Raw genomic sequence first — 125,255 nt, 5'->3', positions numbered from 1 at the left:
ATAAGTAGATGTCCAGCAGTTTCTTTAAGTCTAACATCTAACACGTTAAGTTCAGCTCAGGAAAACAGAATAAAGTAGGAAGGGTGGTCCAACAAACAGCTTACTAGCTCAGACTGCAAAAACCTCAGCAACTGATTTCTCAGTACAGCCTTCTTCCACAATCTCTATAATCCCGTACCCTGTTGCTAGCTTTATCCCTCCAAACAGTAGAAAAGCTTTTGAGAGAAAGAGCTATTAATGACTATATGGTGTTTGGATGCTGCAGCCCATGGAAATACTGACATACCAATGGCTGGCATATCCGATCACATTCCAAAATTTGCTGTAGGCTGAACAACCACCCACTGCAAAAAACTGATGGGCAAATGCTTCTCTACTGAGAAGACAGAAGGGGGGGAAAGTAGTTGCAATAAGGTTGAGTGAAAAACGACACGTAACAAGTGAGAGAGCTTTCACCCTGTGCTCACATCTCAGCAGCTGCTCAGAATACAGCTATAGAGACAGCTGTCTCTGCATGGCTCCGCCACGCATCAGTTACTATCACTCCTTCCCCACCTTTTCCTACCCAAACCTCACATAGATGAAACTAGGTAGTTCTACATATTTACCAGCAGCTGAAGACACACACTGGCAATCTGCCTCCCTGAAATTTGCTCTTGGTGTATTGAGGAATGGCCATGTGCTTAAAAATGGGATTGGATATTTGTTTGGGTTATTTGTTTGGGTTTTTTACAGTCTCGAAATCCTGAAATGTTGTAAAAACATCAGATGAAGTTTAAGTGGGGAGAATGAGTGTAGTGCCATTAAGTAAATACTCTAAAGAAAAAGTAACAGTGTACCCAGGACTGCAGCTGTTGTTTGTATAGGAGGTCCTTGTGTTATTTGTGAAATACTTAATAGAACATGGTTCTGGTTTCTACAAGTTATCTTTAGCCTCTCTTGCATCAGAAACAATATACATGCACCACAAGCTATGCTTCTGCCAGGCTTAACCTCCTACGAAACACATAAAGCACGAGGCTCCTCAGCCCCAGCTTATTGGCAGTCTGACCAGCTCACCAGTAGCTACACTTACCGCTAGCCACGTCTCAAGAATCAGCTGGCGTCATTAGTGTTACCATCTTGCCTGGCCCATCCTCAGACAGATATTTACTCATGTACCTCCCTACCTGAAGAAGTTACTCAATTTGCTTTTGAAAAGTTATGTAACGAAATAATTTCACATGTCCAGGAATTTATTCATAATTGAAACTCAAGTTCTCTGGAGCCCAGGAAATTCCAATTTTAACACTGTATTCATATGCAGATGGAAAACCTAATTTTCCTAGACTACAGAATAAGGAAGACCAGTAGTGTCACCTTGCTTCAGTAAACATCAGAGCCTTGCCTTTGCAGTATTTTTAGTTACACTGAATAGTAAGTATCTGTGTGTCTGTATAGCATAGTATCACCTGGAAGAGCTGTGATCCAGTTTGGTTGAAGGGGTTTAGCTGCTTTAAACACCGTGCTGTTCAGACTGCCCCAATATGCTTTTCAGCAAGATCATCTGTATGAGACCAAATGCCACCCAGTGCTGCCATTAGAGGTAAACTCAGGTTCTCTACACAGCACCGAGCTGTACTGCACAGCTGAAACCCAACAAGGCAGCAGAAGCCTGTTGCAATGGAGTCAAGCATCCCCACCCTGTACCAGACTTTCCCACCAATAATGAACAACTCGAAGTCACACACTGTAGATGTAAAGGTTTGCAAACTCAGCTTTCAGCCCCTACCTTAACTGCAGACACTCTAGCCCAGCCCATTCAGGTAGGTGCAGGGATAGCCAGAGATGCTCTTCCTTGCTAACCATAGAACAAGCAATAGCAGATCATCCTCTCCTATCTCTCCCTCTTCCTTTGCAGCTTCCTGCTTAGAAGTTTTCCTCTCCACATTGCTTTTTGCACCACTCCTGTCAGCCTGTGTCTTTGAAGCCTCTCCAGGGCAGCCTGCAGCCTCACCACCTGCTGCCCCATGATGCCCAGGCAGCCATCTCTTACAGCAGCTGGTTGAAACCTGCAGCTTGATTTCAGCTAGAGGAGGTAATTAAGCCATTCATTAACCCTCCCTGAGCTGTGGGCAGGCAGAATGTATTCACCCCATCCCAGTTACTGAGGGCAGTAGCAGCGTTTGTAGGTTATCGTCCGGCATATGGACCAGGACTAAGAAGCCCAAGTGCCAATGGGCTTTACTGACATATCTTTATCAACATCAGGAAGAAGGTAAATCAGGGTGAGATTTTGGAAGGAGTGTGCTCTTTTTATGAATATCCTTCTGTCCTCCCTGTCTCCCCAAAGCCAATGCTTTTTGCTTCAGCCACTTCATCCTGCTTTAATTCTCCTGTCAATCCCCAGACGTCTCACCTCGGCTTTAGTCTCCATTCCTCAGGCTCCTCATTGCAGCATCAATCTCCTGGAACACCTTGGTGCTGAAAATCATGATGTGACATTTACAAATAAGATTTTAATATTAAATTTCCAGAAAGGTCTCACATCTCACCATGAAGGCCTAACAGTCTTTGTACAACTAAAATACAGCAAAGCAAATTATTTTTCTGTAGTTTTGATTCTGAAATGCATCACAGCAGAGGACAGTTTAAATACAGGTAGAAAACACTGCTGAGTTCTAAAGTCTTTCAGAATTAACTTTCTCAAAAAATACTTTAAGGCTGACAAATCATGTGCAAGGTCTTTTCCCAAAGGAGAATTTTTCTTGGATTCATTTAGTAGTTGAAGGTTGTGTCATATGTCACTAGAAAGGTAATTTTTCCTAGTTTATGAAAAATGCCTTGAATTTGACTTTGCTGTCACAGGGGAATAATGATATCTATACAGGTAATAAAGTGGCACACAGAGATTGTTTTTGGTAGCTTTGCAAGATGTGTACAATTTTGTAGAGGATGATAGGAAGTAACAGGGTGAACAAATATCAAATACATGATTTATTTATATAGGGTCTACCTGACTCAGGTTTCTAGGACGTTTATTATTCTTTTAAGTATTCATAGTTAAAGCATAACAAACACAAGATCATTTTAGAGAAGCTAATGTACGGCTCTGTAAGCTCAGTAAGCTATGGCTATTAATGTTCTCTTTTGTCTTCTAGACAGAAAATCAAAGCTATTTAAATTAAAGGATGCATGTAAAATCAATGTATGTTGATAAGGTGTGCACGTTAACGATAATGTTTGCAAAAATTCTTTGTAACTTGTGTATATAATCTACTCTTTCTGGATAGATGGACACATTAGCTGGCATCATCAAAAGCTCCTTAAATTAATTTTTTCCTTTGTTTTCCTTAAATTATTAATTTTTAAGCCTGTATAGTAGAAGTCTAGAGTAGGCTACGGAGTTGCAGGTGTTATGGTGGCACAACCGCATGTGCATTCAGATGGGTGGGATGTACCTATACAGCCTGTTTGGCCCAGGCTGAAGCGAATAACTGTGGAAGCCTCTTGATTCTTATTACTCTCTACAGCTACCTGAAAGGAGGTTATGGAGAGGAGGGAGCTGGCCTCTTCTCCCAAGTGACTGAGGACAGGACAAGGGGGAATGGCCTGAAGCTCCGCCAGGGGAGGTTCAGGCTGGATATCAGAAAAAAATTCTTCACAGTAAGAGTCATTGGGCACTGGAACAGGCTGCCCAGGGAGGTGGTCGAGTCACCTTCCCTGGAGGTGTTTAAGGAACGGGTGGATGAAGTGCTTAGGGACATGGTTTAAGGGAGTGTTGGGAATGGTTGGACTCAATGATCCAGTGAGTCCTTTCCAACCTGGTGATTCTATGATTCTATGATTCTGTGATTCTATGATTCATGGTGCTGAGCCCAAATTTGGACACAGGCAGGCTCTACAGCTGGGCCAGCCAACCCCAACCCTACTGCCAGACAGCGACCACTGCCAGCTCCTGCCTCCCAGCTGAGACCCCCACCTGTCCGGAGGCTGCTTCCCCTACAGTGCCCCAGGGGGTTTTATCACAACCACAACCATGGGGGTGATCACTAAATGGCTGGAGCATAGGGTGGCAAGCCAGGCCCCCACAGCTTTGCTAGAGGCAGCCGTTCGTGGACTTGCCATGGAAGTCCCATGGCAAAAGCACCAGAAATCTCATTTCCTGGGTTGATTTTTGGTCCAGTGTGAGCACAGCTAAGCACAGGTTGCTTGCTGGATGCAAAACAGGCATGCAAGAGCACAGACGTAGGCTGAGACTAGGATCAAATGTGCAAGACTTAGCTTTAGCTTAGGCAGGGATTATCAATACCTTGTGAGATGTACTGAACATGCAGCTTTAGCTCATGACAGCTGCAGTAGAGATTTTACAATGTAAAAAGAAGCAAGAATAAACTGGTAAATTTTTATTTTTATCTATCCACTCAGCGTGTCCACACTTGCACCTATAATGTCTAATTAAAACCAAGTAGGGAATTATCTGCATAACTGCTGTTCATTTCACGTGGAGTAGACTAGCTAAACATTTAGCTGGCTCTGTAAACCTCGGTCCTTGTATTTATCAAATTTAGTTGTGGTCTATCCAGGTGTAAAATCTCCTGCACACCAACTTGCAATGAGTTCAGAGGCCAGAGACTTTCAATGCTGAACATTTGTCCCGAGGCCCCCTGCTACCAAAAATGTACCGGAGGGGATGAAAATAGAGTGAGATGGCCTTTTGCCTACTGGTAATTTATTGAATCAGAAGGAATCTTAACTATCTTGGGAAACCACCCTGACAGAATCAAAACAGAGGACATACAAAGCATCATTGCTCAAGAAAAGGAGTTTTGTTGGCTGCAGAGAATGGCACTGCAGGATGTAATTACTGGAGGTGTACACAGAAGTGCACAGGGACTGCAGTAGGTCTCCAGAGCATGAACATTTTCTGTGGGTTTTGTGGAGAGTTCCAGCCAAAACACATAGAAGTTAAACACACCAGATAACCTTATTTACATGACAAACCTGGTTTTTTATATCTTCTGCGTGGGCTGAAGCCCCTTTTTCTCCAAGGGAAATGTTTCCAGATTAAAAATTGTCAGAATTAAACTCCTGAAAACCTTTTTCCGTATGACTAATTCCACCTTAAAAAAAACATTAAAAGTCTATTTATCTGTGGTCATATGTTGGCAACTGTTACTGGAAATACATATATTTATTGGTGAGATGTACAGCGATAAAAACCTGTGTTCCAGTATCATCAGTAAAGTTTAAGAGTTTTACTTCTGAGATAACTAAGAATGCTCTGTTGTCTCCAAAACTTGAGCCCAGATACACCAGCAAAATACCAGATCTCACTTTTAAAGGTACCACTTTCAAAGGTACCGTTTGACAGGAAAGTTGAATCAGCCTTTCCCTCCTTGGCAAGGTGCCTAATGAGGTATAGAAAAAAGGGATACACCTGTTTAGAAGCCAGCTGAGCCAAAAGACTTTTTACAGAGATACAAGGGGATGTTCAGTAAGAATGAGAACCTGAATCATTATTGTCAGGAGCTTGACTGGGTGCCAGGAACAAGGGCACAATGGGGAAGTCTCAGCTGCATGATCAATGCCACATCTAAGGCATACCACAGACTGCAGTTTATTTTATTATTATCGTCTTGTACTACCTCCCAACTGAGGATAAATATAATAATCATTATCTAAAAGTGTTTTACCCATTGCCAAATATTGAAAATAACTTCTTGATCAATACAAATTAATTTTGGAAATAATGTAAAAATTGTATTTTTAGGAACAGTTGTTCAAAACAATGAAAACAAAGCTTTCTTTGGACACACTCTGTTGACAATAATCATGAAAATCACAGTTTCCAGCTGATGTAAGACTTGTCACTGACTAAAAAGCCACTATATTCAGTTGTAGATTTGTCCGTCGTGTTAATGTGTATTCCTATGGCAGAGGAAAAGTTCAAAATCAATTTGAGCTTTGTCAGTGGCTCCAAAATGAACGGTCATGCACAGAACTTCATATAATGACATTTGAAGTGTGCACAAATGTACTCATCTCACATACACTTTAAATCTTGTATTTAAAAGGAATTAATCAAAAGTATGAACTATTTCATCTATTTTCTCAAGACTGCTGCAGGAAAAAGTGGACAGTTTAAAATGAAAACAAAATTATTAGATGTTTTTCTTCACCAACCAGGAAATTATTCACATTACATGGCACCATGAAGCTCTCCATGGGCAAATAAAAATTGTTGTAATGAGAATTGTATTTAACATTAAATTACAATTTGAGTGTTTACTCAAAGTAGAAAATATAGATGGATATTGAATGATATATGATATATGATATATGATATATGATATATGATATATGATATATGATATATGATATATGATATATGATATGAAGAGTCATAGAATGTTTTGGGTTGGAAGGGACCTTAAAGATCATCTAGTTCCAACACCCTTGACAGGACACTTCCCACTAGATCAGGTTGCTCATAGCCTCATCCAGCCTGGTCTTGAACATATCCAGGGATGGACTTCTCTGGGAAACCTGTTCCAGTGCATCATCATCCTCACAGTGAAAAACTTCTTCCTAATGTCTACTCTAAATCTCCCCTGTTTCAGCTTAAAATTGTTACCCTCTCATCCTACCACTGCAGTACCTGATAAAAAGTCCCTCCGCAGCTTTCCTATAGGCCCCCTTTAAGTATTGTAAGGAAGAATCAGACTGTCAGAGTTAGTATATATAAATCATTTAATATTTAATGACTCCAGTCCTGGTTAAGACTTCTTGGAGCTATAGTATGCATGGATGTAAGATAATAATACTAAGGGGAAAAAAAAGCAAACCAGTAGCACCATTCACTTTTCTCTTCATGAGTTGAAGTATTTCCTCTTCTCTGCCTTTGTATGTGATCCTTCATACAGTTTTTCTGAATATCCGAGTGGATTATCCATTTCCATTAATTTTCTAATTTTATCTGTCAAATATACTCTCCAATTTCCTTAACTTTTAATAAGACTGTGCATGAAAATACATCTCACTGGAAATTGCTTCTAGAGGATGCTGTAATAGATGCTTGTCAGGTACATTATATGAAGAAGGCTTTGTTTATTTCTGCATGTAAACTGACACAAGTAGGATACTGTAAATTAAAATGTAATTCACACACTATGTTTCCTGAAGTCCTCTGAAGAAGCTGAACTCTATGTAACTCATTACTTCTCCCTAAACGTGGCATCTGCTATTTTTTTCTGAAACAAACACTGACTATCAAAAAATATTTTTACAGGGCAATTATTTTCCCCTTAATAGGATTAAACCTTATTAGTCTTTGGTAATGGTCCTTTTTAAAGGATAATTAATGTGTGATCAGCAACTGCTCTGAAGAAACTGGACTATGTTTTTAATGTATAGCCAAATTGCATAAAATACCCTTTATCTTTGTGAGCAGGTTTCTCATCAGTGTGTGTTTCGTTAGCTGTCGGCATCTCAGACATGTCAGCTGGCCATTGATCATCCTCAGGAAAGGGCTATCTGAAGCATTTAAGACAGAGAACTTCTTAAGTGAGCTGGTTTTGAGATCCAAAATAGTGATTATGCGGCTCTTATAGATTTCAGCAGTAATGAGGCACATATCCCAGAAACTGGGCAGGACCACTCTTGAGTGGTAGAAGGGACAAGTGACACTAACTAAGAAGTCTTACTGCGTAGCTACTTGGTCCAAAACTTTGTGGGCTGGAAGAGACTTCTTGTAAACTGATTGTTGTCACGTTGCCCTGGTCTGGTTACAGAAGGCCAAGTGTGAATCATGCAGCTGAACTCGTTGAACTACACCAGCAGTTCACTGGGCTCAGTGTTTAGCATGGTCGATGAGAAGCAAAGATCAAAACTGTCCTCAACACAACTTACTTCCAGTCAGGCATTTGGAAAACAGACAATATCCTTTGAAACACAACCTTGCTTGTCTGTTTGACCTACCAAAGCTTCACATACCTCTGAACACAATGACATAGCATGGGGACTTAGTCTTTGCTTTGCTTTTGTGACTCTAGTCCACAGAGCTGGAAGGTAATTGATAGTAAGTCTCTTTTAGTTTTCAGAAGAAAAGTCTACGTAATTACTACTATCCTTGAAAAATAATACTTCAATATTAAAAACTATTTCAGAAATGTAAGATTTTGAGCGAATTCCAGTGTTGGACTTTCACAACACCCACACTTACCTACCTTTTTCTTTGATTGATACAGTGGCTGCAAAGCAGTGTAGGAAGACAGGAAAAAAATGCTATTTGCATTGCTTACTCTTAATTGTTTTTTTCATCCTTTATTCTCTCTCTCTTTCAGATGAGTCTTTTATGATTCTGAGATACGATAAGCCACTTTTATGACTTTGAACCATCTCGCTACTCCATTATTTTTTTTCCCTTTGTAATATATATTACACAAGTAATGCGCATCACAGAATATTAGGCCATTCTCTGTTTCTTTACTAGGTTTAAGAATGATATACTTTTTCAATTTATTTTCAATAAAAGTTAGAAAATGACAGCTATATATGGGTTTTTTTACTATGCAAAGTGAATGATAATCAGCTGATTTATTTATTTCTGTTCTTTGCACACTATGCTACATTGCTTGTAAAATATTAGTCTGGTTTAGCCTGGAAGAACTATACTTGACTAAAACAAGACCTTTGCTTTTGAAATTTTAAAATATATAATTAAATAAGGTTAATGCCAAGAGAATAAACTTTTGCAGAAGGCTTAATTCTGTACAGGGTTATCCTAACTGTCAGGGCAACCCCTGTTATCAATACAGCCTGGAGGACAAAGGGATTAAGAGCAACCTTGCAGAGAAGGACTTGAGGCTACTGGTTGATGAAAAGCTGGATATGAGCCCATGGTGCGCACTCGAAGCCAGAAGGTCAACCATATCCTGCGCTGCATCAAAAGAAGCATGGCCAGCAGTTCAAGAGAGGAGATTCTCCCCCTCTGCTTCACTCCCATGAGACCTCACCTGGAGTACTGCGTCCAACTCTGGAGTCCTCAGCATAGGAAAGACACAGTTGTTAGAGCAGGTCCAGAGAAGGGACACAAAACCAGTCAGTGGAATGGAATACCTCCCCTGTAAGATAGGATGAGAGATTTAGGCTTGTTCAGCCTGGAGACGAGAAGGCTTTGGGGAGACCTTATTGCAGCCTTTCAGTTCTTAAAGGGGGCTTATAAGAGAGGTGGAGACAAACTTTTTAGTAGGACCTGTTGTAATAGGACAAGTGGTAATGGCTTTAAACTGAAAGAGTGTAGATTTAGACTAGATATAAGGAAGAATTTTTTTTACAGTAAAGACACTGAAACACAGGAACAGATTGCCCACAGATGTGGTAGATGGCCTGTCACTGGAAACCTTCAAGGTCAGGTTGGATAGGACTCCGAGCAACCTGATGCAGTTGAAGATGGGTTGTGATAGGTTGGACTAGACAACCTTTAAAGGTCACTTCCAATCCAAACTATTCTATAATTCTGTGATAACTCTCTTCTTACATATGGATATATGTCTTTGAATTCCTTGGGAAGAAAGGAGTGTTGACTTTCTGATTCCCACATCTTGGCTGGAGGGTCTACCCACCATGCTATAAAATGGACAGGAGTCCTACCGGTTTAAGAAAAATAATAACTGAAAGAGCTGTGTGCTGTAAAATATGTGCTGTATGGATTCCCCTGTCCTCCACATTTCCTTTCTATCTAACTCCACATTCTGACCTGTTTCTCAGGAGGTCTTCTGTAATTTTGAGGATTTAGCCGTTTTATAGTAGAGTAGCTTGAACATCCATCTAGATCATTTGTACACATAGGTATTTGCAAAAAGGGAAGTATTAACTGTTACTAGATTCATGGCAATTTCAAGTTATATGATAATACATTTTCCTTACCTATTTTATTCTTATCACTAAGTGGTTACATATAAATTTATGTCAATTCCTTAGCACTTAGGTGAACTAAAAGCTGGTAAGCAATACCAGTCCCTGTTTACCAGCAAAGCTTTCATTAGCCTTCCCCCCATCCAGCTGACAATGTGGTTCAGTTTAAATGTGCGAAGAGGGCTCTGTGCTCACTACTGTGTGTAAAGAATAGTCTGAACAACGAACTCATTCTTAGACATCCCAAACATTTATTTCGAGGCTTAAATGGAAATTATGATTAAACACTTAAAATCATTCTCAAATGTGTAAACAAAGCACAGGCTTTATTCTGTAAGTGTGAGGCCATGGCAATACTCTTTGGGTGATGATACAAACACTGTTCACGTGATGGGATAACATTCAAAAAAGTATTTTATTTGAAGCAAGGTATGGAAACCATACCTGTCACTGAAGCATCATGTGTCACTGCTTAAAGTGGGTTTCTAGCCTAAAAAGTAACTTTTTAGAACTTCTACCATAAAAGTTGACAACTGTCAGCTCAAATCTGCTGAAGTCCCAAAGTAAAGATATATTCTGCTAATAGGCAATCCTGCGAAAGCATATCTGGGAGAGTAAAGCTGTCTCCATACATCTGACTTCATGCATCACCAGAGATAAGCATGCTGCAGCCTGAACTCAGGCAGTTTCCCCGCTGATGAAGCACAAAACCGCAGAGATCCAGGCTCACGCTTCCACAGTAATGGTGGTTCTTCAGTGGTAACAGGCAGAAAAAAATAGTGAACGTATATTTTAGTCAGTAGTCATCATTTATGACTAAATACCCAAGGACAGAAAGTCAGTTGGTTACATTATCCCCCTTGTTCAAAGTGACCTTTCACAGCTGAAGCAAAGCATTTTGAGACTACCTAGAGCATTAAAATACCTCTAAGCCTGTTTTATTGAAGGGCTTCGGCTAGAAAACCCAGAGCTACTCTGTGGGAAGCAGGACTGCTGAGAACAGAGATGGAGGTAAAAGCCTGGCTAGGGCTACACGACAGCATCTGACTGACAGCCATGGGCTGGATGCCTCCAGGTCCTTCTTCCCCAGCACTGACTTACAGGGGCTTTTCTCCCTGCAGGTGTCTGAATTCTGCTGAAGTCTCAGCAAGACACTTAGGGCAGCTGAGGCTTTGGATCTAGACCTGCCACAGGATCTCTAATGTGCTGGGCCTGGCAGGATTGAGTGGCACAGCTGATGCCCAGAAAGGTGCATACTGGTAGCTGCTGAAAATTTTTTAGGATGCCACTATCTCTTCTGTTTTGGTACAAAAAAGACCTGCCCATGAGAGGGGAGCAAACTCCACAGGTTTTGGTTTCTTCTGCTGTTGTTTTCTTCAGTCAACAGATTGATTTAAACCAAGCGTGGATCTGAGCTAAACAAGAGCCCCAACAGTCTGATTCTCATAAATGTTTAAGGTCACTTTGTACCACTCTGTCAGCTTAAAAGGGCCTTGTAGACTTAGTAAACTATTTTTGCATTCACTGTAATGCTTTTGATATTGCTTATATGGAGTAAAGCAGTATTCATATAAATAAGAGTCAAGACCTAAAATGCAGTCTTCAAAATTTCCACAGAGAGAAAGCAGAATTATTTAGCGGTGACTCCATCCCACAAGATAATCCCACAGCTATGCAATTACCTTACTGCTTACTATAAAAAAACAGTACTGTAGTTGTAGCAGTAATTAGTAAGTCAAAGAAAATGTAAAGTGTGTCAGCATGAAAAGTCATTAGTATATGTGTCTGGTGCAAAGGCTGGCTTGTGTTTGGCTTCATCTTCAGTCAGTTTAAAGGTTATAGGATTTTTGCCTACTTTAATTTTTATGTACAAAGCAGTAAACAGTTATGAAAACTATGAAGTTATCCAATCTTTTTGAATAAAGATAGTGCACATGCTGAGAGAAGCAAATCCCTAGGTTCAACCCTATTTTGTGCTTTCAGCTTTTGAGGACATGTCCTCCGCACTGGGAACAGAGATTTTTTTTTGCTGGGGAATGGCAGGAAAATCTCAATCAACCTCTATCAACAGTAAGTCAATGGTATGGTTTGGCTGGTAGGATTCTCTCAAAAATATTGACTGTCAGTCGAGAAATATATGCTAGAAACTGTGCTACCAAAACCTCTTTTTCACCATGACATGCTTGATTCATGTTCCTTCAGGGACATGGTATGAGATGGGATATACGAGGAGGGGATAAAAGGGGAGTGCAAATTTGGCACATATCCCTTTTAGGTCTCCTTCATATTCTCAAAACAGAGTAAAAAAGGACTTCAAAGAGTATTTAGAAGAGCTGCTAATGCTGTTCTCCCTCCAGGCCTCTGTGGACCTTGCAGAGAGGGAAGTAACCCCCTTGGCTGCTCGCACCCCCAAGACTGGTGCCTGCTTCAACCTGTCCCCGGCAGCAGCCTGTTTCACTCATGGGCCTCACGCAGGAGGTGGGGGCCATTAGCCTTGGCAGGCTGACAATGACTGTTGCGAGTCCCCCATAACGTGAGCGAATCCCAGAGGAGAGAATGAAGAGACAGAAAATCAGACTGGATATCCAAATTCCAGTCATGCTTCCAGCCCAAATTAACCATAGCAGCCACTGCACAGATGTAATAATTGAAGAATAGGCTGCATAAATATAAAGGTGTGTGATTTTTATAGTTGCCATTTTAAAAGCCAGTGATAGTCACACAGAGAGGAAAATGCTGCATTTTATGAGTCATCAGCCCTATTTATGAGATACATTTTGGACTGTGTATCACTGTATTGCAAGGGAAAGTATTTCAATAAGATTAATTAGCTGATATTTGTAAAACATTTTGAATCTAGGAAGCATCATACCAATGTGAGCTATTATTATTGTTATTTATTATAAGAGAGATGCAAATCCTCTCTAAACGTTGTCTAAAGCCTTTCAATTTTTATGGTCACAACTTTGTCAAAAAGATTTTTATCTTCCTAGCAGCAATGTGCTCCCAAAGATGTTGAGCCTTAAATCAACAGCTGTTACACCTCAAGCAAGTTATGAATTTTCCTTGATATACAGCAGTTGGGGTTTTTTTCAGCGATGCAGGGGGAGAAGCGTGTGGTTTTGCAAACATGTAACATAAGGCCAGGAGTTCCTCAGAGGAAAACCACATCCACCCCCAGTGAGGCTGTTAAAATCCACGTTCAGGCACTAAGCAAATGACCTGGTTTTCATCACACAGAGAAGGCAGCAATTCCCACTGAACACATCAGGAGCAGCTCTGAGAGCACGCACCCTTAATATCGCTTTTTCGCTTGTCTAGGTCTGGCTGCAGGATCCTCCGTTTAGATACCAGCTAGGTTGGTTTTGTTTGTTTGGCTCCCTGTTTATTTGCTTTAAATCCTGGTCCATCACATAGTGAGAGCTGTGCAAATACCAAGGGAGCCCGAGTTATTCAACACAATCCCTGAAGGGGAAAGGGAGCTTCCTCTCGGCTTCCCTGGAGCCCCGCTAATTATCCCACTTGTAGCAATTCCTAAGGGAAACCCTACGGGGTGTTGTCAGCAGTGTTTTTCTACCCTCAGCCTGATGCAGACAGTGATACATGTGCAAGCCAAGGACAGATTACCTTGAGCTTGAATACAAACAGGATTAGGACCTTTCTTCTTTCAGATTCCCCTTCAGAGCCTCAGCATGAGCAATACATTGACTGGGATCTAAGGCCACTTTTGTGAATGAAAGCTATTCTCTCCAGCATTTCTATTGAAAAAGCATCTGAAAGAGGCAAAGGATGAAAGTAACATCACTTGGAGAGGAGTTCTGGGAGGCCCTGACTCCTGTAGCCCGTGGGAGTGTTGCACATTTTCCATATGCGTGCATACAGCCTTCCCTTGCAATTACACACTTTGATCAGTGAAGTTTGAAAACACTGGCTTTTACCCACCTGCAGTTTGGCATTGTTTTCAAGAGAGAAGATGTGTAGCACATGTGTTCTTTTCTATCCTGGCTGGCTTTCTGTATAACAAATATTTCTGGCCAGCAGTTCTCTTTAAGGACAACAGTGGAGAACTCGTCCAGATTATTGCTGTGACAGGATCGCTCACTGAGAGGGCCTGTTCCAAAACACAGCCAATCCCACTATTTTTTTGCGTGAAACCTATTTTTCTTCTTTTAGGACATCCAATGTTGAGAGCATGTGCAGTACCTCTCTCTTCTTATGCCTGCTGTCACAAAACCTGAGTCCACCAGGAGTTCCAGCTCCTACTAAGGGAATCCTCTGCAGACCCATGGTCATCTCGATCCTGACCCAAAGAACTGTGAATCCTAATAACGCCCCTACCCACAACTGAGGGCAAGTTACATTTCCCTATTTACATATCAGCAGGTTATTTTAACGATTGTTTTGGGCCAAATCCTGCACATTTATTCATATGGATTACTCCAACTCAGCAGACAGTGAAGTGCAGTTATAGAATTTGGCAGAAGAGAATTGAATGCTGTGTTTTAAATAAGATTCCATGCCTATGTGGAGCAACCATCCATCTCCCATGGGAGAAAAGCCAGTAATAAGAGATACAGGAGTGTCATGGGGATCCTACTTGCTTCTCCCACCCCACAATAAAAAATCCTTATCCACAGAGACCTCCTCTACAAATTCTTGAATTTGGCCCATATATAAGACTTCAAGACATACATACAATAAATGTGGATTTCAAAAATTTGTTTCCTTATTTATTTGTAGCAGTGGTATTTCAGGACAGATGTAGGTTTGTTGTTTTTTTCCCCAAATCAGCATCTTTTAATTAAACCCTGCTGTAAATAATGACATATGTACTCTAGGGCTGTCAAAAATTTCATTTAAAGAATCAACATAAAGTAAATACATATATTAAAAATGTATTGTTTTTTCTTAGCTCCGATTTGTGCCTACAGCCATTCTGAAAGACATGAATATTTCTCTCCAACACATATTTGGTTGAGAGGGTAATATTTTGCTCAAAGTGTTTCGCAGTAAACGTTGTGACAAAGTTATGTTGATGTTGCATGGCAAAATGATGTTTAAAACAAAATTTAAAAACTGCTTGTACATGCATAACTTTACGATTCAGTAGATCATGCCATGAAAGCCCCCGTATCTCAGTTAATATTCTGTTGAATCCACAGCTACCTTAAATTTGTAGATGTCTCCATCCTTGCACAAGAATCACCCATTAAATTGAGATGATAGGAGAACTATTTCTGGCCTTTACGAGATTAACCAGACTTCCTACTATGGAAAATGCTTCTGCAACATGCTGTGTGCATTGGCAACTGAATAACAGATTGACAGGCGTAAGAAATTGCCATATCCCCTCAGATGTTCACTGGATTTTTACAAGTAGATGAGTCCCCAGGAAGCTTCTGGGTACTGCTGTATCAGAGCAGTCGCTATGAGTACAGGAAAGATTGTGAATTAAGCAATCTGTATATCAGCTCTGGGAGCTCCAAGGCAATTGAGCCTCTGCAACTGCCTTAAAGGGCAGGGTGTGCAGTTTCCATCCACACAGGACAGGGAAAGATATGGAAGAACTGAACCACTGCTTCGTTTCTCTATCTCCCCTAACCCAGTAAGTTTGTGGTAGTTTAAGGAATGGGAATGAGTTTGGTAGAATCAAAACCTCACGTCTGAAGCTAGACTTATCTTACACCATCGGATATTCTGTATTTAATAACAGTCATGCAGTGACTGGAAGAAAGGTTTGCTGCACTGGATGGGCAAGCATGACTTATTTATTTGTGAAGACAGCCTGCCTTATTGAATCCAGCCTTGTCAGAGGTGCACTGAATGAGTCCTTGCACTATCAGTGCACATCGCTCCTCTTTGCTTGTTGCATGCTTTGTACATTTCAGTATGGACTTGCAGGTGGAAGAACACAAGCAAGAATCACAATAAGATCTTTCACCACTGTATTTAAATTATTCTGAAAACACTTGTGCTGAACATAAAGAACATTTGTGCATGATGTGTTGTATGGTCGAATTTTTTGTCAATATGTGCTGTGCTGCAGAGAAATCTTATACTGAAGGAAACAGCTCTTTTCTCAAAGAGATTGGTGACTTTAAGCTGAGACTCAGGCCCAAATCAGGATGAACTTTGCATGTAATACTCCCTAACTGGTTGCTTCCCATTAAGCCTGGGCTTGCAATTTGATTTCTTGCCTTCACAGACAGGGGCCCCAGCAGCCTACTTCGATCAGATCTGGCTAAGTAGTCCCTCTCTTCCTCCTTACCCCTTACCTCCAACATCAGCACCAATACTGATTTGAGCACCCAGGATCAGAAGAGGGAGGGAAGACCAGGGAAGAGTCTTTGTGCTTCACTTCTTCTTCCTGGACCTTAACAAGGGTCAAGAGCACACAAGGAGTGGCTGATATCTGGGTTTATGCAATCCTAAGAAGAGGCTGCTGAAGAGGAGTCTTCTTGCTGTCTTCAGCTACCTAACAGCAAAGGCAGAGACAAACTCTTCCCAAAGATAGGATGAGAGGCAAGGGTACAAGTTACAACACAAGAAATGCTTATTAGAAACTAGGAGAAAAAAAAATTCATCATACTCAGGGAAGTCAAACATTGGACCAGTTTGACATGAGAGTGTATAGCATATTCATCAATAGAGATACTCAAGATTTGACTGGACAAGATCCTGAGCAATCTGATTTCAGTGGTCCTGCTTCAAGCTGGAGTTTGGTCCAGGTGACATCCAGAAGTCCGTTCCTCACCCTGCCATTCAGCAGTTCCGGGATTAACAGTAGTTTTGCTGTTTGTTTTGCAGCAAAATGGAGTTCTTTAATGCCTTTCTCCTATTTCAATCCCTAAGTGAATCTAACCACCACCCTATTGCACTCTGACCTCCAAGGGCACTGAAGTGATGTCACATACATTGAGGAGATTTAATAATTTATACAAGTTTTCAAGCCTCAGAGCTAAATTCTTATCCAGGTTAAATGTCTGGTGAAAATGTGCCTCAGCAAGCCCTCCAATTTCATAGTGATAATGGCTTGCATGTGTTTGTTCTATATCTTTCTTTCTATCTATCTATCTATCTATCTATCTATCTATCTATCTATCTCTCTATCTATCAGAAGACTCACATGGTACTTTAGTTCTTTATGGCAGGTGGCTGATAGTAAATGAAGCAATCAAAACCCGCTGAATATTCTGCTACGCAGTTACAGGGAAGAGTTATGAGGGTCTTGTGTGCCATTTTATGGCACACTGATCCTTTGGGGGTTCTTTCTGCCATTACAGTCTCCATAGCACAAACATTGTCCCCTTCCTACTATTCACTCCGTTAGAAAGCACTGCACTGTCACAGCACTTGACTGTAACAAAATTAGAAAAGCAACCTTGTTCTCATGAATGTCACAGTGCTAGTACAGCCGCCTCCTGCTTAGAAAACTGACCTTACTTCCTATTCTTGTAATCATAAAGCCAACAAAGCATGGAGAGACAAATCATTGTTTCCTTTCAGTGACATGCCGCTGGAACAAAAGACTAAGCATTTGTTCATCTTATGAAATGCACGTATTCATAATGAAATAAATAGCAATTTACTCAATAGATTGAATGGATTAATGGGAAACCACAAAACAAATATAAGTGGTCCTGGTAGGGAAATGAAAATCTAGAAATCACGTTGCTTTTGGCTACTTCAAATCAATCAGCGTCAATTGAAAAACATATGCAAATATCACTTATGTAAATTCATCCTTGTCCACTAAAATCTGTCAATCACAAGAACAATGACTATCACTGGACGTCTAAATTTTGAATACTGAATGTGTTTTATACTAATTGTAGGATTTTATTATAACATCAAGTGAAGGAAAACTGTCAGCATTCTCAATAACTGTGTACACAATAAATGCCCGAAAGATTGTTGCCATGAGTATTATCTGTCAAGGAAATATCAGCGCCTCAATTATTGTTTTCTTTCTGCAAATATTAAATCAACCCACAAAGAGGGACAATGGAAGAGCACTGGCACCTTTGTAGCTCTGTAACGCTGCCAGACGAATACCCAGATGGTGTGAATCAACACAACTCCATTGACTTCTTCAGAATTATCCCACTTGAGATCATCTGAAGACCTGGCCCGTGGAAATTACCGGTAGATATTCCAACCACACACGAGTCCAGGGGTATGCACTACAGTCTTAACGTTCCAGCCTCCCTCAGGCTTAGCCCAGGTCTTCCTCCATCTGATGCTTCGCAGGCGGTGCCAGCACTGATAGTGAATCTCAGTATTTATGTGGGAAAAAAAAAAATAGCCTGACTGTTTGAAGAGAAAATACTGGTGTCAAAAATCTAAAAAAAACTCCAAAACAAACAAGCAGAAACTAGAAGGCAAATGAAATAATCCTGTTATTTGGGTGGGTTTTTTTAACTACATATATAATATCTTAATTTCTAAACCATATGTCCCGGGTTTTTTGATATAACAGTCTTGCTAGTATGTTCTAATCAGTTAAGATCTAAAGACAAAAAAAAAACAGTGCAGCTTTCTCGTTTTCTGCAAGAAGCAACATGCACTTTGAACTACTTCATTCTTCAGGATATTTTTCATGACGCTCTGTCCCAGTTTTCTTCTTCAGGATTTTTCTTTTCTGAGCAGCTGGGAGTGGCTTTTAGGATTTCAGGCACTTGCCATTACCCATTGTTCAGGATTCTGATTCAGAAATTGATTGCTGTCCATTTATTGGAACAAATGAACCAAGAAAGGAACTGCATTTAAGGAAAAAAAATCGCAGTGTCTTAAGTTCTGCAAATCTAAAATATGTCATCCACACAGACATAGAAATTAATTCTCACTTGTGAGGACTGCAGTAGCTGGTGGTACTGACGTGGCTTTAAATTGTATCCGTTTTCAGAATGTTTTTGATTTTCTTCTGTATGCAATATTGTTTTTCACAAAGCCTTCAATTTTGATCAAGTTGTGTTTATGAAAAGAGAGATGGATCCTAAAATCAGGATCTCCTTTTGCAGTAAATTATTCTCCTTCTGTGTACATAGAATATTGTAGAATAAGCCAGTCTTAGCAGGGTAACTCCTACAGAGATATGTAGGCGCGTATGTAAAGCACTGAGAGGGCTTTATGAACCCATGGTAAATCTGTTGCCCACACACTGGATTAATTTGCAAGATGGCTTTGAAATAGTCTATCTGAGTAATTATCTGTCTGTTGAAGAATCATTGTTGTCTATTTCAGTGTCTTTCTGCCTTGTTATAATTAATGAATTTTTGTGCTGATTAATTTTTTCTGTATTCATTAAAATGATAGAATCAAGTCATTTGGGCCAAATACTTAATAAAGGTTTTTGATAGGCAATATAGTCTTTAATTTTCTTGCTACTGAATAATTAGAGACAAAAATCAAATAAGAGCTTGTTTACATGAAAAATTAGAATACTTGTTTCACTTTAAATTTATATCCTTCCTTAATCCTAAATAAGTCACAAAAAAGGGCCTAATTTAGGGAGTAAGTAGAACAATGAAGTTGTGCCTGTGTAAAATTGTTTATGCTGTGGACCTAAAGTAAGTACCTCCATTTCTTTTGATTGATTTTAATGAATTGCTACTACAAGTAAGTGACTTTCTAGGCATATGCTCCCACCCACGGGCAGGCCCATCCCATCAACGTTTTGTTGTCTTGTTCTAACATCCTGTGGACATGTATATATGTGTTAGGGCATACACAACACCTCCCATTGCCTCAGACACCTAATGTTTGCTTTATGCCGTTGGCCGCTGCTAGATAGGGGGTTCCGTACTGTGACAACTAGTTATTTTTTTCCTAGTTAAGAGGTTGTGAGCTCTGCTTCTACAGTGGTAGGTTTTATACTACGCTTAACACCATACACCGCTTGATGAAACTTTGTATTTTAAGGATTCATTGGAATAACTTCTCGTGCATGCTTCTTCCCTTTAATGTATTTAGATTTCTGTCCTGAATGATTCAAAAGCAACCCTCAATTCAGTTGTTTCTTTCCAATTGTTTCTCACAATATTTCCAGCCCTGCCTCAGGTCAAGTTTCATGGGCCAAGAGGAACCTCATGAAATTCAACATGGAAAAATGAAACACTATGTCCCTGGGAGGAAGAAATGTTTCCAAGAAGGCTGGGGAGCAGTGCTGTGGGGGAGATCCTAGGAGTGCTCTTGGGAAGCAAGATGAGGGTGGGCCAGTGTTGAGCCATGGCAGCAGTGAAGGCCAACAGTGCCCTGGGCTGTGACAGCAGGTACACAGACAGCAGTTCAAGGAAACTGATTTTTCCCTTTACTCAGCAGCTGTTAGACCACATCTAGAGCACCGTGTCCAGTTTGGGGTTTCCCAGCATTGGAAGAGCACTGATAAACTGGAATGAGTCCAGGAGAGGACCACTATGATGGTCAGGAATGGAGCATGTGATATGTGAGGACAGGCAGAGGCACCAAAGGATGTTCACCTGGTGAAGGAATGGCTTTGAGGGGACCCTACAGAAGCCCCTGCACCTACAAGGAGCTTATTAAGGAGATGGAGCCAGGCTCTTCCCAGCAGTGCTTGTCTGAAGGCAATGGACATAAGGCAAAGCCACAAAGGTTCAGACTGGACATAAGAAAGGTTTCCCCTCAAGGACAACCAAGTGCTGGGGCAAACTACCCAGAGAGGCTGTGTAGTCTCTGTCCCTGGAGGTTTTGAAGACCACATTCTGGATACAGCCCAGAGCAACGTGGTCTGACCTTGTAGCTGACCCTGCTCTGAGTATGAGGTTGAGGTCGAAGCCTCCTGAGGCCCCTTGCAGCTAGAATTACCCCATAATCCTACATGTGTCAGAGAGGAGTTAAGCTATGCCCTTGTGATCAGGACAGTATGAAATGTCTCAGATGTCCATCTACCCCTCAAGACAGGAATTGTTGTTTCAGATCTTGCAGGCATGTCATAAAGCTTACCTACACAAATCTTGGAAATAAGCTGAAAAAATTCTTAGTTCTTTTTTATTCTGAAAGTTATGAAACATGAGCCCAAGATCAAATAATGCTTTGCTAAAAGCAGAATAATTTACAGCAGCATTCAGTCAGATAGTTTAGGAGGAAATAAAGCCATAGTATTAGGTTATGCTAAATCTAAAGAACCAAACCAAGTCTGGGTGTAACTCTTTGGGGTTTTGATTAAATTACTTGAGATCTGAATGGAATATAAAAATACTTCTCAGTTTTCCTACCACATATTTAATGAAAGGTGACCTGAAAAGGAATTAGAAATTGAAGGACGTATGGAGGATTGTGCTAAAGCAAGAGTTTGGCTGTGGAGGAAACTTAAAGCATTTCATAGGTGTTGTCACTTAGTGATCTGTCTATAACTAAATGTCTCCTCTAAACATACATAACAAAGGGGACATTGAATTAAGTATAAATATCTTATCTGGTTGCCTTGGGTATTAGACCATAAATTTCAGGTGCAGAACTTGGCAAAATTGAGTCAGTGCTTGTTGATTAGATTTCTGAAGAATTGTCACCAGACAAAAAGTCCATCATTACTTATTGATATTATTACCATTCTGCAATACTACAACTAATTCTTATCAGCTGATCTTTAGCTGTCTCTTATCAGAATCTAGCAAGAACTCTGAATCTCAACACCACCAGCTATTGAGAAGGTATGGAATTAGAGCTATGTAATTGCAGTATAAAATCATCTCATTACTCTCCCAGCAAAATAATCATTCAGTATAAGCTATTGAAGCACAGATTATTTCCTGTTAGCTTCTGTTAGCATGCTCATTACTTAGCAAAAATATTACAACAAATGTAAAAGTAACTTACCCTGAAGTGAAAAAAACCCAGTATGTAACAAAAACCAATCTTCTCAGGTTCTGGACATGTCAAAAGTACTTAACTGTTCAGCAGTCCCAGCCCTAAATGCTAATGGGATAAATCTAAAACCTCTTTGTCAATTAATTAACTTATCCCTGCTTCTCAAATTAAGAAATCAAATAAAGACAAACATGTAATTTTCTTTCCTCCCATGCTTCAATTCCCAAGTGTGCTGCAAGTACGTTTTCTGCGAACAGCCTCGAATGATGCAAATGATGCAAAAGCTGCAGTAGATAAATACAGCCAGAAAGAAACCTTTGAAATACTGTTATCTATTTATTTAGTAGAAAAAAAGCAAGTGTTGAAGTGCAGAGCTATATGAGAGTAGGCGAATAAAAGACTCCATCCCTGACAACTGTGACCGCAAAATTCCCACTAACATTATTTCTGCACAGAGAAGGAGGCAAGTACAGAGGGCACCCTCCAGCACCTGCTCAATAAAATGTCAAATGATGCATCTCCTGCCATTCACTTCTAACATAAAAATAGAACCCCACATGTTATCCTCCTTTTCCAAATCCTTACCACTTTAGAACCTCATCATCCAGAAGGGACTTAAGTCCACATCTGCTGCACGAGTCCAAACCAGGAAGGCTGACAAAGAAATAGTAAAATTAGGCGACTTTTACTCAAAAAGGAGGAGGATAACTAGATAACTTGCTATCAGTGGATTTTCTGCTGCTTTTCTCATGCAGTTGTGTCTTGGAGCCACTGGGAAAGAACAGCAGGGCTTGGCAGTCACAGGGGTGATGCTACAGCCCCACCAGGGCTGTAGCCCTGTGCTCAGGACTTCCAGCATGGAGACAAAATCATCAGTTTGACCTCTGTTCCTGAGATTGTTTCTATTTTTACACAAATCTCTCATATTCTTTCCAGATTTCAAGGAAAGAGAAATCTATCAGTCCATTCTTTGATCAAATGGGTGTCAGCAGCTATCCAAGACAGACAAATTTGGACTGAGAATAGTGGTGCCTTTCTATCACCTTGAGTTGAGCACTGGAGTTCCAAACTTGTGTAGAAAAAGCAGCTTTGAATGGATTCCTCTCGATTAACTCTGATCTCATTCTTTTAACTGCTTGTTTTCCACTTCAGGAGTGAGGCATACTCTTCTGTTACTGCTCTAGGACACCATGCAGGGGAGAGCAATCATATCACTTCAGGAGCTGGGAACAAGATACACAAAAAGTTGCAGTGTGGTGCCTGGCTTTACCAGTCATGTCCACTATTCTACTACTGATAAGTAATTTATATAATCTCCCAGTTAATTCTGTACCTAAAACTCAAAAATCCTATTTTGAAGAAAAGGACTTGTGATGAAAAAGTATTTGCTTATGAATTAATAAAAAATCAAACAGAATAGGTTTAAATGTGAAAATCCATCTGAAGAAAATAAATTCTTAATGTACCTAATTTTGACAAGTTGTTGATAGGTGGTGCAGATTTTTTTTCTCTTCAGGGAGCACATTTGATATTTCTCCTGTTCACCACAAGCCTCAATCAACCAGTGAGTGTTTTTGAGATATTTTCCTATCTCAGGGAGATTCCCTGTTGCCATTTAAGCCATCTTCTTGTCTAACATGCAGAGGACAAGTCTGAAGCTGAAACTCCACTTTTTTATTGTGTAAGATAATGATACAACTAATTTGCATCAGCAGTCACTATATGGAACAGAAATTATTTCAGATTCCTTTAGGAATTCTCTAAGCCTAAGCCTATCAACCCAGCAAGGTATTTGGACATCCTAGCTTAAAGCGTGAGCTACCCTAGGATTTCATGTGGTTTAGATAACTTGAGTTCACTTACTGAATGGGGCTGGCATAAACCACTAATCCTTGTCTTGCCTCCCTCTGACATGTATTACTGTGGACAGTAGGTACGCTGTTTCATAACTGGGCACAGAATGCAACAGTAGTTGTTGTTTTCAAAGAAATAGCATTAAAACTAATGCTTTTACCTGTTGCTGCTGGATGTGCTAGCAGCTTGGCTGTGATTTCTGCAGGCACAGCATGCCTGGGGCACTAGGCTGACGTCTGAAAGGTGAGTGAGGCTGTTGCCTGGGAGACTGCTGCCTCTCCACTTGGCCTAGGTGTCCAACAGGCTCCCTTGGGTGCTCAGACTGAGTAAAGGTGCAGTTAAGCAGAGGATTTTTTGTATTATTCTTATTTTTTACAGAGGTGAGTGGCCCTCACCACCATATTTAGGCATCTGTTTCTAATTGGTTTTTGGCTGTAGCCTGGGCCTTCCTAAAGGTGTGATCTGTAGGCTGTTCTTGGTGTTGTTAACAATTAAATGTGCTTATGCCCACTTATACCAACTTACCAGCCTCTAGGTAATACCTCATTATCAGAAATGAATATGCAGACTAACATTCTTGGTGTGTGATATTTTTAAACTATGCTTATCACAGTATCAACATAATAGCAAAATAATACAAAAAAAATGAAGATTCATAGTACACCTGCTCAGTATCTCATTCTGCATCAAAGTATACAAACACTATCCCTAAAAAGGCAAACCACTACTGACAGGAACCTTACTGTGCATTTGAGCTAGAACCCTTCAGTCCCTATGAATGGTCTGCTCTACTGTAGCAACAGATTTTGGCCCAAGACCTGATCGTGTTCTTTCTCTGGGGATATAGAATTGTTTTGCCAGCCCTGCTACCCTTTTTACCCATAGCCCCGCACAATGTCTTCACATGGCCAGAAGAAAGCAGCTTCTCCAGATAACCAAACCGTTGGGGCTGGCTGACAGGTACCAGCTGCTGTTGGACTCTATGGCTGAGACTCCTTGGTGACCTCTCATGTGGCTGGAAACACAACATTTTGTAAGAAGAGTGCATGGGTGAGGTTCAGGGACCATCCTGTCACATGGACAGATGACCACCAATCTTCACATGCGATGGAAACACATCCTGACCTGCAATGACAAAGCAATGGAGCATCCCTGCAGAAAACTTTTTCTGACCTGTTCCAGTTCACAAGATTCTTGACAGTGATTCATATCCTGATATGGCTTTTTATTCCGTTGGTAGCTGCTTCCAAGCCACTGCTTTCCAAATAATTACCGTATGTTGGTCAGTTTGATCCTGCATTCAAAAGCACATTCTTACCTTAAAAATCCTTGTTTAGCCATATGACAATCACTTGCATGCTCAGTTCCTTGGGTGAGTGAGATTGGGTGATTTGTAGAATGATATACCAAGCCCTACAGAAAAAGACGTCCAAGTCACCCTTTCTGGCCTTCCTTCTCCACCCACTTCTCCACAGAAAGGAGGCTGCATATTTGCATCCTAAGTGGATGGGTACCTCCTCTCTTTTCATCAGTGGACGTAGTACTTAAGCAGAATTACACACACACCACATGCTTCATGCTGTTCCCTTAACAAGTGCAGACCACTTAGTAGGAGAGTTTAAAGGATCAAGTAACCAAAGCAAATTTAGTAAAGAAAAGGCACAGAAATTCCAATTAGTGATGGCTGGCATCACACAAATTGTTCCTTTTCGGAAATGCACATTAAAAAGTGTCTTTAAATGAATTATTTGACAGTTCCATTTATACATTTCTATAATTATAGCCCCTAGACTTATCTCTCAACCTTCTTTACTTCCATTCACAAAAAAAAACCAAAATAAAATTAAAAAAAAAAAAAGTAGAGCTTTATTTTCTGCAGGAGAATAAAGTTTATATCTCAAAGTTTATTTTGACAGAATAAGAATCAAGGTGAGCCTAGTAAACAGTACAAAAGAGCCTCGATTTTTTTTCATAGAAGGAGAGGAAGTTCCCTTGCTAAAAAAGTGACAATTATACACTGCATGAAAATATTGATTCTGGACTCATATGCCATGTACATCTTCCTTGTCAGATACAATGCCTGCTTCTTCATGCATATGAAACTCTCAAAATATTCACTTTTAGTAAAAGAAAATAATCTTCCTTCTGAAGCAGGTCGGCTGTGGTAGCCTAAAGTAATCTGCAAAGCAGAAAATTATTTGGTATTAACTCTTTTGTTATTCCATGCTTGTGCACAGTTTACAATACGTACTAAGTGCATAAATATTTATTGTAGTTTTATAATTGTGCTTTTACTGTGTGGTTCACTGACATGGGGCTTAGAAGCTTTTTCTGTTTCTCAGTTTTGCATTTAATAAAATGTACACTGAAGTAAAGTGCTTAGATCGAATCGTGCTGAATGCACTGAGATGCGCAGACACTTATGTCTGGCTGTCTGTGCACTACATGAAATTGCCAAAGTGTGTTTACAAATCAGAAAGAAAGCATCTCAGAGGAGCTACTTCTCACATCTTCTAACACCACTGCACATTTGTTTCAAGTTGAAACCTTCCTTACGTTATACTTCTTCAGGAATTGTATGTATAAGCAAACAAGTTTAGTAATAACAAATGTTGCCTTCCAAATTACAATCATATCTGCTCTTAGTCATAGCAATTTCTACCAAAAAAAAAAAAAACCCAGCCCAAACCCAATACCACTGGAGCTATATAGAGACTGTTTTTTCAGACTTAGAATTACAGACCTGGAGAAAAGCCAGTCACTTGAACTGTGAAGATGTCCATTCTAAGCATATCTTTTATAGTGATCATTGCTGACTTGTCAAGATCCATTGACCTTATTCAGTTTCTTTACTGTTAAAAAATAATTTTATTTTTCAGTATTTATCCTGAATATTTTTTTAAGCTTTCTGCTCTTGTTCACAGTTTTTTTAACTTGTTCTCTTAAAAAAAAATCTGGAGGAACCCTGGCCTTGACATCACAATACCAATTTTATCTCCTTTATCCTCCTTTTGGCTGGTGTACATGCTTTCAGATCCAGTGGGTCAAACTCCCAAGTTTCTTGTGGCACACCAAACCGCAAGTTCTTAGTGGGTCTCTTTGGCAGCAAGAGAAAAAAAGGACTTTAATGCAAACCACTGTGATACGTGTTCAGAGAATAGTGACTATGTGTGCTCACTCAGCTCAGAACTGGTCTGAAAAGGGAACTGGAAGCACATTAAGAAGTTTCCAATTTTTGTATCAACATCCAACAATACATGATTAATGATCAGTTACAAAAAGGCCTCTGCTTTGCACCTGCAAAATGACAGCAAGTAAGGAGGTGTCCAGGCATCTAGCTGCCACTGCAGTAGTAGGAATGCCTGCCATCAAATGCAAGTTATAAATTGCTAAACAGTTAAGTCCCAAAAATACTTAGTGAACAAGAAAAAGAGTGAGAAAATGCAAGCAGGCACTGTGGCAGAGGACTGATGTAGATTGGGACTTGTGGAATGTGGAACTCATGCGGATATTTAAAAACAAGAGGCTTACATTTGCTCTAAGGCAAACCTGTGCATAGAAATTGCTGTTTGCCAAATACAGAGAATATATCTTCAGCTTCTGCCTTGATTTTCTTTTAAATTAATGGAATACATTAAGAAAAAAAGAAAAAGAAGTAAAGTCTTAGAGGCAAAATACTACATCCAGAATGCTCTTAAGATTTAAAGATATAGGGGGAAAAAACCCAAAACGTAGCAGAGCACAGCAACAAAAACTCTCAATTAATTTTGAAAAATTTTTCATCCATGGTATCTCTTTCCATGCAAATATGACTACTCCTCCTGAGAAGGATCCTGTGTCAATGAAGGAATCGGCTATATTCTTGACAACAGTGTATCAATGAACTTCCTCAATCTTCTTTAAGTGTCTTTAAACACAAGTGTGTATATATATATTCAGACACTGCGTAGACAGTGCAAATGAATGATTCCTCTGCAGTGGTGCTGTGGTACTGTTGGAAGTAGTGCTTCCTTTTACTCTGCAGCCCAAAATCCATTGATTTCACTGGAGGGACCTGGGCATGAAGTAGCAAACCATACAAAGTACAGAACTGCTTCTTATTCATTAAACAAAAAACATCTAGGATGTTGTCCACAGACTAGAAAAATCTCCAAGTATTTCCGAGGTGCAAATGGAGACACTTTGGGTATTGTAAGCTCAATTGGGCCAGAAAGAATGTGCAGGATAGGGTGTGACAGTGGAGCCGTGCAATAAGACCACTGCAGGAGGAAATCTTTGGGTTTCATGAGCTTCCACACTTTTTAATTTACCCTATTACTCTTCTATTTTACTCTTTGCATGTTAAACAAACTGCTATCCCCTCTTCTGTGCACAGAGGCAGACAATAGTGAGTGGGCCAAATAACACAGCAAAGACAGAACACCATCTAAAAGGCAGGTAGAGGTTTTTCTCTTCCTTCAAAATGTAAACCCAGGTAATAACTGTGACTTTCCAGGAGACTATTAAAACAGACTGCAGCCTTTAGTACGGCTTAAATAGACTATAAGAAAGTTCAGGGTAAAAAAAAAAAAAAAAAAAAAAAAATATACAGAAATATTCCCAAAGACAGAAACTAGGCAGCAGGAGTTCAGGTCCCACCAGATATGAAGAAAGGGAGGTCAGTTACAATGCTCCAAAGGCAGCACAGATCCAGCAGCACCCTAGCTCTGAGTGGGGAGCGACACACACACAACAGCTGTATCTCCTTCTCTCTGGCTATACCTGACAATATTTATAACAGTTTGCTATACTAATTTCCTGCAGATCCACGTGGATTTTATCAGCTTATATATTCTCCCTAAAACCCTTTTTTTTAAATTTATCTGTTTTACTAACACTGTGATTTGCAGCAAGTGGCTTTGTTTTGATCTTGGGATTTCTTTCAGTATTAACTTTTCATGCTTCCTCAAATACAGATTCAGTTCTACAACCGAATAAACATACAAGCAGTGCAGCTTGTGATCTGTTGATTTTATTGTCACAAAACTATTTTTGAAGAAAACAAAGAATCATTGAAATCATCTTCTCCCTTTGGAACCAGTTGTTCTTTCGCCTCTAGTCAACCCAGCAAAGAAAGCTTTTTTATTTAACATGAATAAAGTACATGTAAACAGCATGAGCTGCCCGTGCTATGTTTTTCACCAATGTGATTATAGAGAATATGGATTATAGAGGACTTGGGGGTGCTGGTAGATGAGAAGCTCAACATGAGCTGGCAATGTGCGCTCGCAGCCCCGAAGGCCAACCGTATCCTGGGCTGCATCAAAACAAGCGTGGCCAGCAGGGCGAGGGAGGTGATTCTGTCCCTCTATTCCGCTCTTGTGAGACCTCATCTGGAATACTGTGTCCAGTTCTGGAATCCTCAACCTAAGAAGGATATGGAGCTGTTGGAACAGGTCCAGAGGAGGGCTACAGAGATGATCAGAGGGCCGGAGCACCTTCCCTACGAGGACAGGCTATGAGAGTTGGGCTTGTTCAGCCTGGAGAAGAGAAGGCCCAGAGGAGATCTTATAGCAATCTTCCAATACCTGAAAGTGGCTACAAGAAAGCTGAGGAGGGACTGTTTACAAAGGCTTGTAGTGATAGGACGAGGGGCAATGGGTTTAAACTAGAGAGGGGCAGAATAAGACTAGACATTAGGATTTTCTTCACCATGAGGGTGGTGAGGCACTGGCACAGGTTGCCCAGGGAAGCTGTGGATGCCCCACCCCTGGAGGTGTTCAAGGCGAGGTTGGATGGGGCCTTGGGCAGCCTGATCTAGTGGGAGGTGTCCCTGCCCATCGCAGAGGGGTTGGAACTAGATGATCTTTAAGGCCCCTTCCAACCCTAACTATTCTATGATTCTATGATCTTTTCTAACTCTTTCTTCTTTCTTTATTTTTCCTTAGCAGTCTTGTTCAAGACTAGCACAAACTTTACTGCGGTAATACTTACTTTACTGGGAAGTAAATGAAAATCCCACTCAGTGGTAGAAAATTGATGTGAAATACCATCTGACATGTTTATAGCAGCATTTAATTAATCAATTTAATAACAGAATATTTAAATCAGCATCAAAAAAAATCACTGGGCATAACCAATTCAGTCTATAAATCAGACGTTTTGCTCTTCTATTTTCATTCTTCAATTACATTCTGAGAACTAATTGGCAACACTCGATGGGAATATAGGATGTAGACAGACTATAACAGGTGGAGCAATCAGATCTTCATGAGAAAATTAATTTGTACAACCACTATTACTCTCTCATACATGCACATTCGGATTTGCACATCCAGCCAAGCAAACAGCCCTGAGTACTGCTAATTTTGATTACAGCCAAATGTCATAAAACACATTTCACAATATTCAAGGGAATGATAGCTGTGCTCATTCTTTTATCTTTTTATTTACTTTGACATTATCTTTGTAATCTTCAGTTAGGCTTCTCTTTGATTTTATTCTTGATTTGTGAACAAAATAATTGTCTTGTAAGCCAGTATTCATACCGGGTTTATCTGAACTTCTTTAAAACCACTCTGTTAAATTTCTGAATTGAATAGAATGTATATCAAAATGTCTAATGATTGTTCACATAAGACACAAAGCGACATTTCAGTGCAAAAAGTAATAATAAAATGTTTTTAAGAATATCCCATCAAGACTAAAATTCTCCCATTATGTGTCCTCATTTCAAACAGATAAAATTCTTCCTCTCAGAAAAGCAAACAATCCTGACTCTGTGAAACTCCGTTAGGCATCAAGGTTACCTCTCTGCGTGGGGTGTTGCCTTTCTGCAGCCCTCTGGTGCTTCTTCCCATTGATCACAGGTATTGGGGCTGCTGATTCTTGCAGCAACTATCAAAGCAACCTCCAGCAACTATCAAAGCCTAGCAGCCCCTGGTCTGTAAATGTGGCTTGGGAGGGTTCAAGCAGCTCAGAAGAAAGCCTCTCCCAAGGCAAACTGTAATTGGACCTCTTTTTCAGAGAGCTGTTAAAATCAGCATATGAAATATAGAAGGTATTCTGTGCTGTGTTTGCTGTTTAGCATGGAATTAGACAGGAAAGTTTAAATCTCTGTATCCCAAATAATAACTAGGTTTTCTTTGCACAGCATTGCTATGCTGGAGGATGGTTGCAGCAGAATTCTCAAGATCCTCAGAGAAAACCAGATGTACACGTTGTACGATACCAGCCCAGATGAACGGACCAGAAGCTGCTTGTGGTATCTAACACTCACTGTCTCTTGTGCTCCTGATGCCCCTTCTCAGTTCATCCACACTGCGCATCTCCCACCTGTACAGGAACTCTCTGACAGGAGGACTCAATGGGAGATTCAGACACCCAGAGGGAAAAAATTCTCTACATCTGGCATTTAAATACTCTCTGGTCCCCTGCATCGGTAAAATATGTCCTATCATCAGTTCATCATTACTGTACAAGATAGAAGGAAATGTTTACCTTGTAATCATCTGACTGGAGAACAAAAAGCCACATCAGTCATCAGTTCTATATTTTTTCATTCCAGCATACCTTGAATCGCAACAAATCCAAATACCCAGACTCTCTGGGAATGCTTTTATTGGGGTTTTTCTTTCATTCTCTCTGCCCGGCCTTAAGAAAAAAAAAAATGGGAGAGATATTCTAATATTCTGTTTGTAGAAGGGGCAGGAAAGAAAAAAAGAGAAAGTGACCAGCACTCTGACACAAGAGAAGCAGCAGGAAATAATTCTTAACAGAGCCAGGAAAAAACATTACTTGACATAGGTATGTCTTTCCAAATTCCCAGCAGGGTGGGAATATGTCGCCAGGAAAGTAGTGTAAAGGGTAGTTGTGTTTTCCACTCAAATCTGAAAGCTGGGCTAGTATGTAGTGGTAACTGAAATTCAGACATAAATTTGTTATTGGCGTAGCTCAGTAAGATGCTCTGTCTTCCTCTCTCACAAGCCTCCTATTTTGGGTGATGTTACTGACATTTCCAAAGCAGTCAGAGCTACAGACAGAGCCTGGCTGGTAGTCAGCTCCAGTTCCAAGAAATACCTGCACGGCTGAGCACTGTCTCCCACAGGGCACTTACAGCAGAGCTTTCTCAGCATCAAATGTTGCTCTTCTATCATTTGGCAGTTAATAGTTCATTGTCCTCCAAAGCATAAAGCAAAGCCAGTCTGCTGCCAGGGAAAAAAAAATGTCAGAATTCCCTGGTAATACCATCCATATCACATCCATCCTTGTGGCTATGTTATAATACATGCTGGTTATTTGTTAAGAAGTAATCAGTTTTTATAAACACATTTATAACAATTGTTGGAGCACCTACAGCAGAGAATTGAGACTGCCTTTCTTAATTTTATGAATGTGCAAATGCAAAGGAATACCTTTGGAACCTGAATTTACAGCTGTAATAAAGGCCTTTTGTTTTCACTTTCAACTAAGCTCAAAAAGGGATGCAGCACAGTCAGGCTAACTTACTAAAATAAATTTTGTACTTAATTAATAGCAAACAGAATGGCTGCAAATGATAAATCATCCAGAGCCAGGAATGCAGAGTGAAGACTGACATGGAGTCTCTGTTTCACACCATTAACTTTTTGTCACAGCTTTGGGGGTTAGAGACGGAGCATCAGTCTTAGCTTTAAAATAGGAAATATGTGTCATCCTTCACATTGTTTCAGTTTAGTCTTTATATTTAATTGTAGATTACACGTCTTATGCAGAGAGCTTATTACAGTTTTCATTTTCTCTTGTTTACATTTTCATATCAATTTTTTCCCCACCAATCTGCAATTTAGAGGCTGCTCAATGACACTAATGTTAATGGCATATATTACGCTTCTGTTCCACAACAGTGCATGCTTTTTAAAAACATGAAGTGCCCATTTTGCAGATGCTCTGACAGGCTCATACTCTTATCCCTGCCTCCATGCTGCAGTTATACAGAACCTTGACCAAAAGGGACCAAAAATATCTAAATTCATTCCATCCAAGGTCTTCTCTCACAATCTCACTGCTCAGACAGAGAGCGGTTATCCACAGCCCTGTCAATGCAAAGAAACAACATCCATGGAGCTAGACAGACATGGAAAAGCACATGTTGGCAAGAGGAATTATTCTCCGATTTATCTCTGGGGAACTATCCAGTGTCAAGATGTTACTGGAGATCACAGAGGGGATAATGAAGGGGACAAGATCCAGGCAACACGTGTGTTTTCATGGTTTGACATTTAAGCATGGCCAAATTGGGAGGACTGCAGTGTTTTCAGGAATAAGGAGATTCAAGCCTTCCCCACTCAGCCTGAGTTGAGTGCTTTTTTAAAATAAGTCTGTGAAAACACACAGCTGGCTATCCCTCTGTGCTTTATACACCAGAGTGAGAGCTTTTGTCAGGCACTCACAAAGCTTTCTGAGAATTTGTAGAAGTCATTTCAGGAAAGATCCTCATTTCTTGGGATTTTTTTTAAAGCTCCATATGAGGCCAATACAAAGGGTCTACATGGTGCTTGCTACAGACAATAACAAGGACAAACGTTGATCCGTCCTGCTAGCAATAATAGAAGAACTGTTGCTGTTCTTACTGCTGAGCAGCAAGACTGGGTCTGCTCACACTGAGAAAGCATTCAGAACCTGTTCCAAGGAAAATGGATGTTCACCTTTATTGCTCTTTTCCTGGAAAAGTAACATCTTGCTTTCTCCAGCAGAAGCTATCATAACTGTTGGTCAAGCTGTTTGTTCCTCCACAGAAACTTGAGCTTCCATGTAAGCATGTGCAAAAGGGAGTAGGAGGGAGATGTTAGGTCCTGTTGTGAGGATGAATGTACCAATATTTTCATTAAACTGTTCTTCATTGCAAACCTAAACTCTTAAACATTGAAATATTTTGTATCCAAAAAAACCTAAAATAAGAAGTCCATTCTTCTGTCCATGACTTCCTTAATGCCTTTCTTTTTTTGTCTTATCTTTTCAATATAGAATACATCGCCCCCTTCCCTTCTCTCCTGATGTTCGTCAGAATAAGTGGGTCCGCATGAAACATATTAATCCCTTGGCAGAAGAGATAGGATTCAGTTTTCCTACTGCTGAATCTGGGAAACAGTTTGCTTTATGTCATTTGTGCATGTCACTAGTAATACAGGGTACATGGGCTAATAGTAGCTACATACTCTCTCAGAAATATGATTTTTTTTTCTCCTCTTGTGAGAAGAACTGAGGGACTACATCCGTGATTCAGACTGTGATGTGTAACACTTGGGAAAGGGATGCATGGATGTAACAAATGTTCTCCACAGACTTGATTTCAACTCTCGTAAATGAAATTACAATATGCCAATTGTGCAAGCACTGACCAGATCAAGCAGGATAAATGCTATTTACTGGTTTACTGGTTCAATTGCAGATTTTTTAAGATGTTGCTTTAACTATTAACAGCTGCCTATGTAAGTTCATAGAGGGCCTGACTCTGTTTTTCAGTTTTTCTAGCTATGTGCAGCTGTGGAGAACTAAACTACTGATTTTGCTGTAACTTTGCACGAAATCACTCCATTTCATCCAGCCTGTTTCTCACTTTTATTTATTTTTTAATTAGTTTTGAGCTTGATGGGGCCCATTAGAGGAAATAATTAAGACATGCTTATTATAAGGTTACTCCAAATACAGGTATCTGGCAGGATTTTAGTTCTATTAAAAAGCAATTCAATTCTTCATACTACTACAATTGAAAAAATGTTTACTGCCATATCTTTTTCAAGATTCCATCTTCTTTCTTGTAAAGCTAGCAAAGGCAAAGGCAGGAAAGTGATATAGTCTTGTCCACCCACTACTGCGACATATAAACACTTGATTGTGTCCTACCGACAAGGCTATTTTAGGCTTTAATTATACGAGTTGTCCTTGCTCATTAGCCATATACTACTGAAGTGCAACAAAAGTAAGTGATTCATTGCTGACACATGGCATTTCATAAGCAGTCATTAATTAGCAGATTAGCACTTGGATATAAATTGGTGAAGAGCATCAGTAAATGGAACTTTAATCAGGATCTTCCTTAGCCCTCTGATTCTCATATGCCTCCATGGCATTCAGAGGCTGAGCTCCCATGGAAAGGCAGCTTCCCCCTTCCCCGCAGCAGCAGAGCAATCACCACCAGCATCACCAGTTGTGTAAAATACCTCTGCTTCAGCTGCAGTTAAGCTAATTTACACCAGCCAGGATCAAAAGCCTGTTGGGGTGGGAAAAGCCTGTTCAAGCTGGGATTTTCTTCTTGAAATCAAGGAAACTTGCTCCTAGTATGACACCCTGCAAAAGGCCTTTGCAACAGTGAAGTTTGTGGATACCGTGGGTTATCGCGATGCCTGCAGCCCTTCACTTCTTGCAAATGCACCTGAAGGCTGGCAAATATTTTCTTTCCAAAACCCTTGGTGTATTTCACATGAAGTGCATCGAGTTCAATAGGTGAAAACAAGTTGAAGGGTTCATAATCGACCACTTTGGGTTCTTTACAAGACACATAACAGAGCTTTCAAAAAAAAGGTCAAAGTGTAAAAGCAAGAGCAAAAGAAGAGGGTTTCCATGCCATGGCCTGTAACCTTTTTTGCTAATACAAATGCATTTCAGTTTGATAAATTTCCCCACTGTGAGAATCAATGGAATTAATGATTTGTCAATTTTGCCACAAGGCTAGGACAAATCTGTATCTTATTTTCCAGTCTCAAGAATTGGAAAATCAAACTTATACAACAACAAATCTTTGTGGTCCCCTCCCAGTTGGTAAATGAAACATTTATCCACATGACAGATTACAAAATTGGAGAATGGCATTCACTTGAAAGCACTACCCTTTAAAGGTACATTTTCAGACCACTTTGTAAGTTTGCATGGTGAATTCTGTGTATTGCTGTAGTGCAAGCACCCATCTTAGAAGTTATATTTAGAAAAGATAGGTGAAACTTGGGCTGGTTTCAGCATAGTCTGATTTATGTATTCGGGATATATTTGCAGATACCTAAGGCTGCTGACTATTAAACCAGAAGACTATAAAACTAAAATTCTCTTTCAAAAGTTACTGTTATTTTTCTCAGCCGGAACATCAATTTAATGTTTATGGGGAACTACTTTCTTTTTAAACTGGTGCTGTGAAAAGAAATTTCTGCTGGTAGGTGACCAAGGGCAATTTATTCATCCTGTCACAGTATGCTAAGTTCTATCACAGATAAGGAGTTATTAGATAAGAAATCCAGGCGATCCCCGTCCTGGACTGGTCCTACGGCCTCTGTAGGAAGAAGATACATGGAACACTCTACCAACTTTACTCATGAAGATATTTTACAAACAACTTACCAGAGAGAAAAACTCAGGGAGATTTTTGAAACAAATTGTGAAGAGCAGACATTCCTTTAGAAGTAACTACAGGTTCCACTATAACAACAACAAAAACTACAGAGAGCTTCGAGTTTGAATAGGGGCTTTTAATGATTCTTGCCCTGAGCCCACCTGTACACATTACAGTATTATTCTGGACTCACGGGGGAGAGCAGAAATTATTTACAGATGCCACAGTGTACGAAGTCTCTGGGGTAAGAAAACTTCTATTTGTTATTTGAGAATTCACACTTGTATTGCTAGAGTTGTAAATGTAAGAGGAGGGTTATAAAGCAGGGATACTTAAAAAAGAAATATGCAATGAGCAGTGGCTCACAGGTAATAATAAAGGCCACCCTGGGTGCAGTTCAGAGGAGGATGCCAAGTTCAGGAAGGGTCAGAGGTGATGATGTCTAGCTCCATTAGCTAGATCAATTCAGACCCATGGAAATGTTTAGCATTTGCCATGAGACGTGGCCCAGCCTAGAGGGTTCAGGGAATCAATAAGCAAATACAAACCCCTTTACCCTTAGCCAGATGGTTAAATTCTTGTTCCAAATATTGCCATCAGTTGATCCAAGCCCTTCATTTGCCTTTTGAGCCAGAGTGAGGGTGATTTGAACTCAGCTTCACAGACAGCTGCACTTTCATGGCTGCAGATCCTGAATGGCAATTGTAAGACCAAGGTCAAAGATTTAGTAAACACAAAGACGTTTCACTTTTTATGGTGGATAATGACGAATAAAGGTGAAGTTCATACTGGGAGGCATGGATTCAAATTGAGCTTCCTTGCCCTGTTACTTCCCTTTCTTAAACTGTGTTGCAGAACAGTTCCTCTTTTATGGATCAAGAGAATAAACAGACCTCTGTTGCTAACTCTCCAGTATCCCCTATGAAAGATAAAGTTAGACAGGAAACACTGGTAAGGAGCTATGCAAGATTTTTGTTTAAAACAAACTGGCTGAAGAGTGAGATTGACTTACTACACATGCTGCAATGATTAATCAAATAGTTGCTATTTATTTCAATGCAGAAAAAGAAATCTTCATTGTTTTGTGTATTATCAACTTTTACAACTAAATAGCATGCAAGGAAAAGATACTTTTCATAATCAACCCCATAAAAACCTGGGGAGTATTATTGAAGTTTCACTTTCCTTGAGAAGTGTACTGCCCTTTGATGTAGCCTTAGACACATTTAAGACATCAATAACAGAAGACATCATTACTTTCATCACCAAAATGGACCAAGAGTACGATCAGGTCATTAATTATTTAAACAAAGTAATAAACAACACAGAATTTAGTAGACATCAGAATGGATAATTTCTGAATTTGCACTAAAGTTTTAACTAACAGCTAAGTTTAAATGACTGTTTTCAGAGAAGGACATAGAGCAGCCTTTGAAAATTACAAAGAAATACACTACATACTGAGCAATTTTTTATGCACATACATTACAAAGTTTGTTATTTTATGAATCCATCATTTAAAATCTTCCTTAGTATGGCTCTAAGAATATTTATACTATTCAGAAAACAAATCAATTCCAGACCTTTTAGAGGTGACAGTTGACTTACTTGCTTCTAGCTTGTATGGGCTTCTAATCCATGCTGCTAAATTATATTTGTGTTCTGGTTTATGTTTATGTTTTTCTGCATCATAAGAACCAGAAGACATTAAAGAGAGAAATTGAGCACCTCAGCCTGTAACTGAGACTTTGATATATCAAAGTTCAAAATGTATTCTTCTATGAGTATATAAGAGTGTTGCCTTAAGGTCATGCAGATTTCTAGTTGAGACTCAGGTGAGATATTGTGTGGGAGCCAAGTCCCACACCTGTTTGCTGCAGAATTGCTTTACCTGCTTTTGAGGCACAGGACTGTAAGTCTGCTCCAATGCTCTTACGATCCTATGAAAAATCATTAATATTTTCCATACACACATTGGATTATCTTGCCAAGAACAAGGTTATCTTGTCTTCAAGATAACACAAATACTAAGCCACAAACATTCTCATGTCCTGCCCTCAGTGTCTGCTATTCTGGTCTGGCAAAGACACGGCAGGACAGTCTTGCATTTAATGATCTACCAGAGAAATTTGCTGCAGTTCCTCTTCCTGTTGCAAACAGCTCATGTGACCTTAGGGAACTCATTTACTCCATCTGAGCCTCAGTTCTGTGTGAGATTGAACACTGACACCTAGAGACTACACTCACTTAAGTACTGTCTATGTTATGAATATAAACAAGAAAAAAGGAATGGGTAGATTTCAGTATGAGTTTGTATGTGGTTTCAGTTGACAGTGGATTGTCCATTGCTCTAAAAACCATGATATTTGTCCATAAACCATATGATAAGTGTGAGTTTTAGGTAAAGTAGAATATGCAAAAAAAAATCAGTTTGATTTGTTTTTCTTCTTTTATGGTAAAACTTATGATTTGAAGATGCAATGCATTAATGTCTAATCAAGCACTCTAAGTTTTAAATCTGTGCATTACAACATCATTTTTCTTTCTTGACTACTCACAGTGTGACTGTATCGTTGCATTAAAAGTGAGTGAGCCGAGATGGCCATCAGGGTGATGGTGTAACTGAAATGCAGCAGAACATGGTGAATGTTTGGAGGTGTCTCTAGCAAGAGTCCTGAACGCTGCCTCGATTTAGGCACTTCAGCGTTTGTGGTTTTGTCAAGATATGTGCTTGGGCAGCATTAATTCTCAGGTAAAACTGTGTGTGTTGCTTATCTGTCTGCAGCAGTTAGATCATGGAGGAGGTTACAGGTGACCTATCTCTCTGTCTGCAGTCCTACTGAAGGCACGAGCACACAGAGGGACTACGGCTTGAAAGAAGAAATGAAAAAAGAAAAGCTGCCCTTATCTAAACATGGCACCTATCTAAGCCATTACAGCCACCTTCGTGAAGTTAGCTGATAATAAATACAAACAGGACAAATTTGTCTGTAAGAGCAACACTTTGATTTCTAGACAAATTACTTTAAAAGATCACTCCTTCATAAAAGTTTGAAAGGTATCTCACACATCTTTGCTGCAAAATTGGGCCAAACTCCTTGTACTCCTTGGTGTCATATCTCCTCCCATCCCACAGAGGATGAAATGATGTATTAGCTCTGCACTCACTGTGCCTCTAACATGATGAACTCTGCAGTTACTCAGCCCAAACTCAAGCCAGAAGTCGCAGCAAGCAGGGGAAACTGAAAAACAGAATGAAATTACAACAGGGGCAAAAATTGTTTCAAGAGTTCTGCCTCTGAAATGTTGTTTGTCTCTGTGTCTGAGCTAAGGATGGTGAATTTCAAAGGGAAAGCATGGATACTACGAAATCAAATCAGAATAAACCCCAAAGAATGGAACTATGAGACCAGTGCTGATACGTTATAGATATATCTATTTTATTTCTCTGATGGAAAGCTGTATTCCCTGAATGCATAAAGTATTTTTTAACTCTCCTGCAGACAACTGATTTGGATTATACAGAGGTCTCATGGGTATATGTATTGTTTCTCTTCTTTATTTTTGATGTTTATATCCTTATTTTCATCTGTGATATAGGAACTAACGTTCTGAGAAGCCCGATTTGCCACTAAGGGTCTATATATTTACTGACCATATCCTAAGACACTAGCGTATATTTCCCCAGTCTCATATTTAAGAGTGATTGAGTATGTGTTGTTATTCATTGGTCCATTTTGTTTTTTCTTTTTTGCCTATCTTTATGATATTGCTTTGTTAAAAGGAAAAAAGGATACCAAGCTCTTCCAGCAGTAAATCATCTGTTACCATTTACATATACATAGTATAGCTGCAAATGTGTCTTCCTTTCCCTTTTGGGTTTCAGATTTTATCTTCATATAACATCCGCACATTCTGAATTCAAGATACAACATGACCTTTATTTTCTTAGTCTGCTGTGACCTCTGGGATGAAACCAATAGCCTTCTTTTTGATGAAAGCAAATTCAGATGTTAATTTAGCTGGATACAGCAATTGGCAGACATATAAGTGAAGTGAAAACACATAGCTCTCAGTCAGATTCATTTTATTAGTTTACAAAGGGAAAAAAATTTGAAAAAAAAAAAGTTATACATCGTTTACTATTAAAACCACAAAAGCACTTAAACAAATGATTACAATTAACGGATTGGATCCCAGGTTTAGGAGATGTTCAGATCCAGATCCAACAGACATTACAGTCTATCTGGAAGCTTTCACCACTGCCCCACAAAAAAAAACCTGACAGATGCTCATCAGAATCATTACATAAATTTTCTGGCTAATCCCTAAGAATTTCAAAACAGATGCTAAAGTTCCTGTTTTAATTTGCTCTGAATTCAACAACTTAGGACAAAATAAAACTGGATAAGGTTGGTACTTTAAAGTATAAATCATAAAATAGTGTGTCAAAGTGCTGCTTTCCCAGTGATAGGAGAGTAGGAAAATAGCAGATAAATGGGCTGTGTGGGAAGAAGTTACTACACATAGTAGCCAGCTCCCCACAGATGTTAAAAGTGAAGGACACCAAATTTAAAGGACAGGCAGCAGAAAATACATTTTAGAGGATTTAAATAACACAGTTCAGAGAACGTTTCGTTAGCAGTTTTGAATTATCCACTGTTTGTTTGCCTAAGTTTATGACTTAAAAAAAAAAAAAACATCATTTACAAAACTATTATTAAAACATTTCAAGTCCTGAAAACTGCTTTTCCAGGGTACCTTTTTTTTTGTTATTAGACCATAAATATGTCAATACAACTTCATTAAAGACATAATGAAAGACGTTATTAGCAATGGTGGGAAATAGGTTCATTTGATAATTTTCAAAACAAGAGCTGTCTGTATTCATCTAGCTTTTCCTGATGCCACTTCAGGCTTTAAACTACTTCCTCAGGGAAAAGGCAGATAAAATGAATAAATAGCTTCCTCTCAGCGATGTGAGAAGTCTATTAAACAGCTCTGTGACTGTGTGCTTTCTAGGAACAGGTGTTTGGCGCAGTGGAAGTTGCTGACCTTTTCTGAACTAAACCAGGTAGAATTCAGTCCAAAAAAAAGGGGCTCAGTTTTTGCCTTCTCCTTTGGTGCTGCCCTTCGAGGGGGAAGCACAGCAGCACATTTCCAAAAGCACAAAAAGCTTCAAGGTAGGGGTCCTTCCTTGGCAGAGGAAAGGGGGATTGATGAAGGACAGTGAATAGAAAAGGTAGGTCCGTGCCAGCAGAGCAGCTTTCCAGGGAGGAAAGTTTCTCCCCAGTGTGGAGCCAGAGCCCCTGGGAGCTGGTCTGCCAGCGCTGGGTACTGGCAAGGCTCCCTCAGAACTTGCCTGGTTTCTCTTTCTCTCTGAGGACCCACCGCCAGCCTTTAGCAGAGACAGGATATTTGGCACTCTTCATTCCTTGCAACAGCATGGCTCAGTAAGGCAGACAATATTTTTTCTGCCTCTGAATCCAGAAACCATCGGGTGCAGCAAAAGCAGCACAGAATTGTTAGACAACATATTTGAAATCATCTCTATTTAATCTATTGCATTTCAGGAGTCTTGTTTTGATCAAAATACTCTTTCATTCTTGGCAAATTGTCTCCTTTTCTAAATATAAACCTTCTCCCCATTTCTGCTACATCCCAAGGGGGACCAGTCTAGGATATTAAACCGCATGGACTGAAGCTACATTATGGATATGCTTTTTACTACCAAGAGAAGGAAATGAGAGGAAAAGAGAAGAACACGTATTAATTCACAGTTCCCTTAGGAGAAATAGCTCTGGCCTCAGCCTCTCCTATATATGCTATTACTTCAGTTGCCTTCATTAGAGAATATTCTCAGTGTAAACAAGGAAACTTGTATTTCCTCAACATTGAAAAACCCATTTTGCCTTTGCTGTTTGAATTCTCCACCAGAAGCCTGCTTCTAACTTAAGAAAAATAAGTAAGAAAATAGCAAGCAAAACATCCCTCTGCCATCTTTTACACTATATATTTTAATCTTTTAATCGCCGAATTTTTGAAACATGCTACATCATTGAACACCACAAAAAGCTATGCAGAACAAAAATATTGTATCTCTAGACATACAATAGCTCAAAAACAGGCTCACGGAGGGAAATGTTTTGCAGCATTTCCTGAAAAATTCACATAATTAGCCTCTGCAGCAGAGCTGCCTCTTTCCCTGCTGGGGCTTAAGAAACATCTTCCAGCAAGGAATTACTTAGTGCCTGGCAGTGGGACTGGCAATAGTCTCTCTGTGTCATTATGACACAGATTGGACATTGCACACATGTTGACACATCTTGCGTTTGAACTCCTACAGACCACAGTCAGGCCATCTTTGTGTTTTCATTCATTCATGGGAAGTGCAGTTTGGGGTGGTTTAGGGCTTCCTTTATGAAAGATTTCTGTTGCCACTTACTACGATATATATAGGAATTGCCTCAGTGCTGGTTGGATCATCAAAGAATTGACTGTTCTTTCTCCATGACCTTAAAAGTGGACCTATTTTCAGGAGTTTTTCTGGTCACATGAAGGCTGGATATTAAATAACATCGGAAATCCTATCTAAAGTGCCAGCAAAGAAGGAACACGAGCACTTAGGTAGTGGGAAATCTTGAGAGGGCCTTTGGAGTTGTTTGAACATGCTATCAAAACAAAGATTAGTCAAAAAACACCCCATTCTTCAGCCCAAAATGTGTCAGTCAATACATCTCAAGCTTTTATTCAGTCCAAGACAGCCCTCTGAGATCAGTTGTCCTGACTGCTGGCACACCTGCCCCAGGCTGGAGATGCTGGAAGCTGTGTGGTCCCTCAGCTGGAGCCAGTCTGCTGGTAGATCCCCCCAGAGTCCCGTTTGGTGGCAGGAGCCAGCAGCTGTTCAGGGAAATTGGCATCACCGCTCATTTGTGCTGGAGGTGGCAGTAAAAGTGACAAGAACATCAGTCTCACTGAGCTGAAATGCCCTGTCCTGGGATTTTGTCATTTGGCACAAATTTCAGAATCAGAAAAATGCTTCTACCCCAAATAACATTGAGATCATCAGACAGGGAGGGAAGGGAGGTTATTTTTGTATTGTGGAAGCTTCTCTTGTAGGCTAGCTCTTCCTGAGGGTGACAAATAACTCCACGGTACCTGTGATTCAACACACCCTTTACCTGGCCCTAAAACTGCCACACTATCTTTCAGTTCCACCTTGCTCCCCTCCTCCAAGGACCCAATAGTTTTCCAGTATGTCATAAAATCAGTCTTAGCTGAATTAGTTTGGACACAATGCATTTCAAATAAACAAGTCTTCCAATAATGTGTTTCAAACTCTTCTGACTGAATACAGCAGTGAGTAAAAATGGCTGGGAGGCATGACAGAGATCTACTTGGGGGATTTCTCCTGCAAAGGAAATAAATACAAGGTTGTTAGGTACTTTTGCACTGCATAATCAGTTTGTACTGTTAGTATCCCCAGACAATGGTATATGTATAGAGGGTGTTGCAGTTGGGATCATTACTACTGACTGGCAACAGCTACAGCAGCATCTTTCTGACACCAGTTTCCTGCAAGAGACCCAGAGGAAAGAACAGCAGTAGATTATAAAACTGCTGTGAGCATAAAGTTACTTTCCTCTCCCCAGAGTCTGACCTCCTCAAGCAAAAGCTCCCTCTCCAGGCCCTGAAGGCACAATTAATAAACTTCAAGTCTCTGTTCTGCTAGTGAGAGTGCTCTCCTGAAAAAAAGGGGACCTGGATCTTACTTCAACTCTAAGGCGCATGCACAGATTTTACATTAAGCTGTCATTAGTTAAAACATAGAATCAGCTGGTGGGCAGAATGACAAGGTGCTGCCAGCAATGAATCTCCAGCAGTCTCCTCTCTTTCCCAGTCATCTCCCTCCTGCCCTGCAGAGTAAAACAAGTCCCTTGTTATTTCAGTGCCAGTTTTAAGCCTCTTCCTGCCTGCACTCTGTCCTGTACCCTCCCTGGGAAGGTCTCTCGTGCTGTTATACTCACTTGTGCTGGGCTCCTCTAGGGTACTCTCATGAACATGCGCATCCTGAGTCCATAGGAAAAGCATCCATATGCTGTAACTCAGCCCGAGATTTCAAAGAAGTTTCTTTCTTTAACTGGTGTGTATAGAATGGTAAAGAGACTTGGAGATGGGTCCAAGTCTTTCACCAACACACAACAAAACAAAGCCTCCACAAAAATATTCCAGATCTATGATGTCATTTACCTACATTTGAAAACTACTCCCACTTCATGGCATTTGAACCACGTCTGTCTTCATAACAGAGACTTCTCGTCTTCCATATCAATACTTTTAATTCTTTAGTGTTCTGGTGTCAGTAAGGACATTGTTTAAAACTCTTATGAAACACGTCAGTAAAACATATGCTGATTACATAAACTTACATGAATGCAGGAGAGCTAAAAGCTGTGCCATTATGTTAATACTATTGAAAACACATATCTATATGCGTATGTATAGATGTGTGTCTCTGAGTAGCTATATTGATAAATTAAGTGTATGTGTGAAATCCAGCCCACTGCTGTCAGTAGCAAAACTCCCTGTGGGTCCAAAATCATACAGAACTTCATATTATATATATAAAGCAGATTTACAGGTATTCTGCCAGAGATTTTGAAGGCCACCAGGAGGATTCGGCATTCAAATTCTATATGCAACTTCAAAAGTCTTTGCTTTGCTTTGAAAATTTGTGTCTGCGTAGTCAACTGCATTAATTGGTTGCCATATACAGCTGCAGGTTGCTGTCAAATTACTGCTTATTAGCTGCAAGTAATTGCATGTGCAAATTTGTATGAACTTCGTTTAAGGACATGCTTTCCCAAGAAACACACCTGTAGGCGCAAATGTACACATCCTACCCTGACAATTCAGTCCTTATCTTGTACCTGTTATTTAGTGCCTCAAAAAAAAAACAACCCACAAAAACCCTAAACAAACAAGAATTAAAAAGCTTTTCCACAGACTTCCCCTAGAACAATATCTAAAATATACTGTTGTTTTTATCGCTGATGAAATCTTGAGCTAAAACAATCAAATCCCTCAGAACTCCCCAGGCCTGAGTGGATTTAGTTTAATTTGCCACAGCCCTTTTGCGGAGCTGCTGTTCCAGGGAAAGCAGCAGGTCTTGATCTTGGGCTCTAACAGATGGCCCAAACAATATGACATTAATAGCATCTGACATGTGTTGTTTCAATGATCTCTCTAACTCTCGGAGAAGTAGGCAAGCGTTACATACCGTGTGCTGCTTCAGATTGTTATTTTTGGCATGCCTCTGCTGGCATATGTTATGATGAACCGTTCACAACATCTTACATTTCCATCATACAATACAGGGGAAATAAGAGAGTAGGTCCGTAAGCCTATCATTTAACCTTGTTCCTAAGGAAACATTTCCTTTGCATATGGGTCAGCTCCACAGAAACCAAAACGCGCACTGCATTTTGAAGGATTAGCTGTATTGCAGGAAGTGGAGTCTGGGGGATGGTAAAGAGACAAGTTGATGGAAGTATTTATGGCCTGGCTGTGAGTGTTTCACAATGACACATAATCAGAGTTTTATACCATATGAATTAAATGGTGGCAATCTACAATCTGAATGGCACCTTGTGATTACAGAGCTATGAGAAGAGAAATCCAAAGGGACTGAGTGCCCCATTGAGGTGGAGTTTTCCTGCTAATTGCAGGGCTAATCAACACATCCCCTTTTAATCCCAGATGATTTTCTTAAGGAACTTGTGATTTTACTCATTACAAATTTCACGTTTAAGAAAACAGGATTTCAGGCAGTGAAATGCTTTCAACTGCAAGCAGGAATATCTGGCTAAAGCAGAAACACCAATGATTTTCATTGAGTGCAAGTCATTGAAATGTCTTAGCACCATAAACTACTCTTGATTGCTTTTTTCACAAATGAGCTGCTGGCAAATAGAGGACAGACAGCAACAAGAGAAATCCATCTCAGCTGCTTTCCTTCTCAATTTACAGTTACACCCCCTACCATTTTTCCTCTTAAAAGCTTATCTAGATCCTCATAAAATTATTCATTTATATTGCTCTATGCGTTGTTTATTTAGTCAATGAAGGACAGGCTCTGGCAGCCCTTCTTCCTTTGGCCCTCCAGGCCCTTACCTCCGCTTGAATTCAGCCACTGCTGTCTTTTGCTCAGGCTCGCTCAGCCCAATATCCCCTTGATAGTCCTGTGCCTTTTTAACCACCGCTTCTCCAAAAATGCAGGGACTCTTTTAAGTGCATGTGAAGAGGCCCTGAAGCAGAGAGGTTTGAAAAAGCTACAGGACAGAGAGGTGAAAAAAATTAATGGGGTTGGTGGTTAGGTTTAAAAGAAGGAAGCCAAGCATTTTGCAACGTAGCCTTAAGGTTTCTTCTATGTGACGAGGAACATTATGTGCATTTGTTACACAGGTACCAGAGCATGAGCACACAAAGCTATAATATTCACACCAGAAGCACCAGAGAGGTTTCAGGAGTCATAGTCCCCGAATGTGGCCATTTCTCTCTCATTCGGGCTGCAGACCATGAAATAAGCTTATAAAAAATGGAAACTAATAATGGAGAGTCCCATCCAAGTGACATGGAGTAGAGCTTTTTATTGCAATGTATTGAAAATTCACTTGGAAAAGATGAGGGAAAAAAGATGGAAAAGCAGGAAAGGGGAGCTCTTCTGCAAAAGCACCTGAGCAAGGAAGAAGCTACTATGAAGGAGACAAGGCCAAATGCAGACCAGTGCTCTTTGGATACAGGGCAGACAGAAGACTTGAACTTCTGTGGAGCCACTGGGGTATCAGTGCCAATGCTGACATCTCCAGTTAACAGCACTCAGTATATTTATACATACTCTTTTGCACTGGTCTCCATGATTGCTCAGATTACTACAACAGAAAGAGTGGGACAAGGCAAAGGGATAAGAAGCAACCAGCCTATTTTGCAGGAGGGACAATCTCAGCTGGCTTTGGGAAAATATTTCCTCCTTTGTCAGCAGCACAACACGTGAAGAGGCTACCCTCTGGGGAGGCTGTAATGGGTGAGACTGCAAGAGCCTCCATGTGCTCTGCAGCCACTTGATGTGTCCAGTCGATTACTCATGTGCAAAGGATGGCTGGTGTCTTCTCTTTCCTTTCTGTATCATCACTCTTCTTTCATGTGCTTTTCCTACCTGCACGTCCCAGCACACCTCTTCCAAACCTGCAGATAGAACACTCAGCAATAAAGCAAATAGCATTGACATTGAATGAAACCAAGGAGTGTGAAGCTGGCACTTTACTGAGATGAATGTGGTGGAAAGGTTCATGCTTTTCTGTTAAGGCTATCTGCAGACTCAGACAGAAAACAGTATGTTAGTTAGACTGTGGGAAGCTCTTCTTGGCAAACAAAATGGTTAGAAATTCACTTGTTTTAACAGGAGCTTAGATTTGGTACTCCACGACACAGTCATGCCAGTCCTATTAACTTATCAAATAGTTGAGTCTTGGACACAACGAAGTTATTTTACATGCAATGACAGAGAAAATCTGTAATTTGTCCTTAGAGAAAATGAAATTTTCCAGACAGCTCCAATCCATGCTCTTGTCTTTATAGTTCAGTACTCATTTAAAAGCAGTTCTAGTCTGAGGATTATCTTTGCAGAAAATAGCATAGTCAGACTTCATATTTACTACTTTTCCAGAGACTCACAGTTCAACTCACCTTGTTAAGTTAAAAAGGAACATAATTTCTTTTTCTCAGACCACTGTTTGAAAAAGCTACAGGATGGAGAGGTGAAAAAATTCATGGGGTTGGTGGTTAGGTTTAAAAGAAGGAAGCCAAGCATTTTGCAACATAGCCTTATGGTTTCTTCTATGTGAAGAGGAACATTATGTGCATTTGTTACAAAGGTACCAGAGCATGCAGAGAGGTTTCAGGAGTCATAGTCCCCGAATGTCATAGACCACTGAGAAAAAGTCCTCCAGATTCAGCCTGGAACCTAAAATTCAAAAAAAAAAAAGAGCTATTGCAGCTTTGGTTTTCCACTATCACAGGAATCATCAGTAATAAGGATTGAAAATGTAGTCAGTATTTTTAACCATCTTAGTCATTGCTGTGGTGTCCCCAGGGTATGAGGAAAGACTAAAACCAGCATGTAGGTCCTTTCTGTATGGTTACAAGGGCGCACATGTAGTCTCACTGGTGCTGTGCCTGCCGGCTGCTGCTCGCCTGTTAGTACACGTGGTGCCTGGTGCAGGTAGTGCTGTGAAGCTTGCTCTATCAACAGCCACACTCTTTTTCCCCAACCCTAAAAATAAAGGGTTACTCCTTCCTCCTTCATTCCTGTCTGCTCACAAGGCAGGCTCATGCAGCTGCCAAACTGCCAGTATCCCCTTGAGATTCACCTTTTTTTTTGGAGTAAGATAGTTTTCATGCTAATTCAAATTCCCACAGTACCTCTGGGAGGAGTACTCACTCTAAACTAAGGAAAAGAGGTAAAACCCAAGTAAATATGTCCTAACACCAGGTTTCATCTTGTCCCCCTCTCCTTCTTGATGCACAGGGGCAAAGCTCTTGGCAGAGATGGACCATGCATCAGTGCCTGGGACGTCCAACCTAGATAAGATGTGCTGGGTTCTTTTCTTTCAGATAGGAGACCTCTTATGCCTTTGGTCAGTTCTGCTTCCAGCTGGCTACTGTATTTTGGAGGAGGAAGAAGGGGAATTTCCCTGCCTGATTTTAAAAGGGAAACATGACACACTCCTAATTTTGTGAAATTAGTCCTCCTCGTTCCAATCAACTTGTTCGTGACTTTTGGGAGACATTCTCAGGGAAATGCCTGATCGGAAATTACACTTGGACTTTGGCACTGGGAAATGCCAGAGGCAAGCCTTGTGGCATTTGAGAAATTCAAATACCTCTAGGGTGCAAGTGAAAAAGAAACAGGTATTTTCCATGCTTTTTTACTTAGGTGTCTACCCCTTACCTAAACTACACTTTCAGACCCTCTATTTTGGCATTAATGCCTAAATTCAGGAAAAGGCCTGTTGAAGACACAGACATTCTACTACCATCTGGCTATCACTTTAATTAACTCCTACATTAGCAGAAAATTGACAGCCTGATGTCAATGCTGGTGACATTAAGGTTGACGGTAAGTGCCTCTCCATTCCATAACGAGACTGACACTTTATTCAATGCCTCCTGAAAGCCCAAGAATGGGCAAGATTAAGCTGGTGGAAGATGAAAATGTTACTGGGAGAAGCAATCAAGGAATATTATAAACCTTTGGACAGAAGGAGCATTACTTTGGTTTGAAACTGAAAGGCCTGGTTAGATGCCCTGCCAGCTCCTGACAATCATGTAGCTGCATTAGCTGGCATGGGGTATCTCAACTCCAGCTGTTCAGGAGCTTGCAAAACTACTGTCCATTACATTTATTATGTCTTGATTACTCTATTTACAACACGCTCTCCCCAGGGAGTCCCCTAGAGCCCCCTTGGACAAGCTGCTGCGGAATCACTGAATGCAGCAGTTGAACTGTGGAGGCTCCTACTATAAGCACAAGCCTTGGGCATTGAAGAATTTGCACTGGCAAGCTGTAAGTTTTCACCTATAATTACCAAAATGGCTTGGGATCTGCCTGTCTGTGAGACACTTGTCTCCCCAAGTGATCAGACAGTCACAGTGGCACTCAGTGGGTGTGCTCAAGCTGTCGCTGTGCCTATTTAAGAAAGAGCAGGACCTGCTTCCAATGATTTTGCTGAAGAGGGCTTCAAGCTTTGAGGTATTTTCCATTAGCTTGAACAGAAAGATAAAATTTCCAAGAATCTCTTTACTTTCACAATACCCCATAAATTCTGATAAAGCATTTGCAGTGATGATAGCAGTGGTAAAGACGGGACGTGCAATCAGTATTTGTGAGTTGCACAGATTGTTGTTTATCTACATTTCATTACTCAGGATTTAGTCTATAAATAAAAATGACATCTCTGGATTATGCATCCAAATCGACAGATATGACTGTATCTTTTTTGGAGAACTGTAAGGGGAGTAGGTGAGGAAAGGAACACAGGTCACTAATAGAAATAAATCAAGTTAACAGTAAGATTTGCACTGGCAAAGAGATTTTACATTTCAGGGTGGGACATGAGAGTCCTCTACATTTTCATTAACAAAAGGTCACACGATCTGCTACTTCCAAACAATTAGCCTGCACTGCTTATATCAAACGCCCAAACTACCACCACTGTAAGAACAAAAAATGTAGCTTGATCTTAAACTGGTTCATTATTTTTCTTTCATAAAGCACCACACATCTTAGCCTGATACTCATTTTGCTTACAACTTTGTACCTGATTTACATTCGTGTGCCAATATACCTGCTATCAAATTTGCTCACACCATCTCCTTGTAGACCCTAAGAGCTGAGCATAGAAAGTTAATGTTGGTATTTTAATGCCTTGAGAGGGAGAATTAAAAGCTGTTCTCCTGGCATCAATATAACTCTAGGTCTTTTGAATATAAAGTGTATAGCAAGGTGTGAATCTTTTGATCCTTATCAGATGGGTGAAAAATGCCCACTGTACAGAGATTGAGATTAGCATGAATTTACATAAAGCAATATGGACCTACGTGGAAGAGTGGGTTGTATGAGGGAATACAAGTAAACACACACACACACACACACACTGTCCATGGGCAATCACTGTTCACTAGGAATGGTCACATTTGTTCCATGTGATGTGTGAACAGCAGATTAATTGACTGTGTTTTGACACTAATTTTGGAACAGATCCTTGAAATTGGCTGAAGTCTAGGTAATGGGGCCCAAGAAGCTGAGGAAATGAATTTATTGACTCCAGATAATAGTGTTCTCAATTTGCACTCCATTCATAAAGCCATATCTTTGGTGTATGTCCCACTTCATCACCTCCAGAATTTCAGGAGAATGAGGTCGTAGCTGGGCTTTCTGGAAGTTCCTCTAACCCCAGAGATTTCCAGCACCCTCAGAGCAGGGCAAAGTGACCTGGCCTTTGGACTGTAGACTTTGACACCCAAAGCTGTAAGAAAATTCCTCTGATCTTAGTCCACAGTAGGAGGATCTTCACAGGATTTCTTTGAGGAGCTGTAGGGGGTGTTAGACTCATAAGTCAAAGCTGCAGGTAACATTGAGGAATAAGCCCGCATCAGGCTTACAAACCAAATGAGCTACAAGTTGCTGTCTTCTTTTGCAAAATTGCATTCCTCCATGCAATTTACTTCACACGCTTTAGTTTGCTTTAGCCCATTTATGGGAGATCAGAAGAGATCTTAGTCTGTGAGGAGCAGAGTTTACTGGTTAATAATCAGTGATTAACGTCTCAAGCAAACGCATGAAAGATAGTCATAGAAGAAAACACTAAGCAGGCAGCATTGTGGTTCCTACTACAAAAATGAGATGCAATCCTCAACATTGTCCATATTTAGCTTAGAAAGAGATGTTGGAACATCTGATGGCACCCTTAATACAAATGTATCAGCAGTATCTCTGAAATGTCCTGGTCACAGCGTGTCACCACAGTAGAGGCTGGCAGGGACGCCTGGAGACTGTCAAGTCTGAGTCCCAGCACAGAGCAGGATCAGCCAGAGCAAGTTTCTCAAGGCTGGGTCCCACCAGGTTTTGAGTGCCTCTAATGACGCAGACTCCACAATGTCTCAGAAAAAACTGTGCAAGTGTTTGACTACTCACATAGTAAAAATGTTGCTCTGCTCTTCAAGATCCATTTCCTGTACAGCAGCTTGTGCCCATTGCCATCACTGGGCATCTCTGAAAGGTATCTTCTCTTTCTCTTATCCTTATCTCCCTGCAGGCATGGATCGAGATTTCCCCCAGAGCCTTCTCTTGAGCTTTCCCTGCCTCTCAGCCACAATTGAGGGCTTCAATCCAATCCATCATTGTGTACTGATCCCATAGCAATGTTACCACTCTGAAAAAGCACAAAATTATTTGGCAATGACAGTGTCTCTGTTTCTGTTACGGTCTCCCTTTGTCCTGCTTTGCTCCACCACATGCAGTACTGGCCAGTCTGGCTCTGCCTCTGCCCTGTGTGGGGTCACCCTGCTCCCCGAGATTGTCTTCCTTCCTCCTCCTCCCTCCAGGATCATGTGGCTGCTAGCCAGCAAAGCTAGACTGTCACCTTGACAAGGTCAGCGAGTGCTTGCAGATACCTTGAGCCAGAGTACAAGGGCATCCACATACATAGGAGGAGAGAGGAAGTCTTAGTGCCACTCCGTGCTCTATCACCTACCATGGGTGTAAAATCCAGGCTCTCCTTCCCCTTCCTGCCTGACCAGACCAGACCAGACCAGACAGGGAGCAGTAACTAAAATTCCACCCACCTTCTCACAGGTATGGCTGTATTTGTTGTTTCATGATAACAAAATACAGTCCATAAACCTGCCCCGTCATGCTCCTGCACACACTTCAGCCCTGAGGTATCACTCGGGCACATATTTTCCTGGCCTTGCCCCGAGTTGCCACCTGCACACAGACCGAGTACATTAACCTCTCATTGTCATTAGCGGATCCCTCAGGCTAATTAACCCGTTTAACACAGCAGCTATAATTTTTCAGTGTTATATAAGCAGCTATATTTTTTTTCAGTGTTATATAAACAATGCCTACCTCCTTTTCTATTGAAGTTCCTATCCAGCCCCTCATCACCATAATTTCTGGTGTGTAATTATAACATTATTAATGGTTATCCATCCTCTGTGAAGTAAAGTAATCTTGACTACACCAGTTAATCAATACTTGGACAAGTGAACTGAGCTTTTCCCTGGGCTAGAACAAGTAGCTGTAATTATGAGATGTGATCAGCTGGTGAAGTGCGCTTACTAACACATGCATCTGGCAGAGAAGTGAAGTTTTAAATATCTGTCGAAAGACTCTGGTTTCACAGAGACAGTATTTCTTTAAGACTAGTTAAGCAGTTGTCAGCAACCATTAGCTTTACCTTATCAGTTATCATCCTTCTGAGGAATGACAAGCAAAAATCTAGTGGACTGACTGTTGAGATCCCTCGCTGGCACCTTGTCCATCTGTCTGTGCAAGCACTGAGCAGAAGGCATTGCATTCACAGCGAGGTCACAGGGTATCAAAGGGAAAAGCATCAGAAGGCAGCGTGGATACAGACCAAAGAAAACAATAATTTACTACAAGTTTGAACACTTTGAGGCATCTGGTAGTCAATATGGGTTAGTTACATTATGTTTGCTCTGTTTTCTGCATGAGAACCACACGTGAAACTTCACAGAACCCTGGGCAGCAATTACACCATAGGAGACCATGGAAAAATCTGCCTAGAAAATAACCTGGCCTCTTTTTAATTTACATATACATATTAGCCATATGTATACTGAACAACTGTATTGCTTAACTGAGGAGCCACACACAAGACCAGTTAGGGCAAATGGTAATATAAACACAGAAGGGAAGGAGGGCAATAAAATAGGAGTTTGCTTGTTTGCTTTAGTCTTCTAGAAGGTTTAGAACAGGTTAGTTTTTGTTTACATACCCCAGTGGTGGGAAATATCCAACAGTGAAGGATGTGTGCAGGCTGAATGCACTTAGGCAAATGTGTGAAAGTAGATGCACTGTCTGTCATCTTACTACAAAACGTTTTTCAGGAATCTGCAAGGAATAAAGGTCCTTCCTGCAGTAGCAAAGATGAAACCATCTTCCTAAAGAGAAATACGAGTCACCTTTCAGCATGCTGTAGCACTCCAGACAGCTGAAAATAAGGTCACAAGATGGAATCACAGGGAACAAATGCTGTCTACAGCAACTTCTGGAGTGAGAATCCCAGGGAGGCTGGAAACAGAGCGGTCACTCTTGAATGTGGTGGTGCTGGAAATAGAAGGTTTCTGTTTGTAGCACTTGCTTACCAACAGAGGAAAAACATTCTTTTTCCCCAGTTTGTGGTTTCTTTCCCTTATGTTATGCCCAGTACAAATCAGAACCTCAGGAATTTAAGGGAATCCAGAGAAACCTGCTGTATTAGTCACAGCAATGGCTTTGTGTAAATTCTACCCAGACTTACTTTAAGACAGCCCTGAGGCCACCACGATCTGGACTTCTTAGCTCAAACAATTACTTAACTGTCAATGATCATCATAGCATAGTAACTCTTCAGGCAGACTCCTTCTGCTCCACCAGATATATGAGCTATTCCAGCTAAACAAAATGGCAGATTTCACTTAAATTCAAGCCATTGTCAAGGTTCACCTGGAACTTGCTAAGGTCAGAAAGATGCAGTGTGAGAGCAATCCAGCCGAACAGAGACACCTAGTAATGCTGTGTATGCAGTAGCTACCCGGGGCTAACTTTACAGAGAAAAGCATCGACAGGTTACATTTCATTTCATTCTGAAGTAAACACTTCATAGGAAAAATATGCCTCTGTTGCCCCATATTTGCTCCTGCAATCCAAAGTGAATGCTGCTTTTCTCCATTTTACAGGTAGTGGATTAATTGTACCACCATAAATCCTAGCAATGAAGCCAGTACTGCTGCCTTGCCCAGCAAACACAAGCCCAGTGTACTGCTTCCAGAAAGGGCAGCAGTAAAATCACCCACAGGCTCAGCAGTTAACCAGGCGTCTCTAACCCAGTGCCACTGAAGAAGGTAGCAGTGAATCTGAGGATTCTCCTCTTGTGCATGGACAGAAGTACTGACAGCTTAGCATTCATAAGAAAATAACAAAACCAGCATTTTTTTTCCTTAATGCACTAAGATTAGGTAACTCCAACTCTTCTGTTATTGATTACCAAAGTCATATAGGCTGTTTTTGTCTAACCTTCTGACCCATTTCCACTGTATCTGTAAGAAAAAAAGGCAGATACTTTCTCTCTGCTATGTAGGATTCCCCTTTGAGTCTCCAGAAACAATGTGCAAAACAAATGCTGCAAAATTCATGCTCATCTTTTGCTCTGAAGCCACTCAGGGGTGCCATTCACAACAAGGCAGGTCCCCTCTGCTGTCCACCCTACCTCCTCAACACGATCCTAGATTTCAGCACTCACATTGACTGCTTTGCCACCATCAATTTAAGCAGCTCTTAGACTAGAAGCATTTTCAGCATCAACTTTATACTCATTGTTTGTGGCAAGCATAAAGGATAGACTCAGATTCTCCCACACATTGACAGTCTCATAACCATCTAGCAGAAAGGGGCTACAACAAGTAAATGCTGCTACTGACTTCTATTTTATTTTATTTTATTTTATTTTGCATTCTGTATATGTAACTTGAAATAAGACTCATAAATCCTCAACTGTGCAGGCTTTTACCGGTATTAATAGTTTTCACAGCCATGGCCTTCTTCCACTCAACCCCTTGACTTTCATTGGATTTTTAAAGCTCTACTGGGTTTATACTTTGAGACAGGACTTGCCCTTTTACAGTACAGTTGTCCAGAATCTCCTTCCAAGTAGCCCTGATAAGCACTAATGTATAGTCAATATTAACAAGCGACTAATTGCACTCTTCTGGAAGGCCGTTCCTAAATTTTCCCTCATGCAAACACTCTCATCCCACAAGTAAGAAATGTATACTGTCAGGGCCAGCTCACAAACATTTCCAGATTAAAAGCTGAAATTCCTTATAGTCCAAGTGATTTCTGTTCTCAATAAAACTGGAGTTAGAGGCAGAAAAATGTCATCCTGTCTTGTAAAGCAGCTTAGTGCATTTACCAAATGCCTCTGGGAGAAGCATCCCGTTTTCGCCAGGGCTTTATGTGGCCAAGTCAGCTCTAACAGTTCTGGCTACTCTACTGTTGACAATTTGACAAGTGGACTCAAACGGGAAATGTTTTGTGATTTCCTTTCACAAACCTGGATAGGGAAAACATTAAACAGAAATTGAAAACCAAGTTCCATTGGCATTTTTCTTTTGGATCTATTTTTGAAGGGAATCTAACTTCATTTTTATAGGGGTGCTCCAATAGCCCGCTGGAAAGATAACACTTTCTTCATTTCCCTTCCCTCCAGCCTTAAACAACCAGGATTTATACAGTTACTTTTATTCTTTTCAGCTACTAGAGCTTTGTCTGTTTATTAAATCTAAGAGGTAGACAGATAATAGTACTATTTCACTAGTAAACAGGGAGCTGAATATGAAACTGAGCTCAGAACTGGAAACACTGCCAGAGTGTTGGTGAATCATTGCATGAAACAAATTGTTCACTTTCTATTCAGTCCATTAGCTACAAGGGTGGAAAGAATTGCTCTCACAGCGCATAATGCTGCAATTTCCTATATTCACTTAGAACTTCCCCTTTCCCTTCTGCAAATCAGAGGCGTTACATCAGAGATCTAATTCACTCTCTCTAAACAGATTTTCATTCCCAACTCTGACGAATCAAGCTATTGCTTGGTGAAAATGCAACAGCTTTTACATAGCATTCAAAAATATAGTGCTCTTCCTCTCCTTTAGAAGTAAGGTAATGGCAGGAAAACAGAGAATTATATAGAGGTCCTTGTGCCTATCCAGCTGCAAACAGCCACCCTTTTGATTTTCCTGAGCTTTTTGAGAGATAGCATATCAAAACTGAATTCACATGAACCGCATGTTGTCTATATGCCAGATTTTGTGCTGACATTGTGATGAGAGAATCAATATTTGCCTACAGGTGCCACGAGGCTGTCCACGCTCTTTCCTTGTGTTTGTAAGTCTAGGGGAACTGCTGACATTTTTAATAGTCCCCAAGTGTTAGGCTTCCTTAGCAAGGTGTTTAAAGCACCTCTGCCTCTGAAATGGAGCAAGGAAGATTGTATTGGTACAACTGAGAGACCTGATTAATCTGAAGGGCTTCATTCAGGCAACGAGGCCGGGCTCACTAACCCAGGCTAACACTCTATAATCATCCTCAGACTTGCACTAAGCTGCCCAGTTCTGCACAGCAAAGTCTTGTGCAGAAATAACCCTGGATGTGCTCGGCACTGAGAGCTCATGCAGCCCTTCAGACCCTCTGCTCACTACTGATCTCCGAGAACAGTGGGGCTACACTAGACAGCTGAGAATGACCACCTGCATGGTTTCTGCAATGGGAAGAAGGCCTAGAAAGGAAGACTGTGTCATCTGCACCTGGTATTTACAGGAATGGTGCTGGTGGGATGCTATAGCAGAAGCCAGGTATGAGAATTTGAAAAAAGACATGAAATAAAATTGCTGACAGTTTTCAACTTTTCTTTACTAACTTTCCTGCACATATAAGAACATCCATTAATGGATCTCACTACACAAACAGCCACAGAAAAAGCCTGAGGATCTATTATGTAAAAACAAGTCATAGAAGACAAACAGTGGTCATTTGGGGTCACAGGAGCATCTAGGAGTAGGACCTCTTCTCTGGGACTCAGGTGGCTTTGTAACTTCTGCCCCTGTCAATTAGCACAACCCAAGAGTCTTCCCTTGAATGCATGAACAAAGCTGACCAACACTGGAAGAAAGCAATGAGTTCTCTGAAGAGATCAGACGTTGTTGCCTCCGTATCTTCTGCACATTGTATTTTTACTCTGGAGATAACTTCGCAAAAGAGGCTTTTAAAAAATGCCTTTAAATTAAATAAGGAACAGGCCTTGCATGTCTGACTTACAGCTCTAGCTCTTGCTCTAGCAGACACAGATCCATCTTGGAAGAGTGGCTGAATTGAGACCTGGAGGTAAAATGTAGCCTTTCAGTCCAGCAACTATGAAATCTATTTTGAGCTACTGCTAATTGAACTGAGTGCCACTGGCACTAAAATGGCTCTCGCAACATGTGCTAGTTTAGCAGCAGCTTTTGACTCCACAGTTCCCATCTGATGTGAGACACTTGGTCTTTCATAACTTTACCTGCAAGTGATCTATCAGGGGTAACCCTTAAAGGGGAATTCAACCAAACTGATCCTCCAGACAAATTCTGGAGTGGCAAATCCACTGTATGCGTAACCTTAAATTCATTTACCATTAACTGACCTTATTCACACCCCTGAGGTTAGCAATTCACTATAGGGAGGGATAGCAGGGGAGGGTAGCATTTTAGGTGCACCCATCAGTTGTCAGGCCCTGGGAAATGACAGCATTGCATCTTAGGCATTACTCTACTTTCGTGTAAAGTATTTTAGAGAGACTGGGTAGAGAGTTTGGTGGCAACAACATAAGCTCAAGGCAGAAATTGCTATGAACATCAACCACTCCATAATTAACATATCTCTTTATAAACTTTACAGAAAAAATGAAATAGTAACACATTTCAGAAGGTATTTTGCAAAAGAAATAGAAAACAAGATTGATTTCATAGGAAATAAAAGTTTTATTTGTGCTACGCTGGTCTCAAATCACCCACTTTGTCTCCTGTGGGGAAGCACGGCTGTTTGCCTCTGGAGTGTTTTATTGCTGCTCTGTTATCAGAATTGTATTCATGCCGGATCTCACACAGAAGCCAGTGATGTAGGTGCATTTGGTTCGTGTTTTAGATCATGTGCCAATTTAACATGGACTGAAATCTACCTCCTGCTGATTTATAACCTCAATGCTTTTCTTCCAAAGGTGGCATGTGGAAACAGCACCTTCTTCTCCATTATTTCTCCTGGACATTTGAAATTTCTGACTACATTAAAAAAATGTCTGCCTGAATATCCATCAACTACTTGCATTCTAAAGCATGTGACTATGTAACCCATTTCACACTTCTTCCACCTGAATAGTCCACTCCGGGCCAAATCCCAAGAAGATGCCAGCACTTATTTTTAACCTCATCTTAAAATATCAGCTGTTGGCAAAGAAAGATGAATTCTCGCTCTAAGGTGTTGCAGGGGCTTTTAAAACCAAATGTAGTTGTTGCAAAATGTTTTAAACAGACATCACCAAATTCTGATTATTTTGTGTTTACTTACCCTTTTTCTAGGACCACATACAAAATGAAACAGAGGTTTCATGGAGTATTTCAACTGAGGAGGGCATTATCTATCCTCCAAGCTCATTTAAGTTAAAGGAAATTGCCAGTAATTATGCCAGGAACATCTCTACGGTCTTTCTGTGTCAACTAGAGGGATTTGTTACTAATAAATACTTGCTAGTATGACCAGAACCTCTCTCTTAACTCTGTGTCTTAGATGTATTTCAAAGCCTGGAAAAGGAACCTGTCACTGTGAAGGCGAGAATTTGTCTGTGAAATGTGTCCAGAGCTGGAGTGATTGATGCCACAGAGCATAGCCATTGCGTAACAATACCAGAAGTACTGCATTTGCAAATTATTTGGAAACACGATAATGGTTCCTGCTGAGACAGAAGTGAAGCTGCCATATTTCTCAAAAGGCATAGACTGTCCTGCTGACACAAGAAGAGAAGTTTCCAGATTGGAGTGGAAAGCTGATTTCCTGAATGGAAGAGCATTGCACTGATCCTTACCTGGCCCTTAATGTGACAGCAGGCTGAGCAGCAGGTGTAGCCGGAACCAAATCTCCCTCCTGGACTATACCAGCGTGTTTCTTTCTCTTGGGAACCAAGGGAGTTAGAGAAAACAGATTGCTCTGTGCCCAGATTTCATCAAGACACAAGGCTGGAACACTCAGGCTCAGGAGTTTGGAAAAGCTCCAAGTTCTCCAGGTTGTTCAAGTGATCACAGTATTCTTGACAGCCAAATGTGGGTACAGATAGGATGAAATATACATTTCTATTTTGTTTATAAATTTCAGCAACTCTAGACCTTGTTTACAACAATGACAAATGCTGCTTGTTCTTCTGCTTCTGGGTAGCTGTGACTAGCAAGTAACTCACACGCAGAGCTCTTTCTCAAATGGGCTTTGAACTTCAAATAGAGCACTGTGGTCAGAATTTAAGACTACGTTCCAAATACAGATCCTATTCATTCCCCAGAGGAAGACAAAAAGGTGAAGAATTGTTCCTAAGGGTTAGTCAAAGACTGAAGGAGGAGGCAGAGGTGCAGGCGATGTGCAAATGCTCTGCAGTGTTGGCTGGTGACCATTACTGCTCTTGTGAGCTGGCTGGAGCCCTTTCATGATCAAGCCAAAGCCTTTTCCAGGCCAGTCACTGTAGGGGACTTCAAAACATCGCAAAGCCTCTCCCCTGGTCTCAAGACAGAACTGACTGTGCTAACATCATTCTGGAGATACAGCAGCCTCAACTGTTCTATTAAAAAATTATGGAGGCTCTGCTGTCTCCCTAGGCAATCTGTCCCACACGTTTCACTGTTCCATAACTTAATGCTCCTTTTCTGCAATTTAAGTCTATTAGTTCTAGAGGCTGGAGAACAGTTTGTCCCTTCTGTTTTTGCAGCTATTTCTATGTGTTTGAAAAAGGTTATCACATCTCCCCTCAGTCTTTTCTACACCATACTAAGCAATCCCAGCTTACCAGTTCATCACACAGAAGCCAGGCTGCTGCTGGCTGGTGATAGCTTTCAGTAACTGCTGACTGGGCTGGAATTTTACCAGCCGCCTGTAGGTGAAAGCCTTCAGCAGCTTTAGCTCTCTGAGCCAGGCCATCCTTTCAAAGATGTGAAACTTTCTTCTGTAATCCATTACACCACATCAGTAAATATATATTACAGTACAGTACATTTCTGGAATTTTCTCCGTCACATTAGGATACCATAACAGGAAGAAAAGAAAAGACATCTTATTTCATTAAAGTGTACTGAAGGGCTAAACTTTAAACAGCCTTCTAAACAGGTCTCAAAGAGTAGAGAAGGAAACCACAATATGTTAACACCCTCCCCACTCCATTCCGTCTACCAAACAAATGAAACGAAATGCATGAACCATGTCTTGGTTTGCAAATTAAACTTCCTATTTGTGTTTGCTGCACCATCTTAGAGGGTTGTTTTTCATTTTAGACTTTGCATCGTAGTAAACACTGCAATGCTTTACATCCATTATGCTCGGGCCCATTTACTCTGTGCAGGCAAAGCAAAAGTATATATCTCAGACCCATAAAGCATCAGTTCAGAATTACACAAGAAGTAATTGAGCCTAAGCCAGAACTCCAATTTCCCGAGTCCAGCTCACTAAAGCTAAACAAGCACCTTAGATAAATATGGCCTATTTTAAATGAAACGTTTGTGTAATTTGATAACTGTCAATAATTCCCTCATTATGCCTAAATGAGCTTGTCATCCAAGGAGATTGCTGCATGGTTGATCTTAATTTGCTAATAAAAACCACAGAGAAGAATTTCAGCTAAGCTGGAACTATTTGATTCATAAAAGTGCAATAGTGCAATTTTAAAGCATTCCTTCCCAGTCCTGGCTCCTGACTGGCTGAAGCTCAAAGCCAATTTTCTCTGCAGCCTGTAAGAAGGCAGCTTTGCTATGTAAGAACAATGAGCAATCGTCTCTCTAAATCGCTATTATTTCTTAGCCCATTATATTTAATTTATTTTTAATCATGTAGTATAATAGGAATAAAATTACTGGATTAAGCATATATCTAGCAGCAGGAGCCCATTATCCTTTGACAATGTTCTGTTTCATTGACATTATACCTTCATTGTAGACAGTTTCCTTGCCATCATTAGTCCGAAAATGACTATTGGATTTCAAGGTTTTCTCCCTAATCCATAGTAAGACTTACTCGCTAACAGCACAAAACAAAACAAAGATATGCTTCTATTGTTTTATTACTCTGAAATTCTTGTTTTGAGCTATTCAGAAAAGTCAAGGAAAAAAAAAGATATAATACAAGTATTTAATGTGTTCCTGCATAATTCTGATTTAAGGGAAAACCTTGGTAAATTTGTAAGCTTTGGATGTTTGTTACTCATGATGGTTTTATGTTACTTAACCAACTAACAATACTTTGTCAGTTCTTGACCTGAGTAAGGCCCTGGAAGGAGGATCCAGGGAACTACGGGCCTGTCGGTCTGACCTCAGTCCCAGGGAAGGTTATGTTGCAGATACTCTTGGGTGCCATCATGTAGCATGTATAGGACAACTAGATGATCAGGCCCAGTCAGCATGGGCTCATGAAAGACAGGTCCTACTTGACCAACCTGATCTCCTATCGCAAGTGGGAAGGGCTGTGGATGTTGTCTACCTAGACATTAATAAAGATTTGACACCATTTCCAGCAGCATTCTGCTGGAGAAACTATCTGCTCATGGCTTAGGTGGGTTTACTGTTTGCTAGGTGAAAAACTGGCTGGATGGCCGGGCCCAAAGAGTTGTGGTAAATGGAGTTAAATCCAGTTGGTGGTTTGTCACAAGTGGTGTACGTCAGGGCTTAGGGTCAGGGCCAGTTCTGTTTAACAACTTGTCAACGATTTGCCGGAAGGGATCAAATGCACCTTCAATAAGTTTGCAGATTACACCAAGCTGGGTGGGAAGAGAGGCTTGAGGGACGGAAGGAAGGCTCTGCAGAGGGATTTGGGCAGGCTGGAACAATGGGCTTAGGCCAGTTGTGTGACATTCAACAAGGTTAACTGTTTTATCCTGTACCTAGGCCACAACAGCCCCATGAAATTCTACAGGCTTGGGGAAGAGTGGCTGGAAATCTGCCCAGCAAAAAAGGAACTGGAGGTGTTGATTCATAGCCAGCTGAATATGAGCTGGTAGTGCGCCCAGGTGGCCAACGGCATCCTGGCTTGTACCACACGTAATGTGGCCAGCAGGACTATAGAAGTGATTGTCCATTTCTACTTGGCACTGGTGAGGCCACTCTTCAAATACTGTCTTCCTCACTACAAGAAGGACATTGAGGTGCTGGAGCATATCCAAAGAAGGGCAACAAAGCTGGTGAAGGGTCTGAAGCACAAGTCTTATGAGGAGCAGCTGAGGAAACTGAGGTTGTTTCATCTGGAGAAAAAGAGACTGAGGAAAGACCTTATCATTCTCTACAACTACCTTAAAGAAGGTTATAGCAAGTTTAGTGTCAGTCTCTTCTCCCATGTAACAGGACAAGAGGAAATGGTCTGAAGTCACACCAGAAGAAGTTTAGACAGGACAAGGAAAAATTTCTTCACTGAAAGGTTTGAGTCACCCTCCTTGCAGGTGTTTAAAGACATGTAGGTGTGGTGTTTAGGTATGTGGTTTAGTGCTGAACTTGGCAGTGCTATGTTAAAAGTCTTTAATGACCTAAAGTATTCTATGATTCTATGATTCCTTCCTTAATGATTTTTTTCAGACTAGTTAAAGCAATTCCCAGTACAGTCCGTTTTCTCCAGAAAGGGCTAGGTTCACCAGACTCCATGGGAAGAAACAGGGAGAAACTTCCATGCCAAGGTTGCCAACAATTCCTCTCTGATAAGTGCTAGCTAACAGAGCTATTACTAATACCAGGAAGTTAACTCCTCTGGCATGCTGATCCCCATGAGATAATTCAAGAGCTCTTCATTTGTATGAACAGCAGTCTCACTTAAATCTAAAACTAGATTTTTCCACACCCTATTAACAGCAGCATTAGAATGCAGCAGGGACCATTCAGAGAAAAGAATGTTTTCTGTTATCTCATAGTTATCTTTGAGGAGGTGGCATATTTCCCTGTGAAAATTATCCTTATAGATTGCCTCTTATTTAAGGATATATGAGTACATCAAGTGCTGCTCTTTTATGCTGAAATTGCTAACAACACTTAAGAGTATCTTCATGACTCTTTCAGTCGGGAGAGCAGCTTTTTTTCCATATATGTACACAAGCTATGACACTTTCACCCATACTGCCATGATCTGCATAAGCCGTGTGGTTTCCATTAAGAAGGATCCATACGATATCCATACGAACAACTTCCATATTCATCCTTTTATATGTGCTGATACTGATACAGCATAGACCCAGTCATGCATGGCCGTGTCAAGGTTGAATCTGACATAATGAGGAAAGGCAAATTATGCATGAAATGCAGAAGGAGAACGTTCAAAAAACAAGGGAATGTGGAAGGCACACAGTGATGTATAAGGGCTTATATTCACATCAACAATCCAGAATTAACACATGCACTTCCTCTCTTATTCCCAGATAGCCCTCACAGAGGAATTATGCTCAGGACTGTCACAGGAAACACATGCATGAACTAGAACTACCTTTCTACATGAGGTGTCAGATGGTTTGGTAATTTTTTTTATTGTGTTGCAATTACTCAGCCACATTGAACATTTGTCAGTTGTGAGTTCTCGTAATCTGTAATCTCCAAAGACCTTTTAGTACTGATACATCGCCTTCCTGATCTCAGCATTGGTATATAAATCGTATTGTTCAGTCACAAGAGACACTCAGTTCTGTTACAGATATATGAGCAAAACATTGTCTTCACCACTACAGAAAGAAATACAAAGTCTCTTACAAAGAAAATTAAAATGTCTCAAATAATTTTTTCTGGATTCTTATGGGAGGAAAAGGATTATAACAAAATAAATTCAGATTTAATGAAATAAGCAACACCATTTCTTACACATTGAAGTGAATCGACTTACAGAAACTAAACCATTGTCAGGCAAGTGTTTAATTGTGTACTTATACATGACATCGTGTTGAGGGACTGATGATTATGTTCTGCCACATTCCATGTTGTGTTTACAAATTAGCATTGCCTTGGTTTGTCTGCACATTACAATTAGAGAGAGCTACACAATGATGCAAGCCACAAGTCAAGCTGTAAAGGGAAAACTGATGCATTTGAGAAGTTAGCCATATCATGTGATGTTATTAGACTGGCTACAGAAAAAGCAAATCACAGTGCCACACATATCAAATTCCTAAATATCTGTTCATTTTGCTTAAAGCATCACATACAGTGTTTAGATCGCTGCGGAGGTCCTGGACGACATTTTCTATACTCCTGGTATCCTTCAGAATCTCAATGCTTTGCGTATATGGATTGAAATACACAGAGAAGGGACGATTGATTGATTTGGCGAAGTCTCTGAAGGAAAAGAGAAAATTAACACTTTTTTTTTTTTTTTTTTTGACCGCTAAAGAAGAGGAAATTAGATTTTCAGTCAAGGAAAATAATTACCTCATCTTTTCTTTGGCTTCTTCAAAACTTTCTGAAACAAAGTAAGCTTCCTGGAAAGTAGTGATAAGGCATTCTTGTAAACAGGTTGTCTTTGGATCAAATGTTTTCACATTGGCCTTGTCAGAAAGAGCATGCTGAAAAAAAACACCACAGGATCTGTTAAACAGTATTTTGATACTGCTGTGTATCTATACAGCTGTTCATATACAGATTTTATGTTGCTGTGCCATGTGTTTCCCTTTAGTTCGCAGTCTCTCTTTTCTTACATACAGTTTACATACACTTGATATTTAAAAAAACTTATTTTTCTGACAGTGTTTCTTCAAAATAAAAACTATTACAATAATAAAAACAAGATTAGAAATGCGAATGCACGTAGGCATACAGATGTAAATCTTCAATTGGAAAGAGGAAAATCATCAAATAACTGTTCCAGAAAAATTATCTATAGAACTATAAATATGTATATCCCAAAAATGTCACTTAACTGGCAGAACTGGTCATTAGTGGGTACATTGCCTTAGTGGGTAAATTGAGTCTGACCAAGCCACTCATATAATCTGTGTATTACATTTCCAGGCCAAAATCATATACTATTTTCCTGATGGAGAGTTTAAGGGTGAAACTGTATACCTGAAAACCCATTAAATAATGCACATTTATTGCATGCTGATGAAATGCATTACCCCTCTGCCACATACACCTGAGCAATGATACTTCATACAGCACTGCAAGGAAATAATAACTAAATGTAACAGGCAAAGATAAGTATAGAGCAGACACTGGGCAAATGAGGCACCAAATGCTGCTACACAGAGATTTCCAATTAGCCTTTCTCTTTACGAGACTGGCACACTAGACACTAGAAAGGACACAGAGGTTTCAAAACTGGAAATCAAGTGCTGAGGTATTTTCCAACACAATCTTTTTCTAGCTCCCCTTCCCACTTGAATATTTGTGTTAGATTTAGAATCCACCTTAACTTTTAGAGCACATCTATTTCCATTCTCAGTGCTCTGTACAGAATTATAAGGTAAAGAAGAAGAGCATATTTAGGTCAACTTTCAACATTCTTTAGTCCCCTAATATCTATCCATAGTGAAGATGTGCATGGAAAGCAGAGATGTGACAGGGAGGGAGCAGATCCCTGAGGTCTGAAGGTGCCTCTTATTTCTTTATTTTCTTTCTGCATGGACATTCTTTTTAGCAGAGTAAAGTATTAACCTTAAAGTATTCACCACACCTTTTATCTGAGCTGTTGATTACGTTCACTCCTAAATCCCTGTAAAGGGCTCTGAAAGCAACACACTAGCTCTCAACGTGCAGTGTCCAAATAACAGGACATGAAACTGGAACAAGAAGCTCTTCCTCTCCACCTCCTCTCTCTCCAAAAATAAATACATGAAAAATTAATGCATGGAATCTTAAAATGTCATGGAATTAACTTCAGTGCATGTATCTTTTCCTCCTCACAAGGTTTGCTGTTTCTAGCCAGCCATCAGTTAAACAGATTTAGAAAACAAAAATCAAAAGTGGTCCCATGTTAATCACCATCTTCCTCTAAATGGATTGGAGGAAGAAGGCTCATCTTTTTTGGCCTCTGTCTTCATCCTTGTCGCCACCGTCTGCTTGCAGAGCAATGATGTAGTTGAGTGCCTGTAGGCATTTACCTCCTTCTATCAAAATGATTTTTTTTCTTGACTAGGAATTGCAACAGGCTCCCTGGGAGGTTAACTATAGATAGAATCTTCTCCTCTTAAGGTGCATTTGTACTTCCTGGTGAGAATTGATGCCTCAAATGTCTAAAGTACAAAGTTTTAAAACTCTGAGCAGTTGAGTGAAGCCCTGTGCAGTGAATCAAGAGGGTGATATTGGTCATGTATTATTAGAAACTGAATCAGTAAGTGACCACTTTTGGCTCATGGATTCTTTCCTGTTTGGTGACAGCTTCAGCAGAAAGGGTGACAGTGTTATTCTCTCCTCTTCCACTCACTACTGGCCTCTGATGGGACAAGCCACTCCTTGGGACTGAAGCCATCAGAGACAAGAAGGGATTCAGCATGTGGCTCATACACTGTGAACAACTGCTCTAATCACTGAGCCCTAATTCTATAAAAGGAATGAGTTTAAAGAGAAGCAAAAGCTAATTCTTTATTACAATGGATGTCCTCTGAGAAAGCCTTTCTAGTTATTCTCTTCAAATTATCTATGTGAAATAACTCCTGCTTTCTAGATCCCATTTTAGTTCACATATGAGCAGAGCTGCTGCTTTACAAAGCAACTCTGCAGAGACTGGGATGTGCAGAAAACAGGAAGCACACAACCTGGAAACAGAGATTAAAGAATTCAGACATGCCTTCAACATTACGTGACAGCTGATCAGTTATTTTTGGGACTGCAGTTTGGGAATAAGGTGCCTAAATTCTGATGAATTCCCACCCAAGACATCTATCTCCCTTCTAGGACACGCTCCTCTGGTTCTTGGATCGAGTAAGCATTGTCGTGGCTACCAACGCAAGAGGAAACACCTTTGCAAATCTGGAAGGTGTTTTCAAATTGCATAGCCTGGCATCTGCAATTGTCTACTGTTGAACTGATATGCTGACGCCAGCAATGCCAGAGTGCAGCAACTGGACTGAGCCGGCAGACAAACCTTCAGACAGATCATAAAATGTCTAATATGAACTAGACTGCTCAGGACACTGGCTCAAAGCCAAACTAGAGTTTTTTAAGAAACACCTCAGTGCTCTAAAATGTTGATCCTTGGCACTCTCAACATTAAGAAGTACAGAATCTCAACAAAAAACTTCATCTTGTGAGGTCAAAAGCTTTCAAGCTCCAGCCTATGTTTATTTTAGTAAATGCTGCTCACTTATGTTTTAGTTGGACATTCTGAGTTCTTCTGTGAACTCAAATGAGTAAATATCCAATACAGATTTCTCCATCAGAAACCTCTTCAGTTATCTACCTCCAATGAGATGTCAAGGCTAACAATTACACGGAAAAGAGCTTTCAGTCAAGTAGAGTATCTGTGGATTTGTGATAACTGTCTCTAATAGCCCATTCATAAAAACTGCAGTGCTTAAGCTAATACAGCTATTGTTGGTTCTCCTTCAGCTCAAGCAACAGGAGTTAGGAGGGAAACTCCTAAGTGATTCACTGCTGATTCCCACAAAAAGGAGCAGCATGAGACAGTTGGATAACTTAAGAATGGATGGAAAGTACAGCACGGGACCTAAAGAAGGCTTGCACTTTTCTGAAGTAGCAGTTGGAAAGTTGGTCAGATCTACCAGGGCATCTCAGATGGCACCCAGCATTTACAGTAAGCAACCATGAATCACTTCCTAAATGATGTGAAAAAAAAGTTTGGTCTTGTAATTTCTCCTTTGAGTATTAAAAAAAAAAAAAAAAATGAAAAAAGCAAAATCTTCAGTTAGCAAGGGGAAAACTTGAGATGAGTTATAAATACAGCAGGGAAGACAGAATAAGTACACAGGTGAGAAGTTGCCTGTGTGCCAGTACTTATTTTGCCTTGTTATTCTGTGGAAGAACTCAATGTCTTGGAAAATTTGTCTATCTACAACATAGGACTTCCATATTTACAACCTGATTTTACCAGAAATTATTTATTTTATCAGTATAATTTTCTGTACCATTCAGACAAATATAAGAAGACTCTCTATTTAAAAAAAAACAAACACTTAAGTGAGCATCTAGGATCCAGTAGTTGTTTTCTCCATTATCTTCATCCTCTTCATGAAACAGAACCAAAACTTGTATTTGAACTTTTTTTTTTTTTATAAAAGCTAATATTGGCTCTTTTTAACATAAACTATCATAAAACCAAAACATGATTGGATATTGTATTTGGCTTAGAAAATCTATACAAAAAGATTTGAAGTCTACCTCTGTTAAATATAGAGGCATATTACAGGGGTATAAGGCTTGATCTATTGCCAACTGAAGTTGATAGGAGACTTCTTTAATAGAAGGGTTCAAGAGAGCATCATACAAAGTAAATGGAATAAAGTTTCCGAAGACGTTTGGACTGCCTTTTAGAAATAGCTGTAATAATTGAAATGTACATTATTTCTATCTTATCGCTAAGCCCCAAATATATATTGTGTAAAAGCGTTAGCTAGAGTTAACCTGACTATATTAGGTAGAACATTTTATAACTACTTTCTGCATTATTCGTTTCCCCCCAGGCTTCATTTTTAATCTTCTCTTTCTCGTTATTTTGTTGTGCTTTTACATTTTTTTAAAGTTTGATGCTTCCATTGCATACATATCAGGAGTTGCATTTTTCAGAATCTAAAATTCAAAGTCTAAATACCAAGTGGGGAAAAAAGCTTGGAGGGATTCCTATTGATATTGATAGGGTGGTGTCCACATTTCTCTAGCTTTCATATTTCTTTGTTGTGAAAGCTGTTGATCAGTTCTGCAGAGTGGAGAAATGTAATATAAAAGTAGTGGTGACCAAATAAGCCATTCATTCATGTGCTGGCCACCTCCAACCTGCAAATAGTGGACTCATTTATTTCTGGAAACTTCTAGAAATTATACAGAAAATTGGACATTGTTATGTCTCCTGTGAATACTGTTGCTTTGAAAAGAGAGCTGATAGGAAGGGCAGCTGGAAAAAGGCTTTTATTCTTGCTGACAAAGGCATATTAATATCAAATGCCTGTGAAGTCAAGGTAGCATAATTCAACACTGAAACGAGATCAACTTTCCTAGTGACAAGAATAAAAAAATATTTTGAACCTCTTCATAGAAGAGATTATGGGCCCACAATTGCCATTGTCTTAAGAATGGCAAGAGGTATTTCTGAAAGGTCTTCTTCACTATGACTCCTATGAGAAGTATGGAGGTTGCATACATAAGGGTCAGACTTCATGGTCATGCAATCTGAGTCTCCTATTCTTCCCACTCTTCACAGAAAAAGCCAGTATTGTTCTCATCATTTTCAGAGTAATTGCTGCCAACCATTAGAATTCCAGTTACAATCAGGATATTGACACCATCAGGCTCTCAACTACAGTCTATTTTATTAGCATTATCTTTCAGACACCTTCAGGTGAAGAAAATTCTCCATCCTGTTAGGTGCTTAGAGACAAGGGCAGAGGTGAGGGAAGTTGCTTTCTCAGGAAACATCAGAGACTGGCAATGGCTTGATGCAAGGCTACGCACCAGAGCCATGAGTGTCCAGGCATTCTCCTTCCTAAGCACCTGCCTGATCTGTCTTGTTGACAAGAAGCACACTCACTGCCAGGTTTCTGGTCTAGAACGAGTTTCTCCCATAGTCAGATTAGAAGAAAACTTAGGTTTTTTGCATTTGTTTTCCTTACATTTTACCATCTTTTCTACCCTGTAGCACAGTCGCACAAAGACTTGCCAGACATTTTTCACCTTATCAGTTCTTTCATGGAGACTATGGCTATTTCTTGTAAGGTGATGTTCTGTGCCTGCAGCACACAAGTCCTTAGTCTCTCAATAACCAAAATGTCTAACTTTAATCCCTATGCTCAGCATATGTAAAATCTGGTGAAATCTAATAGCTTATGATACACAAGAGGTCAAACCAGATGATGCAATAGTCCCTTCTGACTTCACATTTATGAAATATATATGTAGTATAATAGAAAAATGTATAATATTATTGATTTATGGCAAACTTATTAAGATATATATGGCTGTATCTTTCAAGCAGATCAATATGGTCCATTAATGTGCACATTATTTAATTTTTACTGTTGCTTTTCAAAAGGATTATTCTTTGCATTTATACTCTGAGATTTTTGAGTGAAGAACACAGATTTGGGATCACAAATGTGTGGTAACAAAATATGCAGACTTGAGAAGAATAATGTGTTTGTTTATGACATTGATGGCAGAAGATTTATTATGTTCTTGACTATTCATTTCCTCGCTTTTATGCCCTTAGATTTTGTAAATGATGTGATAGGTATTTTCAGGGTCATCACCTAATGACTTTAACTGATAGTTTAAATAAAAGGCCTGTTTCTCTGCAGACTTCTGCACAAAGTTTGGGGCTCGGAACTGAATGTTGCTGGGCCAGAGATAAACAAGTGGGATATGTTAATCTTTCTGCATTTAACCACCTTTGCACTGCGGGTATAAAATATTGCCAGGCTGATGCAGTGGCTGAAGTATGCACTGAGCTTAGAGAAACGGTAATGCAACCAAATAAAAGGAGAAATTCATTTTCCTTGACCTTTTTTCTACTAATGAAAGAAGAGCAATTTGACTAATGAGCTCCACCATCAACACTCACAGTTATGGGTGAAATATATAGCAAAGAGAAACTGAGACACTTCTATTAAACTGCTAGGTAATACTGAAAGACATCTCAGGAGGGCAGGAAAATGTATAAGCATGAATCAACACCAGATATATTGCAAAACAGTTTGTAAATACTATTCTGCATATGCTTTCAGGTAAATATGTGGTTTTAGAAAAGCCACCAATTTGGGTCTCAGAACACAGTAATCCTCCCTCTCCTTCCCCTCCTCTCCAATCTTGCTAACAGAGAGATGTATAACGTCCCAAAATACTACACTTGAGAAAAAAATATTCTGCTTGTTCCCTATGTTTTCTAGGCATACAAAGAGTCAATAAATGATCCACTAAAACTACTCACATTGTCCAAGGTTAAACACTTTCACGTCTTTAGGAACAGGGTTCTAGATACTGTCACGTAGGGATGCACTTCGAGTCTAACATGAGTTCATATGCATTCCTTCATTTTAAATATGATTAATCTGCTGAATTGGGAACTTCACAAATGTTGTTCTTTTAATATCAATAATTAAACCATTTAAATACCTTGGATTATTTGCAACAGATTTGTGGCTGATTTCAAAACAATTATTTGTTTTGATTTTTTTTAATTAAAAATGCGTGTTTTTCTTACAAGGCCCAAGGTACTCATACCCATTAGAACCTATGAGCCTTCTTTTACAAGAAATTCAAATAGAAATAAATTTTGTAGTTTACAGCTGCTTTGGTACTTCAGTCCTTACAAATCCATCTAATACTTCTAGTGCCAGCTGATGTTTCAAACAAAGCTTTTAGGTCAATATCACATGTTTAAAGTCTTTTATCTTGAGAAATTTATCTGTTAGTTGAAAGTCAAAATATTTACATCCAACTATTATTTTGTTAAAATTAGAAGAAAATTGATCCTGTTTTGAGGGCACATACCTTTAATTCACCAATAGAAGACAGAAGACCTGCCCCGTAAGCACGCAGTTGTCCTTCTTGCTTGCAAAGGCCAAATTCAATAGTAAAGAAATAGCACTGTAAAACATACAGATACAAAAGCTGTAGTTGCAAACGGGCACTGCAGCAATGACAATCAGTACCATATTCACTTGATTTCGCACTTCTTCAGTTTCACATCTTCCATATAAATTCAGATAAGGTATGTTACTACTGCTAAGCAATTCAAATTTCATGTTCTGTAGTAAGGAAGTTCTGCACAAAAACGAGAGATTCTGCTTTTTTTTTTTTTCCAGGCACCCAAGCAGTTCACAGGAATGGCCAGTTACGAACAGGCAAGCAAGTTCATTCAGGTATCAAAGTCACCAACAGCAATCTGCAGAGATTTTTTGAACTTTTTGAAAACAAAGATGGGTGCCTTAGCATAAATTCCTACAAAGCAGTTGGTCTGTCTGTCTAGGAATCGCTGAAGATCTCTGAGATCTAGTTCAGAGCACTCGGCTGTAAACTGAAGCTGATGTCACTTCCAAGTCTGGCAAGTACCTAAGTGACATCTGAAGTTAGAATGAACTTACTTATATGGATGTGCTTAAGAGCCTTCTCAAGCCAAAGCCTTAGTCTTCACTAGATTTTACTCTGTCACAAAAAAAGAACCAACATGCCACTTGGCTTCTTAAATTACAGAAAGAAAAATAGTCAGATGGATGAATTCATTTGGCCAGTTCATTATAATTGTCCTTAAGGTCTACATTCAATTAGGTAACACATCTATCTGAGCTGTAAAACTGATGAGAAGCTGGGATAGATGTGCTATATCAGCATAACAGTACCAAGTCTAACTTTCTGGATCCACTCAACAAAATTAAATGTTAGGAAGACTGTGAGAAGCACGGATATAAAGCCCACTGTCCACTAAATGGAAGACAACAGTCATTTGTTCCCTGTAGTACTGAGTTATAGTTTGGTTTTGTTATGACGCATTAAGATTGCTTTTTGATGTTAGATCAAAAAAATGAGATTAAGCTATTAGCTATTTCTACATATGAAAGCTTTTAGAAGTTGATTTCTAACTTATATGAAAATACTGCATACATATACAGATACATACATGCAATATCCCTCTATGTGTGTGTGTTTATTATATTTTCTGGCAGTTTCAGGTTTGGGGGACATAACTCCACTAAGCCTAAAACATTTACATGTCTTTGCAGGAAATATGAATTTCAGATAAGAAATAACCCAGTATTTTGCTCTTAATCTTAAGTTTTTCTGAATAACTTAAACTTCTGAATAACTGGATCCTAATACAATGATGTTTTTTCATCCATGTCCTCCTTAAACTCCTCTCTTCCAAGCTAAGTATCACACTAAACGCAAAAAAAAAAAAAAAGCAGAAATTAACAGCTCTTTTAAGTTCAACAGATGTTTAGAAATTGAGAAATTATTTCTCTGACTCTCATAAAAGTTCCTGTAGAGCTAGTGATTCATGCAGCATGGCACTATGTAGAAAGATGTGATAAAAAAAGAATGAAAACATGAGCCGTGTGTCCGATCCAAAACAGCTAAGTCAGCTGGGAAAAACGAAAGTTTGCAACAGCTTCAAATACCTTGAGTCAGATTCCATCACAGTAGTCAAAGGCACAGATATCCACAGGAGGAGATAAAAGCACAACACTGTCAAACAAAGAATCAGCGTTCCACCTCTGGCTTTGTTACTGACTCAGATAAGCCAAGCTGGCATAATGTTTTTCACTCAATGCAATGAGTTAATGTTACCATTTAGAGGAAGACCAAGACAACTGGTTCCCAAAAAAAGACATTTGAGGAACAGCCAGCCAGATACACAGAGTGACAATGGCATCACTGTAGGAGTTGACTGAAGCCAAGAGACCTACGATTAAGAAAACTACAAAATTTCCTGCCTAAATATTTTGTCAGAAAAACCTTCAGAAGGCTACAGTCCTGGTTCTATCCTTGCTGCCACTGTCAGCAATGAACCACACAGTTTCACACTTAAACCCCACTAACATCTTCGAATCTGTCCCCTCCCCCTCAACTCTGTTTAAAGAACCCATCTGGTAGCATTTCTTATGCTCTGGACACAAACATCCTGAAATACGTACAGAAGTGCTCAGATCCTGGAAAAATACAGTGATCATCATCATTTTCACTCCTAAAGTCTGCAACAACTAAAAAAGGGTGGCCTGGTGTTTGTCTGTTACAGATCTGTAAGAGCAGCCACAACTTTGTCCTCAGGAGGAGGACCAAACTGATGTCATTCTGCAGCCTGAATGCCCACACAGAAACCTGTGAGACCAGCGGAGGGCAGGAAGAGAAACGCTTTCCATTTCCCTGAGGGATGTGGACTCATGGGGAAGGAAGAGGTGGAAGGTACAGCGCTAACACTGGCACAGGAGAGAGCAATCCCTGCTGCCCAGAGGTAACGTGTTCACAATACAGAGGGAAACCTTGGTGTTCACTTCCTCAATGGATAGACACACACAAAGAGGAATCTTTTTTATTAAATTAAAAAAAATATTACTATAAAAGGGAATTATATTCATGAACTAACATTGTTGATGTGAGAGTATCTTCAGTACCTATAAGACTTGCACTCTCAGTAAACTAATTCAAACAAAATGCATACAAAATGACCAGATGATAAAATACGTCTGCTTGCTACTAACTTATAGTATTAAGCTGTAGCATTAAAAAAGTCCTTCAAATCAAAAGTTGATTTTTTCATAAATTTGCCATATGCAACAACTACGATTTCTGTGTTTAAGAGAGCTCTGCTTAGCCCAGAAAACGAGAACGCTCACCCAATGCTGCCACCTTCAGATCACCAATCAGTAACACAAGATCCTCCCCATCCACAGAGAGCCACACAGAGGCGGATCGGTGTATTACCAGATTCTGTAGGCTTTGGCAAGCTGTGATCTCAAGCCTACAAACACCATGGCATACTGATAATACTAACTATATAGAGGCACTTTTTATAGACCAGGTGCATAAATACCTGCTCTATGCCTCTCTTTGTACGGAAAACTATACTGTGGTACTCTATATTATACACAGTGTAACTACACCAGAGTGGGAATGACCAAAGTAATGTCGGTTGAGATTAATAAATTTTTTGAAGCCTCACCTGAAGGCAAATAGCTGCTTATTACTTTTTGGTTACATGTGGGCTGGTAAAGGCAAGCACAAATGGAGGCATCCAGGTTCTCATGTCCTGATGTCAATTCTTGGACCAGTCTCAGGCATACTCCTCAGACTGCAGATTCAGATATGTGGCTCCTCTACAAGCTACAGCCATATCTTCTCATCTCCCTTTACTTCGAATACCACCTCGTCTTTGAGGTGAACTGCAGCTCTGCTACAACCTACAGGTGAGGTGCTGAAGTAGGAAAGGTGCCTTTCCATGTTGTATAAATCCTGTATTTCTTGGAAAGTCTTCCACTAAAATGCCGTTCTGTTAGCCAAATCAGCAAAATAAGATAAAGAGTCAAAGGGCCAAAGGAAGGATTAAAAATAATTTTTAAGACAAGAGACATTAATGTAATAATCAAGACTGCCAGGAGAATGCGACAGCATAGGATATAATTTTGATTTGTCTTATTTAACTGAAATATATGAAAGATAATTTACCTTCATGTTCATGAAACACCTTCTAAAAGGGTTCAAAAATTATGAAATAATCCAAGGGGGAAAAAATCCTATTAAGGGCTATTAAACACCGATGTAGCAGATCTTTTCCCTCAGAGTCCCTGAATCAAAAGTCATTGACAAATTAAGCAATATAGCAGGCAAATATGAGCACTGTACAGTTTTAGATCTATACTGTCTTCCAGATATCTATAATTTTCCAGTGTCAGAGATAAGGTATGGGGGTAGCTGGTTTGGCCCAGTACATATACAATAAGAAGAGTCAGATCAGTTGTCTTAGTATTCACAGGAAAGATACAGAACAGATCAAGCTCTGGCAAACTCTAAGCCTGTTCTCCAGGGTAAACACAATGCCTGTTCTTCATGCTCAGGCACTGTCCTGCATTATAAACTGGACTACCAAAAAGAAAAAGAAAAAAAATCAGTGACAGCTGTTACATCTATGACAGCTAAAAAAAACCTCATTGTTCAAAGGCAGGGAAAAGGTCTGATAAGATAAATTCTCCTCAGCCAGCTGGTTTCTAAGACTTTGAAAAATCACTCCTCATACCACATCATTTTGCATTTGGGAATTTCCCTCCTGGGACCTGTGCAAAGAGCTTGCGCAGGGTGTAGGGTGCTAATGTTACAGAGTCAGTACTTCAAAATCTTACTTGTCCATAAAAAGGCCTTTGAAGCCGTTCCACTTTGCTTAGTTTTCTTATGGTATAGCTTAGAGACCGATATTTGTGTTCACTTGGTGTTTTCAACATGATGTATAACATGAGATTTTATCTATTTTCTAGAAATACCTTGTAAAGATATTATCAGGGTGAGTCCTGAGAATATCAACCACGTCAAAAGCTGATTCACTTGCACTCCCTGTCATGAGGGGTAAGAAGGAGTGATTGAGTAACTACGTCCCTAGCACATGGACAGGAATATTCACCAACACATGAACTGCTAATTGGAATGGGGCTGTAGCCCCAAACTGACGCATTGTAGCACAGGCACTCATATATACATATATATACATATATATACATATAAAATTAGTTGTAATGAAGACGATACAACTACTAACGTATGTAAAGTCTTGCAAGACCAGTACCAAATAAATATTCTTTAGAAAACATCCTTGCATACTTTCTAATGGATTTATTATTTCAAAGGATAATTTGAGGAGAGGGACCTGGGGGTGTAGGTTGACAGCTGACTGAACATAAGCCAGCAATGTGCCCAGGTGGCCAAGAAGGCCAATGAAATCTTGGCTTGTATCAGAAATGGCATGCCCAGCAGGTCCAGGAAGGTTATTCTCCCTCTGTACCCAGCACTGGTGAGACCGCACCTTGAGTACTGTGTTCAGTTCTGGGCCACAAACCACAAGAAGGATGTTGAGGCTCTGGAGTGCGTCCAGAGAAGAGCAACGAAGCTGGTGAGGGGGCTGGAGAACAAGTCTTATGAGGTGCGGCTGAGAGAGCTGGGGTTGTTTGGCCTGGAAAAGAGGAGGCTGAGGGGAGACCTTATTGCTCTCTACAACTACCTGAAAGGAGGTTGTGGAGAGGAGGGAGCTGGCCTCTTCTCCCAAGTGACAGAGGACAGGACAAGGGGGAATGGCCTGAAGCTCTGCGAGGGGAGGTTCAGCCTGGACATCAGGAAAAAACTTTTCACGGAAAAGGTCACTGGGCACTGGAACAAGTTTCCCAGGGAGGTGGTTAATTCACCTTCCCTGGCGTTGTTTAAGAGACGGGTGGATGAGGTGCTGAGGGGCATGGTTTAGGGAGTATTAGGAATGGTTGGACTTGATGACCCAGTGGGTCCCTTCCAACCTGGTGATTCTATGATTCTATGATATTTGAATGGACCACTCTTAATTCAGATATGTGATATGTTCACAATATGCAAAGATTCATTTCTTTTTCTTTAGAAGAGAAGGAAAGCTTTGATATTTTAGCTCTAAAATTATTCACACAGAGATCAAATCTCTCATATAGTTGTAAATATCTTATAAAACAATAGTTTGATACAACTGAAAGACTTTAAAAAATCCTATTGTTGGAAGTTAATCCTAACACTTAACAAAGTAAAGGTGTTTTCTTTCCCCCTGTAAAAGTTGCTCAAAAAAAAAAGAAAATATTGATTCAGAGGTATCGAAGACTGTTTGTGCTTTCTTTCTTCATTCAGAGTTGGTGCGAATAAATTTGTGAATGGTTGCTTGTTTTTCAGTCTCAGAGATACCAATAGTGACCAAAAAAACAGATGGCACTTCACATTTTACTGAATTATTCAAAATTCGCAGTCTGTTGAGTATCAAGAATGCTCCACTACAAGAAATAGATTTAACACAGGTAACCCAGGCAACTAGCCAGTGCAGCCAATGCTGGAGTCCAAGCATCAAGCAATACCAGTTATTTGACAGCTATTCACACAGGAACATTATTGAGGAGAAATGCAGGGAGATTTTTGAACAACAAATAAATCTTATGATGAGCTTGTGAATAGATCAAAAGCAGAAAAGAAGTAAAATTCAGTGGGTAAGTCTTTTATTATAGATGATTCACCTACCTCCAACAAAGGCAGTGACCCTATTCACAGCCAACAGCATTTATAAAGGAGAAAATAAAGTTTAATTTTTCAGAGTTACCTTCTTGAAGTATTTTGTTTAGTCTGCCAGTCTGAAATGTCTTTAGGCTCACCAAAAAGAGGTTTCCTTCAGGGATTTGAAAGTGTATATATTTAACAATATTCTCCTTTTTTCCTCATCTGACTGCTTTGCATTCAGACCTTTTACTAAGGGTGAATGGTTGAGTAGATGTAGTGCTGCTCATTAGAGCTCTCGGGGGTAGATACACACCAGCCATAGCATTTCTGTAGAAAGCCATAGCACACAGTATCACTACATGAAAATTCCTCTAACACAGAGGTGTGGAGTGCTCAGAGAAAGCATGCACTGTAGGGAGCACAATGTGGCTTAACCCCTTGTGGGTACTTTGAAATGATATGTTCCTTTTTTTTTATGAGTTTCTGGAGAAAAATTCATAATGGTAACCAAAATAAAATTATCTTCTTGGGTTTGTAAGGAAACAGAAAACATAGCTCAAGCAACACAATGCCACAGTGGTATCAGTAAGGAAGTAACTCTATACCTCCAACCCTGTGGAGGAGCCCAGACAAATCAAGACAATATTTATGGCAGTTGTCTAACTTGCAGATGCAGTCTGTGTTCTTGAGCAAGATCTGGAGGACATTCCTACTAACACCTTTGTGCCTCTTGAGAGAACGTGTCATCCTGCTGTCCATTATCACATGAAGGACGCCCTCTTGCTACTCTAAAGAGCAGGCAGAGAATGGAAGATGAAACACTTCTGGGATCTATCTGCTGCTGCTGCTCCAAAAGAAGTTATTTTCCACAAAGTTGGAGCCATTGGATATCCCACTCCAATATTTGAATTACTCCTAAATAATCTGAATTTACACTTGTTCTGCACAAGGATGATGTCTGATCACCTCTCTCGTTTTATGTCTGTTGAAAACCTTAGAGACTTTTGGAGCTACAGAATCAGGAAGCTTAACATATAAGCAGAAAGTGTTTCTGTGTAGATGTTTCCTGACAAGGCAGCAACTCCCCTCCACCAGAGCTAGTGGTCATAGCAATAATGCAAACAACCAATCCCACAAAAGCGCACTTGCCTGAACTTGCTCAACGTTGTCAGGGAAAGAACTTCCTTTTTTTCAACATAATTAGCTAATAGTGCTGAAGCTTGATATGCAGCAAAAGAGTTGAGACCGTTGAAACTATGAAGTGCTGCTTAGATCATTTGTTAAACATAAGGCATTGAAGCCCTAGTGCTTTACCCTTCCTATTTCCCCTTCCCTATCATTGGACTCTTATCTTGAACAGGTTCTAAACAATTGGGGTTTTAAGGTTTATTAATTTCATATGGAGTTATTACGAACAAATGAGGTGCAATAATGAGCCATTCCCTTTCCACTTTATTTTACAACATGTAACGTGAATTCATGTTCAGTGTTCCCTATGGCAGCTGAAGTGAATATTTGCTCATTTCTTTTGCAAAGTGTTGCTTCAAATTTCAGCCATCTAGAGATTTCACTCAGTTAATGTAAGAGGCACAGTCAGGTCTTTCAACATGTAAGCTGGGACTCGAAGAGATGGGGTCCTCTGAAAGTCAAGCTAAAAAGAAAATTTTAAAAGCTGAATACGTAGATGTCGCTGCTGTCCAAACACAATGTTCAGTCTGTGCTGCCTCATGTAACACACTTGATCCACCATGATCCTTCACAACTGACAGGCTTCCGCCATTCTTTTTTTTTCTGGATTTTTCCTGCTACTCCTTCAAATGAGGACTTTGGATTAACAAAACCTATCAAAGCAAGAACTTTCTTGATTTTATACACTGCATGGGCAAGGGCTGGTATCCTAGAAGTTCCCCCTCAGCATTGTGGCTTATGCTACATCTTGGAGACTATGATTCCTCTAGCAAAGGGTCAAGTTGATATGATACAAGTTAGAACAGAATTTGGAAAAAATACACATAAAAAAGACCATTCAGCTGTCTTTCACCTGCCAGCATTCCTATTTTATGGGGCATCATCAGCTCTAGGGTTGTTGCCACAATTCTGAACTGCATTGCTTAGAAGAATATCCAGAGGACAGACAAGAACAACCTCAGACGCTTCCAACATCTAGAGCCAGCGCCTCTACCAGCCCGACCTTGAGGTCCTGTTTTCCACCTGTAGACCTCAGCACTGGTCTGATGTAGTTTCCCCTTCTCTAAAAAGACCCATTTTTACTCCTCAGCAAGCACATTAAGAAGGAGACTCAGAAGAGAAGGCATAAAGTTGCAACATTCCCTTAAATACCAAGAAAAGCTTTTCAGGCTGAGAAGGCAGAATCTGTCCTTTTTCACATGCTTCAATCTCTAAGGAAACTGCATAAGGGGAAAACCAGGAGCAGAGCCTCTTCCACTTATCTGGGACAAGCTTTTGATCGACTGGTAAGGCAAATCCACAAATTAATAAGAAGCAAAGGTGCAGTAACAAATCACAGTGCAGGCAGTCCTTATTTTATAAGCAGAGAGTTTGCTGAATCACCACCCTATGCCAGTCCACTGCCAGAATTAATTACTGTGGGCTGCAAGGCCTCTTTAATAACTGTCTGTGGCCAGCACAGAGATAGACCCCAGCATTATCCCTGACAGGCATTCCCAGGGGAAGGCATCAGGCACATTTGGTGTTTCTCATGATGCCATTCCCAAGAGCAGGGAATTAGTTCCACCTAATTGCCAGGCCGATTCCTGCATACGGCAATTGCACTGCAGGGAGTGATGCACAAGAGTCACTGAGCCTCCCATGCGTTTTAGCTGAGGAGGGGTATGAGGTTCTTGTGTACACGACCAGCAGCAAAAGTTCTAATGGATCTGCTAATGAGGGGAAATCATATCTTCAGAAAAGTGAGCATCCTCCTGGAGCTGGAAGGATATCACAACATCTATAAGCCCTGAAACTGTGGGGGCAGAAACACATTGAAGAGACAGGGCCAGTGATGCTTCAAAATTCTTTTTTCAAGGAAAAAAAAACCACACTATTTCTTTGCAGTCACATCCACTTCAAATTCATTTTTGAAGAGCAAAAAATAGTAGGACTTCATTCTGAAAATAACAGCATCCACATTGATTTTCTAAACATTGAAAAGAGAAAATGAACTTCTTGCATCCATTTACTGAAAACAGATTTAATAGCTAAGACTTGTTTTCAAACATCAGAGATTCCAACAGCAACACTGCATATAAACTCAATGTTCTTTTAATCACATAAATGCAAAGGGACTCCCAAATGCTTTTGTGGTTCTTAATGCATTAGCTTAACCTGCCTTGCAAAAAAACCCGAGAAAAAGATAGTAGGCATCAGCACAAAAGTGCACGTTCTATTCATGTCAAGCTGATAGACAGATCAAAGCAGAAAAGTGGTTCAGGGAATTTCAAATATCTATTAATTTTGCTACTAAAAATATATCAAAATTGAACATGTTTCTCACAGCCCCAAACAAAATCTTTTCCAAGTATAGTTGAACATCTCCTTGTGGCTCACTGTTTTTCAGCAATGAGGGCATGTAAAATGAATCTATCGTAACCACAGAGTAGTCAACTAAGTCACCATTACAGTACCTACCAGAAGTCTGTAAACACAAAGCAAATAACATGAACATGTATTCAGCAAGGTGGGAAAAAGTTATTTTGAGCAAGTACCTGTGAGCAGAAAGATCACAGCTCTTTGATGTACTGAAGTCCAAGGAATTTACAGCACCTGTGGTCTAAGAGTGACTTACCAAATGAGAAGATCTCTCTGAAATGGTCACTAATGATCAGGCTCCCACTAATATGCAAGATTTCTGTGCTTGTATAGGTCCTAAATTCATTGCTGATGTATTATTTGTATCTGTTTGTAAGATAATATGTTTATTCAAACTTGAAAAATTAATCCTATAAAGGTGTTGACATTCTTGAAATGTAAAATGTCTTGTTAGACTATAATTTTAGCCACTTTCATATAGTCAAACTATATAATTGTAACTATCACGGCCCACTGATTCCAGGGAGGGACGAAAAACATTTAGAAAATGAGTAGTCTGTTATAGGGAAAAAAGAATAATCTGGAAGTACCCACTCTTTCCAATATGTCTTGAAAAAGCTCTGAGTTCAAACTGTTTTGTCATCTGCCACTATTACTGGACATCACATTTATCAACGCCGCAATGCTGATCTATAGAAAGTTCTCTATAATGTACAGAAAATATAAAGCTTACAGATGCTAACTGAAACGAGGTTATCTTGTCAAAACAAATACCTTGCCTGATGCAAAAGCAAAATCCCAAACCAAACTTGATCCTAACAAACATATTGATGGTGGAGCGTGTTCAAACTGTGCCTGAAATGATGCCCTCATGTTGATGTTCTGTTGACCTTGCACCAAGACAACTTCTGCCACAGCTGGAATCAAACCAAAACAACCAAAATTAACAGACTCAAGGCCTTTCTGCATAAACTTTTCTTTGGCTTCAACAATGCCCTCAGGTTTAGAGTGTTTGTTTTAACTTTCCAAAATCATCAACAAATTGAAAAACTCTTAGCCAGCACTAAGAGATAGCTAACAGAATACATTTCAGACTGTACCACGTCAGCTTGAAATGGACAGAGCAAGAGACACAACTGCAAAATTACGTGTCCTCCAGAGTGGATTCTTTCTCTGCAGAAGCCTATATTCCTAAAAAAAGAGGCTTTGGAAAGTAAACGATTAGCATTAATTTTACAGCAACAAATCCTACCTTCATCTGCATGTGTACAACCATATTGACGTTTAGGAGACTGTATACATGGAAATAAGGGTAGTACTTAGCCCACAGACCGAAAGTCATTGAAAGCAATGACAAACCTCCCTTTGGCCTTTTGTGGCATCAGAGTTGGAGCTATAAATATATAATTAAGCTATACTTACAAAATCATTACTGTAGATCACCCAAAAATATCTCAATTAAAAATTTATGGGACAATATTCCATCCAGCACTTTGATGCTATTTGATAGAAAGATGATGACAGGCACAAGAACTACTTCCAAAGCTGCAGCATTAAGCAATTAAGCCCTAGGCATAGTTAGCTCTTTATGGATACCAACCATATTTTGTCTTACTTCCATACTTTTATCTGTGCATACAAAGAAAACACCCAAGAATATGCTGGGTGAGAGAATTAGACTGAACACATGCGATATGCTCAGTCCTTGAGCTAGTATTTAAAATTATTCAGATTATACACAGTTGTGAATATTAAGTTAGGATCTTTTCAGCTCCGTATAGACATGAATTTTAAGACTCATTCCATAAGAAGATGCTATTTGGGTTATGCATAGTAGCTACATATATGAATGTTCTTTCTGGAAACAAAATTACTCACTGAAATATCCCAGACAATAAAAAAAATAAACGCATGGGTTGAAGCCCTTCTTCATGACATGTAATCAGTTTGGTTTCTGCTTGAAAGCAGCATCTCCTGGCTTTCTTCTCCAGAAGAGCCCACTAGCATCCAAAGAGGAGGGCTGGGTGTGCAGTGTTGCAGCCATGGCTGCACTGCACAGTGCAGAAGAGTGCACAGATCCCTAAGCAAGGGGAACTTGGAGCTGACCCACCCCAACAGCACTGCAAGTCCCAGCCAGCTGCATTCAGGGGGCTGCTCTCAAGAGAATCCCACCTGCAGCCATCAAATTTCTTTTTGCATAGCACTCCTCAGCAGCTTTTGTTCCATGGAAAGCATGGCTAAAGCCAACTCCCTTATCCTGTGCACTCACAGCACAGACATTCCCTCGGTCCTGTGAGAGACCTAGACATGCTTGAAATGAATTTCCACATGCTGAACTCCTTCACTTCCCCACATACATGTGTGCTGCTGTCAGAAGATCTCCATGTCGTGTACAAAGGATCTAATTACCGCTCAACGTAGTGGAATTTTATGGGTTTAAGTAAAAATAAACAAACGCAATAGAAAAAGCAAGGAACATTATAAAATTTACTTTGTTAGTTTGCTTTGATGCCTATACACATATTTTCCTCTAGCAATATTTCTTAACGTAGTATGGGAGGTAGGACAGTACAAATGTAAAGCTTTAGCAGCATGAGACTCCCCACAGTTCTGAACTATATGTGAATGCATTTTACAAGTAAGTTCCACACTTACATGCTACAACCAAAGAAAAATAAGTGTAGAAATGTCAGTATGAATGATATCTACGCAGAGCCCAGGATTATCCTTTTCCTTCAATGTATTGGTGAAGGCACAGGGGCAGATGGGAAAAGCAGTAGCAATATATTTCAAATCTTTCTTCTACTGCTTTTTTTCCCCATTTTCCTTACTTAAATCTTTACTCCTGTAACATACATCCTTTGTTTGTAGTTAATACCCGAAACACTCTGCAATTGTTGCTCACTGAAAGTGTGTGCTGGGTGCTTTCTTTTGTCCCAGATACATATGCTTTGTAAAAGAGACTTTATGCCTTTTTGCTAATACATTTCCTACTGCAGGTCAAAAGAGAAAACAAATATGAAAAAAAACTCTATTAAAATTCATAGACTCCTTCCACCTATTCCTCAGCATGTCTCAACTGGATCCAACACCGAAATGGTAGATGCTTGCCCCTTGCGTGCACTCCTAAGTTCCAGAAATTCTTCCTGAGGTCTTTTATAGAGGCTTATTTTCATTGCTGTTGTAGCAGAACACTCATTCAGAGTGTAAGCGATTGAACTACCATCAAAGATTACTATTGCAGAATCTGCAATTTCTTAATGAAAATGAAGTTGCTTCTGAAAATAAACAAACTTAATTAGCAAGCCAGTGCTGTGTGAAATTTGCACCATTCTCTTGTTAACCTACATGTCAAAATGTATTACTTCTGTGCATGTAAATTTGCCTTTGCAGTTCAGTAACCTCACAGATTACTATCTAACCACTTTTGGAAACATAATGCTACAAGAAATAAAACCAAATCCAGTGTCTGGCTGTAATTTGTTATTTTATTAGAGGCTTTTTCTTTAGTGCTTCTAACTGCTTAGGGTTTGATCTTCATAAGCAGCGTCCTATCTAAAGCGTCTAAAAGGAGCTATATTATGTCTATGGCAAAATTTCTAATTCCTTCCCTGCTCCCAATTAAGTCAAATTAGTTCTCTCTTGGATCTAGCCTCCTCATTAGAAGCCCAAGCATACAAACATACAAGCATGTTATAAAACAACACTATTTCTATTTACTCGTGAGTGCAAAATTTTGCCTATCAGGGCAATCTGAGATCCTCTCAAGAAGCAGATCACGGACCTGACCAACTGGGCACCCTCATAGCGACAGGCAAGCCTGCCTTGATGTTCTTGTCTTTGACTGACACAGTACAAAACACAAAAAGTTTCATTTCCAGATATAAAATGACCTATGTTGACCTACTCAGACCAGAACTAGTTAAATCAGGAAGTTTGTACTTAAAAATGTTTTGCAAACCAGGACTTTATACCACCCTCTACAAATAAAAAAATGCCCACCACAATTCCAACATCTGTAGTCCAGCTCCCCACCTTCACTGCAGTGGCTGACACATGATTTCTTCACTGTTTAAATTACTTCTCCTGTCCCCTCACAAAACTTGCAGCAGCAGAATCAGCACTTTGTACCTTGTGCTAAGCAGAAACTGCAGAAGGCTCGTATCCTTAAATAGTGATACTGGTTGATGAAGATGGATCCACCTCCCTCCTGCATCTGGATGCAGCCCATTTCTCCTGTCCCTAAGCAGCCAGCCATATCAGGTCTACAACAAAGGTCCACTCTTCCTGCCGTACAAAGACTCACAATTCCATAGCAAGTACACCCAAAACTTGCTCAACTACACAATGCTGCTATTAACCAAAACTTGGATTAGAGTTCAAACTGCTTGTTTACCCTGTTGTGACTGACACATCCTCTCTCTTTCTTTTCCAGTTCTAGCTTGATAGATGGAAAGGGTTCAGGGAAGAAATAATATGCTCAAAGATACAGAATGAATAACTAAACAAACCACTGATTTTCAATCCGGCAAAGGAGATGACTAATGGAGGAAATGGATCAGTTCTTCAAAGTCATGATGGCACAAAGAAAGCATACAGGGATGATTTGATCGTTCCCTCTTTAAACACAAAAATACCTATTAGGAATTAGGTTTAAAACAGCATAAGGAGATAGTTCACGGAAGAGTGAATAGTTGAGCCACAGAGCTCTTTGCCCAAGTTGCTGCAGGTACTAAAAATTTACACGTCTTCAAAGATAAAGAGCTGTCTCTGGATAGAAATCTATTCAGGATAATTAAATACACAGAAATTGGCTCAAGAGTTCCCTGAGCTTCTGAACGGTCAGAAACTTTAAAACCTTTGAAAAGAATCAGATATGCTCATTCTATTATTATATCCCTCCTAAGCAGTTATTTATGACTGCATTTGAGCAGAAGCCAACAGCTGTTCTCTCTGACCAGCACAGCAATTTTTACAGATCCAAACCTGGGAACAGATTCTTTCCAAACCCAGAACAAAAGCCTCTATAAACTGTCAGAATTTCTGCAGAAAACACTGAGTGTTTCCTCACATTTCAGCAACAGAACTCTTCCAACTTTGTCTGTAGTAACTTCTCTGGAGTGCTAATTTACTTTCATACAGTACCGAGGCATTTGGTTTTGAGTTACAAGGTTAGTTAAGTATCGCTGCTGAGGCTTTGTTGTTGTGCAAATGATGTGATGACCATGCAAATGCACTGCTGGGGAACACGACAGTATTCTGAAATACTAAATATTGATCCCTAGAATCTACAAGTTGGTTTCTTCTTTAGTTTGGTTCTGTGATATACACACTATCTTTTTCGCTCGCCTATTTCATTACACATACTGAAGGAAGGACCTGACATTAGTGCTTCAGCTACTTTATCAAAAAGCAATGCAGAAAGTAACCCTTAAGAAGTGGGGACTGTTACCTGTTATTAATTCCTTTAGAACGTTATGCACAGTGAACCCACAAATTAGGGCATGCTTTTAGAAGAGAGCCAGTGAGCCTAGCAACACCTCACCAATCAATGGAAATTACCCTTCTTTCCTGATGCAAACAGAGCTGCATGACTTCGTAATGACTAAGAAGGCCAGAAGGTTTCATCAGCTTTCTGTTCTGGTTCTTGTATCAGTTTCAGATTTTGCACTTGGGCAATTTCCAAACCACAAGTAGGTGGTTTTGCCTGGTCAAAATCAGGAACAGAAACACAGTCCAGGTCATTTGCTCATGAACAATATGGATCATAGTATTTCCAGTCTCACGCTGTGTGGCAGGACAAGGTCTGAATATAGTGATACATCATATCAGACTTCAGCTTTACAGTCCTATCTTTTACACTAGGAATTTGTTCATCTTCCCCAAGTGACACACATTCCTAGAGTCATTGCATTTGTCTCCCCTAGGTCCATCCAAATTTACTCAAGCAGGTATTAAATCGTATTCACTCCTGGCTCTTCAGGCTACAGCACCTTTATTCATTAACTACAGGTATAGAGGGAAGCAACTCCTTTGCAAGGAACTCTATTGTCACCACTGGACTTACGGTACTCACTGTGCTCACTCCTGGCATTCATCACACAGATATGGCATGCGATTGGGATACAGGAAAAAGATCAAGCAGAGATTTAATATGCTCATTGAATGCCATGGCTCCTGGGCTATAATACCAAGTTTCAGCTGGCCAATTCATAATTATTTTCACACAGCATAATAGCTTCAGCAGGGTACCTGATTACCACAGTGCCTAGTTTGCTGCCTACCATTTTGCAGCTATAAATGAGTAACATTCAAGCAGTCTGGATTTTTCAAAAGCACGGTGGGAATGTTCGAAATCTCAAATATTTTCATAGTTTTCTTCTTTCTGCATTTGTTCATTCATGGAGGAAGACAGCAAATCCAGTTCACAAGCTGAAGTTATAGACTAGCACTATCAAATAGCCCCTCTGGGAAATCTAATCTGTTGGTTTTGAAGATGAGAGACTGCAACAGCCTGGTCTGTCTAGGGACCATGAACACTGTGTCTACCCAAAGTTACCAAAAGCAACTCAGTCAGTGTTTAGCTGCAACACTCCCTTTTCTTCCATCCTGGTTATCTCCTCAGCAAGTGTAACATGTAATTATGTGCCAGTTGTTCAGCCTGGGAGAAGAACTAGAATGAAGCCAACAAAACCAGATAATGTACATCCTGAGAAAAGACAGGCAAGTAGGCTCACATGAATTACCATTGATTTCTCCCAGAGAAGTGGTTCTGAACAGTATTTTTATCCCAGCATGTATATATGAAATATTTTGTTTGTGATATGCATAAAGATAAACTGAAATCAGCTTTAGAAATAAACCACTGACTTCAGTCATCATCCAGGCAAGGTAAAACATTTAGATTCATAACAAGGCTGAAATGCATTTCAAGACCTCATGACACATGATTCTTTCAAATTCGGAAGCAACTCGCTATTGTGGTTTTCTGCATAGAGGCAAGCAAAACCAAGAGAATTTTTTTTTTGTTTCTGATGTCTCACACTATTAAAATACCAGAACAAATATCAAGAAAGATTAGAAGGTGGAAGTTTTACAGTATTAGAGAAATGATGATTTAAACATAACTTCCAGTAAGAAACCACTAGGGAAGAAAAAAACTTAGTGTGACTAATTAGTCCCTAATGACCAAATTTTCTGAGTGGAAAGATTTGATGATAAACCGCATACAAACCACAGACGCTCTGTAAACATCCTCTTTTGGAACCACCACCGGTTAACATGCCCTTCCTGAATTTTTTATACGCAAACACAACCTATACATACTTCATTACGAAGGGGCAACATGGCCTGTGCTGAAACAACTCACCAGGACCTGGGAGGCATTTCTGCCATTAGCATTCTGCCATTAGAGAGACAGAGTCCTGCTTATCGACTTGCAGCTTTACAAATACAGCTGCTCTCTGGCTTCCAAGTCCACAAATTACAAAGTAATTCTGAAATGTAAACCCAGGTACGTTTTTGGTACAATTTTCCTGTCAAAACCTTACGTTATGTGCTGTTAAATGTGTTGTAAATTATATATAAATTAGCTGAAACACCTCATGTCAAGTCCTCTCTACAGCTCATGGTTTGATAGGTAAGCAGAAAAGACAGTCTTTGTTTATTTTTGTGTTACGTAAAAGTAGAAGGAACCAGGCACGCTTGAAAAAAAACCAAGTCAAAAGCATTTTTAGAAAGTCACACAGAGTAGCACAAAACATCAGTAATGATGATGGTAATAATTAGCACTCAGACATGCATGGCCAATACTGTATTTCCTTAATTAGTGATTGCATTATACCACACTACAAGGGAAAAAAAAGTGGATTGTGCAAATATCTTGGTTTGTTTCAGTAACATGTCCCTCAGCCACTTGTTTTTTGTGTCTTCCCTCTTTCTTGTTCTTGTAAAACACTGTAAAGGAAACTGCAGCTCTGAAAAAACACTCCAAAGGTAGTTGCTTCGCTCTTTGAATATTCCACTTTTTATGGTAAGAATGCTTAATTCTAAAAAGCAGCAGAAGCCATTCCTTTTTTCTTGCCCCAGTCCAACTACCAGACTCAAACGAGAGAATGGGGAGAGTTTACATCCTTTCTTTTCAAGCCTCTTACCCTGCAGCCGGGCAGCACCAGGGCCTCTGCAATGCTTTCCTATTTAATACCTACCCTCAGTGGGACTGCACAGATGTGATTAATTGGAATTTAGCAAACACTTCTAATCTGCCCAGGGACCAGACTCCAGCTTGCTCAACATCCACCATGTCAGCTCTGCAGGGACAAAAACCTCAGCACTTTTCCTTTGCAGCTCAGAACTGATGAGGCACAAAGAGTGGATCTATCAAGGCCGCTTCTGGTGGCTTTTGAAAGCAGAATGGAGTGAAAGATGATGAAATCACCTGTAATAATTCTTCCTTTTCTGGTCTGAATTCCTAAGAGGCACTTTCCTCTCTTCCTAAAGCCATTGTCCTCCCTCTAATGGCTCAGCTGTTAATGTCGCTATCTTTTGAAACAGGTCATGTTAATGGCAAGCTTGGTTTGGGCATATTGCTTCAAGCTCATCAATATGCATGTTCTCGCTCTGTTCATTTGTTTCTCTATTTACTTTGAAGTCGCCTTGCTGGAACCTGCACTGCCTTTCTGTGTTCAGGCTCTTGGCTGGCATTTCTCAGCTCACTGCATCTCTGGTCGTTTTCTAGTATGGAAATTAAACCAAATGTTGCAAAAGTCAGTTAATAGCACCTTAGGTGACATCTGGTGCCCAGCTGAATGAATTTCTTGGCCTCCTCACCCTCACTGCTGAGAGATGTTCTTTCTACTTGCTCTCAAGTTGACTGTTTACATTGCATATTTTAGGGCAAGGAACCACTCTGTATTTGTCAAGCACCTGCCCCAGGGGAGCACAGCCCCCTCAGTGTGCTTCTAAGAAAAATACCACCACCTTGGTTACCTTAAGTCTCTCTCTAAATGTCTCTTCCACTTGTAGGAACTATTTCCAGCATAGAAGAAATCAACTTTGACTCAGATATCAAATTCTCAGTATGATAAGGGAAAGTGATTCAGCTGTCTTCTTTTATTTTTGGATTTGTGACTCAGGAGCAGCTTATTGTTCAGAAGACACAGTCAGTCCTCACTGGGAACTTCTGTGAGGAGGAGGAGTAAAAGCATTTATATAATATTCAGAGACCACTTTATATTAATATCTCTCCTCAAACATCAGTCCCAACAATGCCCTCTACAACAAGCCCATGTTATCCAAGGTTATTCTGGGGTAGAAGACTTGGACATACTCTTTTGCTCAAATACCTACAGGGACAGCCAGCTGGCTAGTTTCTCTTGAGGATGCAGATCATTACAAAGTAGGTCAGCTTCCGACTAAGTCCCTTCCTAGCAAATGTGCAAACAGACACACAACTTTCACTATTCCTCCAGAGGAACACCACTATCTTCTCAGTTGACACCCCCTAGAAAACCAAGAAACACACCCTGACGCATGTGAGAGAACTGGCCATAAGCAAGACTGTCTAACTAAGAAATGAGTCTCATTTGATCAAATAAATTTGGTGGCCATTTCTGGAGTGCTACAAAAGAAAAAGCTGACAAACAGGTACAAACTGCTTTTTCAGCAGGCTTGACTCTAAGCCACCGCTAAGCCAGTGCATCAAAATTATTACGGTTTAATTGAACCTAGTTTGAATCTGCCTTCAACACCATATACAAGTTATTTCCAGTCATTTAAATCCCCAGTGTACTTCTTATGTAGAAAATCAGCAGCACACTGAGTAAGATTTTAAGTAATCTGTTCTTTTGCTGGTTGTCACGGAGTTTTTCATGAGATAAAATATTTAAATACGAAGTTTGTTTTAATATCATATATTTGTTCACTACACAGCAAAAGTGTCTCCCCTGTGCTAACCTCAGCCTCCCAGGTTCCCTTACACAACAGGCACAAAGCTCTGCAAGGGGAACCGAACCTCAATGAGGATGATGAGTCTCACAGCCTAGAAGTGTTCTCTGGGTTAAGATACCCTAAGCCGTCCATCACAACAACCTCTGCTAAGAAGAAAAGACAGGTTATTGTCACAGTGGACTCCCTTCTGAAGGGAACAGAAGGCCCAATCTGCAGACCAGACCCATTACATAGGGAAGTCTGCTGCCTACCTGGGGCCTCGGTTAGAGACGTGGAAAGAAAACTTCCAGCCCTGGTCAGGCCCTTAGATTATTATCCTCTATTGATTTTTCAAGTAGGTAGTAATGAAATCCATACAAGAATTCTGAGGGCAATTAAAAGGGACTTCAGGGCCTTAGGATATATGGTGAAGGGATCGGATGCACAGGTAGTGTTCTCATTTGTCATTCCAACTACAGAGAATGATGAGGGGAGGAACAGCAAGAGGCAAGAAATAAACACCTGTCTCCAAACCTGATGTGAGGAGCATAACTTTGATTTCTTTGATCATGGCTTGGCCTGCACAGCACCAGTCTTGTCCAAGCATAGAGTACATTCGTCCCCAAGGGGCAAGATAATACTTACTAAGAAGCTAGCAGGGCTCATAAATAGAGCTTTAAACTAGATATGAAGATGGAGGGGGACAAAACCAGGCTTGATAGAAAAAAAGCCTGGGAATGACACTACAGTGTCTGAGGAATGGTGTGTTGGTGAGGACCTTTGGTCTGCCACCTCAGAGGAAGTGAGGGGTAGCACTTCAAACGGCAGCACAGATGTGAAGTTTATTGATGGGTTAGAAAATTTGGTGAGTAGTCACTTAGGAATTAAGACTATTCCCCCTAGGAGTACGGTGGGATCAACAGCTCAGCTGAAGTGCATCTATGGCAATGCACACAGCCTGGGCAATAAACAAGAGGAACTAGAATTAGTTGCAAGACAAGAAGACCATAATATAACTGCCATCACAGAAACATGATGGGATGACTTGCATAACTGGAGTGCTGCTATGGCTGGCTATAAACACTTCAGGTGGGGTAGGCAACAAAGGAGGAGTGGTGGGATAGCCCTCTATGTTAGAGAGTGTTTTGATACCTTAGATCTTAATTATGGTGATGACAGGGTTGAGTGCTTATGGGTAAAATTCAGCAGAGCCCCTAACAAGGCAGATATTGTGGTGGGAGTTTGCTATAGACCACCCAGCCAGGAAGAAGAGACTGATGATTTATTCTACAAGAAACTGGGAGAACTCTTGCAATCACTAGCCCTTGTCCTTGTGGGAGTCTTCAACCTACTAGATGTCTGCTGAAAGTATAATACAGCAGAGAAGAAACAGTCTAGGAGGTTCCTGAAGTGTGTAGTAGACAACTTCCTGATACAACTGGTGAGTGAGCCAATTAGGAAAGGTGCACTGCTGGACCTATTGTTGGTGAATAGAGAAGACCTTGTGCCAGATGTGATGGTTGGAGGATGCCTGGGGCATAGCAATTACAAGGTGGAATTCTCAGTTTTAGGAGAAGTAGGGAGGGGGCTATTTTGGACTTTCAGAGTATTCTAGAGGCATACTCTCTGCAGGGTGAAAAACTGGCTGGGTGGCTGGGCCCAAGGACTTGTGGTAAATGGTGTTAAATCCACCTGGAGGCTGGTCACAAATGGTATCCCCTAGGGCTCAGTGTTGGGTCCAGTTCTGTTCAATATCTTTATCAATGAGCTGGATGAGGGGATTGAAAGTACCCTTGGTAAGTCTGTAAATGATGCCAAGCTGGAAGGGTCAATCTGCTTGAGGGTAGGAAGGCTCTGCAAAGGGATCTGAACAGCCTGGATCAATGGGCTGAGTCCAGTGGGATGAGGTTTCACAAGGCCAACTGCCGAGTCCTGCCCTTGGGACACAAAAACTCCATGCAGTGCTACAGTCTTGGGGAAGAGTGGCTGGAAAGCTGCCTGGCAAAGAGGGACCTCAGAGTGTTGGTTGACAGCTGCTTGAACATGAGCCAGCCATGTGCCCAGGTGGCCAAGAAGGTTCATCTTGGCTCATATCAGAAACCGTGTGGCCAGCAGGACCAGGGAAGTGATTCTGCCCCTGTACTCAGCACTGGTGAGGCTGCACCTCAAATCCTGTGTTCAGTTTTGGGCCCCTCACTACAAGAAAGACATTGAGGTCCTGGAATGTGTCCAGAGAAGAACAACAAACCTGGTGAAGGAACTGGAGAGCAAGTCTTAAGAGAAGCGGCTGAAGGAGCTGGGGTCGTTTAGCCTAGGGAAGAGGAGGCTGAGGGGAGACCTTATCACTGTCTACAAATACCTGAAATGAGGTTTTAGTGAGGTGGGTGTTTATCTCTTCACCCAAGTGACGGGTGATAGGACGAGAAGGAATGGCCTCAAGCTGCACCAGGGAATGTTCTGATTAAATGTTAGGAAAAACTTCTTCACTGAAAGGGTTATCAAGCACTGGAACATCATGCCTAGGAAGACGATTGAGTCACCATTTCTGCAGGTACTTTAAAGATGGGTAGATTAAGTGCTGAGGGATATGATTAATTAATGAGTAGTGGACAGGTACAGTTGGACTTGATGATCTCAAAGATCTTTTCCATCCTAGGGATTCTATGAGTCTATCATTAAATTCTTTGCAGCATTAGATTTAACAGGATCACAAAAGGAAGCATGTGGTAAGTGAAAACAACTGAACAGACCAGGATTCTGCAACCTATGTCATGATGCAAAGGGCTGCATATGAGTTATTTGGAATGGCAATACAGCATGGCTGATACGTGGGCAGGAGCTGAGAGTCCTGGGAACATGACAGGGCCCTTCAGTGCAACCTGAGGGTCCTTCATACAAGAGCCAAGAAGGTTCCAGCTGGGAGGTCAGTGCCATTTAATCTTTAACACACAGCCTCTATCCACTGGCATGTGCCTCATTGATGCAACATAAAATCCATCTCACAGCCACTGGCTCGGGCATTTGACCTAGATCTACTGCTCCTAGATCTACTGTGGTTACTAAGCCTTGGCTTAGCAACCACTTATTCTCCAATAGGAGCAGCAGCAAGGATACAACATCATCTCAAAATCCATCACACTACAGTACAGTGAACTACTGCAAAACAGAACAGTGAGTACAGAAATAGCAGTGCTGGAGCCAAAAGTAGCCAGCTGTGGAGAAGCTAACAGGATAAATCTGAGAGCATACACCAAAATGTTTTCTGTTTTTTCAAAATTACCTTGCTTGTTTCCAGCACCTTAATGCAGACAAAATCCACCTCAGATACTGAAAAGTAGTGGCTATTACACATAAAAAATAAAACTGACTGTCTGAAGACTAGGTATTCAGCTTTGCTCCTACTAAAAACAATGGAAAAATACCTAAAGCTCTGTGATTGTCAAATCATAGTCATCTGCAACCTGAAAATGCAGTCAGCTCTAGTAAGACAATGCACGTCATTTTATCAACCAAAGAGGAGGACAGATGAGAGAGCATGCCACAAAAAGATTTTGACTCACAGTGGCTAATTTCTGAACATCTTCATCAGATGCTCCCAGTGAAGCAAGTCCTATCTCCTGTGAAAACTGTGCAAACTTGGGATCAGCAAGTAGAGGCACGTGTCCCAAGAGTTCATGGCATGTATCCCTAAGGGAATGGAAATGAAAGGAGAATCATTACAGAAATTAAATCCATAATAATTCCATAATTAATTTAACACAAGCCATTTTACATGGGTCTGACCTCTACTTTAAAAGTCGTACCATGGAACACATTTTTTACCAAGGAGTAGTCCTTTCCTGTGTATAGTTCTGTAGAAACATACAGGTTTTCATCTACTAAATGGGTTACATGTCATATAACCCCATCTGTTCTGTCATTTCCCCATCATTTCTAGACTAACTGAGAGGGCCCGATCACTGCTGTCTCCCAGGCTTAGTCCCATGAAGACCGAACTGCCCAAAAGAAAACCAGGTGTCTCAGAAGTACAGTTTTCAGTGTTTCTCTCCACGTGAGCCAAGTTCAAAATCCAATACATTCCCTCTTCCTCTTCTCCATTCCCCTTTCTGGATCTGGGTACAGCTCCACAACCGAATACTTTACCACAAGTCACTAGAAGTTCAGGGTAATATTTACAGAGTTTTCTGTGTGCTTAATTTCCATTTAGTCCTGACTTCCTACTGCAATTACTGGGTACTTTTGTTATAAAGTCCACTTTTCACCAAACAGGTTTCAGGAAAAGCAAAGAATCCAAATTGTTGCAGAAAGAAGTACTGTCCACATCTGTAAATGCATTATTAGTCACAACAAAGTGCAGATATAAGGGTACAAAAAGCAGCTAACCAACCTAAGGAAAGTGCACATGCATCATCTACAAAAGCTCTCAAACAATTCTGAAAGTTTTCATGCATTTGTTCACAGAAAATAATGGACTTGGTAGTAAAGTTCACTTTAAAAACCAGATCTGACATTTCGTTTGCTTTTGTCTCTTCAAAGACATTTCTCTCTCTCTCTCTCTCTCTCTCTCTCTTTTTTTTTTTTTTTTTCCCCAAGATGTAAACAAGTGTTTTAAAGGCAGGGAGAAAACATCAAGTTTTCTGCCTTCTATCCAAAATCATCCAATTTGTCTTCTATAAACTATTTTTGTTTGAAAAGACACAGAACCTGACACTTCAGATAAATCATGAACAGAAAAACAACCCTCTATATAATTTAAAGTCTCCTTACTCAGTACTTCTCACCAAGAAGTACACGCCAACTGTCTCCAGGTAGATAGTAGTAGTTTCTGAATGCATGCAAATGAAGATTAGCATTTTTGGCATTCTTAGCTTACCTCACCAAAAGCGTACCAAATATACTTCCAGTATTGGAGGGTTATATACAAGTCTCTCTTCTCAGCCCAAAAGGCCTTGCTGATAGAAACTTACCAGTATTTGCTCGTGTTATACTTACACTTTTTGGTAAGAAAAGCGCTGGTCTGAAGTTGTGCATGACAAGTCTGAACCAACCTCATATATGACTAATGAGATCAACAGTACAGATGAATTACCAGATCTCATTTCTCTGCCTTCCTAGGCATAAATATTTCCCAAAGAAGCAGGAAAAGTAAGCAAATACTCTTGTGTTACTTAGAATCATAGAACTGTTTGGGTTGGAAGGGACCTCAAATATATTGTCTAGTTCCAAACACCCTGCCATGGGCAGGGGGACCTTCCACTAGACCAGGCTGCTCAAAGCCTCATCCCATCTGGCCTTGAACACTTACAGGGATGGGGCATCCACAACTTCTCTGGGCAACCTGTTCCAGTGCCTCACCACCTTCATAGCGAAGAATTTCTTCCTAACACTTAATCTAAAGCAGCCCTCTTTCAGTTTAAAGCCATTGCCCCTTGTTCTGTAACTACGTGCTGCCCCTGTCCAGATTTGTTGTAGGCTCCCGTCAGATATTGGAAGTCTGATATAAGATCTCCCTTGAGCCTTCTCCAAACTGAACAACCCCAACTCTCTCAGCCTCTCTTCATAAGAGAGATGCTCTGTCCCTCTGATCATTTTCATGGCCCTCACCTGCCCTTGCTCTAACAGATCCAGGTCCTTCTTATGCTGGAGGCCACAGAGCTGAATGCAGTACTCTAAGTTGAGTTTCACAAGAGCAGAGTAGAGGAGGAGAATCACTTCCCTCCACCTGCTGGACACGCTTCTTTTGATGCAGCCCAGGGTACGGATGGCTTTCTGGTCTGTGAGCACACATTGACAGGTACTTCTGATCTTCTCATCCACCGGCATTCCCAAGTTTTTCCCTTTAGGGCTACTCTCAATCCATATTCCACCCCACTTGTATTTGTGTTTGGGATTTCCCTGACCCACATGCAGGACCTTGCACTTGACCTTGTTCAACTTCATGAGGTTCTCACAAGCTATCTGGATAGCATTGCTTCCCTCCAGCATGTCATCAGCAAACTTGCTGAGGGTGCACTCAATCTCACTATCCGGATGACCAACAAAGATGTTAAGTGGCACCCCTGCGGAACACCACTTGCCATTTGTCTCCACCTAGACATCAAGCCACTGACTATCACCCTTTGAGTTGATAAAACTTTGGGAAACAAACATGGTCCATGGACATTGACTGAGAGATTCAGTTGAGGAAATATAGCCTGAGCACTCAAATTTACTGTACAACAATATTTCTAGTCAACACCTATGGAATACATTTATTACATATAGCTGGCCAGGAACAGTATCAGACATCACACTTACATACGGAAAATTATTTCCATCTGTTTTCCACTGCCTGGTAAAAGTTGTCCTTCCTCATGAAATTAAGATATTTCCTCCTTTGTTTCCACCTGTTTTCCATTGCAATATTTCAAAGCCTGATTCAATTTCTGATTTCTCCTTACCTGTTTTTCCTCAAAAGCAGTTGATAATAAGGCTTTTCTTTTATTATTACCATACCTCTCTGCTTGGTGAAGCTCTGAGTCTTGCAAGATAATCAAAGTTCCCTACCACAAGACCTGTAGTTTAGATAGTATTCTCTTCCTCACTAGAGCTCTGACTTAAAAAACTGGCAGGCACTGCATGGTATCCGTCTCTTTGCTCAGGAGATGGCTCGCATAACTTGTGTGTATGATCTTCAAAGGTTAATGACCCTTTATTTTTTCCAGTTCCAGTCACAATGATTTCTTCTGCTGTCTCCTGAAGGGTTTAGCTTTCTAACGGTACAAAGGACAGCAGGGAATTGGAGTCTGCAGTTTGACAGTTCACCCAGAGAATTCCCAGCACTAAACAACTCACTGAGGGAAGCTGACTCCTACAGCCATCATCTCCCAACACACAAATGGGCAACAAAGCCCATGAACCAGCATCTGAGATTGTCATTAGAGTCTCTTAGATTTCCCTGCCAGTCTGGCCCTTTATAGGTAGTCTAAACAATATAATTCTTCACTTAACTACCAAAGCTTGATTCTTTTGTTTTCTTTTATTCAGAAAATAATTAAGTTCCTTTAATTTATTCACACACATTGCTCAGAGAAAATAAGATTTTTGTAATGCACTTTTCACAGCAAAAGATTTTTCTTGGAGTAAATTAGTTAGCAGAGCAGAGGAAATCTATATAGCTCTGTGAATGTAGTAGAAACATAATGAAACTCAGGAAGAAATGTTTTAAAATGCATATAGTAGTGATACAGATCAAACCAAATGAACTCTCTAATTTGTATCTAGCTCTATAGCCTGGGTGTTAAATCTGATGGAAAACCCACTGAAGTCAAAGGCAGTCTTTTTACCAGGTTTATATCATTGAAATGCAACATTCACCAAGCTGCAGCAAACCTCATTATGGCACCATATATCAACCAGCAGATTTCAGGGCATTGCAGCTACTGCAGAAGATGAAGAGCTGTCCCCAGTCAATTTAATTTAATTTTGTCATCAATTTAAAAAAAAAAAGGCAGGATTTCACTCTACATTTCTGATAACACATACTATAGGTTCTATCCTATCAAAAAAAAAAACCAGTTAAAAGGGATTTTCAAAGTTTTCCTATGAAGTTCCTGATAATCAGTACACATCATTTAATTTATGTGAACAAATATGTCTGCAAGAAGAGAGTAACATCATTAGAAAGTGACAACTTAATTCCTCTGTTAGTCATATTTAAAGGTGTTAAGATTATAGCCTGGATTTTTAAGTTGAGCCCAGACAAGGAATAAAAATCCTCATTCTAATGGAACTATTATTAATGCACAGTGACTTTCCAGACACCATGATCAGAAAGGTTACAGAAAAAAAGGAGTCATCTTTAATACTAAGGATCTGCTATGATAGCATAATTCTGAATGCAAGCAGTATCCTGGAAACTACAGGAGTCTCAAATACACAAATCAATGAACCAGAGATTAGCAAAAGAGTAGACACACTTGATTGTTTCCTGGAATATGTTCCTTCTTTTGTTCTTGTCAGAGTTACATATCTAAATCCCCTATCAATAGATGAAAATGTTCTTCTAGTTTGTTTTAAGTTAATAAAGGTCGTCATTCTTTTGCTGAACTTTGGCAGGTGCTGCAATCTGAGACACTGTCTGTCACAGGACAGGAAGTAATTGCTGCAAAACCTGGCGTTTCCCCAGTGTAATTTCTTTTTTTGAAATATCTACAGACATTTTGAGATAGACCAGAAGAGGTCCAGCTTCATATATCCCAGCCTGTCTTTCAGAATTTTGCACTCTGTCAATTCGCCTAAAACTTGAAGAGATTGAAGTACTAATTGCAAAGGTTATGGAAGTGAGTGAATTCCTTCAGGGATTATCACCTCCTTCCCAAAAGAAATATACGCACACAAAAGTAGCCTCATGGCATTTCAGGAAATATTTTGCCCAATTCACATGCTGAGGAAAAAAAAGCCGATAAGTGTATAAGAGCACCACCTGGTGATTGCTCCCAGAATAACGTTAGAGCATTTTAGATTGAGCTTAATATACAGTCCCATTAATTCTTTTATATTCAAAAATTTTACACCATGGTTTCAGCAGCCTATTCACGAAATCAAAATTAGGCATGGGTCCAAATGTTTACAGCACTGGAGCTGAATATATATGTATGAACTCTTTGTGTAAATTTTGGCAAAAATAAAATACACTCAAATAGACCAAGCTGACTAAACAACAGCTACAATTCCATGCTAACCGCCTGATGATGGATTCGCTGCGAAAATGTCTTTCCTGTGGTTATAAGATCAGCAGATGACTTTGGTAGAACTACCTCCATGTTATCTAACTGACATGTATTGTTCTGTTATTACTGCACAGAGCACCCCATATATAAGGCAAGGGAAGACAAGACAAGAACCACAATCGCTTCAATCTTTTTTCCCCCTGCTTCCCATCAAGAGACCAAATGCCAAAATATTTCATCCAAACTCACAATATTCTGTTTTGGAAAAGCTCAAATGCTGTCCCATGAAAGTCATAATTAAAGTGTCTCTTACTTTTATCGTGCTCTCTGTAATTGATTTCATATCTAATACCCTCTCTGGGTGAGAGAATGACTTGCTTGCTTTGTACTATGGAAGAGAAATGTAGTTCAGCTGTGGAGCCTGGCCCAAAAAATGATAAATGGAGACACAAGAAGACTAAATTATAATTCTAAAGGCTTTTTTTTTTTTTTCAGGGGATTCAGGGCTTTTTTCCAATGTCTTTCCTTAATTGTCCAGCAGAAAATAAAATTTTAGACACTTTTTCAAATTTAGTTGAAAACTACATTTTCCACATTTTCCACTGAAAAAGTAATTCAAATGAAATGTTTTGACCTACCATACAAATAAACTAATTATTTAAGACTCCTGTAAAAAGTCCAAAAGAAGCCTTTGAATTAAACTCTGGCTCATCAGTGAAGGGTTCTGTCATCAATGGTGTAAGAAGATTTTTACATTGGTAGGAAGGTTCTTCTTTTCAGTCTTGTCAATTTCCATCGGGTCTTTAAGAACCTAGTGAGCATATTTTTGCAGCACTAAAACAAATGTATCTACTTACGGTTCCGGTGTGTAGAGAGGATCTGAGCCATGACGTACGTACTGAGTGCAGTGAAATACTCTATATGCTAAGCCAGCTAAAAAATCTCGGGGAGACAGGTATCCAGCAACTGGTCTCACTGTGAAGCCAGACCTTTCTGAAGTGAAGGAGATAACAAAAGACCATATTATAGACATCCTTGTATCAGTTTCTGAGGACAGGTAGTGATCTACGGTTAATTATTCTACCAGAGACATGACAACGGATGGAAAATCTTGGCTGAAGATCACCACACATCATTTTCCTGTATTATGTAAAAGAACGATTTTGCATTGCTAGCATATGTTTAATGAAAACAGGTTAAGGACCTTCGAAGTTGAATACCTTTGTCTAGAAAATATAGTAAGGTACCACAAGTGATGTTCTCAAATCAGAGAGTATTTGATTTTTATGTCTAATACCACATGGGAGAGTGGTTTCCAAAACAGAATATTACTTCTGTAAAATGTATTAAAAACTAAAAGAACAGAATATGATTACATCAAATCTGTCCTTATTTTTACAGATAAAATACTGTTTGTGACAGCAAAATACTATCACAGCTGAGGTCCTTCTTTAAGTATCTGTCAAAGGGTTCCTTTATCAGATACATCTGAGTGGGGAATAATTTCAGATTTAGTGACTTTGAAAAGCACATTTCTCTCTCAAATTCATTCTTTACTCTTTCCAAATGTTTACAAGAGAATGTTCCAAATTTTTCTTCAACAGACACTACTATTGCTATATTTAGTCTGAAAACATACTTCTGAAAATAGTGTGAGGTTTTGAGTTCCTAGTTAGGGAGAAAGAACTTTGGCATCATTCCTTAGAGACCATAAAAAAAATATGAGAGACGCAGCAGGACACAACTAAATTCAAATAGCGTTGAGTCAGTTATTAGTAAATGCAGGCATTTATAAACAAGAGTTACAGATGTAGCAGGAACTGAGGAAAGTAAACCTTTCATTACAAATGCTTTATTTCTCTTAGCTAAAGTATTTTCCACGTACATTTGCTAATTTTTCTTGTAATACTTAACAGCACACAACATTTTTGCCAAACACCCATCTTTATAATATTTTCTTTCCATGCTCCTGAGCAAGAGGATTAAGGAACAAATATCTGTATCTGAAAGGACCCTTCTGGAGAAATGAAAATTTAAAACAAACTCTAGTGTTAAAAACAGCAGGGTCTTGTTTGCCATTCTTCCGTAAGGGATACATTTCCACTACAGATGAAAAATAATGGTATTTTCAAACTGAGATATGTAATATGCTGACCCATTAAAAATAACATGAAAGAGAAGTACTGGATCATTTAAGGAGTCCCATTGAGGTCTTGGGCATTCAGGAAAGCCTCATATTCAGCTGGCTGAACAACAGTGTGCCAAAACTGCTCTCCTCTTTAAACTCAGTTATCTTGGTATTTTATTCCCTCTTTTACCTGCCTGGATATTTGGGGGATGTCTACTGTGGTGATCAGAACTCTCATCCTGTGGCAAGGAGAAGAGCAGAGCTAACTCTACTCTTTCTTTTCATTGCAGTGGAGGACTTTTCTCCCTGTGTAAGACATTTTGTGATACATGTTCAACTATTTAATTCCTCTCAACTCCATATCTGCAAATACATACATAAAACTGTCTTGACTCAGCAAACTCTCCACCACGGAGAATGTCAAAACCAGAACTATGATTCACACTAAACCCAAGTCCACTGAAAATGGTAGGAATCTTTAGTCAATGTGGTTTGTATTTCATACAAACAGGAAAAAAAAAAAAAAAGGTGTTTTCATAAAACTGTATCTATTGACAAACTACACATGATTCTTACCTTTAAGAAAAATAGAAACATCTTCCAGCTGAGGCACGTTATCCTCTCTGTATCCACAATACTTAGTCAGCAGAGGGAAGTTTTTTAAATATTCACGACAAGCATGGGTGGGATAGAGTTTACTGAGTTCCCTAAACACCACCCCCCACGTTTTAATTTCTTCAGCTGTGTACTCCACTCTGGGAATAGGTTGACCACTGTGAAAAAAAAAAATAATACAAGGTACATTTGAATACAACCAGATTCTAGACAGATTGTGCATGGCAAAATTTCTGTGAGAAGGTGGATGGAGACTACCACAGATTTTAAAAACTATTTTAAAGTGATAGCTAGATCCTTTTTTCTTAGAGTTAACTCTTGCTGTTATATTGTAAGTATTATATTCCTTTCTTAAGAACGGTATCTCTTATTAAGCAATAAGATTATCTCTTAATATTTGCATGTATCACAGTAGGAAGATGTATTTCTTATATGCCATGTTCCTATATCAGAGAAATGTTTCTCTGATTATTGTCACTGACGCCTGTGCAAGTGGTTAGCGGATCCTGGTTCAGTCTAACTTGTAGATTAATTAAGACCATGAGAAGACTGCATGGTCTGTGCATTCTCTGAAATACATAATGTTCACACACCAGCATCACCTAGCATTTTACAAAGTGACAATTATGCAATTACACATAAGTTTAGCAATGCGTGGATGCAATTAAAATAGACATATTTATTGATTAGACTGTTTCCTACATGTGCAGATATGTTTGGAACTCCAAATTCATGTAGGACTACAACAGGAGGAAGCTCACCTCAGAACCAGCAGCCTAGCCTAGGTGAAAACTAAACCTCTAAATACATCTCTCTTCTCGTTTTTCTTCTGCATCGTTCCTCTGGCTCCTCCTCTTTACACAGATGTACAGAACTTGCAAAACAGGAGCCTTTCAGAGTAGCTGCTAATCTGCCTCTGACATTCAATGTTTGCCTTGAGTGGTTACAGCTAATTCAAAACTTACTGATGGAGTGAAGAGTGTGAAGGGCTCCTTCCAATTTGCACTGCTTTGCATTTAGCTGTAAGGAATTTCCCACGCCATGGTCATGGGCCACCATCTCACGTTATGAATTTCCCCTGGAAACATTATAATTTTCCTCTAAATTTAATGTTTACAGTCTGTATTTTGTAGTCCGTGCAGACCGCCTTCTCCTCAGGTATCCTCTTTTCCTGCACTGTAATGAAGTCCAGATTGGCAAAGGGACACACAGGATCCCCTTCCACCTCATCAGTCCCTGTCCTCAACTCTCCTGACACAGGACTGGCAACGTGAGCGTTCACAGCCCAGTGCTGCATCTTCCCCAGTGTTGAGGACAGCAGCCAAGCAGCAGTACTGGGCATGGGGAATCCCGCTGCGGCAGGTGAATTGCAGCGCTCTCCATCCCAGCTGTCACCTGGTTCATAATCCTCTCTTCACTGTATGAGGTAATAAGGAATGAGCTCTCATGTCACATGCAATTGCTGCTATGCAGTTCCTACATGCACAAGATAAGAGCATCCACACTACATTCATTGTGGATGACCCCTCACATTTATTGAAAACTTACTACTTAATCCCCTTTTCTTTCACTCTATCAAAGTATTTTGATCCATGGCACTATCTGTCAGTCAAAGGCTACTTTGTATGAGGTACTCGCACTTGTTAAAGACTCTCTGAACATCCAATACATCCACTAGTTCCCCTTGAGCCACTCTTTTGCAGACATGACGGGAATTGCAATACTTTTAGTGAAGCATTTCTCAACAACAGAATCTGTGCTGGGTCTGTGCCCATTCCACGGTGGGAGTCGGTCCTTCAGGTCTAGTATCTGTCTTCACCTTTACACTTTATCAGCCTTAAGGTGCCTGCCAGCTCATGGAAAGAATAACACAGCTATTCTAAATTGTACCATACGTGACGGATACAAGCAGATAGCCACTTCATCCACCTAGAGTTGACAGAATACCGTGCAGTAGCCTCGTCCCTTTTCCTTAGACCTCACCTCTACTCCAGATACTACCAGTACAGGTCAGCACTAGCCCAGGAAAGAGGAAGAAATGTGCGCACCCAGTGGGAAAATATCAGGTTTCTATTTAGTTTGCCACTAGAGAGGTATAAACACAATCAAGGATCTGAAGCTTGTTCACCGCTCACTAAAAGGTTTATAACTTAGTTATTGTTTCAATTAATTCATTAGTACTGAAGAAAGGTTCCCTGAACATTAATTCCTTAATAGGATTTATGCCTAGCAGAGCTGATCTTATTTCTAGCTGATATTTCTGATATTTCTAGCTGATGATATTGCTTTCTTTATCGAGAGTATCAAGGCAGACAGGCTTGAGGGAGGATCTATGCTGTTTTCACTCAGCTCTGCAAATCTGATTTTTCTTACCCTTTTACTTCAACAAGCAAGACTCACCTTGCGCTCAAACTTTTCCATAAATCACAGGAATGGCCAGGTTGCATAGCCACTTTTCTTGTGGCTGAGAAAGATGACTCCATAAGATAACCTATCCTGAATTTTTACTTCCTCTTATTGAAACAAGGTCTTTCCATTTTGCCATGGTGATGAGCTATCAACTCATATTATGAATTCCCTCTTAAACCCCGTATTTTTCCTCCAGATTTAATTTTCTCAACACTTTTGCAATCCCTGCTCAGCCTCAAAGGACTAATTAGGAAGATTAACACATTTTCAATATCTTTAGGATAGAAGCTAAGGGAAGGAGGGAGGAACATTTTTTTTTTTGGTCCATTTATTTCATACAGCTGATCTTCACTGCTGCGCTCTATTAGCATATCTTTCCCTTTAACACCCAGCACCAGCAAATTTCTGCTCCAAGTTAATTTCTTAGTGTTTTTCTCTCTCTCCCTACTACAGAAGCCTTTTTATGTTCAACCAAAGCACAACATTCACCAGTGTAGAAGAGCAGCAATTCATAAAGGAAATGCTGATCTGAGATTTCTGACTCAACAATTTTTTTACAGAGCCAATTCCTTGCAGCCAGATCTCTGTTATTTCTTTAAGGAAACAAGTGTGTAGGGGGTTTTTACACTGGGAAATGAAAAGTAGAAATGCATTAAGCCTCAATAGATGATTAGGAAGGTCACTTACGAGGAAGACACTGAGAGGTTCAAGATAGTGCTCTGAATTTATCCCTAAGGGAAGCAGTCCTTACAATAGAGCTGTTCTTCTTGTATAAATAAGTAAATAGTCATTAGATCACAGAAGAGTGTGTGATGAGACCGCAATGTACTTGTGAGACACATAAATTAACTCTGAGATCTGCAGCATGGGTAGCAGAAAGAAGCTTAGCTGTAGCAGCACAGAGTCCTCCCTGAGCTGATTTACCTTTCTTCGGCAAGGCTGCAGGATGCTGAGAGTAAATGTCGCCCTAGGCTGTCTGCACACGCGTACCCAAAGAAAGACTGACTGTACAGCCCACCCAGTAGATATGGCACATGGCTGGGGTTAGGATAACCGCTGCAGCAGTCCTGAGGAGCATGAACAAGATTTTGCCACATCTCAGGTAACTACCCTAATCACAGGCTTCCCAGGCATTTTGTGGTCACTGGCTAAAAATACTTGCAGTATCTTGTTTTCCCTCTGCTGATAATAATAGGAAGAGTTTGAATTCTTTTAAAGGCTTGAAAAGATTAGTGGGATGAAAGAGTGCTTCTGAGAAGTTTTGCTGGTGTACAAGATCTGGCCCTCAAATAGGCTCTTTTTGGGGGTTTTTGATTTTTGTAACGTGCCTGCAGAAATGGTTCTTGAGCCCCCAAAATCTAAAGAAGGAAAAGATTTTTCCTTTTTTTTATGGGAATGTGAAGAATTACTCTACATGACTTCTATGAAAAGATATTTCTCATTAATTTCAGTGTAGAAAAGAAAATCACGTATGTATCAGAAGACAAAGCACTGTTTAGTGAGCCAGCCTCACGATCTTTCCAGCACTTAGGCAGCTGAGAGGGAGAAGGTAGGAAGATATTTCCAACAACTCAGCAGCCATGAAACACATGGCACTACTGCCACCATCACGGGTAAATGGAGAACTTATCCAGCTTACTGAAAGGGTTTTAGGAGCACACACGGTCTACCCTCATCCACAGTTACTTGCTTTCTATTTCACGCTGCAATAAATGCCAGGCAAGAGGAAATAATTCTACAGCAAGCATTAAACTGGAGAAAGAAAAAAAAGTTAATAAGTAACTGTAAACAGACAAAACCTGTCTCAACTTACGGTTGAAAGCTGGCTAAACTTGGGACTTAGCTGGTCAGCCTACAAAGCTTCCCTATCAACCTGCTCAGTGTGCTGGATGAACGTCATGAGCATCCAGTTAAACGAATGCCACCATGGGCAGAAAAAAGGGGAACCAACACTAGCGCTTGCACATTTATTAGATTGGTAATAGCTTAACAACAGGAACGGGACAAAACTAAAGGAGAAATATAATCAGGATTATATGGTCACAAAGCAGAGATAATCCTTCAGTCCCCTCAGCCTTCTGCAGTCTCTACAGTAGCTTTATATTAAAACACAATTAAAAAAAAAAGAAAACAGAGAGGCAAAAAGCATTAAAAAAAATCCATTTTTTAATTGCTTCCTGACAGGACATATTTTCTATGAAGGGAGAAAAAAATGTTTATTATATTCTTTAAACAATGTAGGTAGAAATCTCAAAGGAGAAAAATTTAAAAAACTGAAGAAGTGCAGTAAAATGGAAAAGAAAAAATGAAAAATGGAAAAGAGCTTGAAACTAACATGTTGTTTCCATTGAGAATGAAGGCTTAGGCCTATTGTAAATAAAACCTAGAGTGTGATTAGAATTAGTTGAATGCTTCTATCACAAGAAAATTGCAACACAGTAGGTATTTGCAGGTAGCACTGAAAGTTTCCTAACTTCCAAGGATGGCGGCAAATTGAAAGTACTGTCTTGATGTTAAGGGATAAAAAAAAAATCAGAAGATGCACAGACATCAGCTCCTCTAACTACAGAATAATCCACTGACTGGATTCTGAGAAGTGTGGAGCTGTGTGGTGCTTAGGGACATGGTTTAGTGGTAGAATTGGGAGTGTTACATATATAGTTGGAATCAACAATCTTGAAGGTCTTCCAGTCTAAACAATTATTTGTGATTCTGTGTTGGCAAAATTGATAAATGTCATTTTGCAGTGTCCAGTATACTAAGTACGTGAAAAGAAAACAAAATTCTTTTGGTTTAGTGAGCTCATCCAGCTACATAGGGACACCAGATACTTCTGATTCAGCAGTGCACCAGTTTGACGTTTACACATGCAAGCATTTGTAAGCGTTTGTTAGGCTTAAGGCACTACGAATAAAATGCTGAAGAGGTAGTGCTTACCTTTCAAATGCTTTACTTGCCTGTAACTGTACCAAAAATGTAACGGAATTTCAAGCATCAGGTTTGTCATTTACAGCCTACACTAAACTAATCAAAGTTTAAAGGATGACGTTCTCTACTGTTAAACTCCATCCTACGGAATTAAGTAGAGCATGAATTCTAACTAGTCAGCAGCAAGGGGAAAAATTATGCCAGTACTTACTATTTATAGCTCATGGCAACATCCACAAAGTACTTTCTTCTCTGCCGATAGACATTGTCTTTAAATCCCTTAAGCAAGCAAAAAAAAGGAGTAATTTACAATAAGAACAGGAAATTAGCTGTAAGAATTATAAACTAAACCATTAAAATGTTTATTTAGTACCTAATTATATTGTATTTTTACTACAACTGGAATGCAAGAGAAGAAAAGGTTTTCTTCACTTTTTTCCCCACCAAAGATCCACAGGACTTTTTTTCCAAAACAAGTTTGTGCATAGGTACAGTCATTCATCCAAGATCTTGAAAAAAGGGAAACTTTTTCCTAGTCATTTCATCTCACTCAGTTTTTCCTTAATCTGAATGGAGGTACAAATACACACACCAACATAAAGCAGAATAATCGACCTATCCTTAGTACATTTTTCTTCACTAGAAGAATCAAGCAGGCAGAGTTCATATGCAACTTATTCCTAAGACGCTACTTCAGTTGTCATCTTAACCAATGCATTAGAGATTGAACCATCAGCCTCAAGCATCATATATGCATATTGCTCCAATTTGAGTTAGAGGGGAAGGGCTCTTGGGGTACGGTAGGCTCACACCTTTTGTAAATGAAGTGCAAAAGAGCTACATAACACATACACACCAGCTAGTACAGCCCTTTGAGTTATTCAAAACTAGAACAAGATCTCTAGAACAAGATGGTTTAGGGATTGTTAGGAACGGTTGGACTCGATGATCCAGTGGGTCCTTTCCAACCTAGTGATTCTATGATTCTATGATTCTGTGATTCTATGATTCTATGATTCGTTTCTGTGCCTGTAACAGATGTAGACACTTCAGTTTTTGGACTACGAAAAGTTATCTATTTTCAAGGCAGGACTGCCATCCTCTTGCACATGAAAAATGCTAGGAAAGTGCATTTAAGTTTCCCCTAGTCAGAGCTGAGAATTAAAATGCATTTTTTCCTTACTACTCACATACACAAATCACTGAAGGGAATGAAAAGATAACATTATTTCATTTGAAGTATTTGTATAAGCTTTCAGAAAACCCAGAAGGCATTTTACTGCCCCTTAATTAAGTAACTGTGCTGCTGGGCCAGAGTAAGGGAGGATTTCAATGGACTGAACGAAACCTTCAAGTCTCCACTCCCACAAAGAAAAGTTTTTTGACTCGCACAAAAATGCTGTAATCTGGGAGAACCTCCTTGGCTGCTTAATACCTTCTGAAAAAAGCACTGAATTTCTCAGATGCAGACTGTTCTAGAGCCAAAAGGGGGTAGAAGACAGCACAGAGGACTTAAAACTGTCCAGTGCAGTTAAACTGAAATTCATTAGCCAATACGGAGTGGGTTAGGGCTATGCCGCTAAAGTGGTGCTGTGCTAGTCCTTCAATAGGATAATTCACTTTGGTCCTCAGGCACCTACATGCCACCCCTGAGGAATAAGGCAGGCACCAGTAATGGCCTTTGAAAGGCCAGTCAGAGAACTTACAGGGTTTTTTCCCCCATCTCTGACACCTAGCATGCTGCATAAGGTAACAAATGGTGTGTAAATTATAAGAGTTCCCCCAAGTGTAAAATATGTATTCATATAATACAAATGTATTTTTTCATTCTCTGTGAAACTGAAGGCAGATTTTCAGCAGATCACTCAAGTATTTAATGAAGGCACCAGCTCAGAACATAAAACAGTATCAAATGGCCCGTCACAGTCATCGACTCAAGGCTAGAATGAGCTGCCACTAAGGCCTCTGTTTGAACCAAATTACTGTTAATGGTTGAAGGCAATCAACAGATTTTTCCATGCTAAGAAAATGCAAGGTACATGGCAGAAACCAGGATCCAGGATCATACTCCCCAGCTGCTGGCCCACAGTGTGGGAAGGGCGCACCCGTGGTAGAGGCGGCTGGAAACCAAGCAAGGCAACAATGCTTATTATGGCTGATATGTAGGCAGGCAACACCAGGAACAGGAAAGTGGGGCGGCCAGAGGGCATCACAATGATGTTCATTTGCTTGTGTGCACAGGCATGAGGGTCCATCCCTGAACCCCCACCACAGCACAGCCACTGTAGGAGCTGTGGAGCAGATAGGACAGAAGGCAGCGGTCTGAGTGCCATTTCTGCACTGACGCAGAGCCCCAAAGCCAGGACCACCAGTAGTACTGTCCTTTTCTCAGCCAAGGCAGTCACCAGAGAAGAGTCTGCACAGCCTCTGCAGTACCATGGTGTAGCACAGATCCATCACTAGAGTGTCCCTTACACTGAACTGATCTTTCTGCGGTCACTTACAATCTTTTTGGAGTCATTTTTCACCACCTTGGACAACACCAACAAAAATATGAATGACAAAAGCCAAAGGAGACTGTCACCTTCAGCTACAGTTTAATCTGGTTCTATTACAAGATAATCTTACAGTCAAGATATCCTAGTTAATTACCTACTTCTCTCCAGCTGGAAGTTTCCCACAACACCTATTTAATACATCCCATTTTACTTAGGAGTAGGAATGAATACAACTAGGTACCATCAGTATCTTTCAGCCAAATGGTCCAAAGGCAGAAATTCGGATTTATTAGAAGTGAAAATGTTGTAACACAAACGCTTGCCATCGTCTGCCATCTAAAGACTCAGAAGTTAAACATTTATGGACATCAGTCAAAAGAAATAAACAATAAGAAACCTATTTTTTTGCCTTTTGCACTGAACATTTGGTACCACTGCCAATATGGCTTGTGTGGAATGTCTCCTGCCATCAAAGTCAGGAAACCATGTAAGACACCTTCCCATCTGCTGCGTTCACACAGAAACAGGAACACGTTTCTCTGGTTTATTTTGCAATTATGTCTTGAGTGCACAAGGAAGTCTTCATAACTCTTTCTTCTCTGACGCCTAGGTTAATATTAGTTCTTACCTAAGAGCAGTGACAGAACTGAAGGTCACATTGATCTAAACTCTTCAGAGTCAGAATGCTTCTATCAACAAGTTATTTAAAAACACCCATATATGAAAGCAGTACAAAAAAAGACACAGTTGTTCAAGAGTGAATAAGTTTTCTGGAGGACCTCCTTTTTGAGGGTCCTACTACAAAAAAGGAAAATTAACTCATTGAAATCCCTGAACTGAATCGCCATTTTCTGAAAATCTTGTGCTCAAAAAAGTACTCAGATTCAGTAATCAAAAGGCTTTTTGTTTGACTGGTAAATAATCTAAACAAATTATCTACAATGCAATTTCATTATACACTTACAGGGTGATCTGCATCCAGCTCAGATCCATACATCAAAACTCTCTGTGAGCATTTGTCTAATTCTGATATCTTCCTGGGGAACCAAGGGACGCAGTCGAGATCTGTAGAAGACAGAACATGAGTTGAATGTACTGGAGTGCAAGACTATGGAGACACCTGTGCAAAACATTTGTCAGTGTCTAAACTAAGTGATACAGAAGCATCCTTGCCTTCTTCATCCGTCCAGATGTTTTCTGGTGGATTGAGAGATACAATATTAGTTTGAAACTTCAACAACTGGATAAGTTCATTAAATTCTTTCTTAGTGCAGTCACAGTCCACAAAAATTTCCACCTCCGAGTTCCTTCTCTTTGATTTTCGTGATTCAATATGAACCATGCTCACATGTTTCTCCTGTGGAAAGAAGAAATAGAGTATGAAATGCCAATGAAATACCAGCTAGAAGGGAATATTGATGGCATGGTCCTCAAGAAAAGTTTTTCCCAGTTATTAAAAGGTGTTTTCATTGAATTTACTCATTTTTGATCTACATGACTGCTTAGTGATGCTTAATAAATAATAAAAACCAAAAAAAAATGTATACTGAATATAAAAATAATACTATTGTGTTTAATGAAGAGAGTTAACTAATGATTTAATTTTGTCTAGCAAGGCAATCTTTTATAAAGGACAATACTATTTTATAATTTATACTATATATTTATACTAATTTATAATTTTATAATTATAATGCAATTGTATAATTACCTTTGCTAAACATGAAATGCAATTTTAGGGAGTTAGGCAATGTGCATAATCATACTGTTAATTTAACTGGATTTGAATGTGTTTACTTAGACACTATGAAATGTGTACTACTACTTCAGCATCTTCCATGGACATGAAGGAGGAAATGTTGGTTTGAGGATAACAACTGTGCATCTGTCCTCATCTATCTTTCTTGCAGCAGCTATGAATTACTCGAAGTGGTCACAGTAATAAAATTAAGTTCTAATGCAACTTATTCTCTATTATAACGTCCCCATGAAAATTAAACACAAGTGTGAAAATATTTCTAGTGTTAAAATTTTCCTATGGGGTATCTCTCCCAAACAACAATTGGTCTGCTAAGGATGTCATGTAATGACAACAGTAATGTGTTATGGCTGCCCTGATTCAGCGTTGCTATAGCCTTGCTTCAAAACAGGAGGTTGGACTAGATGATTACTTTCAAACAATATTTCTATTTACTCTGATTTTTCCTTCTTTTGCCAGACACAAAGTATCTGTTGCTTTTCCCAACTCTCCTTTCACTTACTCAGTGAAGCCAATAAAACATTCTTTTACTTCCAAATGGGGAGAACTGGATGCTTGTACTTCCACCTGCCTACTGTATTTCCAAGAAATGTCCATTTCAGTTGACAGTCCCCTCTGGTCCAGACAACAAGAAATCTCTGCTTTTACATCCCTGGATATGTGTACATAAATTATATAACTGCTATGTTCCATTTATACTGTCCATCTTCTTAGTTAACGCATTCAAACCTAACAAATTCACGGAAGGAAAACCCTCCATCTGCTGAGGGTTTTGAACTTGCTCCTTGTAAACTGACAGACTACAAAGCCCAGCAGGACCGTTTTGATGATGCGCTCTTGAATAACACAGGCCACAGGACTCCCCTGCGTGGTTTCAGCTGACACAGAGGTACCAGTTTTAGGCATTCTCTTCGAAAGATGAACTTCGATCAACCCTAGGTTGAGAAGAGGAGAAAACCCTGCACTTCCCATCAGAGCACTCAAATCATGAGGTAACACCATGAGTGGGAGAGAGATCTCTGCAACATCTTCCAGTTGTGTTTTAAGAGGCCAGAGTGAGTTATGTGCCCATTCCCACGAAGAGGCCGTTGATGTGTAAATCCAGGATTTTAGATATGAACACATTCAAGCATGTAAGCCACAGCTGCAGTTAGACACTTAACCCTTAAACGCAATTCCTGCAACTCATCTCAGCTTCCTTCAAACACCCCGGTTCCTAGCGATCTCTCTCCCAGAGTCCTAACTTATTCCCTTTTTTTTTGGTTAGGAAACCTAGATACCTACATCAGCCTTCGGGAATCTGCTCCAAGAACCAGTTTCTGTGAGACAGGATTGGTAACGCCCAGTGCTCCCACACTTAGACCTCCTAACTTTCTTTTCACTGCACTGCACAGACTCAACAACCTAAGACTTATCATACTGCTTTGCTTTAACTGTCCTCAGACATGCCTCCAAGCCCTCTTGAGTTTACTAATAAGGCAAGCAGACTATGTGCAGGACTGAAATCCACTGATTGCACGGGGATCTATATGGAAACCAATGCTTCACAATTTATATCCTAGTTAAACACATAAAGCCCTGACCCTGCAAGCACTTAAAGGTACGTTTAACTTTATGACAAAACACTGTCCTGCAGCAAGGCTCCCACCACTACCTGACCGTATGTAATTTAGTTTCTGAACCGCTCTCTTGAAAGCACCTCCTTTCATTGTGACCCCCACAGACAACTTCAAATCTAATTTACAGTGTTTAGAATCACATGTTGGAAATCTAAAGCAAATGGTGTGAAAATCAGCATCACTGTCACACTTTATTCCAGAAAACCCTTTGCAAGCCCAAAAGGCTTTGTTGAATGGTCCATAAAATTTTAAGTTACTTGTATTCAATTCTGCAGAGTGTAACTGCACTTTATTCCTTCTGCCACAGTCCATTAGATTTATACCAACAAACAAGCTGACCTCAGTAGCCTTCCTCAGCCCAGTCAGTGCGATGATTTGTAAGCTTTACCTGGAAAAGTCGAAGAGCTTTCACCAATCCACCAACTTCATTCTTCAAGGAAAACACCACAGCTGTCTTTCCACCTTCAGAAATGGATTCACCTTTCCCATTTCCCTTGCTCCCTTTCTTTTCCTCATTTTTCCCAGAACACGGTCTGCTTAGCTACAAATGGACAAAGAACAGCATCATTTCAGATGCTAAAGGCATTTCCTAATATTAAGACATTTTAAGGAAAGAGAAATATTTATTAGCAAATACCTGAATGGAAGTCATCCAGACTTAATTTAAAAGGTAATGCGCTCACTTGAAACCAGAATCACAGGCTGAAATCAGCTGTTAGGGATGATCATATAAGAGACCAGCCCATTAAAAAAAGCTTAAGGAAAAGTATATGAATACCTACAATACAAATACGATGCTATTACTAGGGCAGTGCTATCATTAGTAACAGATATGAAGCAAATAGAGATGGTCTGAATTACTGAAAAGGTTGCAGTGATGTTATTCGAGCCTGAATATTGCTGCAAAATTGCACTGCAAAATTGCAGTGATGCTATTCTAAAATGTACCAGTCAATTTATGATGATTTACACTGATCTGTGTCTTCACTTTAACCATTAATTTTAAAACAGAAACTTTACGTCCTATGTTGTAGTGCAATTAATGGTGTCACGTTACATCATTTTTCCTGAGAAACCAAAACCTCTGTTGTTTCTAGTGGGAGGTGTCCCTGTCCACAGCAGGGGGGTTGCAACTGGATGATCTTTAAGGTCCCTTCCAACCCAAACCATTGTACGATTACAAAAACAAGGACAGAAATACAAACTTATACTGTATGTCCCATAGAAGATGAGCTGGGCTGAGGAACTCAAGAAAATACAGAAAATCATACCACTCTTCACCACTCCTACGTTCTCTCAACTTGTGGGTCAAAGACTGCTTTGAGCCAAATTTCAGCCAGCATTTTCCAAGAAAATGTACCTTTATCAGCTTAGATCTTATTGAGATACCAACATATAGACAATTCTTCATAAGATTGACCATGATTTTAAAAAAACAGCTCACGCTTTCCAAAACCAAGGTTGTGACTCCTGGAGAAATTAAGCCTCCAGTGAGATGCCAACAGCTTTTTTATTGTCCATAATACAGTCACTAAAAAAAAAAAAAAAAAATGAAAATAGAAATTAAGAAACATATACAATTTTAACACGTGTTAAATTGTCCTTTGGTGAATTGTAACGCAGCTTTCAGAAAATAAATGAAGTCTTTCATTTCAAAACAATATTGCTAAAAGTCAATCTCTATTCTTATTTTTAAGTTACAGGTAGGTTGTCCCACTTGCATAATGTCTGTGGACCTGCAATGATGGACTTTAGCAAAGGGTCACCCTGTGTTTCTAAAAGATTTTACAAAATTTTATCAAGGGCTTGGTGACCCAGCAAAAAATTAGTAAACTTCATCCTGATTCCTTTGCAAACTGGATTATATAAAATGGTTTTATTAAAAATTCGTACCACTCATAGTGACATCCGTTGCATTCATCTTAATGCATTCACACAGTTGATGTCAAATCGGTTTATTTTTTTACCCTGTTGTAGTCCAGTCTGAAAAATCTCTCTCCACTGAACAAAGCACCCACAGCTCTCAAGTCAGCTCCCACTGAATCTTCTGAGATTTTTGTTAAGAGTGAGCTGAGTTAAAAAGAGGGCTATTTAAAATGCATAATCTTACTAAAAGCCACACTTTAAACATCACAGGTTAAACCAGCCACAATTAAACCAGTTACTGGGCATGCTAAAAAGTCTCTCTGGTCTTTCTCATCATTTATTAGACTACTCAGAAACAATCTGGAAAAGCAATTATGTTTGTGGAATGATATATGAAGGGTTTCGAATGTGTTTACTTTTCTATTAACTGAGCTTATATGATTCTGCTCAGGAGGAGGTTTGCTCAGGGATAGTTTAGGGGAGAGTCACTTTTGATTTAACTTCAGCAGTGTTTGGGATTTGACAGAGTCATTTTCACATACCTCAAGCACACAACCTCCACACACAGTGACGAAGATGCTGTTTTATAGTATACATGATTTTTCACTGTGTGCTGCTTTCTGGAAGCCATGTCCCGGGGATCACATAGTCAACTGAGTGCCAGACAATCTCAGTACTATCAGTTCCTCTGGGAAACTAGAGCAATGAGACCTTCAGAGACAGCCACTGTATTCCCTAATACTGTCAAGAGAGCCTTAACTGAAATGATGACTGAAATACTCTCACAAGCACATGCAGTCTAGAATACCTGTTTGTTATAAGCCCAGTAGAAGAGGCTGTGACACTGCAAGAACTCAACCTTATCAGCTATGTTCATTAGTACAATTCATAATTAAATAATGGCTAGCAGATCGACTTTCCTAATGAAAATTAATTACCTGGAGCAAGTGCAAGTACTCAGTGATGTCATCTATAGCAGAACTCAGTGAAGAGAGTAACTCAGATATAGAGACAATAAAAAAAAAACTTACTCCGTTTAATTCAATATTTGCAATAGAAGCAAAGCATGTACAAATAGGGATATTTCACATTTTACTATATAGACAATAAGCCAGTTCACAACTGGCACAAACTGGTGCATTATGTCAGTTCTACTAAAGTGATGTTACTCTTCATGTGTTGCAAATATTTATAGGAGGCTAAACTTTCACAATCCTAAATATTTCACATATTCAAAGCTGGTTACATGATTAGTACCTATTAACATTCTCTATTCTTCCTAGAGCGCTCCTATTCAAATACATTCACCTGTAAGCATCCAGTTTATCCTGTGCTTGAAACACCCCAAGCACCTGTTGCACCCATACCATCACCTTACATTTTTACCTTCTGACAGGGGTTTCAGCTGGGAAACCGCACATCCTCTATATGATGCTCCCACATGTTCTCACATCCCTGAGAATTGGCAGAAGCAGGAAAACCTCAAAGTGCTGTAGGCACCGAGGCAGTGTAGGTGCACATAGAATCATGTACACAGGGACACCTCCACCACCTGTGTCCTCTTCCACACCCAGCCCGCAAACCCACCCGGCTGGGCTGCAGTGTGGTGAGCTGGTAGAATGATAGAATCTCTAGGTTGGAAAAGACTTCTTGGAACATCGAGTCCAACCATTCCTATCTGCCACTAAACCACATCCCTGAGCACCTCGTCTACCCGTCTTTTAAACACTTCCAGGGATGGGGACTCAACCACCTCCCTGGGCAGCCTCTGCCAGTGCCCAATGACCCTTTCTGTGAAAATTTTTTTCCTGATGTTCGGTCTGAACCTCCCTTGGCGCAGCCTGAAGCCATTCCCCTTTGTCCTATCATGATCTACGTAATGCCAAAAAGGTTTTACTGTGAGGTTTGTAAGCACCCCGAAAAGGCACATTCTGCTGGTATGGCACACAGTTGGCAGAAATAATCACAGGTATCTAAAACCACCTGAGCTGGACCTCAACGCTGTGATATTACTGCAGTAGTGGTTAATTAAGTGTGTTTCTGATGATACTTTCACTACTATTTGAAGACACATTCGAGGCAGCTTTCTGAACACGGGATTAGACTTCCAGGTTAGCATCACCAGCCCCTGTAGCTCCTGAAACCTGTTCCCCTGCCCTTAGAGCTGCCAGGAAGAGGGATGGCTCCCCGGCTGGACCGGACCCGTCCCGCAGCATCCCAAGCAGTGGCTCCCATCCCGCAACATCCCGAGTGGCGCCTCCCTTCCTCGCAGCATCCCAAGCAGCGCCTCCCGTCCCGCAGCATCCCAAGCAGTGGCTCCCGTCCCGCAGCATCCCAAGCAGTGGCTCCAGTCCCGCAGCATTCCAAGTAGTGGCTCCAGTCCCGCAGCATTCCAAGTAGTGGCTCTCGTCCCGCAGCATCCCGAGTGGCGTCTCCCTCCCCTGCAGCATCCCAAGCAGCGCCTCCCGTCCCGCAGCATCCCAAGCAGTGGCTCCCGTCCCGCAACATCCCGAGTGGCGCCTCCCTTCCTCGCAGCATCCCAAGCAGTGGTTCCTATCCCGCAGCATCCCAAGTAGTGGCTCTCATCCCGCAGCATCAAGAGTGGCGCCTCCCGTCCCGCAGCATTCCAAGTAGTGGCTCTCGTCCCGCAGCATCCCGAGTGCCGTCTCCCTCCCCCGCAGCATCCCAAGCAGCGCCTCCCGTCCCGCAGCATCCCAAGCAGTGGCTCCCGTCCTTGCAGCATCCCAAGCAGTGGCTCCCGTCCCGCAGCATCCCGAGTGGCGTCTCCCTCCCCCGCAGCATCCCAAGCAGCGGCTCTCGTCCCACAGCATCAAGAGTGGCACCTCCCGTCCCGCAGCATCCCAAGCAGCGCCTCCCGTCCCGCAGCATCCCAAGCAGCGCCTCCCTCCCCGCAGCCCCGCTCCCAGCCCCACCACTCACGCTGTGGCTGCCGACGGCGGGCCGCTCCTCCGGGAAGGCTGAGTCCAGCGAGAAGCCCCTCCGCGCCCAGTACTTGCTGGAGAACATCATCATGGCAGGCTGCATGGGGGCGGCCGCGGGGCAGCGCCGCGCTCTGCCCGTCTCGCCCGGCACAACCCGCTTATATACGCCCCCGCCGACACTGATGGAAAAACACGATTAAGGGACACCCGCCGCCCACGGTCCCCGCTGACCTCAGCCGGGGCGGGAGCCGGGATGCGCCAGGCACTGGCCAACCTCCCTGTGGGAATCGTAAAACAAACCATTAAAGTGTTTATTTAGTACCTAATTATATTGTGTTGTGACTACCAACCGCATCTCCGGCTGAATCAAAAGAAGCGTGGCCAGCAGGGTGAGGGAGGGGATTCTGCACGTCTACTTCACTCTGGTGAGACCTCATCTGGAGTATTGCATCCAGTTCTGGAACCCTCAGCATAAGAAGGATATGGAACAAGTGAAGAACAAGTCCAGAGGAGGGCTACAAAGATCATCGGAGGGCTGGAGCACCTTCCCTATGAGAACAGGCTGACAGAGTTGGGGTTCTTCAGCCTGGAGAAGAAAAAGCTCCAAGGAGACCTTATAGTGACCTTCCAGTACCTGAAAGGGCCTACAAGAAAGCTGTGGAGGGACTGTTCACAAAGGCTTGTAGTGATAGGATGAGGGGCAATGGATATAAACCGGGCAGATTTAAACTAGACCCAAGGAAGAATTTCTTTACCATGAGGGTGGTGAGGCAGTGGCACAGGTTGCCCAGGGAAGTTGTGGATGCCCCATCCCTGGAGCTGTTCAAGACCAGGCTGGATGGGGCCTTGGCCAGCCTGATCTAGTGGGAGGTGGGAGAAGGTAAAGCTTTTATCTTCCCTTCACACTGCTGTCCGCCTGCCTCGGGCAGCGAAACGCTGCTTCGAAGCCATCCGGGTTGGGTTCAAGCAAAAGCTGCCTGCCCTCTCCCTCCCTCATGGGCAGGCGGGGCAGCAGGGCAGGATTTATAGCCCAGGGGCATGCTGGCCAAGGGCCTTGTGGCTCTGGGCAGACCTGGGGAGGAGGAGGAATAGGAATAGGAATAGGAATAGGAATAGGAATAGGAATAGGAGTAGGAGTAGGAATAGGAACAGGAACAGGAACAGGAACAGGAACAGGAATAGGAATAGGAATAGGAATAGGAATAGGAATAGGAATAGGAATAGGCCCAGCAGTGCCAGGGGACGTGGGGAGAGCACACCAAACAAAAGCAGGGTCTGAGTTTCTACACAGAAAAGTTGTGATGGGACTTTAATGTAAGAGATTCTTTGGTTTAAAAACTCCTCTTTCTCCCTTTAAGAGTCCTACTTTGAAAAACATAGGCTGGTTCAGAGCAGATGTATTAAAGATAAAATTCCTGTCTTAAGGAAGACTCTCTTCTAACCACCATATAAAGCAATTAATCACTTACGCAGGTAAAACAATCCCATACAGAACCTGGAGGTCTTTCAAGTTTGCATGTGTATGACAACTTCACTTGTCTCTGGGCAATTTCTGTTCTGATTATTTGTGACACCTCGACAACGACTTGTGATACTTGGGCAACTTCACTTGTCTTCACTCATGTCTCTGGGATTAAGACTTATTTATTTTATTTTTAGGGATTTGTTCGCTACTTAATTTCAGACTACTGTCAACTTGGAAGTGGTAAATGAGCAGAAGGTAACTGCTGAAATAATAACTTGACTGCTGTGTTAGGGTAATGTCTTGGCCTCTTAAATCTACTTCTGAAGGGTTTTTAGGATTTTTAATTCCTCTTACTCTAACGTTCTGAGATGAAACATCTGAACATGCAAATGAACATTTCTGTCACTTTCTTGTTCTGTTATTTTCCTCCCTGCTTCTCCTGTTTCCCAAAACTTTTCTGTGGTCTGCTTTGAACAAATAGGTCACCACTAGAGAGTGTAGGACAACATTGGATTGGGAGCAGTATTTCAGTAAGTTTCCTTCAAATATATACATGGTTTTCCCTCTTCAAACACAGCAGGCAGAGGAAGGAAACAGTCACTGCTACTCCTGGATGCTTCCCCCTGCAGCCTCCCTGAACAGGGACAGCGTAGCTAAATCTGACAGCTGACATCATGTGGTCCTAGCATTATACATACATAGACCGAGAGGAAGAAGTTAAAACCGGATCCCCTCGAGCTGAGACACTGAGCAGGGAGCTGCACGAGGCAAGTACCAGAAGTATTGCTCCTAATGCTAAGCATCATGTCACATCTAACTCAGGAGCACAGTGCTTCCCATCAGAACCTCAACACCTTCAGGCTTGGATCTTATAACTAGAGTGTACATAGCTGCATCATTGCAGAATTAATTTTGCTCTTAAAAGACCAAAACAGAAGCAGAACAGAAGATGTGAGACTTTCGTAGCTCACATGGAGTATCACACAATCATACTGTTTATCACAACTAAAAGAACCAGCAAAAGCTTTCAGTATAAACTATTATTGCCAGTCAGATGAGCTCCTTCTTTAAACGGATGGTCATGCTCTGTGTTCAGGACCAGGAAAGATTCACAGCTCTCTCGGAACTCGTGGAAAGCCTGAAGTAAATCTTTTTAGCCTCACTTTTCCAGAGTTTCCCATTAGTGAAATGTAATAAGGATCATTTCTTCTGCTTGACAATAAGATTGTAATAATATTCGATTCGTCTACGTGTTCCTGCAATATAAATCAATCATTTTCATTATGCTAACCTGCAAAGTTTTACTTCATTTTCCCAGTTCGGGGAAAACATATCTACATGTGATAGTTCAGTCTCATATCCGAAGTTATCTGTCACCTTTATCCACGGTTTGTAATAAAAGGAAAGCAAGTTGGAGTCTTTGGACTTTTATATTCTTACCTGCTCTGCCTGAGCTACCTAGATACAGCTACAGAGGAACAATTTATAAAAGTGAGATCGCTTAGCACTCTCTGAATGCTCCAATGACGAAACCAAGCTCTACTGAGCAGGCTTTTCTCCTACCAGCGTGACAGAGCACAATTTTATCTGCTGTTAGATGCTAGTGGTGCAGCTGAGCCATCAGAAAATCAGTGACCTTACTACCCAGTAGCCTTGCTATCTATCAAAGCTCTGTGCGGTAACTAGAGCATGGCAAAAGTTTTCTGTCTCTCATAGCTTCCTCGGGATGACTCATGAATGCAAAACAAACCAAGGTGTATTATGCCAGCAGGTAGTGAGGCAGGGAAGACTCAAATAATTCAGCGATCGTAACCATGCTGCCTCTCCATGAATCCCACAGAGACTGATACTTCCTGGAGAGGAAGTTCTTTTGCAACACGTATTTAGTAGGTGGACTTTTCCGTATCAATGCCAGATTAAGGGACATAAATTTATGGACTGAAAATGTTCATTTCATCTTTGTTCTAGCTGCAGTACAACAGAGATGGTATACAGCTCTGGGATTATTGCTAAATTATATATTTTGTTTAGATTTCAACTCTTGTTCACAGTGCTATATATATAACACAAGAGAACACTTAAAATCCCTGGTGAAAAAGATGGGAAATGCATTGAAACAGCTATGCAAATATATCTGGTTTAGAACATATGTTGGGGTGTCACACATCAATCTTATTTCACTTTGGGAGATGAGGTTAATGTTAATAGAAATAAAGGTAGTTGTCTAGCATGCAGAAATAAGCTTACTCTTATTTCTAAGAGGCATCTTATTGCCTATAATCAGAAAGCACAAATTCCAAGATCATCTTTCGTTTACACACATATATCTTCCTCTCCTCCCTCGAGAGAACAGAGTCACCATTGTCTGAACTCCCAAGTTACACACCTTTAAAGCTTAATAATGCAGAATTCTCAAGTGGAAACTTAACTCTAAATCTGAAGCAAGTCTGTGAGAAGTTTTCAATGTTTGAGTCACTTCCCCCCTTATGGATACTGACTGTCCATTTAAGCATAGTTTTCCTTAAAACTATTCATAACATTTACCATAGTTTGATGACATTTACTAGCAACCTTAAGGCCTTCCGTTTGATTTTAACAACAAGATAAAATTCACAATGCAGAGCAGCTAGTATAGACCAAGAAATAATCTGAATCTACCTCTGGCTTTCCCAGATCACCAGCAAGGCTTCGTTTACAGGTGTGCTACAGCAGAGAGAAGGACTTCGAAGGCATAATGTGGCAGACAGGTGAAATAAATGAAGCTATGAAAAAGTATCAAAAAGTATCAAAAAAATTAAGAAAGAAACAATTCACAAGGAACTAAACAAATGAAAAGAACATTATTCAATGTCAGGTCAAAAAGGCAAGGAGGAGAACTTATGAATACAAGAGATGTTGACACAAGCAGAAATTAGAAGTCTCAATACTTAACCAAATCATCATTTAATTGGTACATCAAGGACTTTGTGAAATAATTGACAAGTGGACTAGTCAAAGGAGCCTCTTACACCAAGGAAAGAGAGATGCACAACCTGTTTCCAGAGCACCAGTGATAAAAACACCACCCCAAAAGTCCATTTCTCTGAGTGAGACAGATCTGCTGAAAAATGTGTTGAGAACACAGATCTAATTTTTAAGTCATTAAGATACAAGAAGCACAAGTTTTCAAGAAGCCAGCAAAATCACCCCAAGTTCTAACAGCACTGAGATTTTAATCAACCAACAGGTGTTGGCAAAGGATATCTACAAAATGATTGACTGGCAAGGAAGATCTGGGAATACAAGTGATAAATTTTAATCCAGAATTTGAAAGAAAACAATGAAAAGAGAGAGGACTGAGAGAAGAATGAACACAAAATGAATTTATGATCTTCAACCAAAGAAGGAGACAGAGAAGCAGAAACTGACAATTTCAGAAAAAGAGATCTTCGGTAATTTTAGTTACTACAACATCCAGGAGGAGGAAACTTAGTGCAGAAAGACAATTCTTTCCTTGTTTCAGGAAAAAATAGATTTTCATTGAGAAACTGTTTCACTGTAGAAGTGTAGTCTTCTAGTACACTTTTACTAGTAGTATCATAGTTCATTAGTTTGTCATTACCTTCGACTCAAAAAAGGAGCTTACAGGAGATGAAAACTAAAACCAAGCTACTAAATTCACATAGCATAACACAGTAACACATAGACAAAGGCTGTGCTACAAAATTTGAAGTAATTAGTATAGGACATGAGAAACAATTCTTTTTTCCAGCAGCCTATAACTAATAGGAAGGGGAGAGAGTAAGCTCTTAGCTTCTAACAAGATAAAACAATGTTGGAGAATACTTGGCATAAGTCTGATCATAGCAAATGATCTGGCACAGAAGCCACGCTTACTGAGTAGGCTCATTAAATCTCTACCATCAATAACTATTTTAAGAACTCAGGATGGACAAGTGACAAAGGACTGGGAAAAGGTCTAAATTACATCCATTTTCAACAAGATACTGGGGAGGAGGAAGAGTTGGAGGATTATCAACCAGTCTAATTTAATTTGTTTGAGAAAACAGTACTGAAATTACTTGTAAAGAACTAGAAGATAACAAGTGATTAAACAGTCAAGATGGATTTGCTGAGGACAAATTGAGTCAAGCAAATCTCATTTCCTCCTAGGAATGTCCTGTGGACCAAGGCAAAACAATACATGTAATTCATCTTGAAGGTAGCGAAGCATTTGGCATGTTCTCTCATAACGTTCTCACAAGAGAGATACAGAAACCAAGTCCAGATGAAACGAACTGATAGGGCAGAGAGGTGGGTCACTGATAAATGGAACGTTGTAGAGAACAGGAGAGCCACAAGTACCTACACTCCTCTTAAGCTATTTAAGAATTGCCTAAATGACCATGTAAAGACCACCTCTAAACTTCCAGACTGTACCTGCCTCAGAGAGGTTGCTTATATGAAACATAACTACATTTTGTATCCATACCACA

At 40.3% G+C, this 125,255-nt stretch overlaps 1 protein-coding gene across 1 annotated transcript; it reads right to left on the bottom strand.

Moving 5' to 3' along the window:
* Positions 1 to 63,881: 63,881 nt before the first annotated feature.
* Positions 63,882 to 119,447, bottom strand: TPH2 (tryptophan hydroxylase 2). Its single transcript, XM_054073742.1, has 11 exons — positions 119,314 to 119,447; positions 114,896 to 115,048; positions 112,303 to 112,486; positions 112,094 to 112,194; positions 108,843 to 108,910; positions 103,256 to 103,452; positions 101,409 to 101,544; positions 95,401 to 95,527; positions 72,158 to 72,253; positions 64,931 to 65,064; positions 63,882 to 64,837 (listed from the first exon to the last, which is right to left on the bottom strand). Exons 1-11 carry the CDS (start codon positions 119,416 to 119,418, stop codon positions 64,663 to 64,665), a joined length of 1,476 nt encoding a protein of 491 aa, XP_053929717.1. The 5' UTR covers positions 119,419 to 119,447; the 3' UTR covers positions 63,882 to 64,662.
* Between the last annotated feature and the right edge of the window lie 5,808 nt (positions 119,448 to 125,255).

This window comes from Cuculus canorus, chromosome 1, assembly GCF_017976375.1.
Source record: "Cuculus canorus isolate bCucCan1 chromosome 1, bCucCan1.pri, whole genome shotgun sequence".
NCBI lineage: Eukaryota > Metazoa > Chordata > Aves > Cuculiformes > Cuculidae > Cuculus > Cuculus canorus.
Note: the sequence above shows the minus strand (reverse complement) of the source record. Positions and strands in the feature narration are given on the sequence as shown.

Excerpts from the sequence above, each read along its gene's own strand:
- TPH2 (XM_054073742.1), bottom strand. The coding sequence starts at position 119,418 with ATGCAGCCTGCCATGATGATGTTCTCCAGCAAGTACTGGGCGCGGAGG. Across the intron at positions 101,545-103,255 it reads TGTTTCTATTTTTCTTAAAG|AAAGGTCTGGCTTCACAGTG; the intron begins GTAAGAATCATG and ends CCTTCACTTCAG. Across the intron at positions 64,838-64,930 it reads GAAGCCAAAGAAAAGATGAG|AGACTTCGCCAAATCAATCA; the intron begins GTAATTATTTTC and ends CTTTTCCTTCAG.